The sequence below is a fragment of the Cyanistes caeruleus genome, chromosome 3, assembly GCF_971803275.1.
Source record: "Cyanistes caeruleus chromosome 3, bCyaCae1.hap1.1, whole genome shotgun sequence".
Taxonomy (NCBI): Eukaryota; Metazoa; Chordata; class Aves; order Passeriformes; family Paridae; genus Cyanistes; species Cyanistes caeruleus.
The window spans coordinates 27203857-27348035 of NC_141703.1; the positions used below are offsets into that span (position 1 = coordinate 27203857).

The window sequence follows — 144179 nt, forward strand, 5'->3', positions numbered from 1 at the left end:
ATATATATACCTATATATACATATACATACGCACGTGTGTGTATATGTATGCATACATATTTAGATAAAAAAATTTTATCTAAATCTAAGTAACAGTTCTGGCGCCCTCACCATAAGAAGGAGAGGCACAAAGTTGATAGGAGGACTGGAGCATCTCCCCTAGGAAGATAGGGTGAGGAAGCCGAGGCTGTGCAGCTTGGAGAAGGTTCCATGGAGACCTTATAGCAACCTGCCAATATCTGAGGAGCCTACAGGGTAGCAGGACTCTGTCTGGAACTGTAGTGATAGGACAAGGAGTAATGGGTACAGTGTAAGAGGGGAAATTTATGTTAGATACAAGGAAAATATTCTTCACTGTGATGGTAGTGAACCACTGGCACAGGTTGCCCAGAGATGTTGTGGGTGCTCCATCCCAGCAAGTTTTCAAGGCTGGCTTGGATAGATCTCTGAGCAATCTTGCCTAGTGGGAAGTGTCCCCCATGGCAGAGGCTTGGGACTAGACCTTTAAGGTCCTTTCCAACCTGTAATATTCTATGATTCTGTACTTTGTGGTTCAGAGCCACTATAAATTTAATCTGTAAGCATAAGGGCCTTCTTACTGAGATCCAATGCTCTAGAAAATGAGTCTTCAAATATTGTAGCAGCTGTGGTGAGAAACCTTTCTGTCCAGACACTGTGGACAGTATAACTGAACAATTAAGTTCTAAAACACAGCTAGGAACATGGAGTTAAAGATGGACCAGCAACCCTCAAGGCAGGACAGATTTGCAAATTGTAGTTTTACAGGTTTGGTGGCTCGAGGATGAGCCCTGTGGTGAAATTCCTAGCAGGAAGCCTCAGATTCTACTCACCAGAATTAGCCATCTTTCCTGCCAGTTCAGATGCTTTGGTCAAAATGAGGTCACTGGGCCAACTCTCTGAAGAAGTGTAATTAAAAATTTCTCCACTTCTCCATCTCAAACAACCCATTGACAGTCACTGGATTCCTGCTACACCTAAAATATACTGACAGCCCCACAGCTCTTACCCTCTTTGCAGGAAAAATAAGGAAACATAGCCAACTTTTTTTCTTTAAGACTAGCAACATCCAGGTAAGACCCTGACTAAAAGAATTAATCCTCTCTTTTATTCTTTTTTCTATTAATGGTGATTTATTTAGACATTGGATGTAATTCCACACACACACAAAAAAATCCTCTGTACTTTTTTATGGTGTGGCTGCAGCTGTGATTATCAATTATTGTTAGCTGGGATTATCTGCACCTGCCAGGCTAAGTAACAGAGGTGTTGGTGCTGGTGCAGAGAACATCATTGGAGTTTACTTGACTCACTGGAGAAGATTACCGCACTTCAGCTGAGGGGGAGGCATGAGAAATTGCCTTCATATAAAGCAGGTACTTTGGCACTGGTCACTGTCTCACCCATTGCTGTGGAAGTGGCATCCCCTATGTTGTCACTGGTGGTCTCAGTGGCAGGCAGGACAGCACTGACTTGAGAGCTGTCCCTGCAACCTGAGTGTGCTCAGCACAACTTGCTGCCTGTGCACTGGAACTGAGCACAGGACATGCCACTGCCAGCAGCAGAAAAGCTTTAGGCTCAGCTCTTCCCGCTACAGCAATATCCACTGGGCTTTCTGGAGTGCTCCCTACTGTTACCCTAACCAGGCTTTCTAAAGGAACCTCTCTTGCCTATGCATAATTGATCTATGTAGCAGAAAGGGACAAAGCTTCTGAGGTATCCATTCCCAAATGCTAGGCTCAGATTCTTTGATGGACCTTATAGAGGTCATAGGTAGAAAAACAGTACTGGGCTCTGCCTCTTTATGGAAAGCATGTGCAGCTACATGAAATATTTATAATACTTTGGGCCAGGAAGTGAGCTTCAACACCAGACGTGTAATTGTCCAGGCTGCCAAATTGCTAACTTGCTCCCCAGCTCTGCCTTGCAACTGCTTTTAACTAATCCTCCTCATGACAATGTCCAGGGGTATTATACCAATGACAGTTCATGTTGAAGACAGCTCCCAAGAGAGCAGTATGGATTTGGGAAATTCTCCACTTGAGATAGGGCTCCAGTAATAATATTTTCACCACAAGGGTGATGAAGCACTGGAGCACACTTACCCCAAAGGCCTGTGAAATTTCCTTGCATGGTGATGTTCACAGTTTGGCCAAGAAAAACCTTCTGCACTGATGCAACTCTGAAGTTAGACCCACTCTGAGCAGATGGCTGGGCTAGCTAGTGGTCCCTCCCAACCAACATTTTTCCATGCTTCATCAGGCTTTGAACCCCCAAGTACTCACAGATGCTTTAAGTGCTACATTGTGGGGTCTGACACGGACTACAGTTCATGAAACAGAAGATGCTGCCTTGGTGAACTGTAGCACAGTGATCACCATCAGGAACCTGGAAATGGAAAAATCCAGCCTGTGTCAGGCCCCAAGGGCCACCAGAGTGGAGAGGAAATCTGAGGCCACTGTGCTGCAGATGGATGTAACCCTGAGCAATGTGGATATGAGCCAGGTCTTGCCATTTAGCTTTGGGGCTAGTGACCCTTCCATCTCTGAGCAGTAAGGCTGGGCACATAGAGGCTGAAGGAAAAGATATAGTCAGTGTAACATGAAAACCTAGAAGTCAGTTATAACTTCAGAAGGAAGCAAGAGTGTGGTCTACTGAATCCATGGCACAGTCTAGGATTCCAACAGAGCTGCTGTGCTAGTTAAATAAACAATTTGTGAGGAATTCTAAGCTTTCATCAGGGTCAGGGACTACATTTATGAATGTTAACAGCATTCAATAATTATGTAGGCTAAAACAGTCAAAGAACTTAGCAATAAACTGGAAGTTTGGCATGACAGTTTCGTTACAATGAAAACAGGAGAGAAAAATTTAACAGGAGGATGTATGCTTTACACTCAGACAAGATACTTACTTTAGGAAAACCCAGTTACTGTGCTGATAATTCTGATAATTCAGAAAATATCCAGAAAAACCAGGCTATTCTTTATGAAACAAACTGTGGTTTCTTTTATGAAGTTTAGAACTACAGACATGCCTTTAGGAAAGGCATCTGTCTTCTTTAAATCAGGATAATGAGGAAGTTCTTACATAGTCACAGGTAAAAGCTCAGGGATCCAAGTGAGCCTTAGTGTTTTCCCACCCATCTTAAGCATTTATTTCAGAGAGGCAAGGTTTAATAACATGGCCTTTATTGATGACACAGGAAAGCAGATGTTTTAAAGTAATACACTTTATCTGTTTAAGTCACTAATGTACAAAATTTAAAAAACCCAAAAAACAACAAAAACTTCGTACCATCAAGAAGACCTAAGTAGCTGCATTTTCTATAAGAAAGGGAAAAATAAAACAAATTTGCATGGACAGAACTCAATAGTATAAAACAATTAAATGTATGCTATAAAGAATTTTGATTATTTGTAAGCTCAGTCCTTGAGGATGGCTAAAGAAGTAGATCCTAGCAGGATCAAACCTTGCATATTTACACTCAGAGGTGTAAAAGTAATATTGCCAGTTAATTGAAATACGCGTTTTCAGTATTGTTCTGAAAATCTATGAAGTCTAGAAGCTAAATTTTAAATGCAGATGTTCACATTTCAAATAAAATACTTCTTGCATCCTGTATAATTAAGGCAAAGTATGTTATCTTTTGAAAATACCTTCTATATAGTTTTTGCATAAAAATATGAAATAAAATATAAAACTATATATATTTAATGGTATACTGTTATGTATGGTCCAGCAGAATAAGGCACAAAAAGTAAATAGAATGCAAAAGCATATATAGAAGATAATGTGTTATTTTAAGTGGAATATAGCAAAATTCAAGTAGTTCTGAGTATGCTCATTTCTTGCAATAGGAATACATTTTTTTATATAAGTATCTCATGCTAAGCCTGATGTAGAAACATTCATCATGTAACCATAATCTATATTTTTTATAATTTTATGTATGTAATTTGTACAGTGGCTGTATTTAGAAATCTGATTGTTTTTAAACCATCTGAGACAAGGCTCCTTAATGCGACGACTTGGCCTGAAATCCAAGTGTGAATTTTTCCATGAGGCAAAGTATACTGGTTTCCTGCCCAAATCACTTGAACTGGACAAGTTTTGTCTTGCATGCTTAATAAGAAGGTAAATATTTTCACTAACATAAATGACAACACACGTCCCTAAAGTTGGGCACATTTATGAAGCTTGTTTTCACAGGTGGTGTTCACAAGCAAATTTTCTCTCTCTCAAAAGTTCCACAGAGAATTAGTGTACAGAATGAACCACCTGCATCAGTACAATGGCATTATCGGTCAGAAACCTTTCAGGTGAGCTGGTATTTATTTTGAAAGTATGGTCTGTTTGTCAACAACTAAGCATACACATATAGAGAACAGAGAATCTTAATATATTTTGTGTTGACAGAAGGCACACATCAGCATTTGTTGTCTGACTGCAGCCTCCAAGCAGCAACTCCCCCTTCCCCTCCCAAGTAGTATTCCCCTTCCCAATAAAGGAAGAGGAGAGCAGATGAAGTCTTTACTTCCTTCCCAAAGTTTCAGCTAATTTCTTCAGTCTTTTCTTCAGCTCTAGAGGAAACTTCTCATAACACTTTTTGCAGACAGGCTTCATATCAAACTCAACAAATTTATTCCTAAAACAACAAAGCAAAAGGAACAGACAAAGTTTTAGCAAATGATACAGTGAAAAAAAAAGAATTTAAAAAAAATCTCCTATTAAATGTGCACAAGCAAAAAATAAACCCCCCAATTTATACAAACACATTAAGCTACTTTTACAAGTTATATACACTGTAGGCAGTGATTACAATACCCTGTTGAGTAAGTTATGCAGATTTTACCCAAAAGCCCATATTTATTAAGTGTAATTTAGAAAGCCTTTCAAACCTGATTGTAGACTAAACATAAGATAATGGAATAACAAGTTAGTATTTCGAGTTGCAGTTGCGTGAAAGACGTTTTGGTTTTGACAGCCATAAGTTCATGCAAAAGTGCAAAAAAAACAAACACCCTTAGGACTAACCAAAGAAGAAAGGAGCCGAGATGGCGGTGAGAAGGAAAAGAAGATTACAAACAGATTGGCTTTTTCTTTTTCTGCTTGTCTTTATCCTTTGCTTCACGTTCCCGTTTGGCAAGTCGTCGCTTAAATTCATCTGGCATTTTCTCATAACAGTGTTTGCAGACAGGTTTTAGATCAATTTCGACAAACTTATCCCTTCAGAGTTAAACAAGAAAAAATAAAGGATGGAAAAGGAGAAGAGTTAGGAAGACTAACTGAAGGGAGACCTGAAGAGACAGCTGAAAGAGATGGAAAGTACTAAGTGGAGAAAGCGGAAGAAAGAGGGACCTATTTCCTTGATGCTGCTTACATGTTTTTCATGTGGTAACAGCTACACTGTAGCAACATCTACACTTTGAAGAGAACCACTGATATGTGTCAAAGACATCACACTTACTTGAGGGTTAGCTTAGTGTTGCAAGTTGAACAAGCGAAACAGTTCACACACCATGCTTTATTCAGAGCAGACACAACTAGGGAGATGGGAAAAAAGAAATCATTAGTTTTACCAATAAAAAAAAAAAAGATTACGAAGATTTAAAGCTCACATATTCATGAGGTGTGAAAAACGGTCATTGATTATTGTATCAAGCATTAAAGACTGTAACAATAACACGGCCTTGTAATGTTATGTTATGGCCATGACTGGTGAAGCACATTTTAGAGTGTAATGAAGCAGGACTGTGAAGCATTGATACAGTTGTCTCTGAGGCAAGACCAGCTTAACCTATTTCTGCCTCCTATTTTTTGCTTCCACTTCATCTCATATCCAGCTGATCTCAGGAAATGCTTCTGGGAGGCCAAGTTCCAACTTAATCAAAAATGCTTCCAGCTGAAGTGCAATCCAGCAAAATTGTGTTTATATTTTCATTCAGTTTTATTTCTCAGATTCAGTTCAGACTGCACTGCAATCAGCAGTTGCACTTGCCCAGCAGAAGAAAATAATGTGAAGCCAGCAGCCAGACTGCTGGTAAATCAGCCGTACCAAGGTGAAAAAAACCAGACTCTTATTCATTGCTTTGAAGAGAAAGTAACTATTTTCTAGTTGTTCTGTAGGTAAATCCATTTCCTGCTCTTTCTCTTTCAGTACAGCTTTCCAGTTTCCCTGTCAAAATTTTCTTAAGTTAGAAAATGCCAGACAATATTTTTCTTATAATGTTTTTCTCACTCAATCTCTCCATGTTTTTCTCACAGTATTTTGTCAACAACAAGGAGAACCAAAGCATTGTCATGCAGAGGGTTTTTTTCTGCACTATGGGGCAAGCATGTCCACAGATACACAGTTATTCCACTGCTTTCCAGAGTAATACTGGACAGGTGAAAGTCTTTCCCCCAAGTACTGCTCCCTCAGTAATGCAGTCATAGACAACCTTCTGAAAAACTGCTGCTGCTATTTGTTTCACCTGACAAAGAACAATACTGGATACCAAATTTGTGACATCTGATTCAAAATTTGTGTGCAGAAATGAAAGAAGAAATGTAATTGAAGACATACACTGAAAATAATGAAATTAGTGTGTATTATTTTCAGTTCAGAGACCAAAACTTGAAATATCGGTGTCGGACTATATGGTGAAAAGTTAGAATCATACAGAGATGTAGTTATCAGAAAAGTTCCATTCCTGCTCATTCCAGTAGAATTTTCCTGAAAATGAGGACTCCTTCCTCTAAGGCATTTTGGATTGTCATTCTGTAGGCATAGTGTAGTCCAGAAAATGTAGGGAAAGCACATATACAGAATGTATGTTCTACATACTATGCCTATGAGTATGTTCTACTATGTCTATAGTTACCTGACTATAAACTAACTTATGTCTCTTTTTGAATGTTAGAAGCTTTCTCCTACTATTTGCTAATACCTTTGGCTTAGATGAGGCTAACATAGTATTTACTTCGGACAGGGTAAACAGGCACATAATGTCACATTACTTCAGGTAGAATAATTTGCTTTTGGCATTTTATTAGAGCTAATTATCAAAAACCCCCCCTCAAAGTCACCCCCTTCTCCCAAAAAACCCAATCAAACAATAACAAAACAAACAAATTACTTGTAGTTCTGCCTTTACAGGACATATATTTCCAAGTATGATCATTTCTGGTTTTGTGACATTATCATAAGCCTAGATTTTCAAAAGATGGGTGCTAGTGATAGGTAAATATGTCCAGGATTCAAACTGACATAAATGGGAATGAGGCATTTTAGAAAATTCCTAACTTTGCCCACCTATGCCTTTCAGGATCGAAATATTTTTTTCAAATTTGGCTCATGATCCACAAACTCATTTGTGGAGATGTCTGTATGCTCCTTCTCACCCTTGCATATGTTCTTTTTTGAAGGTGGTGTGTCAGGAAGCCATTTCTGAGCATCTTCCAGCATCCCTGGCCTCTTCATGTCACTAAGGGGTGACATGGCCATGGGGTGATCTTCTATCATCATGAAATGATGTTAGGTTTTCCTACTATTCGGTCTCTGACTAATTTGCTCTAATTTAATTTCTGGTCAAGAGTACATCTGGTTTTGTGTTAATGAAAACTGGGCTGCTTCCCCCTTACTTTCAATTTTAAAGAGAACTTCCATCAAAAAGGAACATTAAGAAAACAGAAAAGTGCTTACCATCTCCTTCAATTACACGGTTGCAATGGAAACAAACATCACCAAATAGCTGAAGAGGAAAGAGAAGTAATATTTTTTTAATATAATGATTTTATTGAGGGTAACGTATCAAACTAGCGAAATGACTATGTTTCAGCTGATGGGTACAATCACTTTCCTGTTTGTTCTAGTGAAATAAAGAGAATGCTGGCAAGCCTGGTTTGGTTTTCCAAGTACATTTTGCATCATCTCATCACAAAAAGCCTTGATAATATTAAAGATGAAAACATTTATCTGTCTTTGATTCTCTTTAAGTATGATTTTGTTTTGTTTCAAGATTTCTCTAATCCTGAAGATTTGAAATATAGCCGTTGGTGTCATATACATATTGTTACTAACCAGAAATGTAACATTTGGACTTATGTACATGACTGAAACAATGTATTACTGTAACTGTAAGAAAATTTTATCTTTATGAAAAAAAAAAAAAGGAAAATTTCAGACAAAAACTATTCATTCTTTTTCCAAGCTTAACATTTGTCCACAATAGAACAAGAGGTGCCATGTATTTTTTCTAACTGTGGGAAAAGACATCCACTCTCCGTACAGCTCTTGTCTGGTGTATGGACTTAGCCCATCCCAGCTGCAACACGATTACTATGAATGTCACAGCATTTACAGTCTGCAAGTGTGCCAGCACCAATCATCTGCCCTTCATCACTAATGACCAATTAAGAATCCATCTGTAATTAGCAGATGCCATACAACTCCCAAGTGTAACCCCTTCTCGTGTATTTATGTAAGCAAGGGAGGTGAATGTGACAGGACACAGATGGCTTCCAAGGAACAATATGTCCGTGCATCATGGGGCTGGACTCCCCATCCAAGGGCGTCTGGAGAGGGGTGGTACTGCCAAATGCAACTTCTACATAGATGCAAGTGGTCACTAGAGGGTGTCTTCTGACAAATTTAGTCTTGGAAGTCTTTATCAACCTAATTACTGAGCAAGAGCACGTATCAACACACAGTGTCTTAAGAGCAGCAGCTGCAGGGAAACCCACGCCACTCACTGGGGCTTCCAAATGCAGTGAGTGAGTGGCAAATCTTCTTTAACTTCTTAGGAGAGATTAGGTGTCATTAGCTGCTCTGATCTACAGACATGTCAAAACCCCAAACAGCCCTACTTAAGTACCACTAAGCTTGAAGAACAACTTGATATTTATTGTCCTGACCAGCCTTTGTGAAATACCTGCAGTTTTCTTTTTTAATTCCACACAGATTAATGGGGAAACCTGTATAAATTAAACACAACAGAACATGCTAGCTGCCATTACACCCAGAGGTCCCTTTAAGTATATCCATGGTTTTCCATCTCTATCTACTAAAACCAATTTTTGAGTTTACCAATTAATGCCATTTTTAAAAATATGCAACCTTACCTGATTGTAGTGGGTTTCACAATATGCCAAGCCTTTTCTCTCATAGTGACGATGACCCAGGAATGGCTTTTCACATTTTGCACAAACAAAATGCTACAAAGAAAATGACAGTACTTTTTTTTTATCTTTTGGAAGTAATGTTATTTTTTCTGTAAAGCAAACTAACCATGTCTACTACTTGAATGTGGCTGAAGTCTACTGAGCCATCAGAGTTAAAGATGAAAAGCAGAGTTAAAAATTTTGTTTCTACATTTAGACCATTGAAATATTTCTTTTAATGTCTTCAACGTTTCAATCCAAAAGTTACAAAACAAAATCAAGCAATGAAATCTCATTTTTCATCAATGAACAGAATTAAAAGTTATTAAAATAACTTGTAGCATCATTATACCCTTGTGAAGAAAGCATTTCCTAGATGAGAATTTCAAAACAACAGAAGGAATAAACAATTTATCTAATTGAAATAGATGTGGAACTAAATCTTGTATGTGGCCATGAAATATGAACTCTTACATGAACTATTAAAGAATTATGTACATGGCAGGTGACTGTGGAAAACCAAAGGGTATTGTCATGCTTATTGACATGGTTGCCACAGATTTGACTGCTTTTCCACATGTACTGCTTTGAGCTCTGAAATTTTCATTTCTAAGGACCTTGCTGTGCTTCCTTTGGTTACTGATTTCAGTCAAAGCTCTCTGTAAGGTGGCAAATAACTCCTGTTTCACAGTGGAAGACCAGCTACAATAAGGTTGAAGAGGGATTTGGAGAAGGCATTTATAATCATTGCTGCAAACTTTTAGAATAGTTTCACTGAAATTGATCAGCAAAATCACAGATAAATATGCTAAGGTTTACATTTGTAAGAGAGATTGTATAGCATCTGATGTTTACCTCCACATGCCATTGTTTGCCCATAGCATTCACCACACGGCCTTCAATTGGTCTCCTACATGCCCCACAGATGGGGACACCCATTTTGTCATGGCAGGGTAAGCAGTAGAGTTCTCCCTTCAGCTCACGAGCATCAGCAGTAAGTTCCTTCCTGTTCAGAAGTTAATGGATTGAGAGCATGAATAAAGGCACTCAAAAAGTCAACTCTTGAGAGTTTCTTCTCTCAAGTGAAAAATGAAGTGAAAAAAAAAAAATTAGCATTTGCTTTAGAATTATATTTATACTACAGTATGCAGCAGCATCAAATTTAACACAGCTCAACACAGTTCAAGCCTGACCACAGTAAACTGAGAACAGGCTGCAAAGCGATGTGCACTGAGTCTCTCTGGAAACAGCTACCGAGCCATTGTCATTCTGCTTAAGCAGCACAAATGTGTGTGTGAAAGCTGCATATGTTTGGTTTATATTCTGGTACTTACCACCAGTTTATTTTAGATTTGCATAACTGCAACTGAAAATAAAATGTAGTCCTCTACACCTAGTTTATTTTCTTTATATTAAACTTCAGAGAAAGAGAACTACAGACCCACATGAACTAGACTTATTCATTTCCCACTGCAGAATCTTACAAACTCTACCTTTTAGTAATTTGCATGATTCGATACTGGGAACAGCTAAACCATAAAAGTGACCATAATCACAAATACTCTCAACTGGTTGCCACTGATATAACACAACATACTGTTATTCAAATCAGCCTTTGCTATGGCACTGAAATAGTAACTTCCTTTGCAGTAGAAATAAAGTAAGAATCCATGCTATGTCCTACAATGCTCCATGCTCATCCTACATCTCTGCATCAGTGCAGGATGTAGAAATGTGCAATTTCATGTGCTGCAGTTGCAGAACATGATAAAATGAGATGGAAGAAGGCTTCTAAAAAAGGCAGGCTTTAAAAAGAGAGAACAATGTTTGGATGCTGTTGAACTTAAAAAAACAAAACCACAGGCAAGATAGTAATTCAAGCAACAAAAGAGAACCACTTCTCTTCCCCTCCTAGCAGAACAGTGAGCTATCATTTCACTACTAGAGAAATGGTATCTGTGTCAATACTTTGTATTTGTAAGGTACCACCTTGTCCTGCAGAGTCCAATCTTTCTTTAGACCCCAGCAGGTCAGCTGTTGCTTGAACCCCACCATGCCGAAAGCAGCAAGTAACACGCATCTGGCCACAAGATATCCAAACCCCACCCCCTCTTATTAGTTGTTGGACAAGTTGTCACTTTAAATTGATGAAGCAAATAAGCCCAGCATTTTCCTGTTTCCCTTTGCAGCACTCAGGTTACCCGCAGTTTGCACAGTTGAAATGATCAGGGTGATAAGGATCATTTTTGAATATGAGAGGCTGTTCATCAATAATGGCATGACACTTCTGGCAGATGTACTTTCCCAGGCCTCTGGCTTTTTCCCTGTTATGGCAAGGACGGCAGAGGTGTCTGAAATAGCACAAAAAAAGAGAGGTAAATATTGCTACCAGGTACTACAGTGCAAAATATAAACCAAAAATCTTTCAGAAACTCATTTCAATCAGCTCTTTTTCAAGTCTTGTTAAAACAACTTCATTGCTAAGGCAAACAAAGTTCAAAGCACCAAAATGATTGCCCAAGTTCAGGGTGATCATTTAATTTTCTGTCACCACAGGAATACCATTTCTTCAGCTCAGCTGAGTTAAAGCTGTGTTGAAATACAGAAAACGAAGTTTCTTATAGGTTCTCATTGATGAATGTTTTACTTCCAAAATCTTAAACATTTAGATTTGAAGCTGTATGAACACTTCTGTAGATAATTCTGTATATAGCATTATACTTAAAAAGACAGTGGCCATATAACCCACTTGTAAAATAGTCTTTTGATCATAGCTGGCAAAAATAGCCTACTCTGTGAAGGGTCCTACTGAACATTAAGCAATTATTAATAAATATGGTGCCAAACTGGACCAAAATTGGAAAACCAAGTTGGAAAAAGAAACTAAACATTTTTATTAAAAAAAGGACAATGCTTCTGTATCTGAATGTTTTCTCTCTTATTCCATATAACAACGAACCCAAAAGGTCACTGGGTAAAGAAAATGTTTGCCATAAACTTGGTGTTGAAGAAGGCAAAATGTTACTATTTTAAAATACCCATTCTTCATTTTGTGATGCACGATTAGATTTCTTATCACAGCAAATACTTCAAGTTGCTCCATCCGAGCTGGAAAGCTTCAGGAACAAAAACCTCTCAGTCCCACTATTAGGTCATTTAATTTATGATCAGTAAGCAAAAGGAAGGGTGGAGATTTACCTGCCAGCATTCTTGACAAATCCAATATCAGCCAATACTATTTGGCAGATATCACAGCAGAAGCACTCTGGATGCCAGCTATTGTTCATGGCTTTAATAACACGACCAATAATGAACTCACCTGTAAGAAACACAACATCAGGATGTAAAATACCATACTAAACAAACTTAAAAGTTTGTCAAATGAGTCACTACAATGACTACAATCACCATTCCTTTCCTTACCCCAAAATCTTGTAGGACACATTGCTTTCAGTATCGCAATTCTGATTCCAAACCCTGGAATTTGGGTTTGTTTGTTTGTTATTTTTTGTTATTGGTCAGAAGAAAACATCTTTGCTAGTGGAGGACCTTCTGCTCTTTATATACAGGTCCTTCTACATGCACACTCCACCTTCTCTCTGCAGTAATCCCTTTTTGGTCCCTTCACTGGTTTTACTTATTTGTTCTCAAGCTGTTAAGAAATTTATGGAGTACTTCATATAATACAGGCTTTCTTATGTCCAAATCATCTTTCTCCTTCATTTCTTTAAGAGTATGACAATTTTAACTTGTCATGTACATAGCAGGGGGTTTCTACTCCACTAGGACCAAGCCTTGAAGGTACTCTATACTCAAGGCACAACAGAACTAAGCCTGGGTAGCTGTGGACCTCCTGCAAAAACACTCGTATGGAGTCCAAATGCAAAGGTGCAGTGAAGCTGCAGAACAGTCCAAAACACACAAATTCTGACCTACCACAAGGAGTCCTGTCTCATATGGCATTAAAAGAATAGTGTGACAACTAGTGTTTTGCATGCACAGTGTGACTGAACTGCACAGACAGTGGAGTGATGTCCATCACAGGTGAATTAGCTAAGCTAAGCTGATGGACAGTGTAGCCAGGGGCTCTGAGCAGTGCAAAATGTGCTGGGGGCTCAGCTTCACAGTGCTGTCAGAGGCTGAGTGCTGGCTTTGGAGATCAACTCCAAGAGCTGCCAAAGGGGAGTGATCAAGCAGTGTGGATGATAACATCCAGCATGCGACTCTGTAGCATTCCCATGAAGTCATGGCTTTTCAAAAACAAAATCTGATGGACTCCAGACGTGTCAAGAATGCTCAAGGCCTCATAGCTGACAACAGCCCCATTGACTTTGTGTTTATTAAGTACAAGCAGTGGAAAAGACCAGCTCTGGGCAGGACCTTGATGAGGTTTTAAGGGAGCTGGCAATACCCAGGAGAGAGGATAGAAGGTGGAGCTGTGCCAACTGGACAAGAGAAATCCTGGAGATAGGCATTATAACTCCTCACAAATTGCCACCAACTCATTTTTTCCTCTTCCCCTGCTTGTTCACATCTGCAGCCTTAAATTCATAGTTCCATAACATCTGCTTCCTTCTCCCTTGGTGCTCAATGCATCCCTCCACAAGAGGAAAGGCCTCACTGAGATAAATTAAAGCTTTAACACCTTGCCAAAGGTGCCAAAGAAACACAAGGGTTTCCTTCCAGAGCAGTGTAGGAAATTGTCAAATAATGACTTCCCAGCTCTGGCCCAAAAAAATGTGTCACACACAGGGGAAAAAGAAAACATGCAAGTGATTACAGCACAGCAGATGCACAAACATTTACATCAACAGTGGCAAATAAAGAGCAGCCCTCAGTATCACGTAGGATGGATTTAGACACTTTAGACACTGAAGCCTGAAAGGTATTTGGTTCAAAAAAATCAGTGGGGGCCCAGCTGACCATCACTTGATTATAACACTAGATGATAAATATTGTCTCAGCTTCTGTGAAGGAGAAGGACAGCACGGGTGGGTTACAAGAGTCAAAGCAGATGACAGAGTCTTGTTGCAGGGTTTCAGCTACATGAGAAGGGACAAATGTCAGCACATGGAGACTTACAGATATAAATAATCAGGAGTCATGAATGGTGTATACTATCAGGAGTTTATGAATGGTCTGTTCATTGGATCATTTAGCTCACCAGCTAAATTACTTATTAAAAGAATGCAAATTTTATTTTTAAATCCTACTGGTTTAAGCTGAACATGAGCACTTCCCAGAGAAAATATACAAGGGCAGCACATTTTTCCTCAGTGACATTCCAATGTGTGATCAGTGTGAAGTATTTGCCCTTAAGTTGAAACTTACCACATTGATGGCAGCAAGGGGCAAAAAGCATTTGAAAATCATGTTCACAGTATTTCCTCCCTTCAAACTGCAAATAGAAAAAGATCTGAGCGTTAGAGGGATGAGGAACTTAACATAAATGCCGTAACAGCCTGTGTTTCCAGATGCAATTAGGTAGTAAAACATGAGGGACTGAGCAAAAAAACCCAGACCATAAGCTACATGTGCTAGGCATTATATCCACCCAACTTAATTCAACTACTAGTTAGCATTTAGTGTTAACAGCACACCATTTCTCCAGTACTGCTGAGAGTGTAAGGCATTTTCTGTCATCCATTTACATCACAAGAGGTGTCTAAATTTTGACACACTACTGAAACGGAAGCAACCAAGCACATTCTGAGCAGGAAATTAACTAACAAACAGCCTTGGCCAGCAGGAGGGGAGAAGCATTTTTCCCAAACCTATTTGATGTCTTCCTTGCTCTACATTTCCTGCCAGAATGACCCAGCGTACTAGCGGAAGTACATCTGGTGGAGGTTGGGGTAAGAATATCCAGGGGCAGAAATCTTTGCAATTTATAGAGCAGTTCAGCCAAAACATGAAGGGAAATAAGCCTTTTCCTTCATGATGCTTATTTCATAGAATTATAAAATCATTTAGGTTGGGAAAGACCCTTAAGATAATCAAGTCCAAATATTAAGGAGTAAAGTTCACTACATCGATCAAATTAAATTGATTTTAAGGGATTTGAATCTTATCACAGTTTAGGTAAGTTCACCTAGAATTCAAGCTCTCACTGAAAAAAAAACCCCATATGGAATAAAACGATCCAACAGAACTACATTAGTAGCTTAGCCAAAGAATATGTAAAAACATGTAGGCAAATATGTGCAGAAATGAAAGGAAATGTTTAGATACCTTCAGGCACCATTATTATTAGACACAAATACCAATGAGCATGTCAAAACCAGGTAGACAATACTAGGTATGCTATAAAAGGTTTGGATTTGAATGTCTCAGTTTAAACAGTGGAAAAAGGAGGACAGCAGGAAATCTCGCTCCTTTCTTTTTACTGGGCCCAAGACAAAACCAAGTGAATAGCATAAAATACTACCCATAAGGTAAGGTTTTGTGCATGGACAGAAAATACAGAAATGTGTTTCAAGATTACCTGTTGTATAATGTGAAATGACAAGGATCCAATATGATATAAGTACAATAAATATTCTTGCAACTGGCTGAATGGGGATCTAATAAACATTTCACTAGATATTTATGGTTAGAAAATTCCTGTGCCCACCTGAATTGCACCTATTAGGAAGAGAAAGACATTAACTCAGTACAGACCTTTTTAGAAATCTCTGACAGAAATTTATCAAGTTCTGTTCCAGTATAATACTCCAAAACAGTTTTTTTAAATTTTGGCTTTTAAAAAAATAATAATTGAGAGGTACAGGGCTATTACTTTCTCAAGGAGTAATGGAAATTACTGGTTCATTGTGAATTGTGCTTGCTTCCTGAAGGATAAAATCCTTTTCAAACTGAAAAAAAATTGAAAGCTTCCTGTTCTGTGTAAACAAGTGGTCCAATGGGGTATGCTTAGGTTTGCTCCGATTTCAAAGCCACCATATGTTGATCTGAACAGACCAAACAGGTTTTCTTCCCCTCTTGTTTGCGTCAGGCAGATTGGTTTCCACTCAGTCTTGTTTATATTTTCATCCTCTCTGTTCCTTTGTGCTGCCCTTTGTGGATGACCCAGCAGTTATTATCAGAGAAAGCCTTGAGCTTCTGTATCAGATCTTACAGAACATAGTTTAAAAGCAAGGTCATTTCACTGTTGTATGCTGAAGGTCCATGAGGTAAATGGCTCTGCATAAAACATCTCACTGTGAAATAACCTCCAAATTACCTGCAGGTTTTTAGCTAACTTAAGTGGAAAGTCATGCACAAAAACTGAGACTTATAGATTGTTTCTCTAAGGCGTTTTAAGAAAACACTCAAGGTACAACTGGAATAGAAACAAACATGACCATCTGTTCTGCCATTAGTATAGGACTCTGCACTGTTACCTGTGGAGAAACTCTACAATAGCAGCTCTAGGAAATACACACCTTCCAGGTGGTGGAGTAGAAGCAGGCCAGAATTGGTACCGCTTCACACCTAACAGCAAAGAATGGAGTTTGGCAACTCTACTGGAATGTGCTTGCACTAATTTTTGTTTGGATTGAGTGCATAAAAAAACTTGCTAAAATGATGTCACTGAGCAAACTGGAATACAAATCAAATATATCATACTCACAGTTTCTGTGCAACATTAGGCACACAGCTCTCGGAAATCCAAACTATCATTTCCAATACAGGCTCAAGAGGACATCCACAGAAGTCCTGCTGTGCTGTGCAGACTCTAAGCAGTGGATGGGCACCACTTGCGCCTGCAAGAAACCTGGCTCCAGTGCCGGACCACAGAGAGCTGTGCTGATTGGGGTGCTTGCAAGGCAGCCCAGAGGTAAGTCTGCAGCACAGGAGACCTGACCAGTTCCACCCCCACCCGTGGAACACAGTGTGAAGGCTTATCATGGCAGTATTTGACGGCAAGTGTGATAAGCAGCTTAATGACTAACTGGGGGAACCCTGCAAGGCTTGCAATAGGCAGGGGAACAATGTTTGCCTTTCTAATTGCTAAGAGCTGGAAATAATTTCCAAGAAATACTAGCTTAGCTAAACCAGGCACAGAATAAACACAAGCTCATGCTGGGCAACCAACAAGACCTGCGTTTATGCACGGGAACCTGCTCAGAAAAACACATTACCAGGCCACACCTCCAAACACATCCATCTTCTCAAAGATTGTATTAAACCAGTCTGAGGAAGATGTCCTTTCTGCCATCTTCTCCAGTCAGTGTTTTTCCTGACAGTGATACAGATTATCTCTAGTCCTCTGAGCACTGTCAGCCACTCTTGAGCACTCACAAATCTAAGCCCATCTTTTACCTGCTCAGGGCTTTCCTTCCTCTCACAGAATCACATAATGAGTCAGGTTGGAAGTATGGTCATCTGGTCCAACTTTCCTGCTCAAGCAAGGTCATCCTAGAACACACTGCACAGAACTGCATCCAGATGATTCTTGAGCATCGCCAGTGAGGGAGACTTCACAACCTCTCTGGACAACCTGTACCAGTGCACAGTAAAGAAGTTCCTCCCCATGATCAGGTGGAACTTCCTGTGCATCAGTTTCTGCCCATTGCCTCTTGTCCTATTGCTTGGCACCACTGAGCAGAGCCTGGCTCCCTCTTCTAACACTCTCCCTTCAGATAATTATATACATTGATGAGGTCACCTCTCAGTCATCTCTTCTTGAGTCTGAACAGGCCCAGCTCCCTCAGTGTATCCAATGTCATTTCACCTCAATAATAATTGTGGCAAGAAGTGTCTATCCTAACTGAAACTTTCTACTCTCTATGTAACATTTCTCAGGCTACCCAGCCTGAAAAAAAATCCTAGAAACATTCGCCAAAACACGTTTAGCACACAGTGTTGTTTTCATTCCTGTGACAATCTATGGGCTTCTCACTTCTGACTTCCTGTCTTTCGAGAGCAGCCTGTTTCAGTAAGAGAGTGCTCAAAGACCAATCATCATGAATATGAATTTAACAAGGTAGCAGTAGGAAGCAAAATGCCTCCATCCGGTATGTCTAAGCACCACTAGGATGCTTGCCTCTGCCATTGAGATTCAGGTATGATCACCCATATGCAACAGAGAGACTGTAACATTCCTGAGCTAGGTCCTAAAACAGGACTTTCTTTCTGCTGTAGTCTCCCCTAGAAGATACAGGCTGCCTAGAGCATGATTTCCCAATCTTTTATCTTTAAGGACCATTCAACTTTCTGAAAGGGGTCCCTGGAATGTCTCATTGCTTTTTAAGTCAGAAAAAGAATGAATAAAGTATTCATCATTTAGAGAAAATACATTTTATTGGTTAAAAACAATTTTATTAACGTAATTACAAATATTTTCATTTTGAAATGTTTGTATCACTTTACATGGATGGCCTCTTTACCAAGTCAGCTCAGTATACATTGACAATTGTAAGGTAACTTGTTAAGTATCTAGTGAGGGTGTTCTTTTCTTTCTATTTAATTAATGCTGCCCTGCAGCTCACCCTTTGATGTCTTATGAAACACTAGAGGCTGGTTTACTACAATTTGTGTAACACTATCCCTAGAGTCTTTTGATCCTCAAACAAGGTGAGAAAAAGCAAATCCCCAGGAATCCTTTTAGGCAGTCTCTTTTGCAATCCACACTTCTTCCTCAACCTCTCCTCATCACCACATAACATGCCTCTGTAAAATTAGAAATGCTTCTATGGAAGATAAAACTACTGTGCTCTTGCCAAAGGATGACGCCTGTATGTGAGAGCACAGAATTGTTCCTTTTACACTCTGCTCATTTTCTGATTCATTTTGATTCATTATGACACAAATCCTGTAACTGCTACCCTAAGCAGCCATGGACTGTAAGCCACTTGAGCAGGGCCTTATCTCTCTGACAGTAATTCCTTGTCTCATACCATCTATTGTTCCCTATGCCAATCACTTTGTATTTTATGAACCAGTCTAGAGCTTTCACTAAAGACACTTTGTGCTGAGCCACATCCTGGATTCTCATGATAGGGGAATGTAAAAGAAAATGAAACCTATACAAAAATACCCTCCTAAGCTGAAGCAAATCAACCTGGAGCTGAGAAATATGAATGGGATCAGGTTTTAACCCCTCAAAGTATGTTAAGATCAGAAAATTTCAAATGCTCTGGATTGTTAAACTTAAGAGGTTATCTTACACTGGCCTTGTCTGGTTTGGATCACAGCATGCTCACATACAGATCATCTCTTTTCCAATGCCAAGGCAGACTCACTCAACTCAGCAATAAACCTCCTATGGACCACAGGATGCTGGGATTTCCCTCTATATGACTTTCTCCTAAGAAGTATGTTTTCTCTGTATTTCTGGTATGATACATCAGACTCACAAAATTCAGGGAAAAAATTTGCACTGAGAAAAAAAATCTCCATGAGTTTTTCTCTCAGTGCTGATAACATTAAGGTCCACATTTAAAGAACATTATATACATTAATACCCTCCAAATTGGCACAGAAATGCTTCTGTTTTTTTTTTTTTCTCCCTTTACTGAGCATACTCTTTCAGAGCCCAGATCTTCCCATGGGACTTTCTAAGCCATTCAACTGCCTGTAGCTACTTCTGCTATGGGAATGAGGGCTCAAGAAGGGGTATGGGGACAGGAGGGCTCCTCTGCCCCACTTACCTCATAGAAGAGCCCTTCGGGGAACTGCTGAAAGCACTGGGCGCAGACGAAGCACTGCTCATGGTACAGCTCACCATTGCTGTTGACAATTTTCTCGGCAGGGGCGAAGCCCCCCCTGCAGCGCTCGCAGATGGCGTTTGCAAGCGCGTTCGCCATGTTGCTGTCATTAAAAAAAAAAAAAGAATAAAAAAATAGAAAATTAACCAAAATAGACAACAGCACTGGTTGTGGGTCTTCCCTCCTCCCCACCCCCACCAGGTGAAACGGAATCAACCTAATGCTAAGCTGCTCAAGTTTTTCAATGAATTTCATGGCTTGTGCCATCTCCTCAGAAATGAAGTTACTTCTCCCTGCTCCTAACTCTTTAGAAACAAAATCCCTGAGGTCCACTCTAACTAATTAAAAACCCCAAATGGAAACATTGTCACTACAGCTTTTTATGATGAGAAAAGACAGGCAATTCAAAGTACTATAAAAATTATGAAATACATTAAGATTATTGAAAAAAGGGAAAATATTAATGATTGAGGACTGGTGTTGCACAGTTAAATATAAACAATTTATTGTAAACCAATTCTTAATTCTAAAGTGTGTGCATATATATAACGGCATTAGTTCAGAGCTCTAAATAAACAATGTAGAAGACTGTGCAGGATTTAGTCTGGCAGACATTAATGAAAAACAGAGTAGTTAAATAATTATCCTTGATTCGAGCTCTGCATAGCTTGAAGTCATTTTACAAATTTAGTTCAAAATCATGGGATTCTTCATTGGCCTGTTAGGGTTTATGTCAGAGAGCTCAGCTCATCATGTGCCAGCTCATTGCCCACTCCAGAGCCAAGGGAGAGGGTGGGAATGCTCTGACTGCCCCACTGCGACCCACACACAGGCCAACACAAGCTGGCAAACCATGTCAGGGATGCAAAGAAATATTGAAACAGCAACCTGGGTTGCTTCTCAAAGGTACAGGACCAAAGAAAATGGCAGTGAGGTAGCTGTCCACATCTGTGGAAGACAGTACAGCTGTGTTTCAGTTAATTAACGCCTGAAAAAGGCTCTTTTGATTTTCCCTTTGCAAAAGTTTTGTCACTCATATCTAGACCCTCAAAGCTCCGCCTTTCATGATCACCCCTCTGCGCTAATACCACGTGGTAGCAGAGCGCAAATATAGGGCAACGGTCTAGTTTGATTACAATCTGATGTCAGCTGACAAAACCACCTACTCAGAATGTATCTGGAAGGTTGTTACACAAGTGATATTATTTGAAACATACCTGTATGTATGCACACATTTTGATACAGCTATCATGCTGTGACTGAAAGTGCAGAGTCCACAATCCTCTGCAAGATGCCAAGCCTTCCTTCTTACCCTTTCAAGGGGTAAGACCTCTGGGCTCCCACCATGTTCAGAAGGAATTGAATTAATTCCTTGCACACCATCCATGGGAGCAAGCAAACACCTAGCATGTGGTTCAAAATGGAATGTGTTTTATCTATTTCTTACACTGTCTCACAGAAGAGCCCTACACAAGGTCACATCTGACATGTTATTATTAGCTGGCACTTTTTTCTCTCCCTCTTGATCTTTGCAGATGAGGGAAACAGTAAGTGCCGTCCAAATATCCACTGCCCTCACAGTGAAATGTGTGGGCAAATTTCACATGCAGATCAGATGCAGGATGGTCTAACCCATACATAACAGACAGACCTATGGACAAACTGCAGTGACTATACACATAAACTGTGATCAGCTATAAAGCTGATGGTCTTCATGGACCATGTATGCTTTCTGTGGGGCAAAACACCAGTCAATTTCTCCATTCTCCTTATCAATCTAAATGAAGAATAATCACAAGAGAAACTGGCATCTTTCATCTTCACTTCAACTTAATGCTCGAGCATTAAGGATGTTAAGCACTACTATATTTAAAGTATAATCCAGGCAAAAACATAAAACAAAGTTCAAGAACACATAAAAACAAAGTTTCCCTCTTCAGGAAGAAGTGCTTCACTTCTAAACACATAATATATATAAAACTAGTGAAGTATGTAATACTTCTGCATTAATGAAGCAGTTTATCCATTTGCCCAGAATAACTAGCAAACAACCTGAAGGCAGAGAGACTACTTTACAAATTCCAACACAAATTTTACTGCAGATAAAAATTTCTGACGCAATTCATGATGAAATTTAAAGTAACAATTCAAATTTTAGTTGACAGTTACAACTGGCAATGTTTCAAGCAGAACAGTGGCAAAGGTTGGATGAGAAAACAGCTTGCACAGCCTGAACCTCAGATCTCAGATAATAAAATACATTGTGTACAATACACTAGTAATGCCACTACAGTTAGACCCCGAAGCTGAACAGAATGAACTTACAATCTTGCATAAAAGTCACAAAACTCTTTGTAGAGTTTTATTTCACTGTGCCTACGTTGCAATTTTGACACTGGTTTCTCGCCTTCATTTCCTGCAGAGTTGTGAGCATCAGGAGCGACCTTGTATGCAATCTCTTCATCCTCTGGGATGGGGTACGGCTGAGTTCTGCGCTGGAAGTCCATCTTGCTCTGATTGCTTTCCCAGGTGTATATATTCTATGCTTATACTGCAAAGAAGCTGTAGCCAAAGTCTGCAAAACAATGTGCTGGACTTCCCCTTGTTCCCAGCAAAGTGATTTACTTTCACAGCCCCGTGTCATGTAGCTGGAGCTACTCAGCACCCTGCAAGAGCTTCAAGTTAAAAGTTCAGTGGCAGGGCTGTGTGCCTGTCACACTGAGATTCACTGAGGCTGGCTGTGCACAGAGAACACTCCCCTGTGTAAACTCGAATGCTGGAAAGGGTCTTCACTGTCACTTCACTGACAGAAGCTGCCCAGGAGAGCTGTGGTGTGAGTAACCTATGTGAGTAGATAACTTCACCACCGAATTTGTCTGCAGCTTCTTTCTGCTGAGAGGGTGTGGAGGCAATGTCCAATAATATTTCATCATGGGCAAACCAGCAGTGAAAAGCAGAAAGAGAATACTGCTGTCTCCAGGTAAATATTGCTTTAATGCTATAGTGTATTAATTACATTGTAAAAATGGCCTTTATAATGCTCCACTTGTGTTTTCTAAGCCATATATGTTGAATTTATCTATAAGTGTCTTTTCTTGTCAGTACTTCAGCCAAGGGGTAGGTACAGGCAGTTTGATTTCTGTTGCGTTTCTCAGGCCATTAATGAAATTGACAGACACCATAATGGACAATATATGAAGGACGAAAACCAAAGTTTTATTTCCAGTGACCTGCTGCATTTAGAACAACTATCCAATGTAAGAACAGTAACTGAACTAAGATTTGTCGCTAATAATTACACTCCTATTTGAAGCACAGTGCTTGTGGCAGATGTGGGACACTCGGCTTCTTGCACTTTCTAGCTGCAGAAAAGGAAGGCTTTTGGGAAGCCCTCCTGAGTAACTAACTTTTGTGTTGAACTGTCTCAGCCTTGTTAGCAATAAGCTGAACTGCAGAACTGCATGCACTTTGTGCTCATGACACCTAGCACACTGGCAGTTGAAGAATCTACTAGTCTGTGAGAGGGCATGAGGAAGCAGAGGATGACAAGAAGGAGATGAGTAAACAGGAACAAATATAGAAACTAGAAGATCAGAGAATCATAGAATCATTTAGGTTGGAAAAGACCTCAAGTCCACTGAGTCCAACCATTAAACTGATAATGCCATATTCACCACTAAACCAAGTCCCCAAGTGTCACACATACAAATCTTCTAAATACCTCCAGTGATGGTGACTCCAGTGTTTGACAACATTTCCATGACAAAATTTTTCCTGATCTCAAATCTAAACCTCCCCTGGCACAACTTGAGACCATTTCTTCTTGTCCTGTCACAGAATATGACAGAAGGTCCAGTCAAGGCTACAATTTCTTAATATACCTGCACCCTCCTGCTGAGGATCTGGTTGATGATGGTTTTTGGCCATATACCTCACCAGCAGCTGGGACAGCTTGCTCAGCAAGTGTACAGCAGCCCACACACCACTCTCCATGCAGGCCTGAGCTTGAACACAGCCACCTTCCCACAGCTCAGCCAACACAGTCCTACGCTGCTGCTTCTGCTGACACATCTGTGGAATGGGTTTGGTCAGTCTCTTTCCTCCACTTCCCCTCAACAAGGAGCAACCCCTTAGGCAAGATATTTCCCTGTGTAGGTGGGACCCAGGCAGCATGACCCTGTTTATCTGCCTGTCCGTAGGTGTGATTATTCACCCTATGCCACAGCTACCAGGAGTCACAAGCTCTAACAGGCAAAGGAGGCTGCACCCTCACCACTGACACAGCCTGGCTGCAGCTCAAGCCCTATTTTAACCTGTCATGGGGCAAGCTCCAGATGAAGTAATGCTCAGACTGTAGCCCTAGGCCACAAAGATCTTGTCAGAGCACCATTGCAGTCCTGGAACAAAAGGTTTCTGCATTCTCTGGAGCATGAATGATGAAAATGAGCAGTGTCTGCCAAAAGACTTGGAGGTATAGTGATGCCAGTTCTTCGTCTTGCTTCCTAACATTTTCTGCACAGGCTAATGTTGAGCTTCTGTGGGTATAAAGAACTTCAGTGAGACTGACTGCAGCGGACTAAAAATGCTGATTCATCCGGTATTAGTGCAGGTGCACGAAGCCACTAAGATAAGAAACAGCAAGTCACCCTATCTCTTCCTCTTATCACAATTTTCTCAACAATTTCCCAACTCTTTTCCTGCATTTTGTTGCAGATCACAGACAATTCTCCTGGGAAGATGCTGCTGCAAATCAAAAGTGCCCTGTAGAGTCTTTCTCCTGGTGGACTACTACAATTCTTGGAGTAACTGAAGTCCACAGGTGACCAATGTGGCTGGAAGCCACTTCTGCTACCTCATGTCCTCTTTGGTCAACAAGAAAACATTTGCTTGCTTCTTCAGCTTGCTACTGTGCAATCTTCTGCATGACTGTAGCAAAACAAGTAGTACAGCACGTTAGTGCAGTACGATGTCCATCCAAAAAGCCTGATTTTATCTTCCTAGGTTTTTTCAAGAAGTCCTTCAAAATAATAGGACTTACATGCAATAAGTAAAAGCTGTCAGGTTCTCCAGTCATATTACCATTGTTGCTGGTGGAATGACTCCCAATTTCTTCCATTAAGCAAGAAAGGAGCCTGACAGGAGTTTAGAAAGGGCCTTTATGCTACTGAAATAAAACACAGCTTCTACTGTGAAGGTCTGATAATCCACAAACCCAGAGCAGCTGGCCATCTTTCTCTTTTCTGACATTTTGCAGGAGGCATGCTGCCAAGATCTGAAATACATTGTTAAAAATACAGTGCATTTTCATTAGGGAATTCTAGGTTTCTCTGAGGTGAAGCTGTCTCCACGGGGAGTGAGAAGCATGTAAGGGGTTGTTTTGCAGCAGCAACAGCTTCCCAAGGGCATTCCCTGGGATATGGGACAAAACACACCAGCCTGTTGTTAAAGATGCAGTGTTAGGGAGAAAAGGGACTTGAGCGTTTAACTAGAAAAGGTAGGTATGAAACGAAAAGACAATCTCCTCTTGGCATACTGAGGATCTTATCAGAAAGCAAAACTGGTGGTTTTGGAAGGTGCTGAAGGAAATGGTAGAAGAGGGAGGGAGTAGCGTTCCACTACAGTTACCAAAAGGGCTTTGGTAAACAATAGCAAAAATAGGCGCACTGCCTAATCCGTGCTGACGGATGACTGCCGCCTCACTCCACGCTGCTTTCTCTGGACAGCTTTCCAATCTGGCTGCCCATGCCGGTGGCAGAGCTGCTGGGGACTCTTACAGAGACGGCTCGGTGGCCAGCCAAGCCCGCTGAGCATTTCACTCCGTGCCACAAATAGCTGTGTGCGGAGCAGTCACGGCTCCAAACAAGGTGCTTGGCAAAGGCAGCTGCTGCTTGGCAACCTATTTGTGCCACCGTGACATATCAGTGCACCGTCGGGACAGGCGGGGGGGATGAGTAAGCAGTGCGTCCCACCACTTCCCTCACAGGTACGTGTGGTTTCATTTTAATGATGTATTAACAGATGATATGCAGGGACTCTCACACGCAAAATACAGAACAACCTAGAACAGAAGTTTGACTGCAAAAGATGCGTGGGCTTGCAGTGCCCTGCTCTGATTTCTGCATCGACATTTTAAAGCACTAGTTGACCTTTTGTGGGGGTTCTTTATTGAAATTAAAAACATTCTTGGGTTCTGGTTGCTGCAATTGTTTATCTCTTAAGCAATAAAATACTTTCCGTGTTAAGCTAGTCTCCTAAGGCAGTTTGAAAGAAGATATGAATCCTTCATATAATTCAAATGCACATTACAGGTAGGATTTTCACATGTGCTCAGTGCAGCTCTAACTACTTTTTCTATTAAAAATGATGAAAAACCATCTTGAAACCACTGCAGTAAAAATCAGGTGAATTCTGAGTGCTCCTGGAAGTTTCATTCTTTAGTCTTCACCTCAAAATGCATAATTAAGCTTATGTGGTGGAAGTTTAAACAGGGCAAACAAAAAAAGCAATTCTAGTTGCTTCATATCCTTCAGTATAAATTTATTCTAGTATAAACATGTCCAAAAAATGCTTTGGTCTCTGCAAACAGAGAAGGTTCACATTCCATCTCTCCATAAGGAAGTAAATATAACTGGAATAGACAGGTAAGCAGCAGCTTCCCACGCAATGTTTATCAGTCATTCAGGCACAGTGAAGTATCAGCCTCTGACAGAATTTGCAGAAAGGGAGAGCAATATCCAACTACAGCATTTTCCTGTTCTAAGTAATATTTCAGCAAAGTATTGTGTTTTCTTCCTGCTGGTTATAAGTATTACCAAATGAAGCCATGCTCTGTATAAATCAAGTAATGACTTCTGTGTACAGATATTTGATGCTCTTTAAAACATTCATCTCTTCTTCACCCACTACTGTTTTTCTTAATCCTGTGCAGACAGGAAAAACAAAACAAACGCAGTATCATATATGAGAAGCTCAGGAACTCCAATAATTTTGTGTTCCATGACACACAGCATATTATGGGTTACTCTTGAAATTTACACCTTGTGTAATCGACTGTATGCCTACTTCATTATGATATCCAAGTTCTGTATCCAAATTCTTCCAACTCTATAAATTTTAAGGATGCATTTGCACTGATGCATTTTATATAATATTTACAGCCTTATTTCCAATTTAAGAATAATATAAAAGGTCACCCACTCAGTACTAGGGGCTGCACATCAAATGTCCCTGAGACACTCTGTGAAAAGAACCATCTTTTCAAGGTCAAAGAGAGAAGATCGGGTCCACACCAAGCTCCAAAAAAGTGACAGGACAAGAAGAAACAACCTCAAGTTGTATCAAGGGAGGTTTTGATTTGACATTAAATTTTGTTCTTCATGCAAAGGGGTGTCAAGCATTGGAACAGGCTGCCCAGAGAAGTGGTGGAGGCAGCATCCCTGAAACTGTTTAAAAGATATGTAGATGTGGCACTTGGGGACACAGTTTAAAGGTGGACTTGGCAGTGCTGGGTTACTGGTTGGACTTGATAACCTTAGTAGGTTGTAACAACCTAAATGATTCTGTGATTCTAAAATGATGCAGTAACATATTTCTCTTTAGGGTAATGGTTTCCTAGCACCAATATTCAGTTCATGTCACTGATATCCACCAAAAATCCTCCACTGAATCCTAAGCGTAATGGCAAATGCCAGCCTTTGATCGTGCCTGAGTCATCTGCCTGCACTGTGTGGAACCAATGTTTTGACAAGCTGAACACCATGACCCGAGCAGTTCATCTAGGAGCTATAATTAATACTATGACTCAACATAACACCCCAGCAATCAGGAGAGACTTCCAGTACATCCACGCAGCTCCTTGTAGGGCAGAGAGAACTGCAACACCAGGATTTCCAGCTCACAGCAACATCCTTATTATAGTCACATTTCCACTGGAGACACCATGCTGAGGACTGACCTTCAGCTTCAGTAACCTGCACGTCACAGACATCTTTTATTACTTATTACCTATTACTATTAATCTACACTTTAAGCAACATGATGTCTTCTCACTTTCATTAGTTTGAGCTTCTATATGATGAAGCACAAAGTTTTTCATTGCCTAAATTAATTTTGAGCAGAAGTACAATGTGCTACAGAAAACATCTCAGCTGTTCCTCTTCTCTCACACATATACCAACTTGTAACTATTAGTCACTCCAGGTTTTGGTTTCACATTTTTCTCTTCCTACATTCACTACAGCATCACCAGGCTTTAAAACCTAGAGAGGATAGCAGACAGCTAAGCCAATACTGCAGCATGAAATAATAGCCTTCATGTTCAACTGCCAAGAGAACAACCAGACGCAGTTTATGTTCGTGAGACTCAAGAATGAGTAATGTATCAACAAGTAAAGCTAAAATAGCATTTTGACTTCATTACGACATTCTTAAAATTTAGGGTAATGCAAACTAAAGGTCTTCATCTTATTTATTAGCTATTCAATGCTAGTAGCATTTTTGTCAAGCAAACGTGAATGAATTTCAGTAGCAGTTTGTACAAAGCAAGACTTCCATGCATTTTTCTAGCAGAAAGTTTGGCAAGGTTTTTTAAACTTTTTTGCCAGGTTTTTTTTAAGCAATGGTTTCTGTCCCAACACCTGACTAATCCTCAATGAGTAAAGCAGCAGTGGACAGTTACAGTAGCTATTGTATGATGGAAGAGGATATAGAAGTTACCCCTTAAAAGAATATACTGCTGGGATCATTCAAAAGAACAGTGGGTTTTTTTGCTTGACAGAATGGAAGCAAAGGAAAGAGAGAAGATGACAGGGCTTTGTGCTTTCAATCAGAGGGATTCGAGCCCTGCCATGCCTCCTTCTGCTTTGCTACATACCCTGTTATAATCTGAGGAGTAGCTTTAGAAAGCATTTTAGAAAGCATTTGAGTTTTAAAACTATGCAAACACTTGTACATTTCAGGCAAAATTCATAATCCACAACTTGGTAGCTCATGGAGTTATCCTATTCTGAAGCTGCACTGCTACAAAGTCCTCTAAAAAAGTATATGTATTAGGACCAGTTTTACAATGTATCAGAAATATAGGGTATGCTTCACTTCAGTTTCTGAAATCCGGGAGAAGAAACAAAAAATTTTTGTTTCAACAAAAACTTTGTTCAAACAAAAACTGAAAAGCCAAATATTGTGCAGGACAAACAGCTTTCAACACAAACTTCCTGTACTGGAACAGCCAGAGCAGTTTTGAGGCATGACTCTGAGTGGGAATCCAATAGTTGCATAGAAACAGAGTTCAAAAGGTAGACTCACCTTGGGATCAAGAACTTTATGATCTATGAAGAGTGTGGCATGCATGGATTTCACATGCTAGAAAAGACAAACATAATTTAACATTTGCTCTACCTTTGTCCACTCATTCCTTGCTGGAGCAGTTTAAATGTTTTGAATCTTTCATTTAAAAAAGCACAAGCCGAGAAATGCTGCCAGGTATTGCTATCTGTGTCTGCCAGTATGTTACTTCCTTTGAGGTTAATAATAAAAAGTTGTTAATTCATTTTTTTTCCTAGCTCTATTATGACCATTAGGACAGCCAGAAACAGAAGAAGGAAATATGTCACAAAAGTCAGAAACCAAATTTCTCTTGCTGGACAAAAGGCTCCAAAAGATCAGAAAGGTTCATCTATAAAGACACATCACAGGATGACTTTGAATCTGCTGGCAAAATTGAGCAGTATCATCAAAAAGCCCCGCTCATAGAGCATTATATTTAAAGCCATCATGTCAGAATTCAACCAGCAACTACCTAAAATAAGAATTTCTACAAAACTCTCAGATAAAATAATGAAAACTGAACAACGGCAGCCTAAAGCTGCTATGACGAATCAAGCAAGGAAAAAAACCCCATGTACTACACCATCAGATAATACACATGAAAAGTCAAAGCACTGAGTGACTTAAATAAATGCCCTGAGACTGCTGGGTGCAAGGCAAGACCAGAGGAGTTAATTGAAGGAAAAAACACTGAATGCCACAAACTCCATAGGAAGTGTCTGAGCCACAGCTGGTAGCAAGCTGGGGTTACTACCAAGGGCAATCCCATAAAAGGCTCACTCTTCTTCTACCTCCCTTCACAAGAATCAACCTTTGGCCATCCTCAGAAGCAGCATACTTGGCAAGCTGTTCCAATGCCTGGAAAGCATCATGTAAAAGGCTCACGGTCCTCTTGAGGACACTGTGTCAGTTAGCTTCAGGTTTCCTAGAACAGCTCAGAGACCTCAAGAAAACAAAATAAAAAATATACAGAAAGGGAATCCAAACTTACAACCTTTAAACTTTTCTCCCAGATACCTGCAAGTCAGTAATTTTTAATAAGTGGTAACACTGACATAATTCAGTTTTTCTCTTCTGTGTGTAAATTCACTTCAGTGTGACAGGCTGTATTCAAAGGACAGCTTAATTATAATGAAGAATAATAAGCAATCACAGTACCTTTTCTTTAGAGGACACCTCTGATTAGGTATCATCGGGACACACGATGATAACAACAGTGAAAGAAATGCACAATTTACCTTTAGTTAGCTAAACCTGTAAATAAGAGCAGTGAAAATCTTAATTGCTATAATTTAAATCCTAATCGAAGCTTATATGTCAACTAAAATGATAGATTTAAGAAGAAAAGCAGTTACTGCTTTGGTTGATGTTACACAAGCAGCTACCTCCAGATATTTGGAGTCATGAGAGGTGATAGTTCAGGCTAGCAAGTCAAGCAAAATCACTTAGTTGTTATGCAAGGTAGGAGACAAGGGGTGAGAAAGAAGGCAGGCAAAAAAGGGTGTGTTCCTTAGGAGTTATTTTAACCCCTAGAGCAATGAAAAGTACAGAACAAATGAACAGTAAAGCCTCAAGTCATGTTCATAATTATAACTAAGGTGCAAAGCAAATTCTAGGTATCCCAATATTTAAATCCAACCATGAAACATATTTTTGCTGGCTGTAAGTTACTCTAATTAATGGTACCAATTCAGTGTTACATTTACATGGAGAAATCCCTTCTTCAATTAGAGCAGCTAGCAGACAAGCTCAAGTGTTTCTTAGTTCAGAACGCCCAAGCACCTGATTCAAATGAATATTCATAGCACTCAGTTCTCCACTATTCTAGCAGAGTTATTAGGGAGAAGCACAATTTTTTTTTCTTAGCACTTATTTTAAAGATGTTCCTGCTTTAATAAATTATTCACTTTTTTAACCAAGGTATGGAATAATTATTGCTTCACCTGATGACACTGGCAGGGTGAGCAAGTTAAACAACTCTCACAGAAAGCAGACATATAAATGTTAACACTGGTGATGCTACAAAGAAACATTACCTGGAAAAATCAAATTTAAGTAAGCTTCCAGGTGCATACAGATCACTTATTTTCTCCTTAACCTGCTCTCGGTACCCCAAAGCATCTGAAGGTTCAACAGGTCTCTGGTTTCCAGACAGTCCCTGACCATCATTTTCACTCCTTCTTCCTAGGAAGAGCAGGTCTTCAGAGCTGGATGGCTGGAGACAGCTGTACACCTTGTCTGGCTGCTACATGTGACTTTTGATGGCAGGTTACAGAGATTTGTGACCTTGCACAACTCCTGAATGCTGTATCTCATAAAGAAAGGGAGACAGCCCTACTGTACTGCCATTGGGGGGAATTTTATTCATTTGTTTCTTTTTACACACATCTACAAGGCTTGCTGTGCAGAGCCTATCCCCCAAAGGCTCACTGGGACGTAACAATGTGCTTATGCCTCCTGTTTCGCCTGCAAGGAAGTCTTTGTGCTTGAAATTTTCGGGCACATCCACATGCCTTCCAGCCGGGAGTCAATGTGTAGAGGCAGGCAGGAGCCTGAACAGATCCAGCAGAAGATTGCCTGCACCTACTCACACACATGTACCCATGAGCTTCACCAGCAGAAAGCAAAGGGAATGCAGATACTTTAAAACTATTAATATAGAAAACATCTACAATGCTTTCTGCACAGAACAGAGCAGTGAGCTATGAGGACCTGACAGCTACTGATGGAAGCTCATCAATGACTACTTATTGTAAATGCTGAAATTTGGTAAAAACTTGAGACTAACCTCTTCAAAATGGCATTTGAATGCATATGAACTTAGGAAAGAGAACTACAGATAGTAGCTAACTGATAAAATTAATTTTTAAGTGTAATTGCAAAAAAAACTCCTAAGATATTTGCCTCTGCTTTTGTTAGTACCTTGTACTGAGCCTTGAGAATTAATAGTATCAATTCTTTTAGAGGAATCATTCTATTTGCACAAAAACCCATGGGATGAGAAAGGGAAAGAGCAAAAATAGCAAGCATACTGCTATTGCTAAGTGACTCCTAATGATTAATCATAAATATATGTGTACAATTTCCTTTGCATCCTGTTTGCTGAGAAAAGCAAGAAAGAATAGCTCAGCATACAGTCAGAATTTTTTACATGCTGTTTCAAAAAACAAAGCAAGACAAGACCTACAGGAGATGCCATCTTTTTCCCATTAAACCAATATAGTTGGAAAAGAACAAGTCTTCAGAACAGTCTCTTCTGAAAAGCAGATTTTTCAGGTTGCATTTAGTTCAAGGACGGCTTGACAAGTTGCACACAGGAGAGACATGAAGGTGCCTGGCATCCTCCTGCATTTTGAACTCTGCACCCGGGGAGCATCCTGTATAATTGAGGTTTATGAGATGGTGAGTCTATTCAAGCAGGTGAAGAGAGGTCTGCATTCAGCATCCCAACCTCATTGGAGTTCTAAACCAAGCACTTTTTTGTACTTTGCAAGTTCAAGAAAAGGATGGGCTATCCAGACCACCTTTTACATGGCACAAACAGGCTGCAGCTCCCTAAAAATCAGCAAAGTACCAGTTGCATCTCTAGCAGCAGATTAAAAGGCTGCCAGAGAGATTATGGGGTTTGTGAAGAGATGCAGGGAGTGACACAGAAAGAGAAGCCGTATTTCCCATCCCCACCAATATGCTGTGCTGTCAGGACAAATTAAATGTATGTGATACATTATATGACAAACATATGTTCTGGTGCACATTTAGGAGTTTCAGTACATTGTTTCATAGTTCCCTAATTATTATATAATTATATAGTAATCTCACACAAATTAAAAACAAATGACACTGACATTCCCAGGAAAGAAAAAAGGCAGAATTTTGGCACCAAGTCCTGCTGAGCTGCTTTGAAATGCCAACACTTGGCTATGTCTCAGCTGAAGTTTGCAGGTACACAGATCCCTGTCCTACCAAGCACATTTGGCTCCTGCTGTGATGGCTGGACCCAGCAGCTGAAATTAAAGGTTTTAAGTACAGAAGTTCTCAAAGGGTGACCTGGGGACACTGGCATCTTGAGTATATTTTGGCCCAGGATTAGAAGAACACTACTTGAACTGAGAAAGCATGTTTCAGTGAACTGTTGCTGGAGGGCTGATATTATTTAACACATCTGGATTAATATGTATGTAAAACAGAATACAAAGGCATTAGAACAAAGAACTGGAGAGAGATACTATGAGAGCCCATTAAAAAGCCATGGATGGCAAGATATATTTAGCAGACATAAAAGAAACCTCTTGTCTTTCTTGTGGACTCTAGATACTCTGAAAGTATTTGCTAAGGACAGGCATCTAAGTGGCACTGGGAGAATATAAGAAAAAACTAGAGGTTTCCATTTTTAGAAAACTAATGAGCTTCTTGTCTTTGTTCCCAATTGCTCTTTGCCCTGTTGATATGTCATAATTCTGTATGTATAATGCCACAGGCTTTTGTCATGGAGAATGCAGTAAAAATTACAAACAAGCCTGCCTTGCAACACGCTGAACTATCACAACAGGGGTTAGGAATATGGTTAGGAAGGAGCAAGGTTTAGTTTGAATAAGAACCAGCTTAAGCTATTAGCAAACATAAGATAAGCTCTGTTTTCAGGTATGGGTTGTCCCCCTATGCTTTAAAAGCATCATCTGACCATGTTCTAGTCACCTTCTTGTACCTCCAACACTCTGCACTCCACTGATCCACAAGCCCCTGATTCACTATTTCCTCCAATTTGGATTTTATTTCTCAAGACCAATCCCTATTTCATGTATTTCTCATCTTTAAATGGAAGAGGCTCAGGAGATTAAAATACACAGATTTCTACTGGTGCAGTAAATATATCCCTTCCCCCTGTCCAGCCCAAAATGGTCTAATTCCTATCTTGGATATGCATTGTAATAACAGCAACACAACCATACAGAGCTAATACACATTTTTATGTATATGTTTTAGAAAGAGGCTTTCTCTTCTCCAAATAGATCTATTTTTCTTCATTTCTAGTTTTTACAAAAGAAACTAAATGTCAAAATGTCAAGAATCTCTGCACATCTCTTACTCTGCTAAGTCTGGTTATTCTTCCAACTGCAGTCATATGAATATGACATATATACTACTAATGCTATTAGAAATTCATCTCAGAAATCAATTCAGAATTAATACTACAAAGAGATACCAAACACACATACCAGACCTGCAAGTTAACACACTCCTAGAAGTGATATATTTCTGACATCTCATGGCAAATAATCTCTCTAAGTTACAATCATGCATTTTGCCATGATTAAGGTGCTTAGTTGTAATAAAAGAGTAAATCCCCTAGATCTAAGTAACCATTCTTCTGAAATCACTAATGCAGTTCACAAAAGCACAGTAACAACTATTCAAATTATACAGCACTCCAACCTGATGCACAACCACTACCTAGGAAAAATAATCTAAAAATACAATGAGACAGGCATTAGGAGATAGGAAGTACTTCCTTTCCACTGAGGCTTTTGTTAGCAGATACACAAGGTTCCTTTGCTGAGAAGCTTGAAGTGGGAATAGATTGCTTTCATGCTGAGCACACTTAGGAAAACATCTTAGCATTTTTACTCTTTTTGTGGGGGCGTCTGCACTTAACTCAAGTTGCAAACAGATCTTTAATTTTAATGCTGCAAACAGAGGCTATTTGCAAATTCATTGTTAATTTTTTTCAAAAGGTTCACCGCATCAGGAAGACAACCCCAGACATTAAATGGCTTTCTGATTTTTGGTCACCCTTGCTCAGCAAAGGTAGGCTAAGTGGCCCTGCAGCATTCTTTTGTCTAAAGCTCTTTCCACAGCAAAGAGCCCCCCATGAAGAGATGCAGAGCCCAGCAGCCACCCCAGCTCCAGCCTGGTGCAGGGACTGTACCAAGACCCTAGAGGCAGCACAACCCACAGAACCTGGGTGACCCAGAACTAACTTCAAAGCAGACGGAGCAAAGTTGTCAGGCTCCAAAACGTTTATTTACTTCCGAGTGCTGGCCGTCAGAAGGGATCCCGAAGTAAACAGCGGCTAACATTTGCCCTTCCCAGAGTCAGGGAAGGCTGGCACACCATCGCCAGAATGCGCAAGGTCACCCCATGGCTCCTGCTATCCCACTTTCAGGGTTTTTCTGTCGTGCCTCGGGGCTGCTTCTCAATCCATGTGTTTTGCAGTGACTTTCCAGAGCTGTGGGTGCATTTTGTTTGTAAAAACCACCGAAGCAAGCGGGCAGCAGAGAAAGGCTCGGTGCCCTGTCAGTACCGTCCATTCACACTCACCTCAGGTTCTCTTCCTGTGACCCGGGCAGGACACTGTCAGGACGATCCCGTCTCCTCCTGTACAGACCCGAATGTGACAACTCTTTCAGCTGCAAGGCCGTCATATTCCCCTACCTGGAGGAGGGTTGGTTGTTTTTTTTTAAAGGTGAGGGGGGTGTTTTGGCTTTGGGCTGGGTTTCTTTCCCCCGCCTCTCCCAGCTGTGGGAGCCGAGGAGCGCGCCTGCCAAGATGCCTGGAGAGCAGCGGCTGGGCGGTGTGTCGGCACACCTGCGCCCGCCGGAGCCACCAACCTCTGCAGGCAGGCAGGGCAGGCAGAGCTGCTTCCTGTTTCCCATAGGTACACACCCTCCCAAAGGGCACCACATTTCCTTTATCACTTGATCACACCTAAGGGATGTGTGCGACAAGCTCACCCCCTTCCCTCCAGCTTTCCTCAAACTCTCACGGCTCCGACAGGCACGACCCTGCCCCGTGCTGGGCAAAGCAGGCGGCTCTTCCGCAAGAAGCTACACATCTCCAGGACTGCGATGAGCTGTTTACTCTTTCCTGCTCTAATTTATGACAAAAGGTAAGTCATTAGAGCTATGAAAATTCAGAGTTACTCAAGCACGTTGGCAAGCTCTGACAGGGAGGTTAATGCAGCGAAGTGCGCCGCAAAGGAACTTCAGTAACTAGGATTAAAATGCTCTTTTGGAAATGCAACAGCAATATGCGTTTTCTTTTTCTACCTTGAAAATCAGAAGAAAACCACAATGTAATTTTCTTCCTACTCTCAGCTGTCAAAATACAACCACTACACCATTTTGTCACATTTTGTAGTGATGGAGTGTCCTGTGTAATTGTAAAACAGGAATGGAAGCGCTAGAAGTTTCCTGCGAGGCAGGAAAGCAGGGAATTTTGCAAGCTCTGTATCTCATTTCACTTAGTAAATTTTTAGTAGTAAATAAAACACTTAATTTCAGGAGGCTTCAAAAAAGCTTATGGCTTCTTGAAAAATGTTTACAATTTCTTTGACTTTATTCTTGACACATATAAACAAAAATTTAATTCAGAGATTTTATGTCTATATGGTGAGGAAGGTGTGTTTCCTAAATAAACTTGCATTTTGTAAAAGCCAAGAAACAACAATTTGCAAGGACTGTTAATATTGGGTATTGATATAGTATGATATATATATATATATAAAATATATACTATATATACATATACATATGATATACTATATATACATATATATGATATACTATGATACTATGATATATCAATGATATATCAATTTTGTTGAGATTACCAGACTGAACACAAACACAGTAATTTTATATAATACTATCAGTGTACTTCAGTCTGAAATGTCATCAGCACATAATTTTAAACATCACACAATGGAAAAATAACAAGAGTTTTTGGAAAAGGAATCATGGAATATGACAAATAGATAATGGCTGCAAAAATTTGAAGTGATTTATATGATGTTAGAAGGTTGTGCATACTGAGCTGTCAATGAGCTACACACATCTGAGCGTCTATCCTCAGAAAATAAAAGCAAGAACAATCACAGTATTTGCCTAAACACGCTGCATTCCAGTTTCAAATGAAGTATTTAAAATTGTTTCTCATTACACAGTAGGATAAACTTAAACATAATTAAATGCCAATTGCCTGCAGTCAGTCAATCAGTGATCCAATGAAAAGTTAATGCTGTTATGAGTGGAGGTTCAGGATGGCAGATTGCAGATGTTCATGGCACAGCAGCATTGATTCCTAACAGTTTGTACTCTGCTTTAAATATCTGTGTACAAATGACTTATTTTTGTCCAAATTATCAGTTTTAGACAATAATCTAGAAGGTGATGAGTACATTTTTTTCTGTGAAAAAGCTCTTTGTAAACTATTGAAATTAAACTATTACTTATAAATTTGTTCATAGATTCTTATTCACTACAGTAGCCATCTGTTCAGCATATACTGAATACTTTTGTATTAAACATGACACAAAACAATAAAAACTAAAAACACAATTCTTCACCCATTTTGCTGCACATTGCATTAGAGTGAAAAACATCACTTCATTAAACTTTTATTTGCATGAGCAGTTGCTGTGCTTTGGCAACAACTTTTACTCAAATATCCTTGGAAACCAGAGCTGCACCAAGACAGAGCACGCAAATTAAAGGAATACATCATGTCCAGACACAAAAATGAGTTGTTATACAGATCAAATCCACCTAAATATAAAGGAGAGAAATATGGTTTTCCAAGGAAGCCTGGTGTCTCAGCTCCATAGCTCCATTTCACAGGCCTCTTCAGCAAACTCCAATAGGGATCTGTGCTGATACAGAAAACACTTTCTTGGACGGCTTCAGAACAACATAAAAGCTTTCTACAAGAAGAAATGCAAACTGGTCTCGTTTTCTGCCCTGTGGGATTGCCCACGAATCCTCACAAGAGACAAGGTTTCAAATCTGAATTTACCCAAACAGTCAAGCTTTTGCGTTTGAGTATCAAATACAAGTTATAAGGGTGTTTTTTGCAGAGATGTTGCAGAATGCAAATGTTATTTCTTGACTAACTCATTTAAATGCTCCCACAAAGCAACTTGGGTAGACCTGGCTCTCCAACAAGAGCTTCCCCAGTGAGTGCCTCCTGCTCCCCACACCCCTTTTTACTTTTGAGCCCCTATCTGCTGTTTATAATTCTTTTTCTGAGAGATTACATTCTTCTCATGTGGGATGGGGCCACTTGGACCTTCCACATTCCATCAGAATTTTTGAGGACCAGCCAAGTTACCATAGCTTTTCTCATTACTAGTAATGCACAACCTTCGTATATCCTGTACTTTGAAGGTTTACTCTTCATTTTCCAGTGCGTGACTCTTCCCTCATGCAACTGACCATCCTCCTACCCTCAGAGAAAGCCAACATTGCTACTGTGATGTGATGGATAACCACAGTGGAACTTGTCTTTCGGTAGTGGAAAATATTTCCCCATGTCTAACCAGCACAAGGTGGAACTGAGACAGAAAGTATGCAGGCCTTCACTGATCACAAGCAGTAAATAACTTATTATGTGGGACAAGGCTCACAGTCAAGTTTTCACTGCAGTCCTACAGAGCATTAATCTTAATATTCCAGGTCTTTAGTGTTCTTCCTGAAATTTCTGTGAAAGTACTGCTGTTCTGGTGATGCTAGGTATTCAGCAGAATTTTCCAGTTTAAAAACCTTTGAGGATAGGTTATGGCTGGCTACTTTACACTACATTCAAAAGGATGTGAACAGCAATTCGGGATGCTGGAAAAAAACATGCAATTAACTTTAGGAATGACAATAAATGTCACGTGCTTTAAATTCAGGACATTTCCTCCTGAACCTGTATTTACAGAGAATATACACTAACTATAGAAACCAGAAAGGATGAAGTTTTAGGTCTCTTATTTCACACACAAAAGTCGATGTGTGTCATCTTTTATTCCCTCTAGGGGCATGTTCTTGTTTTTTGGATTTTTTTTCAAACTTTGAAAAAAATACTAAATTTCAATTAAATTTTCAAATCAATAGAAAAAAATGTTTTCATGGCAGCACAGTCAGTCAAAACAATAATCAGAAGAGTGTTCCAAGAACACTATAGGAATGCCTGTAGTGTACTCACAGTTACACGGTGGCTGCATGTTCAAATGGAAGCACATTCCTCCATCCCCTCATCGCTCACATTCCAGCTTATCACTGGAATCAGTTTCCAGAGGAATGTGTACAAGAGTGACTGTTTTCTACTACTCTTCAAAAGATTTGGAAGAAAGCACTCTTTAAAGTGAAGGAAAAGACTTAAACATAAATGAAGGGCTCACTGCAGAAAATGAAGGAAGGTGGCAATAACCCTTCTGGCAGTTTTGTAAGAATACCTGAAGCACCCAAGTGATGTGCTGACAGCAAAGCTTCACACCTCTCTGGAGCTGCAGAATTAGTCCCCACAGATGGGTTTGGGTGTCAGGGAATAGTGTAGCACACTGTGGGTCCCTGCTGGGACAGCTAGTGATAAAATGAAATGCAGAGGGTGAATACCAAGCACAAATGCTAAGGACACACACCTTGAAACTAAAATTTCAAAGCTTCATGGGAGCCTAAACTGTTGATTCAAGGAGTTAAATAATTAACGGCATGTTTCCTTCCTTGTTTAATGTCACTCCAACATCCGTTTTGATGTTTCTTCCCGTGTTCCACTCAGCAATAAATCAATCCTGAAGCATGAAAATTTAATCTTCAGATTAGGCTAAGTACTGAGGCACTTGATCTATCTATGTCCACACTACAAAGCAGAGTTATGGATTTATGTCCATGCTCCAGCTAACTAAGTGGGATTGCTGAAATTTAACAGTAGTTTAACTACTCAGTTTTTGTTAAACCTCATCTACTAATGCCTGTCCCTGCCATACAATGTAAAGTAAAAACCTTTTTTTTACCGGTTGACGGTTGCAGCCTGGTCTAGTGCAAGGTGTACTGGCCCATTGCAGGGGAGGGGAGGTTCAAACTAGATGATCTTTAAGGTCCCTTACAACCCAAACCATTCTATGATTCTATGGTGTGCTCAGCACTCTTCAGAGCAGTGATGCACTCAACCCACTGAAGTCTTTTGGGATTTAATGGGGCAAAGGGAAGGCAGGGTTATTGCGGTGAGAACAGCGGTCCTTTCTCATCCTGGCAGTACCAAAGGCATCTCCAACTCCATGGTTGATGGCCCACAAGGTTTTGGTGAAGCATGGCAGAGATCCCTGCTCTCATTCCACATACTCTATTCCAATAATAATAATAAAAAAAATTATAAAAGCGAATATGGGAAAATCTGTTTGCCTGAACGTGGAGCAAGGTATTTTGCTTTTCTTCTCCAAGTTCTCTCCACATGCTACTCCATGGATTGTTATATTCAGCAGGGGGAAAAAGCCCTGCAAAAAGCACACTTTCTCCAACAAGCAGAAACCTACTTTGGCTGAGCTTTACTATACCTCCCTCTACTGGGAAAATGCTGCCTTGTTTCTCGTGCCGTTATTTCTTCCTACAGCCAGAGGATTAACCCACACATACTTCAGTAAATTAGATTGGGGCCAAGCTGAGAGCAGAGATGAATGAGAGACCAGCGGGTGAAGATGCAAGTTGGCATTATAGACAGAAATTTATGCTGTTAATCAGCAGATGATCCATGCATGAGTAGGTGTGCAAAGAAGAAAGTGTGACACAGCATGAGTCAGTTTTGTCCTGCAATTTGAACGTAAGCCTCTTAAAAAAAAGAGTGACAAGCTGGTAAACAGTTGATGCCTTAAAATGGGTAAAATTACTCATATATCATACTGTATATCATGGGGTAACATCTTAAAAAAGAAAGTGAAAAAAAAACCACACCAAAATGATGAGGAGACGGAAAGTTTAAAGCCAATAAAACCACAGTTTAGATTAATTTTCACAGCCTAGAGCACATGGAAAAAACCCACAAGCAATTCCCAACTGGCATTTCTAGATCCAGGACCCACCCTTCAGAGTAATTTTTACTGTCTTGGAATTGAAAGCCTCTTCCCAACAGAGATTTTCAAAGCCAGTCAGAAATCCACCTTTTGCATTTAAGAACCTTGGCTATGATGCATGAAGATCCTAAGCTGAAAAGTCTTATCTTTAAAGAAGTTTACTTCTACTTGCACTCTAATTGCACTTATTCTATTATGATGTATGAAGGGATAAATTACCTCTGCAAATGAGGGAAAAAGTCCCCATGGCTTATTGGGTGGTTAGAAATTCCCCAGTAGATGCTACAAAAGACTGAAGAAAACTCCAAGTTAAAAAAAAAAAATTTAATTCAAATATTTTATTTTATTTTTTTTAAAATTAAAAATTAAAAAATTTAAAAAATATTAAAAAAAGAAAGAAAGAAGAAGCCGACCTAGAAAACAGGCAGCAAATGAAGGAAACAGGAAACTGCCCAGAGCTGCTGCCCCAGATACCTGCTCTGGCAGTCAGGTTTGTGTCCCGAAAGCCAGCAAGCTCTTCCAGGAGTGCAGAAAAGCTGACTGAGACATATCAGATAATTGCTGAGCCCTAGTTTAGGTGGAGAGCTAGTGGGACATCTTAAAACAGGTGCCAAACTGACTTTGGCCTTTCATCAAAGGAATGGGACTATTAGGAAATTTTAATTTTTCTCCAAACATCACAGTTAAAAAAATGCAAACAAGACTACAGCAGCCTGTAAACTGCTTTCTCTATTGACTACCAGCAATTGCTCTCCTGGACCCTTTGCCTTCTGTCTTACAAATACTTTTCAAATGACTAACGCTCCATTACAAGCAGAGAAAGAAAAGCTTCTCATCAAGGTTTTTTGTCCTTATACTGAAATGAAATGCCAAGGAGAGAAGACAGTATGCTCCCCTTGAGAGGGCTGGAACAGGTGCTGGTAACCCTGACAACATGCACGTGGCTTGAAGGCACCACCACCTCCTGGCACACAAACAAATACAACCATGAAAGCAGTAGGTGACATTACTCCACAGATCCAAGGGCTGGTGTTTTAGAAGGACAATCCAACCCTGAGCTCCCAAGAGGGCAGGCACCAGAGCCTTTGAATGCTGCTGGTTGTATGCTGAGGGACGGTCAATTTAGCAGCCCAGAAGAAGCAATGATCCTGACTCCATGCCTGTAAACACACCACTCAGCCACCTCACACAGTCCCTACTGCCCAAAAAACCAAGGCAGGGAAAACACATTAAGAGGAAAGGGGAGGAGGTAGTAAGGGCACAGAGAAAACACTTGAGACAGCACGGGTCAGACATACTGAAAAGTGGTTCTATACTCTGACCAGCATTTCCAAGAAAGGTAGAAAATGTTGCTTCCCTAGAGATTATCACCTTTAAATGCTCAGAAATCTGTAGTATGATGGTTTATTGTATACAAGAACTAATATATTCTCTAAAGCAAAATACAGAAAGTAGGTGTCTACAGGTGTCTACAAAGAATGAAGCTGAATACATGTAAAAACACTTGAAAATCACAGGCAAGGTGCAATTTTTAACAACTTTAAAAAAATCTTAATTTTTAAGTACTTACATTTTGGTTTTGAAATTATTAAAACTTGTAATTCACATCCAAGCAGAAAAATCTGTACTGGGGAAGAAAACCCCAGTGCAAAAGATATGAAAGTAATTCAAACTGTACATTCAGGATGATGTAAAATGGAAAAGACATCCCCCCCTTCCCTTAATGCTGTAGAAATTACTTTGGAATTCAGCATAAAACATAAAAATATGATCTTATATGGATTTTTCATAATATTTTAAAGCGCATTAAGATTCTTAAATCAGAGCAAAAGCCTTAAACCAAAAATGCACAGCTGCACTACAGTAAAAGTTTTGCTTCTCTGGCAAAGTTACTGACTTCTGAACACAACCACACCAGAAACAACACAATTTCTGGAACAGGTGAAACAAATCTTTTCCTTACACTGGAATTACAGTTTTGGGTTCAATTACTCCTTTGCAGTGTTGTCATCCTCAGCTAGCAGAAAACCCACCAGCAATGGTGTATCTTCAAACTGACCGTGATTCCTCTGTTCTGGGTGTGGACAAAATAGTGTCTCTGAAACCACTCCCAGTGAGAAAAGGATAAAAAACTACTGGAAATATCAAAACACCTCTGTGCATTCCAAAAACAACAAAGAACTTTGCTAAAAGATCTGTTACCATGCTGCTTGATGTTAGTAGTAATAAAACCCAGCAAGTAAAAGTCCTCCTGCTCCCAAGAATTTCCCTGTGAATGACTAAATGTCCATACAATTCCTAGCCAGGCTGTTGGCCCAGAAGGCAGCACAATGTGCACTCCCAGCAGATGCCTCAGCCAGACCCTCAGCCCCAGTGACCAGGTGGACACTTACTGTCAGCCTGTAGCCTCGCTGGCAGCACGTTCACAATGAGAAGCCTTTCCCATATAAAGCTTCATATCAAATGCCCACTGTCTGTATGTTTTCCCTGTGGTTATTACTGGTAGTTGTGATAAATTCTAAAAAAAAATAATAATTTAAGTGACTCAGTAAACCACTTCCTTTTTTGACCCTGTAAAAACTTGATGCTGTAAAGAAAAGGATAAATCTACCAAAATTCACAGTTCAGCTCCACAAATTGTGTCATGCCAATTCTCCATCTCAAAAGATGGAGAAAGACAGAGAAGGAAGCAAACCTTCCATGTCATAGGAAAGGCTATAACTTTCATTATACCATCAGCGCATGGTACAGAAGTACAAAACTGTAAGAACAGCAGAACAGCATTCCAGGTCCTTTTATGGGAAGAGCAACTCCTGGAATCACTGATGAGCAGCAAAGAGTCAAGCAGGGCCACTTGAACCTATCGCAAGCATCTCTGTCAGTGCCATGTGGAGTGGGAAGACTGCATCTCCCCACCTTCTCACCTGCTGAGAAAGAGGAATACCCTCTGATTTTCTTCTTTTCTGAGATGAAGGCAGTGTCACACACTGCAAGACTACTGCCGTCTCTAACAACCTCAGCACAGGACAAGGACTAACTGGGGACAAAAAACAACCACCACCTCACAGAGGAGGTTAGGGTAGTTAACCTGCCCAGACAAACAAGTGTTGAGATGTCTCTCTTGTATGGACAGAGACTTAAACTCAGTTTTGCTAAAGCAATCTGAATCCCTGGCACACCTCAAAGGCCTCAGGCAATCCTTTGCAGGTTAAAGCAGGAATACCCTTAAAATCAACCTTTCCTCACCAGTTGCTACATAGATCTGTAACAAGCGGAGCCTGAAACCTTGCTCACCATAAGTGACAAAGAAATGAGGCCACAACCTGATCTCTGCAGGGGACATGCAGGACATGCTGCAGGCAGAGCTTGTCCCCATCTCTGTTCGTACAGCAGTACGGCTTCAGGCTTCGGTCCCCTGACTGCCAGTGTGCCCTCCCAAATGGTCAGACAGGAAAGTTTCCTTACCACCTGCTTTCACCATATACACAAAATAATGCTATGCCATACCAACAGAACTGCATTTTTCTTCTCCTTCATCATGTCTCTACATCCTGTTTCTTGCTCCTATTTCTGTCTTCAGGCCACTTAACATTATCGCTAACCCTTTTCTGTGGTCAAATTAACAATGTAAATTATCTTTCCAAGCTGCTGTTTCCCGTACTGTCACATAGTACTTCCCCATATGAACTTCTTATCTCTTCCTGCAAACACCCTTCAAGTACAAAAGCTGCAGTAAAGTTTCATTAAACTTATCACTGGATGGTTACCCTCCTAGGCAAAATGCACTACAGCTTTGTCTCTTAAAATAATGTGGCTCTTAAAATAATGTGGCACCTGTCAATACAAAAACAGTATTTTGTTCTTGAGGATGAAGAAAATCACAACAAACCAGTTATGCAGAATGAGAGGCCTTGGTTGCTACTGCAATTCATGTTATTTAATATATTGCTCATATGCCAGCAGTTCTGCTTTTATAAAAGGGCAAGGACAGTTTGTTGATTCATGATAACTGTAAAAGCTGCAACACTTCATGGTTAATGTGAATAAGCATCCGTTAAAAGGGAACTAGGAAAACAAGCATTAACTCTTCAAATAACGTTTTAAAGCATGTTTGAGCAATTCATTAACCAGTTGGCCTGGCTAAACCATGTTTTTCAGTTTTGTTCACATCACAATAGTTGGCTTTCTTTTTTCACCGACTTTTTTTCCAAAAGGGCAGCGCTAAAAGAAAACTTATGAACAAAATTATGGCCACTGAGTGCAGAACAAGACCAGCCCCAGAGAGAGACCCTGCTCATAGGCAGTGACAGATCGTTGCAGTCTGTGGTTGCCCAGATGGGAAGTGCAGGGCAGAGTCACACAAACAGCTCCAGACAAAGTCACACAGTTCAGCCAAGCCCATCAGCTGCTCCTGGCACCAGGGCTTGCTGCAAAAGGAGTCAGCAGATGTGGCTCTGAAGTGATCATGAAGCTCCTGAGGTAACAGAGAGGGGGCTGGACCTGCACTATGCATAGAATTAGACCAAGAAGTTAGTCTACAAGCAAAAGATAACTAGAGAAGGGAACCACTGGTTCATATCCACATTTCCACAGATGCAAAGTATTTTTCTTTGCTCCTCTAGCAAGCCAACATGAACTGGAATTACAGAACAGAGGTAGAGCCAAATCCCCAGTACTGCTCCAGGATGTTCAATTCTGCAGCTTCTGGACAAGTCACTGTCCTCTTCTTCAGGCAACAAGAGCCACCCTCTGCAAGGAGACCTTTGAGGTGCCTGCCAGGAGCTGGTGGAGAAGCCAGACAGTCACACCCTGCAGCTGTCTGCCTCATCACCCCCTGAAATCACCATCTCCGGGGCAAAACAAGCAGAAGGAAGTATGTGCTCATGCCTCAGCTGTTCCAGTTTGCCGAGGGTGTATACAAGAGATGGCTGACCTGACCTAGGAGCTCACTGCCAAGTTCCTTTTTTCTCCTTCAGACGCTCTTCCTTCCCCCTCCCCATACACTCCTTCCTCCTTCACCTTCCCCCCAGCTGCAATGAGCTTTAGCTCATGTCTTCCTCTCTCAAGAGCTCTCTCCCAGCCACCAAAATGGGAGAAGACTGGGTTTGGGGTGCTGCTTAGTGAATGTAGCTGCTGTACGGCAAAGGACCACTGGGTGCCATACGCAGCACAAGGGAGGAAGAAGCAGCAAGTATCCCTCCAGCCCAGCAGAAGTGAGATGTTCCCTCATGATGTTCCCGGAGGCCCCGGCTGCAGCCGTCCCGCCCGCGGGCCGTGCCCGGGACCCGCGGGCCGTGCCCGGGACCCGCGGGCCGTGCCCGGGACCCGCGGGCCGTGCCCGGGACCCGCGGGCCGTGCCCGGGACCCGCGGGCCGTGCCCGGGACCCGCGGGCCGTGCCCGGGACCCGCGGGCCGTGCCCGGGACCCGCGGGCCGTGCCCGGGACCCGCGGGCCGTGGGGAGGCCCAGCGCGGCCCGGCCCGGCTCGTACCGGCAGGCGGAGCCCGAGAGCCGCCTCTCCGCGCGTCCCCGTCCCGCCGAGGGCTCCCCTGCCCGCAGCGCCCAGCCGCCCCACACCGCCTGGCTGGAAGGGCGAAGCCTGCTCAAAAAACAGGGGGAAAAAAGCCCCGAACGCCCCCGGGGTTCCCCTTGCAGTCCTTCTTGTCAGTGTCATCACAGCCGCCGTTCAAAGCAGAGCCCAGGCCACCAAATGCTAACAGCAAATCTACGTAAATCAGAGCTGGACTTCCAAATCAGACTGACTCAGTTCAGGTAAAAAGTCACAATCACAGCAGTTCAAATAAGAAATTTTTCACTACGATGGTGGTGAAATACTGGAACAGGTTTCCCATAGAGCTGGGAGCTGTCCTGACCCTGGAAAGATTCGAGGTCAGACTGGTTGGGGCTCTAAGCAACCTGATGGAGTTGAAGATGTCCCTGCTCACTGAAGGGAGGTTGGACTAGATGGCCTCCAAATGTCCCTTCCATCCCAAATTCTATGATTCTATGAAATGGAACCAAGTAAAATAGTCTGCTCTCCTAACGAGAGGACAAGCAGCCATTTGTCTTCCCTTGAACCCACTGCAGTATTTAAACAACTTTTTCAGAAGGGTTACTGCTGCACCTGAGCCAGGTCTGGAGCAATGCCCTAGGATGACCCACACTGCTCAGTTGAGAGCCCCTTGCTAGGAAGTGATGGGAAACACCAGCTTCACTGCTAGGCCCGCTCTCCTCGCCATGTGTCCTCTCCTGAGCGCAGTGGCAGTGGTAGAGCTGACTGGAGCAGGAGCAGACTGCAGGGACCCGTGTGCTGGCCACGAGCAGTGCTGCAAGACTGGAGTTGCAGCAGCTGATCAGAGGAAGTATTTGATGTTGGGAGCTGTCAAAAGCTTCCCCGCCTCTAAAATGCTTATGAGTAACAGGAGAAAGGCTTGACTTTTCCATAAGAATGTTGAGAAGGTGTTGAGAAGTAAGACAACATCTGTGCCATTCTGCCCAGCCTCCTCCTATGCAGCGCCCACCACAGCGGAAGACAAACAGAATGGCTACATAATGCACAGCACAACTGGGTGGTTCCTTGCAGCTGCATCCTGATGTGCAGGGAGACTCACACAGATGCACACAGCCTGTTGAATGGACAGCACAGCCATGAGCCAAACTGACAGTCATCAAAGGTATGAGTCCCATTTCAGGATCCCTGACTTCAACTACCTACTTCACTGTACATGTCTCCTTTCTGACACAACAGCACACTGGAGGAGAAAAAAAGTGTCTTTAATTCCCGGGTAGGGCTATCACATCCCTTCTATTTCACTTACAGGGACTACAGATGCACTAAAATACCATCAAAATATATTTTCCATCCATGGATACAGCCCTGTTCCTAGGTTTCAGTAAAGAAGCATGCACAAGCCAGTACATTTCCAATCTTTTTCAAGTGCTTTGTTGCTTCAACAAGGCCTCTCTGTTATCCTCCTCTGGCAGGACAATGACTCTCAGGCTTTTTCAGTAACAAACACAGAGCCTCTTCAAAACAATCTAGGTCGACCTTTTTGTATATTAAATGCAGTGTTTCCAAAATAAGATCTGTTATTCTCTGCAGGCACATCAGAAAACATGATAAGGCATTTTAATAATCCTCCAAATGGCCCAGCCCATGGTCATCTGAATTCTCTTTCGTGAGTACAACTCTTTTAATTTCTCCCCATGAAATTTCAACTTCTTGATTGTGGAGCCTCTTTTCAGACTGCCAAGATCATTTTTAATTCATCTCCTGTATCCCTAAAGGCTTCTCCAAGCCAAGGACGTCCACAAACTTCATAAGCCAACTTTCAGCTGCAGCATCCAAGTCACTGATCAAGTTGTTAAATGCAAGTGGTAAAGGAGAGAATTCCTACAAGGTGTGTGTGATCAGGCAGGTTCTGTTTAGGGGGGTCCTGTTGGTGGCTCTGTGTTAAAACATCAATTCCTATCCACATGCTTCTTTTCACACAGCTGCATACCTCCCTTCCAGCAATTTCACCTAGACTGTTATTTCCAAACTGCAACGTTCTCTTGAAACCAAGCACTGAGTCCAAACTAATATGCCTTGCAAGGAGATGATGAAGGAACAGGAGGAGGTATCAGCAGCACTTACAAGAATGGTCCACAACAACAAGAGCAGACAAGTAGATACACAGAAGAGAATTTGCAAGTGCAAAAAAACAGGAATTTGTTGTGCTCCAACAAAGTCAATCAATGTTACTTGAATTCTAAAGCCTCTTTCTCTTGTTTGATTATGAAAGTTTGTGTGAGACAGCATCAGCAGATACATCTCATTTATTTCCTCCTTTCTGTTTATAAGGCACGCTCATCTGCCAGACCTGGAAAATTGGCTGCTTTGAAATGATCTGTTCTTAGAAATCCATGTGGCTCTTTTCATGCTGTATTATTCAGTAAATGCTTATATACTGACTGTTAGTTGCACTCATGGCTTGCTAGGGTTCAAAGTTAGGCTGACTAAGCTTTCATTCTCCAGCTGCCTGGTTTTGCCACCATCTTCAAATATAAATACCGTGGCTAATCTTCTGGATGTCTTCTGGGGCCTCTTACACGAGTTCTGAAAAAGCATCACTAATTGGCCAAACAGCAGTCTCTGAATCATCAAGTACTACTGCTGCAATATGTGCATAGTATTAAGCCAAAATATTAGAGAAATTGTATCACACTGGTTGACATTAATGTTATGAAAAGCATTCTTCCTCACTAATGGATATTATTATCTTTAAGGATTAAACAGGAACAGTGGCAGCCAAGGGAAAATAAACAACATGCAACCAGGAAGGTTATGCCTCTGGAATAGTACCAAAAAGACCAAAACGACCAAAAAACAAATCTCTTGTGAGAAATTTTTTACACATTTCAGCCTGGATCTTGCTCCATTCAGCTCCAGGGTTTCATTAATGTTCTGCATTTTCCCTGGGGTTTTGTGAAAGAGGAAATGAGATAACGCCCAATCCGTCCCTGCTACAGTGCTCCAGCCCTTTGAACAGCACTCAGCATTCACACTGACTAACACCATCAGTAGCTGCTTTCCTCCCAAACTCACTGGCAGGGGCCCAGGGATCTCGCCTCCCAGGCGTGCTGCCACCAAGCTGAGGCCAGCTGGCTGAAGACGGCCACTCTGCTTCCCTTCTGCCACACCTCCCTTCTGCTAGTCACTGTTCCACCCATCAGGAGTCTGGAATATAAACGACTCCTTTCCCCCTCCCAATGGTACCAAGTAATTTGTGCTTGGCATTGTCTCACCTTGCAAGGGCTTGCCCCACTCCTGAGCCTTCATAAAATGCAGGCAGTGGCTTGGCTTGTGAAAAAATCCCTGCATCCACAGCACCAGCAGACATTAATTTTGTCCTTGAATCTCAGAGCCAACTCAGAATTCTCTGGATGAAGGATCAGCCAAGGTAATGTCTGTCTGGACTTGCCCACCTGGCCAGGGCTGGACCACAGGGCAGAAGAGAGAGTTGGGGCATAAATGCCTGCCCCAACCCAAGAGAAATGCACTGCAAAGACTGGATTTCATTCAAGCGTAGTTTGTTCATTGCCCAGACTAAGAAGTTTCATAGAATTATTTGTCTGTGGCAATCCTCCATTCAGCTATGAACTTCTGGATTGCTGGTCAATTGAAGCACAAAAAAGTTCACAAAGAAGTATTACATTTAAGAATACTATTAGAGGAATAAATGTAGACATCAGCAGAGGGAAAAACAAGTTATTACATTCCAGACCAGTGAAGATGAGCTCAGTGAAACAACTTAATTGTTTGGAGGGGAAAAATACAGTGAGTCACCTTTTAAAATTTCAAGTGTTCTCAGTACACTCTCTCACAAGACTCCAAAGTACTTTATAGACTCAGAAAGAGCCTATGGGCTCTCTAATTCAAAAACCCCACCTATGAATAAGTGTTTTGATTATTGGACTTAATTCACATTATTAGCTGGGTCCCAAGTTTGAAGAAATGTGTGTTCCAAAATGAAACTGCCTTCAAGTTTTTTATTACACACTGATTGGCCTATTTGAATATTTCTCAAGAAACAGATATTATTACCACATATGTGTGGCATTGACAACTTCTGTGCCACCATGCTGCTCTCCTCTCCCATCCTCCCACCCTATTTTTGGGGACAGAGAAAATGACCAATGTAAAGACTTGTATAAGAATTCATCTACTCCAAGTAGAAGGATTTTATAAGCAACTGGAAACACATGCAACATTTCTTTCTGAAGGTCATAACAGCCTTAAGTACTTTTATTCAGACAGCCCTTCCTAGTCCACATGTCTGTCTTGTGTATCACTGCAGTAAACCTCAAGAACTACACCCACTCAGGTCAAGAGCAGTGAGGTCATGGATCTGCAGAAATTACCCTTGTATATAATTGAGTTCCCCTTCTGTTACCCACAGGGATTGCCAGTCCCTGCACACCCTCCCCTCCTTCTTCAACACTCTCCTCTTCCCTCACAAGTGGCTTATCCAGGGACTTTCCGTATGGGTGCTTTTCCAGCAGCACAGCAGGAAGGTGCAGCATTGTGTGCAGCAACGCAGGCACCACTGCATGCTCCCTGTTGTAAGGAGCAAAAAGACACCACCAGAAGATAAAACCAAAAGAACTTATTTGTAATTACTCACCATAAAAATCTTGTCTTTGACCTTATAAACATAAACTTTAGTGTAACTACTACCAGGAACTGTGAAGAATGCCGGTTTGTAGGAAGTCAATGCACATATTTTAAAGTTCTTGCTATCAATTCTGCTTATGTGACAGTAGATATGCAATAACCTTCCAAGCTGACATCAGCATCTTATTCTTTTTTTTTTTCCCCCTGAAAAATAGGGATACTTTAGAGCAAAGCAGGAAAGTCTTGTCTGCAAGATAAACTAAGGTACCACTCCATTCTGCTCGCTGTAACAAAACCAATCATAAAGGGGAAACAAGAGTAGTTATCTTATAAATCACATTTGATCACCTTACTGCTTATTATGGAATAATAAATTATAACTAATTAATTTAACATCAAAACTTTTTTGCTTGAAATTCTACCTGTGGAATATTAAACATGCTGTGATTTCAGAACTGTATCCCTCTTGCAGCTTTACCTGATTTTGCTTATTTTAGGTAGGAAGAAAGGGATGTCAAGGCAGTCTGTCATTCCCCAGATGACTGCTTTACCTATCAGTCCTTCACTGGCTACTTCCCTCTGCTACGTACAGATCTGACTCTTTAGTGTTTAAACATCTCATGGTCCTTAACACTATTTGTCCTCAAGCACTCCTGTAAGACAAGGTGGTGTGGAACTCAGGTGGCAGCTCTGGAGCTGGGACAGAGGCAACACCACTTATCAAAGACTCGGGAGCAGAGGACAGTGCAGCACAGGGGACCAAATCCTGCTCTGGATTCGCACCCTTGCCTCATACCACATGAAGTCTGGAGATACACTCTAGCAGAAAGGTTGCTTAGTTAAAAATGAAGAGATAAGAAATGGAGCAATTTAACTTGAGCAAAAGGGAAGGATTTCGGAGGTCTCAAGCAAAGCCCTCGTTAGCAGCACAGTACCGCCCCAGGTTTGGATTTGCAGCCTATTTGCTGGCTGGGCTGAGGGTCTCTGGCATTTAAGAGCCCGATCTGAAAGTGCTGGCTGGGGACATAGCTAGACAGGGGATGTCCATGTGTCTGTCTGTCCCACTCCTTTTCCTACTTCTTTTTCTGAGTTTTTCAGAAGAGTGGGAAGTGCTTTCCTTGCAGCAGGGGCCTGTTTGGGTGCTCTTGTGATGGCCATTAGGACAAATTCATGTTCATAACTCCATGCGGGGTGACGCCTCAGAGGCACCTGAAAATTGTTCAGCTGTCATGGGGAGCAAGATCATGCTCCTGCAGCCCACCAGAGGCCATCCTCAAAAGCACCTTGGCAGGCTCCTGCATTTTCATTTTTGAAGAGGGCAGGGAAGCATTTCTCCAAGAAAAAAAGGAGTGGCAGGACAGAAGGAATCCAGGCCTGGAGGCACAGTGGGGTGGATCAGTGGGAACACCGCACAAAACACCTCATCTCCACATTTGCTGCACCCTGCCAGCCCTAACAATTACAGCACCACATCTGCCACCCCTTGGCCTCAGTCACCCTTGCCTAGTCCTTCCCTTAACCGTCATCAGTAAATGGAGCACCAGAAACAGGCATTTCATTTTAGGAGAAGAGAACAGCTCTTTTGCCTGCACTGGGAAACCAGCCAGCTCCCATTCAAATCAAAGGCAAGGGATCACGTGAATGCATTTCAATTCATTGCACTGGTGAGGCAGGCTGCAAACAAGCTTCCCTTTCAGCCAGACCCCTTCATTTATGTCTTCTGCTGGGGAAGTGGTGGTACATTCAGCCAAATTACCTGGGGGATGCATCTCGTAACACAGTGTCTGAAAGCTGGGAGGAGGTCATATTTGCAGAAGGCTGAATTTAGCAGGGCCATAATCTGGTGGCAAATAAGGGGAAAAAAAGAAAACCGATTTTCCATCTACTAGAGATGCGGTCTCCAAATTATTTTTATTGCGTACTTTTATCACTAAAAAAAATTTAAGCTCATATCCCCAGTATGTTTACATTTATTTATTTATTTATAAATTGTGTGCATGCAGTTCCAACATCACACAAGGAGACTGTAGGGGTTGAAGTGCTGGTTACAGCAACTGTCATCTGCTCACCGGTATTGGCCCAGCACACAGGCCCTTATGCCAGTACCACCATCAAATACTCCAGGGCAACTTTCTGGTAGCATCAGTCTCAGGAAGGAAAAAGAAAACAAAAGGAAACATAAACAAAAGAAAAACAGCACAAAGCTTCTTGAGAGCAAGAGTGTATGGTATTTCTCAAGAATTTTTTTTCCCCTTAAAAGTAATTTTTAAAGCCTCTCTGGATACACACCCTTAATGAAAGAATGCGAGGAAGGAGCATTCACAGAGATTCTAAAGGCAACCTAAATATGGGTCACATGTCTTATGAATATAAACAAACATGTTCAGATAAATAATTACTGTCACGGTTTATCTTTAACAACCAGATGAAAACAGAGGTCTGAGGTCAGTACTAACCTGCAGTGGGTTTTTGGCATATCATTCATGCTTCCTCTGAAAACAGGCATTCCCATTTCAATTTCTCTTCAAACTGCTATAAAAATAGCAACTTATCAAGTAATGAAGCACATCAAATATTCAGCATATAAATAAGTAAAAAGATCAACATCAGGTGTGAGGTAAGGTACAGGTCATTTTTATTTGTATGGAAAAATAGGGCAAACTTAGAAGAACAAGAGCAGTAATAGAACTAGTATGACAATTATATGCTTATTTTTTGCCTTAATTAATTTCCTTATGGCAAGTTACATGCTTATATCAATGATAGCAATAGATAAGGATAATATAAGTCCTAGACAGACGTGCTTTAACCTGGAACTTCCACAGGCACTCAAAACTTATGAACTGATTTGAAAATAGTGCTGTCATACAGCTCAAAAAAGCCTGATGCACATCTTTCAGAATTACCCTCACCACCCTAATTGGAGCATAAGACTTAGCAGAAGAAATGGAAATCCTCAGATGTTTTGCTTGACAAAAAGTAAAAGTGAGTTCTGTGTACTAGATATTCCAAAAACAAGAAGTTATTTGCAAAATTGACTTTCCTGCTTTCTAAGTAATACAGATCTGCAAGGGTATCAAGCCAATTTGAACACAGCCCATAACTGAATTCATTCAGGACAGCAAAAAAGTTCCAGCCTAAACCATCTTTATTTTACTACCATTTTTAGATCATGGTAATGTCAGTAACATACAATTACTAATCTTGATGCATTAAGAGGGTACAAAACTAAATTTTAAGAAGTTTGCTTGTCTCTCAGACTCCTTTTTTGGTAGCTCTGATCTGCTACTGAAAAATGAGGCATCAGTCCAACATAAAGAACAAGCCTGAGGGGGGAAAGAAAAAAAAAAGTCTTTGAATATTACTCCAAAAAAAAATCCAGTAGTTCTTTTGACAGAAAGAAAAAAGAAGAAAAGCATTTTCATCTGAATGGACATATGGAAAAACAATTTGGGGTCCTTCAGATTCAGAGGGGAGAAAATGCAGAGAAAGTTTTAATTTAAAAAAAACCCAAACCAGCCCAAGACAGCCCCCTTCAGCAGCCAGGAGCTCAGGTATAGGAGTCAGCTCCTCACATCCCCACAGCATCTCCTGTGTGCCCTGCTTTCTGCCTCACCCCAGAGACCACCCCATCACTGCCATGCTGTGAAATGTGAGCAGGGACAATTGGGAGCAAAGCAGAGGTTTTTTGTCATTTTTAGTTCCCCCATGACTGTAAACATGCAACCCAGGAAGAGACAGCTGGTCAGACCAAGGCCAAAGAAACCCACTAATTAATGCTGGTGTCTGTGACAACTAGAGATTTAAAACACAAGAATTTCCACCTCAGCATGAAGAAGAACCTCTTTACATTGAGGGTGGCAGAGCACTGGAACAGGCTGCCCAAGGAGCTTGTGGAGTCTCCCTCCAGGAGACATTCAAAACCTACCTGGATTCATTCCTGTGTCACCTGCTCTTGTTGACCCTGCCTTGGTAAGGGGGTTGGACAACATGATCTCCAGAGGTCCCTTCCAACCTTAAGAATTCCACAATTCTGTGATTTATGGGACACATTTATTACCAAATTTTGAGCTTCAAAATGGGGTGGGGGGGGGGCATTTACAGAAATGTGAAAAGAAACTACTTATGCTAACTACTTAAAATGAAACAAATAGAGAAAAACAACAACAAAAAAAGAGTGAAAACAAGAATTCAGTAAAAAATGTCAGACATGTACTCTAATTTCAAATCTTATCTTTCAGGCTGGGCCTCTGGCTGTTCTTCTGTGCCATTTCAAGTTACTTAAAACTTCTTGCAGTCATTGCAGATGAAGCAGTTCAGTGCAGATGGGATTTGCAGGGAATCTTTTTCCCACAGCAGGATGTGGAGACAAAGGCAGCAATAGCAGAGACAGTTTGGTTAGAAAAAGCTGATGCAGTAAGAGAGGAGTTCAGATGATGGATGGTGGGAAGGAGGAGAAGGCAATTACCATAATTGGTATTTTGGAAGCCACAGCCCATAACGGGAAACAATGAAGTTTCATCCTGTAAAGTCCAACATCCCACCAAGTCCCAGTACGTTCCAGATTTATTAGTGGTTAAGAGTAGATACTTAAAAGAAAGCACAGGAATTCCAGTAAATGAATTCAAGACAGTAATAAAGCCAGAGAAGATGACATACACCAGTATTATATGAAATACAATATGTGAAATGAAAGTGAGACTCGGGAGCACGTTCAAAAAAATGGTTGGGAAAATGTTTCTGAACTTCTGCTGACATGAATGAGAACAGCTTCAGATACTCATTGGTTCCCAAAACAGTACTCATAACCCAATGCCTTCTCTTCCTGGGTTCATTACAGAAAACCAGCTTTTTAATTATCCATATTTAAATAATCCTGAACTATTCTGTATCTAAAACTTGAAATTAAAACATTTTCTCAAAAAAATTCTCAAAGTGGCCCAAAATTCCTTTAAATTCTGCTTTTTCCATGTGCACATCTTTCAGCCTATAAATGTCAAAAGACATTAAAAATAAAATTAACTCAGCCCTCAGATTTAATCACCTGGGCAATGAACCATGGAACAGCAACTATATACTGGAAGAAGCAAAAGGGAAGAAAGAGAAATGAAGATAAAATTTCCTTGTTCTTGTCAGAACAGCCACAGGATTTCCCACTGAATTCTTTTCTGCTAGAGTGATCTTAATAAATACGTTTTTTGTATGTGGATAAAGTGCAATTGAAATGCATGGTTTTATTAGAGTTTAGGGAGTTAAGATAGGCCAACCATGCCAAATGGCACATACCTACCTAAAGGGAGGGATGAAAATTACTGGGGGGGACTGTGCTATGCTGCTGTCACCTTCAGGACAGGAGGAGAACACCTTGCTTTTGGGCTCAGAGCAACAGCCTCCTCAGGGAGGAGGATGCTTCAACTTCAAGCAAATCATTAATGTATGCTTCCACTGCTCAAAGGAACCTTCCCAAACACAGAATAATAAGTCCAATCAACCTGGAAGTGAGAGCATAAAAACAAAGGATTCATAAGCCAGTTACCACTAAGGAGCAACAGGGACTGTTTTTCCCTCATAAGGTAGGAGATGAAATCCCAGTTCAAGAGTACCTCATTGCTGATGTTCTTAAGAGCAACACGTTTGGGAAAGCAAAGACTTCCTTCGTTTCATTTGCTGGTCATGTGTGTTTGTTTTTAAGCTTTCTTTTTTCCAAACAAACAACAACAAAGTCTGTATACCATTCCTGGCTTGCTCTCTGACCTTCAGCAAGTTGCCATCTCCTTGAAATCACAATTCAGAGACACAGCTTATGCATAGCCTGTTTCACAGCTTCTCAGGTGGAATAAAACATGCTGCAGCAGGATGATGCTGAGTACCAGTCCACTAGAAGCTTTCCTATCATGCCAGATTTTTTTTTTTTTAATTATGGCAGGTAACCTGTCCTGCTATGACACCTGAAGTTACCTTTAGTCTTCCAACATGTTCCACCAAGTGGCATCATACATAAGTGTAAACCCAGCCTTAAGCTGCGCTTAAACTTACCAGTGTGCCCCTGAAAACTACCAACATTTTTATCTTTCAGAAAGTGGGATAGGAATCAGAGGTCTTTATAGCCTAAACAAAATCTGCCAGTACTGTTCACTGGAAGAAAACATATCTAAAAATGTCAGCCCCTTCTAAAAATCCCATTGCAGCAGTTATCCCTCTCATTTTACTGGCTTCTAGCAACCACTAATTAAAGCACTCCCTCTCCCACCCGCTCAACTTTTGGGATGCTACAATAGGAATGCTGCAGTGTGAAACCAAAAGTAGTCCAATCATCTGTTTATTGTCACATTGACTTGATACTGCAAGGGCAGTAAATCTGTTCTAACTAACATTGCCTTGCAACTATCCTCTTCAGAAATTGGCTTTTCCAAAAGTGTTTATAAAGGAGATAATAACAGGTAGCTCAGAGCAGCCCAATCAACTGCTCAGCATTCAGCAGAAATCACCAGCATAAATTACCTAGAAATGAAAAAAAAAAAAAAAAATACAAGACTCACACAGACTTTGATTTCAGCAACTTAATGGATAAATCATTACAGTCATACAAAATCAAATCTAGTTCATAGAGAAAAGGGGGATGACACCAAATTAAGAGAAATATTGTTTTTATCATTAAACCCCAATGTGCTGTTCTTAATATCACTGAAAAATACTTGTATAATACTGACTAAGGCAAGAAACACTGAGCATGTGGTATAAATTCTTAGAAACCACATTAGAAACCGCAGTGATTTCAATACTGTTATCTTCATCTTCTTTCTTTAACCTCTTCAGTACTGAACTGCCTGGTCACAGGTAATTCAGAGCCCCACAGCTTGTGGGATGCATCATACGTCATTAAAATCCTCTTGACCAAGCTGATGTATAAATGTCAACTTTCCTGAAGGTCTTTTATCCATGTGGATCACTCACTAACACTGCTACAAGGCACTTCTCCCCTGCTCTCTTTCTTGAATGGGTATTCTCACTTTGTCAAAATTTAATTAGTACAGAACACCACCAGCCTCAGAGGGGATCCGTGCATCCTCAAGAGATCCCCTGACCTCACCTCTGCCAGAGGCAGAGCCTGGCTCTCAGGCAGGTCACCAGGAGCCCCACAATCCACAGTTCCATGGATACCAACTCCACTCCAACCCCCACCCATTTGCAGCAGTAACTCCACTGCCCAACTCAGAGCTCAGCTCCCTTACACAACTCACTTGCTGTAAAATTCACACCTCAGAGAGATGTGACAGGACTCACAAAAGCCCCCGTGAACATGAACCTCCTCCCTGCTTACCCATCCATAACCACTTTGTTTGCACCAAAGAACAACATGCAGGCCAGCACCAAGTGGCTACTGGGCTAAAAATGTAAATTAAATTATACCAGTTAGCAGTACACTGGGTTAATACACAACTTCTTAACACTCCGCTGCATAAGACTGAAACCAAACTGTCATTTGGGCTCTGACCCTATGAGCAAGCAGACCTGTGACAGTGACTCGCTCTGCTTTCTCATTTTTGTTTTCTTCCACACATTTTCATTTGCATGGCCATTTGCCAAACTAAGCGAGCCCAGCTGCTGCAAAAAAAATGGCATCAAAGGCATCACAGAGATCTGTTGAAAAATACTGTAAGTAAATTCAGTGTATTAAAAAAAAGCTGGAACAGCCTTAGTAGTATTTATAAAAACAAGATATAAAGTACACAAAATATACTTTGCTATTTATCAAATCCAGTGTATGACAACTTCAGCTGAAGGCATTTATCTGTAGGCACAGGGGTGTGACATTGGCCAGGCATGCTAGATCCATCTGTCTAATAACCAGCTGCTCTTCTTTAAATATGAGAAGTAAGAGATTAGGAAAATATCCTCCTCTTACAAGGCTGACCTTACTGCACCATCCATACAGAACTAATTCAGAACAGTGAATGTTTAGAACAGTTTTGTCCCTATACCTCAGACAAAGCAGCAAGGTTTCAAAGCTGACAGAACTAGTTTCCAAGTATTAGCAGGTATTTTGTCTTATTTGGATATTGATATTCCATTTATGGACCCTTAAGACTAAACCAAACTCCATTAAAGAGGGCAAACATCATAGAGTTTGATAATTCCTATCCTGCATGTGACAATAAGGAAAGAAGAATTTCACCTGGCTTTGAGGAAAATTGTTTAGGACTTGCTGTCTTAACTGTATTCATTTAACACACGAACCTCTAGGATTTGCACGTTATCAAAAACATTAAACAGTGAGAGGTCAAACATAAGGTCATTTCTTAGTCCCTAACAACATGCTGAAGATAATCAAAGCAGTGAAGAATTCTCCATTTATATTCATCCAGTCTTGAGGAATTGTCACAAAGCTTCATTAATCTATTTCTATTGAAGTTAATAACAGACCCCTGCAGATTTGAAAGGAACTTGATTGTAAGGGGTCATGCAGGCAGTAACTATGCAGAGAGCATTAGTGAAGCAAGCAGTAGCACCCTGGCCAGCTAGCCAGAACTGAGCTCAGTTTGGCTCTTCCTGACTACTAAATAAGCCAACAATCCCTGACTTCAGCAGTTTCTTCTCCCTCGTACATGAGTGCAATTGGTTCACAGCACAGCATCATGCCTCTGTGATGAGGAGAAAGCCACTGCTGCAGCATGGGTTGATGAAGCACTGAAGATGTGTGTCCTCTGTAAACGTGCACATTTTTTAGCACAGAAAATGCATTATTTACAGAAGTAAAGAAACAGGATACACCCGAGCTATTAGGAAGTCAAACACTGTAGTATGCCACGATAAGGTAATAAAAAAATGATAAGGTACCTAAGAAAAAAACTCTTCTGGTTCTGAGAAAGGACAGGAGAGGCAGAATTTCTGGGTGAGGTGGCCAGGAAGGCTCCAACATGCATATTACTATGTAGGCTGCCAACTACTGCCTTGTGTTTGGATGCTCCCAAATGCTCCTACTTGTTTCCCTCAACTCCTTTGTTACTTACATGGGGCAAGCTTTGCATGTTTGCAGGAAGCCCATGAGGATAGACGAGGCAGGAAGGTCTGTAATCTTTACCACTCATGAAGCAGCTATCTGGATGTGCCATACCACACCATCAGCTTCTGCTCAGGTATGCAGCACTCTAACTAAAAGGGGCAGGTGCAACTTCCCAGCATCCAGGACATCTGTGGAGGTGACAGGCAGAACCCCCCTTGCCACAGTGCTTTTGGTGCCACATCATCATCTGCTGAGGCTTTAAAATCTTAGTTGCCAATGATGCATTTCTTGCTTTGGAAGAAAGACTTCAGAAGAGGCACCCTGAGCTTGTTTATATGCCTGACCAGGCAATTGCTAATAATAATTTGGAGACAACACCCTATTGCAACACCTGCCTGTACACAATGAACAGAGTTAAGGAAAAAAATATGACAGAATCACTTAAAAAAAAAAATTTAAAAAAAATCATATTTTCTCCTGCCACTTCTCTTACCTGTGTAGCTGGTTTAAGTATTTTATGTGCCAGATAGATATATGTTACAAAAAAAGCATATGAAGAGAATTCAGAACACAGGTTCACTCAACCCTCCCATACACCATGAACTGTGGGGGTAAACTCAGGTCCTGCTAATTAAGGACATGTGTTTTGCACTTGAGTTCTTGGCTTCAGGAAATTAAAATTTAAACTCATACCTTGACCAGAGTGAACTCAGGAATTTATCTTAAGGGCTCTGCATAAGCGGGACTGTATTGTCTTCAGACTAAATAAAATAATTAGACTGGTTTTACTTAGATACATTTCACTGTCTATCAATTGCTGAAAAGTAAGTATGTCCTTTTTAAACATTTTTAATGTTCACTTTAAGATAACAATACTTGAAACAAATATGATTTCCATGTCCTCCTGGACTTTTCTTAATATCATAAGGAAGAAAGCACAGGAAAAAGTTCTCAGTAAATGCAATTCCATTCATGCCCTTGCAATACTTCCACTCGACCAACAATTCACCACCAAAACATGAAATATTAGATAGTGACAGCACCAATGCTTTTACCTTATTAAACTTTAAATCAACATGAACTTTATAGCACATGATCTCTGTAGTATAAAGAAAGCATTTTTTTTAACTATGGATTTCCTTAATTCATGTAGACCCAGCCTTCCTTGCATCTCCAAGAGCAGCTCCAAGAACATTACTATTTAAATCATGAACACAGAGCTGATATATTATTCTTTCCAAGTTTGAAAAACCTCTTGACTTGGAACTAAAGTTCTGCTCATTTTGCATTTGCTTTCATGACAAAGGATTAATGGCAAGTAAAAAAATCAGGACTCAGCAACTTTTCACTATATTCCCCTCCCACTGCATCAGGGACAACCAGTAAATACCAGTGCAAACCAATGAAGGAACATTACTCAACATGTAAGAGAAAAATCCTCTGCTTGACATTTGTACCAACACCCTTCATGCCTACACATGCTGGACACTAGAAGACAGCTTTCAGTGGTGCAGTTTCTTCTGTGGGAGAACAGAGCCCTTCTTCCCACACCACACTACCACCACCTAGCCATAACCAGGGTTAGTAATGGCTGTGGTGGCTACAGTGGCTCTGCTGGGCACACAGGGACTGAAATCCCAGCATCTGCCCCATCCCCTCCCTTCTGTGAACTCTGGTGCTTGTTTTCGTACTTGCATGGAAGTTAACACTGCTGCACTTTTTAACTGTGTGCTATTTGACTAAACAGAAAATCCATTATTGAAATCAAGCCACTACACAGCTAAACATTACCAAAATCCACCAGGTAAAAATTATTAGACCTCTTTTACCTCAGATGACACAAAATACTCATTATGTAATTCTGCCTTCATTGGAAATCTGTCCTGCCTGAAACTGCCCTGAAAAGTATCACCAGTATCACAGAATGACGTTGAACTTCTTGAAAGTCTCTTTCAAGTACAAGTTGACAAAGCTATTCATAAATTAATAAACAACCCAAGGTGAGCAGAAAGATTTCTCATGAAACCTGAGCAGAAATGCAATATTACTGTTCCTGGATCCTTTGCCATTTTATCAGGTGCTAGTAATTCTCCCAAGGGCAATGTCAAGGATCCTCTTAACTGTACTGTTTGCCCATCTCTGCATGGTAATGATAAAAATATTGATTTTCACATTTTTGACTGGGATGCAATTTGACACAAGAAGTCCAAATTATTTCCCCTTGCAGGACATCAGCAATCACAAGCACAGAGAACTTTACTCTGATCAAAATGAAGCAGCCTTTTTAATACATGACACTGAAAAGAGTGCTTCATTTGCTCTGTACTTTTCAAAATGAAGACCTGGTCCAGCAGTAGATTTTAATGCAGGCTGTGGAGGGGATAATAGAATGGTTTGGGTTGGAAGAGAGGTCTGCCTTGGGCAGGGACATCTTCACCTTGATTGGATGGGTCTGAAGAGCAGCAGCTGCAGGGTGAGATTTGCCTCGGGTATGAGCTGACACCCAGGGGCATCCCACCTTTCCTTGGGAACCCTGACACATTGAACACCCCACTACCCCTGAAAACCCTCAGATCCTCTCCAGGTCCTGCTGGAGCCAAGTTTGATAATTCCTATCCTGCATGTGACAATAAGGAAAACGAGGCTTTCTTAGACAAAGTTTGGAAATTCTGACCTTTAGGCTTACACCATGTATAGCCACCAGCAGTATTCCAGCCCTCCTGACTGCAAAGCTCTGGCACAACTCACCTCTCCTCCACCCAAAGCCAAACCCCACATGGTGACCAGACAGCCCTGTACCACTGTCTGAAGAAATCCAGCTTCCAGCATGGCACTAAGTGAGGCTGTATGAAGCCATTTCAGAGGGACATCACACGAGCTGGATGCCCATGGAGAAAGGGAGCCTTTTCACTTTGAAAAGATAGAAATTGTAACTGTGGGAGAATTCAACAGAGAGGGATTTATCCCAGGGCTGAGAGCCCTTCAGTCCCCCCTCCTTGCCCCTAGACTGTCCAGGCACTGTGAGTTTCTTTTAATGAGAACCTGAAACAGTTCTTCAGTGTTTGAATGAGCGGGAAATCAGCCAAAAGAATAAGACCTACTGGCCTTTATATTATTTAAAACAATTAACAATAAACTGCTATTCTCTGATATAATTACAGAAATCATACTTCTTTGATGCACAATAGCAAATGAGGCCACTAAATGGGCAAAAGGAGGTAGATTTTTTTCTGGGAGATAAGTACTTTTCTAAGTAACACCTACCCTGAGGATCATATTTACACAACTATTTCAACAAACAAGACTTTTGAAAGTTTGCTATAATCCACTAATGAGAAAAGATCAAAGAAACTAACAGGAAGGCCAGGATGCAATCAAAATATTTGATCAGTGAGTGGTTTTGTATCCAAGCCATAAACTCAAGGGCATTTCATTGGAAGCTGTGGGAGGAGAAGCTGCTGTGAACACCTGGAGATTATGTGGTCATGGCAGATGGAGCCCCTTAGGGGAATCCTCACACTCCACTGCCATCCCTGCATCCCTCCCTGCACAGGACACCACCTCTGGCTAACCATCATTGTCAGCGCAGCTATGTTAAACAACCAAGGGTGGAAATTTTACTTGTTCTCCTAAATCCCACCACCTCCCCCACTGAAGTTAAATATTTGGCCTTTGGTTAAACTAAATGGATTTTTGTTTTTCCTTTCAGAGCAGTCTCACGATCTCCGTGTGACCCTGGTGGGAGGACAGAGAGAGGCTGGGAGACCCCACCATGCACTCAGAGCACTGCCAGAGCCCAGTGAGTGTCAGCCCACTCAGTAGCAGAGATGGGTGTAATAAGCTTTCAAATACTTCCTTTCTCCTTTTTTTTTTTAATGAAAATAAAACAAGGGAAAAGCTACTGATATTTTCTGATTTTCCTCCTCACACTTTTTTTTTTAAATACATACTTAACAAACATTAAACAACTACATGTTTGGATGCAACTCAAGGTAAACAACAGCTTTGATAGTTTAATTTTTGAAAAAAATAGCAAATTCTCACTTTCTTGAAAGGCTTTACTTTTACTTATTTGTATATTCCCTAGGTTATCAGCACATTTCCTTTTGCTTTTCTGAGAGCAATATACATGTCCTTGTAACCAGAGAAGTATGGGAAATTCTGGAAACATCCAACTGTGTATAAATACTTAAAGCTCAGACACTCTAATAAAAAACAAGTACCTCTCTGAAACAAACATCTCCAGATGTTTTAACATATTTTTATATATAGATAGATATATATATAAGATGTGACTCAGGCACGGAAAGCCAAAAGAATGTTCTCATTTCCTGCAACTGGCTAACAAAAAGGAAAAAAATGTGAATGAAGGAACAAAGATTCAAAAGTAAGCTTTTTCTTAGGAGCAGCAGCTTTAAAATGCTTTACTTCAAATCCTTTTTCATATAATCAGAATATTGCCTCTCTCTTGCAACTGCATAGACTCACAAAAGAAAACACAGAAGGGAGATAAAATGTTTTCTGGGCTGTTTAAAGTGCTACCGAAATGTCTCATTAGAGAAGCGCCTGTCCTTGTTTCAGTTGCAGTGAAGCTCATCAACACCTCCCAACAAGCCCCTCTCCCACAGCCTGCCTTATCTCCAGGGCACAGTGGTTGAGAAAAAGCCAGCAGCCACGTGTGCTGTGGCTGCCCCACAGCTCTGTCTCTGCATGGCAGGTCTCAGCCTGCAGGAGCTCACAGCAGATCTTGCTCCATTTTTTTCTTTTTCCTGACAGTACAAGTGGGTACAAACAGCATACAGTTCCTCTGGGACCTGAAAGCAATGGGTGAAGAAAGCCCATGGGCATCTCCAGATCATGAAGTCTTGTCATACCAACAAATGTCAGGTAGATTTAAACAGGCATCAAGATGTGCCACTTTCTAACCATAAATTACGTGTCAGGGGGCAGGACATGGGATTTCCTTCCTCTGAATCCTTTGAAGGTGAATTTCTGTAAACCAGTTCTGTGAGAACTATGACAAAACCGCAGCTGGGGTGGTTTCCCTTTAGGTAGGAGGGGACAGCAAGCTGCAGAAAGAACACACTCAAGTGCACTTTCCACAACAGAAAGCAAAATTGCCCAGACAATCCTTCTGCAAGAACCTGAGGCAGGTAGGTGATCCCTCTTCCAGTGCAACAGCGCACGGACTCCCAATCCTGACACCACACCCAGGGCAGTCACAAGCAGTCCCCAGACCCAACCCAGACCACCACCAAACCCTGCTCCCTCCTTTAAATCCCCAACATCTTGTCACAGAACTCTACTTTTCACACTGTTCTCTGCACAAATCCACGCTTCTCTGAAATGGGTATTGCCACCTTCCCCAAGTTCTTTCCCATAGACACCCCTGCCATCCTCAGGATTCAAGGAGTCGATCCAGATTGAGACAAACTTCATTTCAAATCTACATATCTAGCAATCTCCCTCAACATAGGTTGCTCAGGTCCCTGGTGCTGGCACAAGAAATGCTGGGGGACGGGAATGTGTGGGCCACTCCAGGTGGCTGTAGCACAACCACACACTTAATTAAAACATCTCTCTAATCATCACTGCCTGTGGGAAGAGCAGCTGCCCTGGTATGGCCCACAGATGGTCTCTGGTGAATCACAACACTGGCCAGAGCTGGCCACTGCCAAGTGAATCTCAGCCCACCTACAGCAGACCTTAGCAAAATGAAGTTAATTTATACAGCACAAATGTCACTCTCTCTGCCGTGAAACACAAGTCCATCCTGCTACCAACACAGCTCAGAAGAGCATGGTGGTCATATGCAAAGCTCAGCAATACGTGCCTATCTGCAAGCATTTCCTTATGAAAACCAGAGGGTTTTACAAGCAGAGGCTGCTGTGCCAATTCAGCCCGGAATCCGCAGGGGCCGCCTTCCCCTGGCGGTGCTGGGGTCACCCCCTGCTTGCCAAGGGTACTTTTCATTCCCAAATCAGAGGTGGAGTGTGCCAGGAGATACCAAAGGAGGACTTGGAGATGCTGTGGTTCTGCAAGGTGGGAGGCTGACAGCCAGTTCCTTGTCCCTGCCAGGCAGCTCCCAGCCCCGGTGGGGATGGCCAGGCCCCCACAAAAGAGTCCTTGCAAAGTATCGAGGTCCCTTTTTTCCCTCCCAGGGTGGATTTGAAACTAATTCTCTGCGCGGTTCTCTCTCCCCACATCAATCCCACAGCTGCTGCACGTCAGTGTGGGGTCTGGACTGAAGCCACTTTGCCATGTTGTTGCCTCCCAAATATTTGCTGGCGTTACAACATTGCTTTGCTGTGGTCTTTCCCAGTGCCTCCAATTACAATAAACAATATATTAATACAGAAAATCCTTTTAATTTTCAGTACAGCAGCTACCCCATGCTGGTCTGGCCACCCAGGAAATGTTCGTAAAGTCATTACAATGCCTTAGCTTCCCAGATGACCCACATCAATTCCCCACCCATGATGCAAGCAATAAACCCCTCCTGGTTTTAACTCTACTGTTCACACGAGTCTAGGTTTTACTCAGACAACAGCCCATCCACCAGTGTGTTCTCAGTTCTTCAAACTATTTAATGCAAGTAGTGCTTGAAACAACCCAAAATCCGTGTGACTAAGGACCCACCTCCTTACCAAATTCTACAGAAGTGGCTGGTGAGGTTTTTAAATAAATCAAAAAGTGATGAAAAGAAGGATCATCTGAGCTGGAATTCAAGACCTTCTTATTTAACATATAAATGAAAGCAATCAATATGAAAAATACAGGGCATAAAACCTCCTCCTGGGTGCCAACCATGTTGTAATGCTATTTTTCATGCACTCTAGGGTGCTCTAGACTATGCCATTTTGGCACAGGAACGTTGTTTCAGTCTGTAGAGGAAGTCCATTTTGTCCATACTTTGTCATTAGCCCCACCATCAGCTTCTGGCTTCCTGGATATTGCTGACAGTCTCCAAATGCTGAGACAAATTCAGCAAACTCTTTGACATAAAGAGTTACTATAGCACACAAAATCAGCCAAGGAAATTACAGTATCCTGACTTTTTTCTCCCCTGCTTCTATCTGCTTAAAAAACAGAAGTCAGCATTTTCATAAAGACTTACAAACAACAGGAAGGGAAGTAATTGCTGAAAATGCTGAAATAATTGCAAAGGAGCATCCTAATTTGAAGAAAAATATTAACCCCAGGGCACAGTCCCCCGCTACATTTTCCCTAATTGTCAGAATGAATTAGAACCTTCCACCCTGTCTGCCCCAACACCAGCACTTCTGCACAGGCTGTTAAGGGTGACGTGCTCTGTATCACATCCTAGCACAACAAGAACAGCAGACCACGTACACAGCTCTTGGTTCACACTGTGCATATAGGGAAGGGAAGGCTTTAGCTATGAAAACGTGACTGTCAGTTTCATTTTCCTTGTCATCAGCACCTGCCATCATGGAAAGACCTGTCATGAGTAATCTCCCCACTAACTATCAAGCTGCTTTTAGCACAGCTAATAATTAAAACCTCCCTAAATTGAAAAGTAATAAGAGAGTGCATTATGCTGTGGAGTGAAAAACTTTTGAACTGGGCTTTGGAGGAGAAAAAAGCACAGATAAATCAGGATGTGTAACCTAACACACAGCATGAAGCCACAATTGCAGGAGCTGGAAAGCTTGCCTTAAGTGCTCCAATAATAAATATTTCACTGCAACTCAAAAAAGAATTTGTTAACTGTGCAAACCACCCTCTGTATACTGCAGACCATTAATGGTTCCCCTGCAGTAAGTGTATGGAGTCAGTTCTAAGAAAAAGGACTGTGCACTACAACTGAGAGCAAATTGTAGCACCACATTTAGCTTTATTCAGAATCCCTTATCAAAGCCAGTAACACCATGAAGTGCCCCCATTTTTCAGCTTCACAGTTTACAATGGAATAAGAACTATAAATCCAGTGAGTCTGTGCTAGTTTTTCAAGTGTAGTTACACTTGGAATAAAGAGGACCTGGCTTTTTCCAATATTTTGCTGCATGTTGGCCTGTAATTCTTGCGACAAAGAAAAATCTCAGTTTGTTCTAGGAAGCTACAAAAGCTTAAGATAATAATGGTTTGGAATGGAGAAGCTAATGTTTTTCTCTAAACCGCATATGAAACTTACTCCAATGATAACACATCAAGATGAGTTCAGCAGAACCAGCTGAAAAAGCTGCCCACAAAACTCAGAGGACATTTATAAAGCAAGCAGAATTGCCACAAGGAACTATCAGCCCCAGGCAGCACACCAAGCAATCCTGAAGGACCCACCACTACCCAGCATCGATCCACTGAACATCCCTCCTTACCCTAAACAAAAGCCACAGGGGCAACTCAAGTTCAAAAAGCCTCCATGAAACAAAGTGGGGGGGGGAGGGAGAAGATTAAAGAGAAGAGCATCTCTTTATGCATACCTGCTGACCAGATGTCTGCTGCTTCTCCGTGAACCAAATCTGGAGAGAAACCTCAACTTATTCTTTCTTTTTTGTCTTTTTCACCAAGACTCAGATTACTTAAACTCTCTAAATCAGACCAAAAAGTCAAGATACAAAAACCTCTTAGGAATTTCAGCTTGTGGAGGCCTTTGAGATCACTTTACATTTTGTTAAAAAGTAGGTTTGAATGAAATAGTCACATTTTTAGTGTGTTTTTTAAACCCAAAGAATAAAAACAAGAAAACACACCAATTTTAAATTTTCCCTCCTTGTATTTTACAAAATGAAAATGCATCTTCCAAGAGCCCTACCCCTTCATTTTTACTTCAGGGGACTGGAATCATCTACAGAAACCCCACCTCAGCCAGGCGACTTGGAAACAGCTCTTCCAAAGGAGCTGACTCCAGAGGCTCTGGCCAGAGATCTGTGCCACCCTGCCAGATGAGCAGCCCTGCCAGTCCTGGCTGGCACCTCCCTCTGCTCCCTCGAGCCAGGCTTCTGTGACAGTGAACTGCAAAGCACCTTCACCTCCCTGACCACAGCACAGCCCCTTGTCCTCCATACAATGATTCACCCCAAGAGAATGGTGAGAGGAACAGAGGAAGCCAGCCAGTTTAGGCACGGGGCCCCATGTCTTTACTGGGCAAACAGCTCTTATTAAGGGCACACCAGCAGCAGCAGGACTCCAGGCTGACTCAGCTACAGGAGGATTTCCTTGGCCAGGAGGCAGCATGATTGTTCCTGCTGCTGTGAAGGGATGCTTGAGCCCCCAGCTGTATCCTGGATGGCTCTGCTGCCACCAGTGTTTCCCTGGATGTGCTGGCCAGCTGCATGCTGCTGCAGGTAAGCTCTCTGCTACTTCATCTCTGCAAGTTTCTGCAAGCGGGGGCTCTAGTCTGACTTTGTCCCAGAATTTCTCACTGTTCCAGGGGTGTAGTTTAGTTCATATCCTTGGAAGCGTGTACCAGCAGGGCAGCTGGCCCGCTCCCTGACAACTTCAGCAGAACACATGCCAAATATGTAATTGCTCTGTTTACCTGGCCAAAGAGGCGGCTCAGCTGAAGCACCTGTGTGGGGCTGAAAGACCCAGAGCTACACAGTCACAACCAACTGATGGTGGTGGCACAAATAATGACACTTTCAGGAATGCAGAAGGAATCCTGAACTGGAAGCATCTACCACCCACTGCAAAAGCAAGTGGCTTTTGGAACATCTGAAGAAAAAACAGCTACCTCAATAGATACGGACACCTGAATCACCATTAGCATGTTTTTCTAAGCATGTGGCTGCACTGCAGCTGGAGCGAAAGCTGGTCAAGGCTGGTGAGATCCTGGCCAGGACATCAGGGTATGACCCTGGGAGCAGAGCTGGCTCACCTCACTCAGGATGGCACTGCTGTAGCCCAAACGCAGCCTGACTTAGCTTTTCTGGCACAGCTTTTCTCCAAAGCTATGGCGGAGAGCTGGAGGAGCCTGCAGGAGAAGTCGGGCGCGGGAAAGACAAGGCAGTCTTTAGACAGGATAAAGTTTGTGTGCCAGCAGCCGTCCTGTACCTGCAGCTCTAGGCAGCTACAATCTCACTCTTTTCCCTTCCCTCAGCTCCGGGTTTTGACATATCAGCGCAACACTTTGCCAAGTGCTTTAATTAGGGCCATTTCTTCCCAAGAAACAACTGCACGGGCGAGGCTTTGAAACGCTGAGCAATGATCAGAGCAGCCTTTCCTTTCACGAGTCCACCCCATCAACCCGTTCCCAAGACAGGACTGCTCGGTAATTGTGGGATATTCATAAAACATCACGAATCTCACCACATCCACACCCGAGGTTACTTAGTATGATGCTTTTAAAACAACCACCACCCGCCCAGGATAGGGCTCTTTTTACTGCACCGGGCATCGGACCGCGCTCCCGCCGCACCCGGGACGTGCGAGCCCCAGCTCCGGGAGCTTTTCCGATCTTTTCTGAGGGCACAGAGCCCGGCCCAGCGCTCCGAGCGAGCGCCCAGCGCCGAGGAGGGGATTGCGGAGGGAAGGGATTCCTGCAGTGCCCCTCGCTACGGCTCCCGGGGCTGCCGGCCACGGGGAAAAGTTTCCCCGTGGAACGGGCACTTCACAGGGGGAGCAGCAGGGACACCCTGCACGGCTGCGGGCCCCCCGTCCCCTCGGCGGGACCCCAGCCCGACCCCGCCGGCGCCCGTGGGAGCAGCGGGAAATCGCTTTTCCCGGGCAGCAGCCGCTGACAGCGGCCCGGCAGAGACAAAGCGCCGCCTTCGGCAGCCGTCCGCCGCGGGAGGCGGGACGGGACGGCACGGGCGCCTCTCCTACCTGTTGCAGTTGATCCCCGCCGCCGCCACCCCCAGCATCCCGGCGGCTCCCGCCACTCCCGCCAGGCGCTCCCCACCGGGGCGGGAGGGGCCTCGCCGGGCCGCCGTAATGGCGCTGAGGGCCCCGCCCGCCGCCGGGGGGCGCGCTCCGCCCGCGCCGCGCCCCGCCCCGGCCCCGCAGCGCCCCCGCGCGGGGAAACAGCGCGGAGATGGGATCCCAGAGCCGGGAGACGGGATCCCAGAGCCGGGAGACGGGATCCCAGAGCCGGGAGACGGGATCCCAGTGCCGGGAGACGGGATCCCAGAGCCGGGAGATGGGATCCCAGAGCCGGGAGACGGGATCCCAGAGCCGGGAGACGGGATCCCAGAGCCGGGAGACGGGATCCCAGAGCCGGGAGATGGGATCCCAGAGCCGGGAGCCGGGATCCCAGAGCCGGGAGATGGGATCCCAGAGCCGGGAGCCGGGATCCCAGAGCCGGGAGATGGGATCCCAGAGCCGGGAGCCGGGATCCCAGAGCCGGGAGATGGGATCCCAGAGCCGGGAGACGGGATCCCAGAGCCGGGATCCCAGAGCCGGGAGATGGGATCCCAGAGCCGGGAGACGGGATCCCAGAGCCGGGAGACGGGATCCCAGAGCCGGGAGACGGGATCCCAGAGCCGGGAGACGGGATCCCAGGGCCGGGAGACGGGATCCCACCGAACCGCCGGGAGATGGGATCCCAGAGCCGGGAGATGGGATCCCAGAGCCGGGAGATGGGATCCCAGAGCCGGGAGCCGGGATCCCAGAGCCGGGAGATGGGATCCCAGAGCCGGGAGACGGGATCCCAGAGCCGGGAGATGGGATCCCACCGCCCCGCCGGGAAATAGACGGAAGTCATTGCCAAGCGCTGCGATCGCCCCGTGCCATGTGCTTCCCTGCGGGCCCTGCGGGAGATGCGGCGGCCGGAGGGGCGGCGGCCGAAACGCCCCGCAGAGTTAGGTGAGATAGGTGCCTGGGAGCGGCTCTTGCTGGCTTTGTGCTTCTCGGCTTTTTTTTTATTTTTTTTTTTTTCCCCTGAACAGAAAATTGCTGTCAAAACAATTTCAAGTATTTTCACTGTTTCCTACAAGTGGTTGGGTAGAGCAGGATGATTTGTAGCAAGAAAGCTGTCGCCTTAATTTGGGGCGCCAAATATGCCTGGGTGAATTTTGCTGGAGCCAGAGTTTAAATTTGCTGGAGCTGGTTAAAATCAACATTGTTTAAACGTGTAAAAGCATTAATAAGCACTTGCGTGGGGAAAGGCTAGCACCTCTCTTAGGCTCAGCGGAGAAAGTTTCAATTTAGAAAGTAAATGTAAGAAAGTTGCCTCCAAACACTGCCAAACCTGGGGCCAATCCTCCTGCATCGCTTGGAGAGAAGCAACGTCATTCCAAACCATGGGAGTTTCAAAGGCAGAGCTACGGACAAATGAAAGGAGCATAATAGAAAAGGTGGGATTATTGAACTGTCTGTATTGTCACCCATTGCTGTCCTTAATATCAGAACAAGGAAGTGGTGTGTTGGAATGAAAAATGCAAATATTTGCCTGCCAGGATTAAGGAAATATTTATATGGCTCCAAGAAGACAGCTCAAAGGGCTATGTTAAGCCAGTGGAAATCAGCATAGATGGGGATGAGTGAGCACAGATCAGAAAGAATAATTCAAACATGGTATACAACTACTTTGGTATCCATCAGAACCAGGAAAAGATTGTAAATTTTTGGGACTATGATGCACAAAAAGTATTTGATGGCTATGCCAGAAACATGATTCTAGAGAGGAATACAGCTGTAGAAACACAGACTGTCTGTAGTACTTTTGTTTGTTTATTTGTTATTTTGCTCCTTGGCAGGGCTCAGTTTTGCTTGCCAAGATGAGGAATAAAACACAGCAAGACTTTAGCATCATAGGGAATACATTTCTGCATAAAGAGGAAAATAAAGTATATGTCTGAAAAGGGAAGGGATGATATGCCAGAAGAGGGACATGTGATCCTTCCCCTTTACTCAGCACTGGTCAAGACACACCTGGAGGGCTGAGTCCAGTTCTGGGCTTCCAAGTACAAGACACGCATGGACATACTGGAAAGAGCCCATCAAATGACCAGTAAGACATTAGTTAGATACTAGAGCACTCTTCTTAAGAGGAGAGACAGAAAGCTGGGTCTGCTCAGCCTGGAGGAGAGAAGGCTCAGAGACATCTTGCCTATTAAAAATATCTGAAAACAGAGGGTGCAAGAAGGACAGAGCCAGTCTTTTTTCAGTGGAGTCCAGTGACAGGAATAGAAGTAGGGGAAACAAACTGAAATACAGGAGGTTCCCACTGAATATCAGGGAAATTTTCACTCTGAGAGTGGCTGAACATTGGCAGAGGTTGTCTGTGGAGTCTCCACCCTTGAAGGTACTCCATAGCTGTCTGGACGTGGTCCTAGGAATCTGGCAGTAGGTAGCCATGCTTGAAAAGAGAGGTTGGACAAGTGACCTCCAGAGATGCCTGCCAGCCTCAACAATGGTGTGATTATGCTGAAAACCCAATCACAACCCCCCTCAATTAAAAAAAACCAAAACAACACATAACAACCAAACCCAACCCCAAAACAGCCACCCATTTTAATGAGTCTGTCAGCAAAGCTTCCTTATATCATCTAAATAAGAAAGTACACATTCTGTGCCAGCTGAAGAGGTAATACAACCCTTTTGGTTTCTTTCTAATCTGCTTTGGGCAGTCTGCCATTATTTGTAGGCAGCTTCATGAATGCCTTTAATTAACTTCAGCTTGTCTTCAAGGATTTCAGGGTCTCTCTCACTACTGATCCTCCTGGGGGGCTGTACGAGGCAGTTGTCCCTGGCTGCTAAAGAGCAGCACCTCTGACCAGCACAGCCTGAAATGGCAGGGAGGTGGCTGGGCAGGCGTGCAACTACCAGGGCTGCAAAGTTCAAAACAGTAGATTCTGGAAATAATTAACAGGCACTGCCAGCCAACACGCACAGCCGTTGTGGTGCTTCCTTTGGAGAGCACATTAATAGATTTAACAGCAAGTGAATTGCACCATGTACAGTTTTCCAGGGCTTTTACAGATGAAATCCCTGAAGTCTAGTCTGCTAGCAGTAGAATCTCAAAGTAGCAAAGGCATTCTCATAGAGAGTGAAAGAGCCTTCCCCAAACATGTACAAAGGCCAAACACTAAGTACTAGCAGCTTTTGAAAACGCTGCTAGTACCAAGAAAAGCCAGGAATTCAGTTTCCCAGTTTGCCTCCCCAGGCTTTGTGCACTATGCAGCAAGTTTGTGCTTTGGGGTCTGATTTCAATTTTTGTTTTGTCTTGCTTTACAACAGAAATAACAATTCTTAATGGATATTAATTGTCCATTACATAGTATTACAGCATGCTGGCATTCTAATTAACTTGTAAAATTCAGTCCAGAATACTTAGGCAAGTAATTTAATAGGATTCACAAAACACACACCACAGACTCAAAAGGAGCTAATTCCTTCCATTCCAGTATAATGCAGGCCATGACAATTTTCTTCCTATGCAGTTTAAAGAAAATATGGTAATCTGCCTACTTATTTCTGCTTACAAACCCATCAAAAAGTTTAACATTCTGCTGCTAATGTACTTGGCATCAGGTAGAGAAGTGCCATTATCCCCAGCAGGCAAGCCAGGAAATAGAGACAGAGACGCTGAAATTAAATTTACAAAGGAAGCATGTGGCAAAGCAGGGAATTTGGACTCCATTTCTCCAGACCAGCATATTCATCACAAAATTAATGCAGACTTCTTTTGTTGGTTGTTTTTCACTCTCATCTCTCCCTTTCAGACCAGAGTACAATGCAGTTTTAAGTAGGCATATTCTTTTGGTGCTCTGTTTCCAGACCACTTTACATTTTCCATCACTGTTGAAATACCAAACTTCTTGTACTGCAGCTGGCACTGGCACCTCAGCCATGCCAAGTTAATAGTTGGACTCTTTTATCTTCAAGGTCTTCTCCAAACTAAATGTTTCTGTCACTCTTAAGAGACAGCACAGAGCCTTTACCTATTCAGAGCTAAATGCATGATCGGTTTTGCTGATATTGAACAAGGCCCTTATTGTAGGCCTGGGGAAGAAGTGAGAAAGGAAGGGTTATTGGGGACAGATGAGAAGGCAGCTGCTTGGTCAAAGAATTTGACTTCCTGTCTCTAATCACAAATATCAGCATCTTTACAACAAGTTCTTTTTCTGGAAATGGGAAAGTATTTTATGGTTTTGCCTGAGTGGTATGAAGAGACATGAGTAAGTAGCTTCTAACTGTGGTACTTGCTCTAGCTTTTGTTTTCTTCCAGAACTTCATGCAGCTGCAGATGGTAGATTCATAGAATGTTTTGGGTCGTAAGGAACCTTAAAGAACACATAGTTCCAACCCCCCCACCATGGGCAGGGATGTTTTGCACTAGACCAAGTTGCTCAGAGCCCCATCCAACCTGGCTTTGAATACTTCAAGGGATGGGGCATCCACAGCTCCTCTGAGCAACAGTTCCAGGGCCTCACCACCCTCACAGTAAAAAATTTACTTCTAATATACAATCTAAGCCTACTCTGACTCTGAGAGCCTGTTAGCAGAGTAGTTCCATGCTTGTTTACCTTAATAGAATCAATGGATTGAAATTAACTGCCAGTGTTCATGTCACACCTGCAAAGCTATGAAGTTAAAGCAACAGTGAAGGAAACTTAGACCGCATAAGTAGGAATAACTTTCAAACACAAGGTGTCCAGCTAAACATTCTTAGCAAAGCTGTTAATGAATTAACAGGTGAAAAACTATTTAGGCTTCATATTTTTGCTCAACATTATTAAGTTCACTATCAATTGAGTAAATAAGTTTTGACCACTATTTGATATCTCTAAAAAACATTGCTGTTATTAAAAACAATACTTAGTTTGCTCAGAGTACTAGAAGACTTATTTTAGTGATCATTCTGACATCCATATAAAAAGAGTCAGATTTCTGCTTCATGCATTTTAGACACACTTAGTATATTCAGCATCATTTTTTCTTGGAAGAGGGAAGGAGACTGTGCAAAACCAAGGATTGAACAATGAAAGTTATATCTCAAACCTCTGAAAAATTGATCAATAAAATTCCATATTTAGCAGTATAAATTTCTGCTCATGACAAGATCAATATTTGTACAGACACAGTAAAGGCTAAAGAAAAAACTTACAGCAGCACCACAGAACAGGTACTTTAAGAAATAATTACTCCTGGAGATCATGGTATTACTCTAAAATTTTTAGTAAAATCTTTTTATTTCAAGCTTTTTGTCATTTCCCATCTTTTCCAGAATGTTACAAAACCTGAGCTTAGCTTTTCTGAGTTTCCTGAAAATCCTCTTCCTGCAACACATCCACTATCCCCCACCACTGCAAACAACTGGTTTAACCAGTTTTGAATAGAAAGGAGTCAGGGCAGGGACACAGAGCTGCCACATCAACAACAGGAGATGTTTCAGGTTTTTATCATCATCTGCTTTTCTCCCCCCTGTTCCAGAGGCTGTAGCCCTCTGCCTCTGGAGCAGAGGGACCCCAAACCTGTCCCCTTGCAAAGGTGGGCAGCTTCACCTGGACTGCTACAGCTGCAGGTTTAAGTCAATGTTGTGACTAGACGTGAGAGGAACATTAACTACTCTGTATAAATATATGGATGCTAAAGCCAAAATGAGACAACTGGCCTTCTCCCCTGGCAAGAGTAATGCTGAGCGTCAGCAACTTAACTCCACAAAGGGGAGTAATAACAGTAAAACTGTATTTGGGTAAAAGCCTTTTTCTGGAGCTCTGTAATGGTTTCTATGCTTTTTAATTTTGAGATGCTCTGCATGCTGCAAAAGGAAAGAGAGCCAAGAGCTAATACATACCTCCCCTCCGGAAACAGCCTGAGTGTTCTCAGAACAAGCTTCGATTTTCAGGCAATGAAACAATAAACCCCACTTAAATCCTATGCTCGTACACAGCTGCTATCCAATGTCTATCAATTTAAAACACTTTCATAGCCTGCTGTGGGAGGACAGGGACTGCACCCATACCCAAAAGAGCACACTGTTTTTGACACTGATTACATCTACCTTGGATTCTTTAAGCATTTAACTGACAGCAAAGAATAAAAAAAAAATATTTGCCAATGCCAAGGCATGCTGATTTGTTGGAGCAGTAACTGATATTAATTTCCATACTCATTTACTATTCTCAGTCTTCACTATTCAATCCAGTCTGAATCCTTAGAATGAGCCTGAGAAACACAGGACAGGAAGGAAAGATGGGAAGCTCTTGGATCTAACATGCATCTTCTCAGCCTTTCACAACCATATGATAAATTTTAATCAAATACATTTAAAAAGTAGTCAGATTATTATTTCCCTTCCCCATAGCATATATACATGAAAGCTGTTGGAAGTTGACTGGAAGTGTCTCTTTTTTGACCCTTATATCCATTTATTATGTCTTCTTTTCACGGCTTATGACCCCCTCTCTGACCATGTATTTGTGTAATAAGAATGGTCTAAGAAAAATAGTTGGCAAGATAATAAACATACCAAACTCCTGCTTAAATCAAATCAATCTCCTCTTCATCCACTGAGCATGTAATCTTTGCACTAGGACAATCATGTAGATAAAGAAAAATTATCACAGCTTATTAGGGAAGGGATAATTATGTCAATTTTAAAGTTGAGTGCAATTAGAAACGCATGCTGATGTATAAGGTAGTTAGTACTCAAACACACACTAAGTGCAATCCTACTATAAGGCCATTAACAGCTTCTGCATCCCTCCTCTCCTTCATGTCTAATATTGTCAGATTGCTGGTGACAATCTAGTAACACAATTGAAGTAACTTAAATTTTTAAAAATTTTTTTAAAAAATAAAACCCTATAAAAAACCGATTTATCTTCTGTTCACCCAGAGTAATCCGTTGCTGCAGTTGCCTTCCAAAGTAGAGGCTGTGGATATTATACCAGATCCATAAAATCTCTTCAATACAATGCTAGACAGTCCTTGTTTTTTACCTTGCATCTGAGTAGCATTTTCTCAGAACACTTTTTCAGAACAGGCATTGAGGGAAAACAAAAGGCACTCTGTTGAGTAAAGGTGACTTTTATTGAAGTGATGGCCACAAGAAAAGGCCATCAAAGACATTATTTCCAAACAAAATACTTATCTATGCAGACTAGCAATTCTGAAATTACTACAACAAATATATTTTTTATTTCTTCATACATTTGGTTTCGCAGCTTGTGAGTGGTGACTGCTATTTGCAAGGCTTGAAAGAGACATATTTTCACAGTACCAACAATAGTAGAACTAGCAGGTAGTTTAGGAAGTATTGGTGCACTGGGAGAAGCAAAGGCAAAGCCAAATGAAGCATGTATGTTTAAGACGCCTTCAAAGTCGCTTAGTACAAACTAAGGAACATTTTTTAGGCATTCCTCCACAATTTCATGATATATCATCTCTTATCACAGCAAAAGGATGAAGGAGGATTTAAATTTAGAAAATAATCTAACCCTGTATTCTCACAATTATACTTTGGACAAGGAGGGTCATGGAAGAAAAAAAGCAACTTTTACTCTCTTGTGTATAATTTCTAACTAACATGGTACCCTTTGGCCATCCTGAACCCCAGATTTAACTGGCCACATCTATACAACAGTCTGACAAGCTCTGATCTCCTTGTCTTTCAGCTGGAGCACTATTTGCTTGCACAGATGAATCTCCCTTCTGGGTAAAGGGAAAATGAAAGACATATAACCTGTTTCTAAGTCAGCATTAGATAACTAAAAATTCAACCACAGCGCACATGCAGGTTCAGGAACGTTGAATCACTCCCATTTCTGGTTTTTAATTAATATACAGTCTGCATAGTGACAGCAGAATCATTATTATTACTATTATTATTATTATGTTCTCCTTATGCTTGGGCCAAAGGCAGACTGTTAAAAGATAAAGACTGGTCCTAAGCTTATAAACATTTTGGGCAAGGGTGACATTTTCTGTGAAACATTCTAATAAATGTGGCACTGTAAAGAAAACAAAATGAACCAGAAACCAAAGTCAGCACAATGCTCTTCCAAAAAAGAGCACCACAGTATATCAAGCAGCAGCAGTACTAGTTAAAACTTTAAATTGCTTTTTGAAAGCAAATCACAGCTCCAATGCTGCACATTACAAATGCAAATATATGTCATATAAAAAGTTCTCTATGCAAAATAATCTTGTTTCCAGTTCACATTCTTCTATGCCATGTACTCAACTGTCTGTTAAACTTTGATATATTTGCTTACAGTCAGTTTATTGCCACATAGGTAAGTTCTGGCAACCTTAGCAACAGAAAACAGTTTAGTAACAGTTATTAAAATATTTTTACATTAATTAAGATCTCACCATTTCATTGTAAAAAAAATATATATTAATGCAAGTTGTTCACTACATTCATAAGTACGGTACTCAAGTTTTACTAAAAACAGTGAGCATGCAACTCAGACTTGAAAGAAGTCAATAAGCAATTGGTATTTCATACAGCCGGTGATATGTTACTTGCATACCTTTATTCACAGCTTACAATGTTAAATAATTTACATTTCTGAAATATGTGCATTTTAAGAGGAACTCATCACACCTCTTTAGCAATAACAAAGACTAAATCAAGTCAGTTGCAATGGAGTGTGAACTGAGTGAGACAAAGCCATACCCTTCTACTCATGTGCTTCCATTGTTAAAAATCACAGCAGGAGGACGACTAGCACTTATTTTTTATACATATTTCAAATCTCTCCTGTTGCTGTGCTTTGGCATTCTTTTGAGTGACATTAACCAAATCCAGCTGAATAAAGAGTTTGAATCCAACATTTGAGGTCTGGTCTAAATCACAAATGCTGAAGATAAGGTGTATCATTCCAAAGGCAAATGCAAGAAAGCCTAAACACAGCCTCCTGTCTGCTACCTACAGACACCCAGAAGACTCGTCCCTCACACTGCTGTTCATCTGTTCTATGTTCTTGTCTCTGCAAGTCCACAGAGAATGTTTTCCCCAGTAGCACAAACCAAAAAAGTTCCAGTTAAAATACATATTGGAGGGGAAGAAAATAGAAAGAAGTGCCTAAGACAGTGGAAAGGAATTAAAATACCTAAATAAAGCCTGGTTGCTTTGTTGATTGTGTACCGAAACATATACAACAAGCAAGAAATTAAACCAAAAGCAAACTTACTGAACAGTTTATTCTCAAAATGTTGCCATTCTGTTCATATGTTCAGATTAATCTCAGCCTGAAATAAGGCAATATTAAAGGAACAAGTGTCATTTCCTCAGAGCCTGAGCTCAGGCAGATAGGAAAGGAAGAAACCTATTTAGTATTTCTATGTGTACTAGGGAAAGACTCTCTGTAAAACAACACAGAGAACATAAAAATATGGGTGAAAAAGACAAAAATACTCTGGTTTAAACATAAGCAGGATCCAAACACATATGCATGTTTTTTAAAACCTTACAAATAAATTAAGATGGTGAAAAGCATTATGGACTGTAAAGGGGAGAAGACAACTGAAGGTAAAAAAAAGGTGCTGTGCTGCTAACAGAAGCAGAGATGGTGGAAATTCATTTTTCTTGGAAAAAACAACTTCTGTTGAGTAACCTGGAACAGAGATCATCTCATCTGTGCAAAAGATCTGTGCAAACAATGTGCACACATACAGGTAAGTGAGAGAATAAGATTTTCAATCATTAGAACATTTAAAAGATGCATCTATTGACAAAAGTTTCATTATTTTCTCTCAGAAGTTAATGTTAGGAGTCTGACCTGTGGGCTCAAATTCTTTCTTTAGTGTCTTCACTATGACTAAGTCAGTATGAGTAGTCTTGTAATCCAATTACAGACATCGTTACAGTAATGGAACGTTTCTTCCTGGTCTTTTCCACGAACTTCCAACCTCAGATTAAAAAGCCCTAGCTTCAGTCCTTTTTCACAAAGCTTTAGCTCATTTAGGACCTCAGAGTATTGCAGTACTATCCTATGGCTTCCATAGATGCCATTAATCTCAACTACAGTACCAGCTGTGACAAGCACTGTATTTCATACAGATTTTTGCACCCTCTACATTTTGTGAACTGTTGCCTTCATGTTCTGCAAAAGCAAAATAATTTAGGAAAGACTACAACTTTAAAGCAGAAAATGCCCTTTCTGTTTCTTAATTGTCTCATATTTTGTAGCCATCACAAGAGAGGAAATAATTTTAGATTTCTTAAATGTGTAGAGAATAACATTAACCATATAGATTAGCTAGCTGACAGTGATATGTGAAAGCAACTGTAAACACTTTTAAATGCTTTAAATCTAAACTCTAGTTATTCCAGTTAATATATCAGGTCAAACTTTTAAACTGATATCAAAAAAGCTATCACAGGGTGACATATTCTGTTTCCAAGCTATTTGCAATTAATTTGTCACTTCTCATAGTTCTTACTATCAGCTTTAACATTTACAAGAAAAATAATTCACTGCTGCCAGAGCATAACATAGGACCATGTTTCAGAGCTACTGCAGGCTGCTTTCTTAGTAGAGCCTAAAAAGCTGAAAATAACACACAGAAATAAAACCCTGTAGTTCAACGCTACAACACCAACAGATCTACAGTAAGATTTCTCTGGTTTGCAGTTGTTTTTGGAATGTTTTTAAAGATTCAGTGTTTCCACTGTTTTATCGAAGTCCTGACCAGCTGTGGAGGTATGAAGCCCACCCAGAAGGCCGTGAGGTACTCTCTTCTTCACCTGAAGGAGGAAGAGAACATACTTTTTATTATGTTAGACACTTAGTGTGTTAGACATTGCACCATTTGGTTACATGACCTTGCCCTCACTCTTTGCCTTTATCCTTTTTTAAATGCTGTCCTCAAGCTTGCTGAGAAAGGAACTCACTCTTGGGTTGACATAGATATGGACTGAACCACCAAGTCCACTTTACTTTGGGTACTTAAGAATGTCTGAAAAAGGTAATTTATCACCATTCTCCACAAAAATCCAATCAGTCTTCATTAGAGGGCCAGAACAACATCAACATGCTATCAACTTGACTTTATCTTATTTTTCCAAATGCACAGCCTATCAAGGAATGCAGTACTTGAACCCTTCCCTTTCTAATGTGATTTTGTTCACAAGTTTTAAGTTCTTACATGTACATGTGTTGCTTACTGTTTATATTAATTCTAAGATAAAGTATAGGTAAGTTGCTAATGAAGTACAAGCTACAGTTACTGTCACTGAGAAATGACAAACAATACCTTAAAAAGCATTTTAAGGGAACGAATGCTCAGAGTATTTGAAGCAGAAACAGAACATTATTGCACACAGAAATCCTGTGTTAATTTCTTGCAAATACCTAACTCTTTTTACATCCTTCCCTAGTTCCTTTATTTCTTCAACAAAGAGCATATCTTTAAATGTTTTATATTGAAACTAATATTAGATTTGTAGTACTGCCTTGAGAAGACCACTTTAGTTATCTGTTTAGAACACCTGCAAAGAAAATAATTAAATTATATAAACCTCAATTTTGACAAAAAAAAATAAAGTAACTCTATTCAAAACCTGAACGCATTACATTTTTCAACTTACCATTATCTTCCTAAAATGTGAATGTTTTAGAAAAAATTATATTTTATAACAATTTAATGGTATTTGTTCTGTTTACTGAAAACTGAATAGTAACTTCCCAACAGAGAAAATGGTTTTATGACTAGTTCACTGACATTATGATACTAAGTTTTGTTTATTCTCAAAGGTCTAGGCAACAGACAGCACAGAACTATCCCTTTTCCAATTTTCCTCTTTGTGACAATATTTTGAACACCATGTACCTTGGGCAATTGCAACCAACTTCCCTTTCTCTTCAGGGCTGAGCTGCAACATGGTGTCTATCACTGGGAGCAGCCGTTCCTTCTCGCTTCCTGATTTCAGAAATATGAACTGCAATAGAACATTCTTCAAGTATTCTAGGTTAGCCACAGACTTTTCTCTCTCTTGATTTCTTTCCAGTCTTCTTATTTCATTCTTAAGAAGCTGCAGATGAGAAGAAAAAAAAAAATAAAATACTGCTTGCTTCATTTAATGAGTAATTGAACAAAGGTCTTTTGAAGAGCTAAAAAATTAATTGCACAGCTTGCTTCAAAAAGAAAAATGGGTGTTTAGCAACATATACAAGATGAAAATCCAGTGAAAATAAAATATGTAATAATGTTGTAAGAATTTATTATTGACTAAAAATAACCTTTTTTGATAAAATTTGTGCAGTACAGAGATACAGTATCAGTGATAAAAGAGTAGTAACAGTTGAACAGTTAAATAATTCGGAAATCTGATTACATTAATTTAAAAGCATTTTTGAAGAGAAAGCTTAGTACATTTAGAAATGTCTTCAGAAAACTCACTCATACATGAGTTCATGTGTCTTCTTTCAGCTTAAGAGAGCTAAAATGGGTTACAGAAAGAGAAACCCAACACTGCTTCCCTTGGTACTTACTGCTTTTATCTAAGTGAAAATAGTATGGACCCTTTACTAAACGTTAAACTTCCAAACTCTTGAGGGTTTTTTTTTGTAGAAGCTTTTACTCCACACTCCTGTCCCCTCTCCCCACCATGCCTACCCAACTAGAAACTGTAGTGAAAAAAACCCCAAAAACTGAAGTAGACCCTGGAAGCACTAGTTAGACCTGTGGAATAAAATCCCCTCCCAAACTAAGTAATACATCACCAAAATTTTATAGACAGGGATTTTTGGAAAAACATTTGGTCTAAGAAACAGACCACGGAAATTAGAGCTGTCTTCACATCTCTTGTGTGTCTGCTAACCTTTATTTGTTCCATTAGGATTGCATTGGTTGCTTCTGATTCACGAAGTAATTCATTCAAGTGATCAGCACTCTTAGTTGTTGTGTTTAGTTTCTGAATCAGTTCATCCTTGGTGAGATCTGCTTGCCACTGAGATGGTTCTGCAATTAATTGGAAAAGAAAACTAAATAAAGGAAGAAGCACTTGCACCTACTTCATACTAACTTAGCATCAGGACTTGGTCAATGTCTTAATCATTCATTAGTTTCTTATGAACAGAATTAATGCAAAGTCAGAGTGTGGACTTAACAGGCATCAATGCTGCTGCATGCTTATTTTCTGATCTATTTTTGTTTATGGATTAGAAGGGGGCTGGCAGCTCTAGAGTACCTCAAGATACTTGGTTTTAACTTACTCCTTGTTTCCTACCCATAAATTGAGATTTTCAATAGCTATCCATGTAGTGTTCAATAGACTTCTAAAACTGGATTATATGCTAACATGTATTTTTCTGGTTTTTGGGGACTCCCAAAACATTCTTTCATGCTGTGCTTTACTTTCCTAGAAAAACCCTATGAATCAAGTACTGTTCTAATAAGCCTCATTATGATGAACAGAAATTTTATCCTTTCAGGGTTAAATCAGCACTTAATTATCCCTATTAGAGACTCATCCAGAATACAAAAATTTCTCTAACTATTCACTGACTTGTTCACCCAGTCTTTCCCTTTAAAAGCTCAGAAATATGACACCTTTAAATCACTAAAACTTGTAGGAATGTCCTACTGTTAGTTCTTACTCAATGACAAAACTCCTACAAAAGTTCAGGACAGTATAAACTCAGTGGCACTTGACTAAGCTTGTGTCTTACACCTAAAAGCATGAAAACACAATGCTCTAAAATATTTTGAGGGCATGAACTTCTGCAACCTATGTAGGCAAGCACTTCTGAAAGCCACATTCTACCTACCAGGCTTTGCTTCTGATGAGTTCAGAAGTTGCTCCAAGGATTGAACATAGGTGCTGGCTGAGGACACAGACTCCGTGTCTGTTGTTTCCATACCTTCTCCCTCTTCCCTAGCGACAGTGTGCACATCGAGGACAGGAAGGTCAGTGTTCCGCCGTTCTCTCAAGCTCTTCATTGCTGGATTTGAAACAGCTGGACCTGAAAGATACTTACTGATGTTCGTATCAGAATGAAATTGGGAGGGCTATTTCCTACGTGTGACTGTCTTGGATTGAGAGTGGTACATAAAATAGTCCTCAAAATGCAGGGGCTGGTGAAGCAAAAGAAAAAGCCAGATATGCACGTAACATTTATAATAGTAAAATAAATACAGCCTTTCACCTCCAAGTGGCCATTCCAATCAAAGTCTGGTTCTAAACCCAAACTTGACTGGAAATTTTTATTTCAGTGACTATGAAACCTTCATGCACATCTCCCTGAAGATGTTTTAGCTATGGTAAGAGTAACAAACTTCTTTAATGCAAAACTGACTTCACTTTTGCTTCAACCAGTCCTGTGGGAGGCGTAAATTCTTCCGTTTTACTGCTGTGTGCATGACCCTTCTACTTCAGTAATAACAGAGCAACTTCTTAAACTGTTATTGTTGCTTGGCAAATGTCCAACTTCATCCTGATTAGTAACTTTACAGATACGAAAATAACATTTGAGATTGAAGACAGTAAAGTCTTAAATTGAAAGAAGGATTGAATAGCAAGTATGATAAATTGCATGTATACAAATAACAAGCATTCTTAAAACAGCTTCCAATACACTTTTCTCTAGCTTTACACTTTATACTTGAGGCAGATGTCCAGCATGCTCCAAAACCTGAGACAACCTGGTAAGAACACCAAATATTTACAAAGTAATTTCCCTCCATCTGTCTGACAATGCAAATACTGCAGAATAGGTATCAGTGATGCAGATTCTAGAACAGAACAGATCCAGCTGGAAGTGACCTACAAGTATCTAGTCCAACTGCCTGACCACTTCAAGGCTGATCATAAGTTAAAACATTATCAAAGGCATTGTTAAAATGCTTCTTAAAACACTGACAGGTTTGGGGCATCAATCACTTCAATGGGAAGCCTGTTCCAGAGTATGACCACCCTCTTAGAAAGAAAATGCATCCTAGTGTCCAGTCTGAACCTCCCCATGGCAGCTCTGAACCAATCCCGTATGTCCTGTCCTTGAAGAGAGGAAGAGCTCGGCACCTCCCTCCTCACTTGCCCCACTCAGCAATCTGTAAGACAGCAATGAGGTTGCCCTCGGCCTGCTTTTCTCCAAACTAGACCAACTCAGAGTCCTCAGTGGTTCCTCACAGGACAGTCCTTCCAACCCTTCCACCACCTTTGTTGTCCTCCTCAGGATGTATTCAAGAACCTTAGTATTCTGAAGTGACAGTAAATAGTAACAAAGAAGCATTCCTGACTTGGTATCTGTGGGCTGATACAGCATGCTGTAGATTTTTGAGAAACAGTTGCTGGTGATTTTACAGAATCAAACACTATAAGCATGGTTTACCTTCACACTGAGGTACATGAATCTGTAACCAGCCCATGAAAACTTGGTACTCAAGCCTGGAAGTTACCTCTAGTGCTTGGTTCACTCTTGAGCTGGAAGAGCTGAGTTTCTACTCTGGAGAGTTGCTGCTGAAGTGTTTCTACTGTCTTTCTGTGCTCTTCTTGCAGATTCCTGACCTGATCTCTGAAATTGTTCCGGAGAGCTTCATTCTGGGCTGTCAGCTGACTCAACGCCTGGGCGTGCTCTGTTTTGATGACCATGTTCTCAGACTGTATTGTGCAGAGCCTGAAAACAGTAAGACACAAACAGAAAAATACTGTAAGTTTACTATTTACTATTTACTGTAAGTTTCATATTTCAAAATTTTTACAGTTTGAGGCTGTCTTCAATTTTCATGTGTATGATTATCTTAGAATGACTACATGTCCAACTTATTTTCATTTAAAGTCTTCTTTTTACAGGGAAAATCTGAGACTGAAAAAGTTACACATTACTTATTATATGAATGCACTGTGCTATAGTGCTACTCTCAACTTTTATTTCAGAACAAAAAATTCAGACATCTTTGGACAAATAAATAAAGTCACAAGCAATTAAACAAATGCGTTTATGGAAAAACTAAGCCCAGGACTTACCTTTATAAGCATACAGACTTAAACAGAGCCAGTGTAGAAAAGACCAGTGTTTAGGTGTAAATGGAACCTACTGTGAAATGGATTGTTTCCAGAAAAATGCAGAACATAATTTGATAGACTACACTGATTCATTATGTAGCTATGAGAAACAGATAAAACTGTACAAAGTCAATGACAAGAAGTCAATAGTTCCTAATATCAATCTGTAATTTCTAATTAATACTTCATGTGAACTTCTTTGTACCCAAAATGGAGAAGAAAAAACAATGATAGACTCTTTTTGAGGAGCTTAAGTATTAGGTATTCATGTGATTTTACAAGAAGTGATACAGATTAAACAGATTCCTTTCATTTTGAATGAAACAGCAAATTAAGCCTGCTGCAAGCACAAACTTAAAATATAGTACTTTCTGCAAGAAAGGCATTTGGTGGACAAGAACTGCATATTTTGTCAGTAAACTCGTTTGCTTTGCATAAAACTTAGTTTTTTTAATAGGAAACATCCATAAAATTTAGTAGAGCAGCACAACACAAATGTGGTGCTGGGCATTAAACTCAGAAAGAGTCAATGTGATTAAAAAATGTTAAGTTTTAGATTTGATAGTTAAGAGATAGTAAGCTTGCAGAAATCTCAAATTCCTTGATCAGCTACTATTTCATAGTCATTGTAGAGACTTCTGATGGCTTGTGAAAAATAGCAAACAATCCTTTTGAAAATTCCTTTAACTTTCTCAACATGCTCTTTCTTTGTGAAGTATTATTATAGGCTTATACATGCTAAGATCTTAAAATTCAAACAAAAAGAATATTCCTATCTATTCACCAGGAGACCATACTTTTCACGGAGTTCTGCTTCTTTTGCAACAGTCTCTTGCAGCATCTTATTGTGTCTTTCCAGCAGGGTGTCATGTTCCGACTGCAATGTCTGGAGTTCAGAGGCATTCATCTGTGAATTATGCTGAGCATCTTGCAACTTAACTTTAAGTTGATCTATCACCATTTCCAACTGTTCCCTGTACATGGAAGAAAAAGGAATACACAACATTATTATTTAAAATAATTACATTATTTCAGAACCTATACAATATCCACAATATTTTGGATAGCTGATCCAATTTGCATATTTATTAATAAATCAACACAGCACTAAGACCAAAATAATCTTAGAATGTGGCTACAGCAGAAACAATCAGATCCTCTTTCAACATAGATACAAATAGGTTTGCCACATCCCAATGTGAACTACTGGGAATGAAACTATTGGGGTAGGAAGCATGACTGACAGCACTTTGTACTTCAAGGAGAGACCAGACAGAAGAAAAATAATATATGGGATTTGGATGGGAGAAAGAAATTCTTCTTAAAAGTGGTGAGGCTTTTTTTTTGTTTGTTTGTTTAGTAAATGCATATCAGTTCAGTAAGACCAAATGCAGGGGCCAAATGACTGGAGTAGATTTTGAGCAAATTACTAGAAGGCAGCATCAAGTCCATAACAGATAAACTCTGTTGGCCAGCAATAATTCAAAATCAGAAAAAGCAGGAAGAAAAAAAATCTTAAATCACACACATTATTTTTTTACTGATTTCTCTGTTTATATACACAGACACCTCCATTATTTCATGAACTGTGTATCTCACTATTCCTTAGAGCTGAGACTTGTAAAGAATTTCTTTGGAACCATTTGTCATCTGTTTATTACTTATCCAATTTATTTCCAAGATGGCTCTCTCTCACAAAAAACTAACAATACCAGAACTTCTTCAAATTCTGCAAAAAGGAGAGACAAAGAAATGCAATTCTTATGGTTTGGTTGCTTCAAAAGCAAGAATGTTTCAAAAACGCCAAACCAGACCTAAACCCAAATCCTCTAAGAAGGCATAAGTCGCCCTCTGGTGGATTTTTGTCTGCAATTGCCGGTACTGACTGAAGGTCTGGGTCAGAAACGAATCCTGACGTTTCACACAGAAACGCCCAGTCCATCACCAAGGGCAGCCACCAATGACTTATAAAAATAACTTACAGAAACTAATTTACTTTTGCAGTGAGTTGAGACATTTTCTGAAGCGAATCTAAACTCACCTGGCTTATGACTGTACTTAAAAGATTTTCAGGGAACTTTTGGCAGTGTAACTGTTTTCTTCCAAGTCTTTCCTCCCATGATACAACATACAGGATTTTATAAATCTACTGGAAATGATGACTGAATTTGCATCCAGAGCTTTACCTACACTAAACCACTCACTCCTGAAAAAGTTCTAAGTGAGCTCAGCTAAAGTGAACCAATCTGCTCTTTTCCCCTTAGTTGCAAATGGCACTTGGCTACTTCACATCAGAGAAAACGCCATGTCAAGTCTATAATGAATGTGCTGGCTAATTTCTGCTCATGAGAGTCATAAAAAACTTTCCAAGATCTTACTTCTCCTTCTGACTGTAACAATAGGTAATCTACATAAAAATAATGGTTTAAAAGACAAACCCAGCTACTAGAAATGAATACAGCAATATGACAGTAGAAGCTAATATTTCTTCTGTTCAGCTAGGCAGTGCCACAGTCAGATTACAGATCAAGTAAAAATGTTAGTTTTACCTTTCTTGTTTGGCTCCTTCAGATTCTGTCCGAGCAGCAGATTTATTCTTTTGCTGTTTTAGAACATTATGAACACGGACTTTGTAGCTCTCAAATTCAGATGTAATAGATGCTTGTTCAGCCTATCACACAGAAAACAAATCTGTAAATTATACTACTGACTATTGCTCCTTTATTTCTCTATAACAAAATGCATCTTACACCAAAAAAAATTAAAACCACCTGCTGCACTTCCTTCTTTAAAACAGATAATTAAAACAGTGACCACTGTAACAGATAATGTTTCTTTAGATTTTAACTGAGTATCATATAATGTGGAACATGAGACACTGATTTTCGACATACTGGTGTTAAAGAAAAGAAAGAATACTTGAAAATTCAAAAACCACATTCAGCTGAGAGATTCACAAGCCAGGGGTTCTATGAACAGCTTTAAATGAAGGCAAACATGACAGAAAATACAAAAAGAGGTAAAATTCTGTTTCTCTCCAATACTGCTATAATTCTGTTTCTCTCCAGCACTCGAATGTGCCATAAAGTTATGCATAATTCTGGGGAGTTAAGTTAGTCTCGCAATGGTATTACACAGCACAAGATAAAATATTCTAGTTGACTAAAGATGCTTGGTCTGTCTTTTCTTCTAAATTCAGCTGTTGCTTGAGTTTCTGTGGACATATAGAAAATTGCCTCACATCATAGTAACTACATCCTTGACTCTACACTATATGGCAAAGATGATTGCCATCCTTCCAGTACTCATGTTACAGATTCCTCTACAAAAAAAACAGTGACACAGGTTTTCTTTCTTGGATCTTGGGACAAGCTCATGGATTCATTGCTCAATCCCATTTACAGGTAACTAAAATGCTCTCATCTCCAAGAGGAGGATTTCAGAAACTTTCCCTTCAGCTGAACTGCTGACTGAAATTCTACAGAACTGACTCTGATTCACCACTGGTCCAGATTTTCTATGTCTGTACATTTACAGCCATTTTCTTTAAATTAATCCTTTGCTTTTCTTCCAGTCAAACTGTGTGAATATTTGTAACTCCTCAGGTACACAGCCTTAAATGTCAGCATGACTTCTGTTTTCTGCTATCTGCTTTGGTGTCCACATTTCCTTTAGAGGAAATTTTCCTTTGCTAATAACTTTGTAATAATATCTATTTTCCATATGTAGGGCATCTAAATAGGAAAGCTAATATTCCACAAGTTCAAGTCATGCCATATGAAAGATCTACAACCTTGCTGATTTCACAACATCACAAAACAAGCCACCACAGACAGGTACTGTAAGCACCAGGTATGATGAATACATTTCTAAAACCACAACCCATGTGTACCAGCACAACTAAGGCAAACCTCCTGCAGCAGCAATCACAAAGTTTGTCCATTTCACTTCAGCTTTTTAAAATGTAGAAGTCTTTTTGAGAGGTTGCATTCAGCTGCTGCTTACTTGTAGGATGCACACCTACCATACAACAGTGGAGTGTAGTGAAGTAATCTCCATAAAGGTGGTTTGAACATAACAGTCCTACTATACTTTGAATCTGTTTGTCTTCAATGTAAACACTGAATTCCAGGACCACCAAACAGTTATATGAGCAAAAAAATCCCAGAAATAATAATAAAGTTCAGCAACAGTGTCAGTTTTCCATGTAATTCAGCTGCCAATTAAGATGCTCATATTGTAGCATATTAAAAGGTGCTTGCAAATATATTTTTCACAGCTTTTTTCCTTTAAAGTGGTATCTGTGTTAATTTGTCTTATATGAAGGAAGTTATATTCCTTTTTTTCATTTGTGCCCTTTCCTTTAAAGACTTTTCTTTTCCCTGACTGTATACTTACTGATCATCTTAAATAAAAACTGGCTCCCCATTACAAGTTTTTCCCTAATGAAAACAGAAGTATGCAACTCCAGATGTATCACTCCAAGTGACACACAACAACCAGGACAGGCTTGTCCTTTATACCACCACTCAATTACTGGGGTAGCTTGTTACTCCTGACATACAAAAAGAGAAGAGTGAAAAATCTGCAAAATATTTTTGAAGAAGCAGAGAGTGCAAGTAATCTCCCTTCTTAAACTTTTAAGATTACTTCTTCCACTGGAATACCTGGGCTGTTTTGCACTCTTCTTGCAGGGCTGCAATTTTTTGCTGGCAAGCACTCATCGTACGCTGGTGCTGCTCTGAAGATGTTCGCAGTTGTTCCTGAACTTTATGCTTTTCTGATGTCAGTACAGCCACTTGAATCTGAAAAAGTCAGTTGAAAACTTCACTATCACAAAAAATTTTCTTACTTCTCTAAGGGAACATGCCAATGAGAACCTAGGACTCTTATTACAATAATTCCTGCACAGAACAGGTGAATACAAAATTAAAATCCAATAGAAGTAGAAGAATAAAATAGACATGGAATACCATGAATTAATTTTTAAAAAGTGATGTTGTTTTAAAAGAGAATTGAAGATAAAATTACAATGCTGGGGTGGCAGCATTTAAGAAAGCCAACCCCTCTCCCTTCCCTGCTTCTTTCATAACATTCCAATCTATTTCCATTCTGTATACACATGGACAACATTTAAGATTTTTGCTGACAATGTTGTGCTCTTCTGTTTTTAAGCTGAGCAACTTCCATTTTTAAAGAATCTTTAAAAAATACATTCCATTTGCAAGTTTCAAACTCCATAGTCCTGTCCTTTGGTGGAAAGGGAAAGAGGAAAAAGACAGGGTAAAACTGCTTACAGAAAATCACAGAAAAAAATATTTGGTAAAAGCAGCAAAGAGACAAAACTCATTTAAGAAAAAGAACCAGTAAACTAGAGGTAAAAATAGCACCTCTTTATTCTTCAGCCTATATTCCATGTGCCCAGTAAAAATCACACCCTTACTACTTAAATAAGAAGACTTGTACTAATAAAAAAGTGAAGTTTCTTGCCTTATAGGCTTCCACTTGCTGTTGACTGGCTTCCAGTTCCCCTTTCAATGATTCCTGCAACATTAGATGGTCACTTTCCTGCAAGACAAAATTACCTGGATATTAAAAAAAACCTCCAAGCCTCAGTAACTTAAACATTTAACTACCAGCTGTTTTTTTAAAATCTAGTTTAAAAAGAGAATACACAGTCATTAGCATATGGACTTACTGCTTGTTTTGAATCAGCTAGTTCTTTTTTGGTTTTCACCAGGAGTTGTTTTATCTTGGCATTTCTTTCCTCATCCTGTTGCATAGTTGACTGAAGTGACTCTAATGCAGAAAGTAACAATTATATGCAAAGGAAACTTCCCCTCTTATTTCCTTAAAAATGCTGGAAAATATTTAAACAAATTCTAACAGATTCCTTAAGAACTGCAAATAAGTGGCTTACAGTAACTTTAGTATTCTTTTCCTAAATTATCACAAAGATCTTATAAGTGAAGTATTTTTAAGATTTACAGTTGAGCACAGGAAGAAATTGAATTTTTAGTCACATGGTAATCAGTAAAGTTTTATGAGTGTACATCAGAATGAAGCCCTTGTCAGTCACCAATATTTAGGACTTATGAATAACTTAATCAGGTAAGAAACACAGTATGTCAGGCAGGCAAACTGGCTTTTAAGTGATGAATACTGGATTAAGTGATTGAGAATCTAGTAAAGGTTCCTCTAAGACAAAATTGCTTTTCTAATGCAACTGTTTAGTACTCCCTGCAAAGCATACCCTCCTTTGCTAACTTAAGAAGTTGTTTCTGAATTTTATTTTTTATTACTGCTCACTATACCATTACAACTTTTGCTGCTTATAGTTTACTCACTTATTTCTTCCTGTAGGGTTTCCTGTTTCTGTTTCTGAATCCCTGTTTCTTGCTCAAGATCTTCTATTCTGCTGTCTTTATCAGTAATCTTCTGATTAAGTTCTTTTACTAGCTTTTCATAATCAGCTATTTCCATATCCATCAGTGTACTCTTCTGAGCATCCTGCAAGGTACACAAAACGAAGTTACAGCTTTGTTAAGGTTGCTAAGATTTTTGTAATTCTGTACAAAACTATATTGCCCATCAGACAAAGATTTTGTCTCTGTCCATATCCACAAAGGCCAACCATCCATTGGGTTTACATAGCCTCAGAAAAATAATCTGTTTTCAAATGAGAGCCAAATGGTTTGAAAAACCCATTGCTAGTTTTATCAGTAGGTATTTTGTATGTATTAATTTCTGTCATCTTCAGTCCTTACAACCAAGGCAATTTTGTAACAGTGCACTATAAATGTACTCCAGACATCTGGATTCTATTCCTATTTCTACTCATGAAGAGCTACATAACCATCACACCCAAGCTAAACAAACAAACAAAAAGTAGAAGCAAAACAAATCCCAAAAGTACACTTCAGCTCTCCAAGCACACAGCCAGGGGCAAAAGCCCTCACATTCTCCCTTTTGCAAACCTCTGGCTTTAAAATCCTCACAACAGAAAGGGAAACAAAAATTCAACACAGCCAGATGGGCCAAAATTTTGGGTAGTCCATTGAGCACTAACATGGACAGCAACTCTACCTTTCTGGCCAGCTCTAGTTCTTGCATAGTTTTCTGCAGATGTTTCTTTTCCTTCTGAAGTTGCATCTGAAGCTCCTCCATTTCTCGGAGAGCACCACTATGCTCCTGAAATTTAAGTAGTTATCAATTATGCAGTGCAATTTCAAAACAGATGTCAGCATCTTTCTATACTTCACACACATACACACACACTTGTGTTGTACAAAGATAGTTGATTCCTTTTTTAGGAAAACACAGTGAACCAGAGAAAAATAACAGTAATATGAAGTGGTTTTCACATTCTGTATAACTACCCCCAACCTGAACTGACAGCCTTGCAAAGTTCTTTCAATTAACAGACCAAGTCTTAAAAAAAGTCAAGTAACATGGAGGTAAAGTGTTGAACCTGATCTATAAAAACACAGTTTACAAAGGTCCAACAGAAACCACAACCAGTGAAAGTAATGCTTCAGCCCATTTGCTGTCTCTGTGAAGTACTACCTTTGTTTTCTGTTCTCTCAGAAGCTTTTCAGCTTCTAGTTCTTTGTCAGCCTTTGCTTTGGCTCTTTGTATCTCCAGTATCTGAGTTTCCAGCAGCTTGGCATTATTTTGCAGCGTTTCAACACGAGCCAGGAGATCTTCATTAGCAGAGCGTAACTGATCATGCTGAAATTAGCACAGTGGAATGATAAAAACAAAAGCTGAACTTATATGCAATGTTATCAGGGAAAATATTTTCTGTATTTAAAAAAAAATACCCAACACTGATTTTTATTCAAATCCCTTACAAACAACACTCTTACAGATAAGTATTGTCCAGCTTAATTCTTTTAAACCAGATTAATAAACAGGTGAAATTAAAGCCATTAGCACATTTTGGTTATTTTGTTAAGTTAATTTTCCCAGCTTTCTGTAAAATGGCAAGAATCAAAAGAAATGTGAAAAAATACCCCAAAATTTATGCTCTCTGCATTATTACCTTCTCCTTGCAACAGTACAGTATTTCAATACTTATTGCCACACTTCAAATACACCTCCTGTATTTATAAACAAATGATCATACTATTAACTCCTAAAAAACACTGAACTGCAAGTTTTGACTGAACAACCAAGTTTTCCAGCAGTACATGGTAAGAACTGTACTGCAACAGGCATACTTTTGCAATGACTTCAACAGATTAAATTTTGACACCTTTAATGATGTATACTATTCTTTATTTTGCCTATTAAGAATGAAGTATAAGTGAAAGATGTCAACTACTTAAATGGTGTTTTATTTACAAATTCTTTATAACAAACTTGAAAAATGCAATGCCTGCACAATCAGCAGAATATATACTATTATTTCTTATCTCTTCCTATGCCCTTGACTACTGGCTTGTGTTTCTAAGGAAACAGTGACCTAGGTGGATCCGGTATATGGGGCCTGGGAGTTTAAATCCAAAATACCAAACCTATTGTAGCTAGCTTTGCAAAAATATGTCTCACTGCCCCTTAATTACCATCTCAGACTCCTCTGAATGCCACTGTAGTACTCTACAATGCATCTTAAAGTCTCATTCTTGTGAAAAATGAAAAATCCATAATTCATTTAGTATATTCAAACACTCTGTTGATTAAATAAAAAATTTTAAAAAACCCCAAAGCCACATTTTGTTGAAAAAATAGAAGAAAAAATGTCTCAGTTAAAAGTTACTGCACTGAAAAGTGTAAGTGTGCAGTCAGAGAAACAGTACGACTGTAGCAGAGCTGTAGGTCCAAAATCAAGCCAGAGATAATCTGCTCTTTTCTCTGAGTTGACCCAGGATAAATTAAACACTTTGTATTGACAAAGCCAGACATTCTAGATATATTTATCTTTTTCACTGCCCAGGTAAGATATCAGATGTTGAAAAAGAACAAACAAACCACTCTGAATTTCAAGTCATTATTCAAAACACACTTAGGTTATGAAACTATAGTAACAATCACATGATTAAAACTTGCACCCAATAGGCAGAATTAATTTTTATGGCAATTATCAATAGATCAGACCCACATCCAGAACTGACCTGCTCGGATGACACCTGTAGCTGTCTTGTGAGGTCATCTATCTGACGTTCAAGATTATTTGCTCTGCCTTTTTCAGAATCCAGCTCTTCTCCTTGCTTGTCATATTCGATCAAAAGATTCTTAACACATACAAACACAAAGCTATAGTTTTTTTATAATATGTATTGCATAAGCACATTCTCTGCCTCTGAGAATTTCATTATATAAGTTGTCTTACTGCAACATCAGAAATATCAGAATGAAATTAAAGTTATCATTCCATTACAGGCTCTAGGAGAAAGCCCTTTCAGTTCATGACATTCTAGAATAATACAGAATGAAAGACAGCTCAGCAGGTATCACATGAAGCTCCTGCTTAAAGTAGGGTCAGCAGTGAGATGAGACCAGGTTGCTTGCTCAGAGCTTTGTCCAATCTCGTCTTTCCAGGGACCTGCCTCCAAAAATGGAGATAGCTACTCCACTGGGCAACCTATTCCAAAGCTTGACCATTCTCATAGCATACAAATGTTTACCCATGTATCCAGCTGAAATCTCTCCTTTCAATTGAGGACTCTTATCTTGCACCACCATTAATAACCTGACTCTCCTGCCTTCATAATGCCTTTGTAGGTATTGGAAGACTCCTATTAGGTTCCTTTGAAATTTTGTCTAGGCTGAGCAACTTCTCATCACTTATTCCAGACCCTTGACCAACCTGCTCATTCCTCCACTGAAGTCACTTCAAGTTATCAATGTCTTTCTTGCATTTGGGGGGAGAAGGAGGGACAAGACTGGACACAATACCTTCAATGATGTCACAGAATCATTTAGATGAGAAATGACCTTTAAGATCATTGAATCCAACTGTAAACCCAGCACTGCCAAATCCACCACTAAAACAAGTCCTTAAGTGCCATGTTTACTTTATATACTTGTATATGAAGCGCTTGCTGTGTTTACTTATTATACTTTAAATACCACCAGGGATGGTGATTCCATTGCTTCCCTGTTCTAATGCTTGAGCACCCTTCTCATAAAGGAATTGTTTCTAATATCCAATCAAAACCTCCCCTGGTGGAACTTAAGGCCATTTCCCTCTGTCCTATCTTGTTCCTTGAGAGAAAAGACTGATCCTCACCTGACTATACCCTTCTTTCAGGTGGTTGTAGAGAGCAATAAAACCTCCCCTGAGCCTGCTTTTCTCCAGACTACACCACCTCAGCTTCCTCAGCTTCTCCTCCTAAGACTTACAGGGAACAGCTTTCTCTTGGGGAAGTGATGCTGACTCGTCACCTGCTTCTGCCTCATGTGCCCAGATATGTATTCCAATAAGACTTTCTCCCAGGAAATTACAAGTTTGTCTTCACCATTTAAGGATTTTCAAACTGATCTTCAATTTTATGTACTTTGCAGAATTCATGGGGATTGGTTTTGCCTCGTAACACATTGCTTGGTACATATGGTGCTAGATTCAAAAGTAGATTAATTCCAGTAGAAAGGAAGTGTCTCATTCTCTTCTGACAGCAGCTGCACAGTTCCCTTTAAGAGAACCTTGCATTTCTTGATTCTGGTATTCAAGTGCACTGACACAATTTCTTTCACCAAACATAGTGCGCAAGTAAAAACAATGTATCTCCAGGCTAGGCTTCAAACTCAAAGTACTTTCCGGTAGTTTACTGTCTTTTGTGAATGCAGCATTATTCTTACCTTATAGCTTTCAGCTCCTTGGATTACATCTTTCATTGAAGCAGACAATTGATCTTTTTCTGATTGAACCAACTCCAACTGTTCCTTCAGAGTCTGCGTCTTATTAAAAAGAAGAGTGTGTCATTATAACAAAGCCCTCCATGCAGAATCTTCCTCTTATCAGGAAAAAGTCAGAGTACCTCTTTTCGGCTGGCATCTAATTCTTTCTTTGCTTTCACAGCAACCACTTTAATTTTGTTTAGCTTCTCTCCTTTTTCAGCAGATTCTTTTTCAAGCATCCCTAAGATAAATAAATACATAAGAAAATTAAAAATTACACCTTTCCATTTCTTCCTAAGAAGTGAAATTAAACTAAATTCAATTAGAACACAAACATCAGCATGACTGTAAAACCAAACAAAATATAATCCAGGGGGAGATGTTCAAGTGTTTCACTCAAACATTTAATTTGAAGCTAAAACATCCAGACACACAGAAAGCTTAGGGACAATCTTTCACTGGACAATCTTTCCCTGCTTCAGAAGCTCCCATCACAATTAAGAGTTATATTGCTGTCTACTTCTACATGAATTTAACAACGCAGAAGCATTTTCCTGTTAATGTGTTGGGATAACTCCAATAAAGCAACAGTAGTTTTGGCAGTGTTGCTTCTCTTTCCTTCTCATAGCCTCAGGGATTCTTACTGATAACCTTCTCATATTTAAAAAATAAAGATTAAATCCACTACACTGTTTATAGACAGATGTACAGAGGAAGAAAAAGCCTTAAAAAGTATCAAATCATAACCAACTTAAAACTGCTAATATTTTAAATCCTTAATGGAAGGAATACTGTAGGAAGATGCATTAATATCTACTTCTCCATCTTCCTCAACTTGCAAAAATACAGGACAATTATGCAAAGAAAGAAAAGGTAACAATCCAAAGAAGCCAAACCATTTATATATATGAAAAAAGGGAGAAAGATACCAATTTTTTCTTGAAGCTCTGCTACTGAAGACTGTTGATCAGTTTTCTCAGTCATTGTCTCCATTAAATTCTGTATTATAAACAAAGATACAAGAAGTATTACAAAAATTTCTTTGTGGTACCTATTTTGTCCCTAACAAGCCTCCAGAAGTTTCAGCTACAGCTAAAACTGTCTATGTTCCTACTACCAGGAAAGCCTTTATGAGCAACTTCATATCAGCTTGGTGAAAGTTATGTTGAAAGCAGAACATTGCAATCTTTTAAGAGCTGCTTTCCATCCTGTCCAAGGACAAAAAAGGGGAGACACTCTCATTCTATAGCTGTCAGCTTTATAGCTGTCAGCTTTACAACTGTCAGCAATTCCCAAGACCTGAAGCTAATGCAGATCAATCAGCTTTGAGATGGAACCACAGAAAGTTAGAGGTGAAAGATTATCAGGTCAGTCCATCTAGTCAATTGATTGCTTCAAGGGATATTGATAAGAAGAAAGATTCAAGTACAAGCAACTTTTGTCAAAAAACATTATGATTGGTTTTGTTTCATTTTTTTTTTTTCCTGGGGGAAAGAAGGGATTTCTGAGGTGCTAGAAAACCCAGAAATATGTGCATTCTAGAAGGGAGACTCACTTTTAGGCCAAGGGAAAAAAAAAAGAAAAAAAAAGAAAAGAGAGAATTGAAAGTATTTTTTGAACCTTAATTCTGAAGACTTTAGAGGTTTAGTCTTTATACTTCAATAACAAAATATAACCTTTAGAGAACTCAGTTCGTCTTTCACATTTCTAAGCTCAGTTTCCTTTTGTTCCAGAATGAAATTTAGGTCGTCTTGTTTTTCAGATTCTTTTTGCTGTTCTTGTATTTGACTTTCATAAAAAGCAAGTTTTTGATTGATCTCTTCAGCATTAGCTAAAAGATCTTGATTTTCAATCCTTGCTTTTTCACTGGCATTCCTCAGCTCCTGGATGTCACGTTGAAGCGCTTCTTTTTCAGACAACACTCCTTCCAGTTCTTCTCTCAAGAGATTTTTTTCTTTTTCAAAATCATGAATAAGGGATCTATGTTCTCTATGTTGAGCTGCATTTTCTTCCTCTAATCTCTCAACTTCTCGCTGCAAACTAATTACTTCCTCCTCCTTTTGTAGAGCAAGGCACTGCTCTTCTTTCATTTTTGATAAGCATTCATTTGCAATTTTTAACAAGTTAAGAGAATCATATTCTTCATTAGAATCTGAAACGCTGAACCCCACCTGCTCAAGTAGGTGGTACAGCTGAGTTCTTACAAGGGATGTGTGCATTTGCTCATTTTCAAGTAGTGTTGATATATGATCTTTTTCTGCAGTCATCATTTGTAGTTTGTTTTGTAAGTTTTCAGACTGCTCTTTCAATACTAAACAACCATCTTTTTCAGATGTAGCCTTTCCCAGCTCTTCACTTAATTCACCTTTTTCTTGAATGAGTTTCTTATTTTCCTCATGAAGAGTGTACACTTCAGATGAAAGCTGCTCTTTATCACGCACCAGAGATTCAATCTGTTTTTCTAGTTGCTCTAGCATTTGAGCATTTTCACCCTTTAAAGTTAAAGCTTCATTCAGTCTCTCTATTAATACCTCTTGCTTTTGCTTCAGGTCATTAACGTACTGTTTAGCAACATCCACTTCTTGCTGAAGTTCCTGAATTTTAACTTGGTCTTGCTTGGACGTTTCCTGAAGGATTTCTCTCTCTTCACCCAAGCATTTTACATCATTTAAAATATCCCTGTTTTGATCAGTTAGTACAACTATCTTTTCTTCCAGTTCTCTTATAGTAATCTCTTTTTGGTCAATAGAGCTTATCATTGTGTTATTGTCCTCCTGAAGACTAGCAATTTTACATTTAAGCTCTTCTATCTCTAACTGACTGGATGACAATTTTTCTACTTCTTCCTGGAGGCGATTTACAGTTTCAAGAAGAACATCCTTTTCATTGAAAGCAGCCCGGAGTTTCTGTTGCAGTTGACTGACATCAGAAGCTTGCTGTTGTTTCATTGATTCAAACTCCTGGCTGATCTTTCCAGCAGATTCACCTAGCTCAGCCTGTAGAGTTTCCATTGTTTCTCTCAGGCTGTTGTAATTGGACACTGCTTCTTCTTTCTCCTGAGTTAGCTTTTCAAGTTGTTCTCTAAGTTCCTGCATTTCAAAAACGAATGCCATCTGTTCTTTTTCAGAACCAGATAATAAAGTTTCATTTAGTTCAGAAATTTCTCTCTTGTGTTCATCTTTCAGAGTTTGAATCTCCAATTTGTGCTCTTTCGCAGCAGTTTCATAGTGCTGTCCCGCTGCTTGAAGCTCCAATTTTAGTTTTTCAATTACACAGCAGTAATCTTCTTTAGTAAGCTGCAATTCATTTATCTTAAAGTCCAAATCTTCCCTCTCGTGAAAGTACTCATCCTTCATACGATGGATTTCCTCTTCAAGTTTTATCTTGACATTGGTCATATAAGTTAACTCATCTTTTAATATACTATGTTGGGACTGGAGTTCTTCTAAACTATGCTCTAGGTATCTAACTTTTTCTTCCATTTTTGCTTCTACACAAGGTTCTTCCTGTGTATCTGCAACATCTATCTTGTTTTCTAAATTTTTATTTAAGACTTCTCTCAGTTGATCCAAGTTATATTCATGCTGGTCAGTTTGAGCATGCATTTCATCCTTGGCATTTTTCTCTGCCAAATTGTGCTGTAACTGATTTATTTGATTTTGCTTTTCTTCATTCTCTTTAGATGATACTTCAATTTGATGCATTAGTTCTGACACCTCTTCCTGATGGGCAATTTTTAATTTTTTAAGCTCTTCATTCAGATTTTTTATTTCATTATGGTAACACTGAGAGTTGCTTTTAATAGTTTCTTGCAGATTTGTCACTTCTTTGTTTTTGTCTTCATTCAAATCTTCCAACTGTTTGTTCAGACACAAAATTTGCTCCTCATAAGTAGATTTAATTCTTTGGACATCATCTTGTAATCTTTTAACTTCTTTTTGACTGCCATTGTAACATTCAGCCTGTTCCACCAGCTCCATTTGTTTTTTTACTTGTTCTTCTAATTCCATCTTCAGCTTTTTTAAATCCTCATCGTGCTTGCATTGTGCATTTGCTAATTCACTCTTCAGAGCCTTTATTTCTTCCAGAGAGTCAATTCTTGATTGTTCCAGTTCCTTCTGCAATTCTTCAGTTTTTGCCACTGCAGCCTAAGCATACAAGCAAATTATTAAATACTGGTTAATTTAGCACACCAAATTTCCAAGAGAACCGTTTACAACAATGAATTAGAAAATGTAGCAGTCTAGTTTTAAAGACTGATATAGCTTTTAAATATCTAACTGCATTAGAATAACTCAATTCAGAAGACACTGCACAGAATACAAGAACATTTGCAAAATATGAAAGGAAAACTAAGTCCTAAATCATGTTTACCAGCATAATTTCACAAAATAGTCATGACAGAGTTCAGCTTTAGCAACTATTCTGATAATATAGTAAAGATCAGATTACTTTTAGTGCATCAAATTCAGGTATCTGGAATATAACAATGTCCATCAATTGCAAGCAATTTAGTCTTCACTTTACTATTAATTGAGATTATTGATATAATATAGATGCCTTGACTGACATGCTCCTTCTTATGAATATCTAAAGGTTTACCTCATAAAGGTAAACCTGTGCTCCCATGGAAAACCAGAGCTGATTGATTGAAGTCTGTGTAGCCTGTTAATGCACAGACTGAATTCATCTTGCAGCTGTGGAACTAGACAGTGTATATAATAATTTTTTATTTATTACTATGAACTACGTGGTACAGAGAAAATATGCTTTAATATATAAAGCCTTTATATTTAGATTTTTTTAACAGACAGAACACAGGTAAGTGAAGAAAAATATTAAAATTAAATACACAACAAGGAAACCTAGAAAATAAAAATAATTCTGAAACATTTCAGAAACGTTCTGTGGTCCGTTTCAGTACCTCTGCTTCTTGCTTTACTTGAATATTTTCTTTTTTCAGAGCTATGCACTGCTGGTTACTTTCAGCTTTTTCCAGAAGCACAGCATCCAGCCTTTCTGTGAGAGCCTAATATTAAATGAGAAAGATTATTGAAAGAACAGTTTCTTAATAATGGAAACAGTGATTTCTGAAAAATGTAGGAACTCACATATTGATTACAACCCTTTTTGTCAAATAAGAGCATCAGTCTGGTTTTAAAAATTGCTTTCAGCCCAAATGCAAATGATATTAAATAGGTAGACAAAAGCAATGATGTTGGGTTCTTTTAAAAGTTGTACTTGGGATCAGCTAATTCTTATTACAAAGTGGTGGTGGTGAAATTCCCATTCTGTATAAAAGAAATCTCCATCCAAATTATTCTCTAATAAAAACAATTCTCTAATTGAGAAATTCCCCCTCACTACCAATTTTCACTTTTGTATACTATGATCTTCATCCTGAGAAAGACAGATCCTAAAAGTATTTTCTGTGACATGCAATTTGAATTATGTTCTTCTAATCTTATCAAATGACTGTCTCAGAACTTCTCTAAGCGGCTGAAGTCTTTCTACAATGGTCACTCCAAAACAAACAAAAGCTGGTCTAACCAGCCACACAAGGAAAAGTCTTGCTAGGGACATTTGTACTCATAGAATAGTTTGGGTGGGCGGGGACCTTTAAAGGCCTTTGAGTCCAAAGCCCCTGCAGTGATCAGGTTGCCCAGAGCCCCATTCAACATGATCTTGATTATTTCCAGGGGTGGGGAATCTACCACCTCTCTGAGCAACCTTTTCCAATGTTTCATCATCCTCTGTGTAAAACATCGTCTTCCTTATATCTAATCTAAATCAACCCACTTTTAGTTTAAAACCATTACTCCCTGATCTATTGAAACAGGCCCTGCTGAAATGTTTGTCCACATCTTATAAGCCCACTTTAAGCACTGAAGTGCTGTGGTAAGTTCTGCTTGGAAAGTGTACTACTCTGTACTATTCCTCACAGAACCAAGAATGTTTGCTGGCAAGTGGAGTAAGGACATGAGGGGAGAAGGAAAAAAACCACTTTAGGAAGTGTCTTGGATTCCTGCAGATTGGTTTCATTCTATTTGAATAATGGTTTTCAAGCTCTTTACTATTTACCAAATTACTTCTGTGGATTTATTTCAGCTAACTTTACATAATACAATAGATATCCATTACACATTCCTACCTGAATAATATCATCAGCTCCTGCAGTAGCTGCTTTAGATCTGAGTTCATCAATTTCTTTCTCCAGCTCTTAAAATGTAAAGAAATTTCACAGTATGAAGTGATGCTGCATCATAGTAGCAAATTTCCAGTAAATCCTGTGCCTGACAACACTTCTATTCCAATCATCTTTTACTTCATCAGGTTTTTTTTGTTACTAAGTGATAGAGAGGACTAATGGAAAGAGAACAAATATTCAGCAATACTTCTCCAGTCCTGACACCAAGCATGGTTTCCTGAGGAATCAAAACTTCCTTGCTTGGATAGAGGGGCAACAGATAGAAATTCTTCTGATGATGATCTTACCTTCTTTTCAATGGTCAATTTAAATCAGAGGAAAGATAGTCAGTTTCTACTATTTCTCTAAAAATAGGCAGCAATCATAAGAACACAATCTTATGAATAAACACACTGAGGAAAAGGCTGGTATAGCTCATCTCTGTATCCTTATTGCTTCAAACAAGGGGAAGTGACACCAGTCCAAGTAGTGGGCCACTGGAGGAAAAAGGACAGCAGAGTGGAGAAGGACAGCACATGAGAGCACAAATTTACACATACTTTTAGGTGTTAAGCGTAAAATTTTGTTTGCTGTATTTTACAACTTCTTGCTAAAGCAACAAATGATTAAACATAAAGTAGCAAACTATCTTAAAGAAGCCATTGTACTCTACAACAAATTATACTACTTATGCATTCTTCCTCCTGTTTGCTTCCTGAAAAACAACCTGCACCAGTATGGGGAATAGACAACGACAAATCTCTCTTCAACTTTTACACAAGCTACACTGTTCCATCATGCCATACTGTCAGACCAAAATTAATTTAATACCAGACAAAAGCAATGCTTCTTTTCTTGTCTTTCTTAATCAAGTTACTTCAGTCCTTATCCTCTCACCATAAATAGCAAAATTGAAGAAAAATAAAATCTAGTATTTTTGCCCAGAGTCTAAACCTACCTATCAAAAACACACAGTGATATTTGAAAAGGTCAGGTAGTGCCAAGCATTAAGGCAGAAATTGCACTTTCCAGTCAGATACCTGCACATCTTGACTTCACTTTCTGTATAAGCATCATTTGCTTTTTTGCAAACTTGATGAGGTCCTCTTTGGGCAATGTGTCCAGCTGTAAAGAAAGTATGTATCAGAGAAACCAGCTTTCTCTAACCCAGAGGGAAATAGAAACAAGACATTTTAGCATCTGACTTCCAAGAAGCTGAATTTTAGGACAAGAAACTCTTACATTCATTTTCAACAAGAATAACATTTCAAAGAAGAATAATGTCCAAGTTACTGATGTTCTGTTATCCAATTCTGTTATTTCAATTACAGTAAGATAAACTACTCCTCATTCTGTACTTTTCTGAAACAATTCTGGAGCACACAATTGGGCAGCATCAGTTAGGAAAACTCAGTTAGGAAGGATTACAATTCAGTACTACAATTTGAACAATATTTTGAAAACAGCATGCTGCCCTAACATTGTCAGTGTTTAAATTTACTTCCAATGTATGCAAAGATGTCTGTGTCCATTATGAAACAGACTGCTGCCAAAACTGCATGCTATTAATGATTTATAAAATATAACAGGAAGCAAACATACCAAAAAGAGCTATCTTTTTCCTCATGGTTTCCAAAACACTTCATCTTAATGTTTACAAAATAATTTTTCCTGTCTAGAAGAAATGTTAAAAATATCTTTGTCTTCCTATTAGTCACAGCTTGCATGCTAAGCTGTAACCCTTGCAACTACTGATATCCAAATGAATTAGGTTTGTGGGGACTGATTACCTTTGATTTCCCTGATCCTGGTGTGCCAGAAGATGCCACCATCTCCTGCCCAGCATCTTGAACCTACAGCAAAATGAAGTACAATCTGGAGTAAGAAACTTTTCAGTGTAAGACTACCAAAAGAATTAATTGAAAGCCTTTGAATAGAGACTAACTGAATATAGCAAAAGCACAATAAAAAAATTAAAATAAAATAATAAAACAACATGTATTTATAGGATTAATCAGAAAACATAATGGAAAAAGATACACTGTGATTATTAGAACAGCAGAATGGAAATCTCCCAGTGTCCAAACCAGTATGATCTTATGTTTCCATTATTGAATGGACATATAGAACTGATACAATATTGCAAATTGATTTTATTTACAAGCAGTTTCAAAAGCATGACTCACTATCTTGTTCTTAAAAGAGCCATTTAAAAAGAACAAAAAAAACCCAAAACAAAACCAACAAATCCCAAAAATCAACAACAAAAAACCAAAACAACAACAACACAAACAAACAAAAAACAAAAAAAAAACCACCCCAAAAACTTGTAGAGGAGTTGCAGTTAAATCAAACCTTGGGAACTTCTGAACCACAAACTCCTAATCTTGTTTTGTTTCCTTCTTCAACACACTGGTTTATCATTACAATTGTTAGCCTATCAAATATATTCCAAAAGATTTGGCAAAGTCATGCCTCATTTGGACAAATTGTAACCCCTCTCTTCTTTTTTTTTAAAAAAAACATACTAATTCCCACTAGATTTGGTGGCCTGACAAATACATCTGAAAAGGTTCTTCAAATTCTAGCCTACCTATCCCTAAAATACATGAAAAATGCCTTCTACTGTAAACTTCCACAGATCTAATCTAGGAGACTGTTACTTTACAGTGGTTTATATGAGATATGCTTACATACAATCAGGAACACAAAGAAACATATACAGCCATGATGTGAAGGAAAAGGGAACATACACTTCCAATATACAAGGAATAGAATTTCCAAGCCGTGACCTTTACCCTGCTTTTTTCTTCATACTATCGTATGTGCATGGGTATAAAAGTGAAGAGCTATATATACTAATATTTTTATTTTTATACATGTAGATGTTTTTGTTTGTATACACACATACCTTCACTTTTATTTTGCTATTCTTCTCATTCTGCCCAAAAAAATCAAAACCCTTGCAGTAGAAACTAAAGAAGAATCAAACTGGATCTGAACACTTTAAGAATGGACAATCACTAATAATTTAGACAGAGCAGGTGATACAGATAATAAAAAGCATCACCTTTAGAAATATGAGTTCAAGTACAAATCAAGGACAAAGGCAGTTATAGTCATTTATGCAGCACATATGCTAACTGTTTGTTTTTTGGTTTTTTTTTAAGATGGCAAAAGCAAACTTTTTAGGAAAAAATGTGCTGTACAGAATCAGGGGAAAAAAACCCAAACAACTATAAAGTTAGTTTTAGATCTTCTTAGCAGGTAAACTTTGTCAACATTTACACTCCTAATATTTTAGTCCCTGGACAGCATAATTAATTATGACAAACTGCATGTACTGTTCAGAAAATGAAAGTTCACCACTCTCCATACTACAGCAAAGTCAGATTAATTTTCTTCTCACAATACTTTTACTCCTCTAATCTAATACAGAGGCAGACATACTGTGTAAAACAATGCATCCAGTTTTGCTGTTCTGGTAGCAGAAACCAGCTCATGTAGAGGGCTTCATCCACTTGCGTTAAGAGAAAAAGAAGAAAGATGAGCTACCAAAAAAACCTGAACTTTTCATTGATTAGTCACATTCAAGCTGTGAGCCAGCAGCTACTAAGCGTGCTTTTAAGCCCAACACAATCCTGCATGTGTCCTTTCTAGTCCACCATTCTGCCACCATTCTGAAATCCAGATGCTTCCATAGTTTGATATATAGATATATACATTAATTTTTTAGATTTTTTTCAAGCCTACTTTACCCTCTACACTAAGGGGGTTCCATGCCCCACACTTCAAGGTGTTCCATGTATTTTAACTGCTATCTATCCCTTACTTTTGCAATAGCTTAACATACTCTTAGCCTAACCAATGCACTATATTAGCCTTTGCTGTAAGTTCTGGCAGTAACAATGGCCATCATGAACAGCAATTTTCTGCAACTATTAGACATCACCAACTCCGAGTGTACCAAGTCACATCAAAATGCATTTTGAATTGTGATTGCTTCAACCAGCAGTGGCATCGAACCTCTATTGGAATGTGGCATGCAAGCAGCACAGACACAGCAGGAGCGTTAATTTAATGCGTGAACTTAAAAGTCTTCGGTGTTGCCTTTGGATTTGCCTTGGTGTTTACGAAAGCTACACCAGATACAGACACTTCAGCCGTTTTATTTGCTTATGTTGGTAGGTGTTCCATAGTTGACGTACTATTAACACATCGGGTCACCTCAGTGGAAAAGGAACCCTTGTTCACCCGTGGGTGCTTTCGCAGAGTAAGCACCCGACGCCCTGGCCGTGTGTGACCCTGGTGTCGCTCCCCTCGAGTCAGCACCACCCGCTCTCTCCAGACGGTGCCAACAGGGCGACGTCCCCACCTCTAAGCAGGAGGGGCACTAAACAAGCCCCGTGTAGCCCGCACCGGCGCTCGCATTTCCGCAGGGCACAGGCAGCGGCAGTGCCCCCCTTCCCACCCCCGGCCTCCCTCACAGCTGCCGCCCGCCGGGCCCGCGCCACTCGCGGGGGCTGCGAGGCAGCGGCGGCGAAGGGCGCACTGTGGCCCGCGGGTTCCTCCGTCCGTCACTGCGGGAAGGGAAAGGAACCCGAGGGGCGGGAGGGGCCGGTCCGCACCTTCCCGGTGCCCCGTGCTGCATGCCAAGGTCACGCACCGCCCCCTCCACACCCGCCTCAGCTGCGGTGCCCCCGAGGGCTCCGCGGCCCCTCTCCCCCCGCCGCGCCGCCTTACCTCCATGGCGGGGCCGGCCGGCTGCAGGGGCGGGGAGATCGCGGCGCCACAGCCGCCGCCAGCGCCGCTACATCCTCCCCGAGCCGCTTCCGCCTCCGTCATCCCTGCACGCCGGGCTCGGCCCGTCCGTCACCGAGCGCCGCCCCGGGGGACGGGCGGGGCTGAGCCCAGGGCCCGCTGCCTCCGCCGCTGAGCCTGTCTGGAGCGGGCCGTGAGACGGGCGGTAAATATCGCTACCGGCCTTCTGTTCTCCGTCTATAAAAAGGGGAGAGGAGAAGGGGTACGGCTACAACACGATTGCACCCCGCTATTCCCTGTTCCTGAAGGGTTCCTAAAGGCAACGCGGTCCTGCAGGCCCGTGTCTCTCACTGCCACGTAAAGAGAGCATGAGGTGAAGGGTGACGTGCTCGGGGAGAAGCGATTTAAGACCCTTTTTTTAATACCTTGATGTAAACACAAAGTGGTTTAAATTATGTATCAAATAAGTGCGGCGGGTGCCAATAGGATGTTGCCAGACATTTCATCAGTGCCCAGCGACAGGACAAGGAGCAATGGCCTTAAAACCGCAAGAGGTTTCGCCCCAACATGAGGAAGAACTTCGTTACACTGAGGGTGGCAGAGCACCGGCACAGCTGCCCAGGGGTCTTGTGGAGTCCCCCTCTGGTGACATTCAAGCCCCACCTGGATGCTTTCCTTTGTCACCTGCTCTAGGTGACACTGCCGTGGCAGGGGGGCTGGATGAGATGGATCACCGGAGGTCCCTTACAGTCTTAACGATTCCATGATTCTGTAAATTCAAAAATGGATGTGAAGGACTACCAGAGCAAATAGCTAAACCCAGGTGTTACGGCTTTTAATTACCTGTTTTTAAAGAGAATTTCTGTGCCCGTTTGAGTAAGTGTTTGAGGGGAGCAATGCTTACTTTAAAGGGCACACATTTTTCATTGTAATCATGCATGCACTTTGGTAGTGCCTGAACAATTTTTCACATTTCATGGTAAGTAATTCCTTTTTAATGAAAAGCTGCCTGGGAAAAACAATTTAGGCATATTATTCTGTTTATGGTTCACTGGGTGAATGCTGAATATCACCAAATTAATTATAATGTCATGAGAGATTTTGTATTTTAATAAAAAAAGAGAGTCATTTTTTGAAATGCTTGTCTCAGAAGAATAATTGCATTTTTCCAAGTTTGCTTACTGTCATTCTTCTTGTAAAATTCAAATGGCAAATAGTGACAAAACGCAGAAAGATTCTTCACATATACCCAAGAAAGTGTTTATTTTTTTTCCCCCTCCAATGCGTTCACTGTCCATTATATATATTCATATGTATTTATTTATGCAGCTACACAACTGTAGCAGGAGCATATGGTTCCATGCTCACAGAGGCTGCTGGCAAGGAACAGATGTCCCTAACCAAACAGCATGATGGTTATTTATATAATTCTTCATTATGATACATTTTATTATTCTATTATTATTCTTTTATTATACATTTATTATACATTTTAGAATCTATATTATTATACATTTAGAATTCTATTATTACACATTTTAGAAGCCTCAGAAGGCATTAAACAGTTTAATTCTTTCTTTCCCTTTTCACATCGGGGTACTCTGAACTGGTTACTTATGCTTGTGCTGCTTTGATCTAACATGAGGATTTCACACAATTTCAAGAGCCTTTTGAGATAGAGTCCTTCCAAAACTATTCCACAGCAGAAGCTTTTCACCCCAAACTGTGCCATACTGCACATCTCTGTGCTTTGAGGTCAGCCTCCAATATATCCAAGTGAATTTGGATATTTGGGAAGAACACTGTAGGAAGCTAACCTTCTCTTTTGGGGAAACCACAGAGAAAATAATGTTTTGTGCAAATTTGTTCCTTCTGCCTATCTTCAGATAACATGTGTTATGTTCCAACTCTTGGGTCATCTCATGATTTAGCCTACGAGGCAATTGATTCTGGAGCTCATCCAAGGCAGACACAAAAGAGTTTTCAGAGGTCTTAGTACTGACAACTACCAGCTCACTCATTGCAGGCTTTCTGAAGCTGATTCTGACTAGGGACCACTCAGCACACCCCTCCCTGAGCTCCATGTTTTTGTGAGACACATATTTGACAGAGACAGGCCAAATCTCCCCTCTCAGCCTCCTCCATTTTATGCAAGAGAGTTTAGGTATATTGTACATTTGAGATTGTCTTAACAGTCTTTCATTCTCATACTGAATTGCAACAGCAATTGCAAAGAATCTTGGTTAGGGAATGGTAGAAGAATTCTAAAGGTTTCTAGAATAACTAAAACAAAAAGATTGAGGATTTTGACTGTTGGTTGTTTTAGTTTATTACAATAAAGTGCAAGTTGCTCTGAATTTTGTGGGGAAAGGTGCTGATTTGTACCAGCAATAGTCAGATAAAGTTTTCTTAAGCAATTTATGAATTGTGTCTTACTTCTCTGGAAGGAGACAGTGAGCTGATACATAATAATAAGTGCAGCTAATTTGAGACAAGATAAATGAGAAAAACGGGAATAATTTACATAGTCCATATATCCCATGATTTCATTATCTTTGTAAAAGATAATTAATACATCTTTTTAAATTGCATTGTCTATGTAAAACAAGATTGTCAAGAGATTTATGAGATGTGTTGGGGCAGAGCATAACAAATTTTCAGTCCTGCTTTCATTGAGAAGCCAAGTCCTACAGGGCTATAATTAGCCCTTACATCAAGGCAGGGTACAAATGCTTGTTCACTATCATTGGAATTATTAGACCTACAAGAATTTTCTGAAGAGCACAGAATGAGAAAATGCCTATAATTTTGCTACTGGGGAATGCATTTCCTGCATAAAGGAGTGGATGCTTTAAATACTTGCCACTATAGAATCTGTCTTTGCAACAAGTTCTGAGGATTGCAAACTCTTAGTTGTGACCCATGCCGAGCCAGTCAGAGTTCTTGCTTTGAGCTCCTTCTGTGCCTTTTTTACATGACAGGTTAATATAAAGAAAAACAGCATATTAATTATGTTTAAGCATGTTAACTGTTTTCCTCTGTTTGTAAACTTAAAGCACACCTCCCTGTGCAGATGAACTGCAAATTATTTGGCTGACTTTTTTGACCCATTTTTGTTGGGTTGGATGGAGGTTCAGTTAGTTCCCATGGGAGTGGAATGGAACAGTGAAAGAAGAATTATCTCAGTACCATTTTGTATGTGAAGGATTTGGTTTGGTCTTACAATAATAGACTATATATATAGGCCTTAATTCTGGTTTTAAACTGCAATAGGAAATAGAGTTGAGTAGTTTGGTGTTTTCACCAGCAAAGACCAACAAGCCTTTTGACAGATTAGTGTAAAACTCACTCAAGGAGCTGTTTTGTTTTCACATCTGGGGTGGGGTTTGGCTACAAAAGACTGTTCCATTGTTAACAGAAAGTGAAGAACATGTTTAATTGTACACAGAGATAGTAGCAAATGTAGCTTAGTGCTATTGATACAATACCAAATTACTGGGAATCAAAAGGCCCAATTAAAAAAAAAAAAATAATAAAAATTAGTTACCTTAATTTTTAGGAGCCTGACTGAAGATTCTACCTGTACTTAGATTGCCTGTACCAGAGCAGGACCCAGTGTAGCTTGCTTTTGACATGATACTTCTGTCTCCACAGTCATGGTAGATGGATACAATTCGACTGTGAGCCTTCAGTTCAGAAGGCAGTCAGAGCTCCCACAGCTGACAGATACCAACTACCCTTGCCGCAGCCTATACCCTTCTGCAAAACAATTCACGGGTAATTTGCCTTTTTGACATTAGCCATAGGGTGCTGCTGAATGATGACTTTCCTGATCTACCTACACAGTGCTTGGTCTGGAGGGCAGGCAGAGCCTTGTTTGTTATCCAGCCTAAGCCCTTTACTTTCAGTCCGGCAGCACAGTTTGGTTGCATCTTAGAAGTATGAAGGGCTTGACTCTCACTCTCAGTGTGCCTCTAGGCTCACCTAGGGCCTCCACTGAAACAGACCTAGCAGCATTCATTCAGGATGTGAGAGAAATGAAAGCTTCAGTCTAGGCTTGAAACGCGTTAATGCACTTCTGAAAAATGCCAGAATTAATAATTAACCTTGTTGTAAAGATAAGACACTTTGTGAACATGTTGATGTAAACCATTAATATAGAGTACGATATCCATATCCTATAAGGGTAGGACAAATTACATAAAATCTTCTTCCTCTGCATGAGGTTTTCCTAACTGGAGAAACAGAGACTTTCAGTTCAAGTATGAAGCAGATCATCTACAGTTAGATTGTTGGAAAGCAGTGTCCCTTCGCCTTTGAATGCTAGCTAGAAAGATAGAACAGCTCCCTTCTCCGTTTCCTTCTTTAATTTTTTTTAAGCTCTGTGCTCCTTTCATTCTCTTTCACAAAGGGTTGCATTCCATGGGAAAGTAAAACTAGCTGATATAGGCAGCCAAAATCAAGGGGGATTATGACTATTCTAGGATTAATCCAGCAGTGTCTTTTAAAGAATCTGTATTGAAGCAGGAATCTTTAGTCAGTCCCATGGGAGGATTTGTTTTGGTAATTTTTAATGCAGAGCTACAAAACAGTACCACATGAACAATTAACATGTATTAATCAACACTGACCCTGAAACATTTTTTTAGAGATGAATAGCAAAGTTTCTGCAGTATCAAAACCCAGCAAGTGCACTGTCTTCTAAAAGAAGAAACAAGCAGCATCAAAGAAGTTGCTGTGGGTTGCATTAGACAATCTGACACAAGTCTTGCTTGACACAAGCTGACATTGAAGATGTTGCACCTGAGAAGGATAGTAAAACTGTGCATCTAGATAACTGGATGAAAATAAAGCATGGATGTATATTTTGGGCTTATGTCTAATATAGTTCTGTACAGTTTTATCTCCACAGTAAACAGAGTCATGTGTTTGCTGCTGAAGTGTAACAATAGTTTAAATTATTTGAAATAATTTGGCTGAAGACATATAATCTCCTTCTGCAGGTGCTCAATGATTCACAGTAAAAATATGTTAAATATCATACCAAATTTTGTTGGTATTAGTAAAAAATCTCCATATACAAACACATTTAAAGCTTTTCTGTATGTAACAGTTGACAGACCTAAAGATATGGAAGTTAAAGGCACTCTAGATGAGGGCACCCTCCAGTCATCCACCCAGATGCACATCTCTATTGACATACAGTCAAAATAAACACCAAACCATGGTAGAATCTATGTCTTTAGAGGGATGCATGCAACCCATTAACCTTTTTCCCAAATTTTCTTCATAAATAGAGGTCAAATAATTTTCACTGATAACAATAACTACTCCCTGTACTTTTACACAAGTACAGTTATGAACATTTTGCAAATCATGATTGAATCCAAAAGTTGATCTCTCAGCTATGGTGGCTTCAGAAGGCATAAAAAACAGAAACTCCCCACTTTTCTATTCTCCTGCCAGCTATATTTTGTCAAAATAGTAAAGATTTCTGCCTTTGAATATATGGAAGGATAGTACCAATAACATAAGAAAAGCCATTTTTTATGTAGCCACACATCAAGTGTTTATTTCTCTCCTTTTTTTGTTCTAGGACTGCAGTCTGACCTGTGGTACTGTTTATCTGTTCTTCATAGCAGCTGAATTGCAGCTGGATGAAAAGTTACCTAAGGAAGTGAGAGCGAAGGTGACTTTCCCAATGTGATATGAGTCCCTTATTTTACAGTGCCTCTATCCTTGCAGTTGCTATGCAACTCCCTTTTCAAATCAGGCTTCAGCCACTGTCAGCATTTTGCTTTTCCAATAGTTTTGAGATTTCAAGGGGGAAGCAAACAGGTCATCTGTGCGACCTTTTGTACAGCACTGCTCATAAAATGTCACCAAGCTACTGAGTTAAGCATGTTTTCCATTTACTGATACCTCTTGTGGCACTGAATGAGGATTAGATTGACAAACTTTGCTGACTTGTGTGGTTTCACAGAGCAACCCAAGAGACTGGAAATATCTGAGAGAGCAGGCAACACCTTTTCCTCATACTAGTGAGACAATAAATCAAGTTAATCATAAACAAAACCCAAACAAGTAGCAGAAGGCTCCTCAAGCTCGTATTTAGCCTTGCTGTGATGAAAAGCAATGCCTCTGGAAGATCATTTTTCGTCAGGCAGTCATTTTACTGAGACTTCCTTTGTTTGTGGGCAGGAATCTATCTACCTGAAGCCTTTAAAAAGAAAAAAATTATTATTATTATTATTATTATTATTATTATTATTATTATTATTATTATTGCCTTTAAAAACAAAAAATTACACTAATGTAGTAAATACATGCTTCCAGTTTCAGTGATTCCTGCATTTTTGGGGAAAACTGTGTGGGCCAGGACAACGTAACTCCTGCATTTAACAGGAAACTTTTTGTTTGTTTTCAAATTGATGCAAGATATTGCTGCACTTTATGACTGCATTCACTTTAGATATGTGAATTAAATAGGTAGCCTGAAATGAGCTTTGCATTTGATAGCTGCTCATATTGCTACAGCTTTTAAACTTACTTTTAACTCTCCACAAACCAAAGAGAAAATACCCCCAGCAAACATTTTTTTGTATTAAACTACATGCAACTAGACTAAATGAGACTAAGACAGTATTTTTCTTTAGCTGCTTTAATCTACATGCTGTTCCCTCTAATATTTGGAGTGCAAACTGAGTTAAACAGAAAGTTTTTGTGACCTTCTTTGCATGCCAAGCTCAATGATGGCACTTTAAATCCAACAGTGGATTTGAAACAATTGCCTGTAATTAAATTGGTTATGAATTGCTTTAGTTAATTTTGCACAAGCTCAAAGCATAGCTGTAGTTATGGCACTAATGCTAAGGCAGAGCTGCTTTTCGTTTCCAGTATCTACCAGGCTCTATTGCAACTAAGAGCCCTCAACGAGATGTTTATCTATTTGATTTAAGTAAGGCAAAGGAGAAGGCAATGACATGAGGCATCTGATGAACACTTTTACAACAGTGAAGAGGGGAGATGGCATTTGCAGCTATGAATCCACCTAGTTCATACCAACTTTCAGAATTTTCCAAATGTTAAGAGAATACTATGATGTCCAGTTCAGAAGGCAAATGTGAGATGCCATAAGGACTACTGTGCCCACAGCTAGAGTGTAGATGAATGCCTCTATGTAGCCCTTCAGCAAGTTTTATCCAAGGAAGTAATGGGTGTTTGGTGTTTTTGGAAATGTTGCTTTCAGCATTTCTTATGTCCAATTTAAAATTAGAGAAAATTAAATTTATTCTATTTTGTGCACTTTTGTTCCTCTCATTGTACTTGGCCACCTTTAAATTTGTATATTGTTATTTATTGATTAGTGTTCATACAACCTGTTGCATTCTTTTAACACCTTTTTTCCTTTTGGCTCCTAGTTTCTGTTAGAGTTTGATTTGGAAATGCCAGCAATATCAACTGCAGTTTTACAAAGATCAAAACCCACAGTGTGTCTTAAATATTTTTATTAATGCTGAAAGTTAGTGTGGTAGTGGTGACAGAAGTGTCCAGTGGAATTATTTTCTTCAGGGAGACTTAAACTTTGGCATAATTTGGGCACTCTCCCAGTAATGAAAAATCAGTGCTGTGTGAAAGAGAGATCATGGAATCTTAGGAACAGTGGCATTTTGTGAAGGAAAGGAAAATATATAACATGGATGAGGCTGAAGATCATTAATTTCAGTTGCAAGTAATTACAATTCCATGCGAAAAACAAGAGAGGTATCAGACATTTTCTTCTTATAATCTTCATCAAATTTCTCATTCTGTGCCACAGTGAAATGATTCTTCCAGTCTGCAACAGTCCCTAAGAAATGGCAAAATGGCAAAAAAAATAAAAATCATTTACTAGTATTTCTTGAAGCTCATTATCCACAACTTATCAGATACTTGTACTTCAATGCTTATTTCAAAACAGAATGACAACCAGAGTTGATATCAATAAGAAACCTCAGTACCTTTTCTCATGAATGGGGAAATGGAGTGATCCATTATTCCTTCAAAGTCTTTAGTGTAGTTTGCCATGGGGTTTTCCTTCATTACCTCAAATGAGGTATTATGGACTATTTTGTTTAGAACTTCCTGACTCAGATCCTTCTCTAGAAACTTGGCAATCTTCTGAATTTCTTGCTTAGGATTCTGCAGAGACAATTACATGGGATAAGATACAGAGCTGGGAAAAGCAAAGAAATCAAACATTGTGTGAGAGCTGCAATTCTCAGAGGAGATCAGGTTATTGTATGGTTTACTGATACTGGCATTACAATATAAAACTGTTGCTTGTAGTTAGTATTTACTAGGCTTACAGATTTCAGAGCTCTATAAACATATGTTCAGCCTTTTACCTCCTTCATATCTTCATAGAAGAGATAGAGAATACGGTGCTTGTCTTTTGCCTTCCACCATCCTTTTACATGGTCATACCAGGAGCCCCAGAGGACTGAAAAAGAAGTAATATCAACAGCATCTATAAATGTCCCAACTGTCTTTTAACACGTGGCACTCACGTTTCCCTCTTAACCAGTACCTGTGAATTTCCAGGCTGGTTTTGAATCAATATGACTGTGATAATAAGCACTGCTGTGCTCTGTGCTTATTACAGCATTTTTGCTATTAATCCCTCAGTTTTATGGATGCTCAGAACAGGATTCATGTGTAACTTTAGAGGGCAACAAATGCAGATACATTATAATCAATGGAAAGATACATTTCCAGTATTCATTTGATCAGCTGAACCAGGCTTCTCTTAATTGGCCCTGTTTTGAGCAGGGCAAGGGTTGGGACTGTATGGACAATAAAAATCCATTCCAGCTTGCATTATTCTATGATTCTACCTGGTTTTAATATTTGCCATGCTATCAGAAGTGCCTGCTTCTCTCAAGCAAGTGTCAAAATGGTTAGCTAAGACAAAAGTAGATATGTTCTTTGTCTGCACTGGGACAGATGGCTCCCAAGCTGAGCTGGTCAAACACAAGACATAAGGTCTCCTTTGGACATGTGACTCTTGTGCTGGTACAGACAGTGGTATTTCTAGGACTATAAGGTGGCAAAAATATTAATCACTTAAGGAAGCTTTAATGACCCAATCTGTAAAATGCCACCCACTTGACCAGGTTTTGTTTCATGGATATCCTGTGATATCAGCACCTCTTTTAGAAAGAGAGGAGTCAGCTTCTGGGGTTGCCTGCCCTTAGATACCTGTTTTTGTTCAGATGCATGATTTTTAGATACATTAATTTAGGTACAAATCTCCCTTATCTCAAATTCACACTGCACATTTCTAGCAAAATTAACTCTCCACTTATTTTTTAAATTTCAAGTTTTATCGGGTTAGAGTAAAACCAATTAAACCATTGTTCCTTTTCAAATGTCTTCCTTTTAATCTCAAAGAGAAGAGATGAAGCCTGAAATTTGTTATATATGTTTCTGAATTATAACAGAATAAAGAATAGTGTTTTGATTTTTTCTCAAAATGGGAGCTTAAAGAAAGATTTATTCCTTTAGGTAATAATAAAAACCTATGAATGAAGAAAAATTATGATTTAAACACCTCACAAATATCCTTCCACAGCGTCTGCACTGGATTTTGAACCATAACTGAAATTAATAAATCTATGCCATGCATTCTTAAAATCATCAAAATCTCCTATACAACTGATTGCAGTTAACCACCTTGTCCAGTCACAAATTTCTCCACAAACTCCTCCCAGGTTCCTGGATCAGGCAATTCTTTATTCATTCTGTGGAAATGGTAGTATGACACGAGGTTGTCTTTTGCATTTCTTGCCACGTAGATTATCTTTATCGATATGAAAAGAAGGAGAAATAAATTAACTTGCACATACAAATAGAGATATTGAAGGATCTCCTGGAGTTTTCTCTTGGAGCCTGCTGGAGCTGTTTAAGAGGTTTTTCTTTGAAGCTACCATTTTCTAAAATCCAGGTCAGGTAACTTAGTCGTGACTTTCGATTCCCACAGACTTTGCACATTAAAGAGAAAATATTTTTAGAGACCTTTTGATTTCTCAGAGATTCTGGAAAACATATTCTGCCCTGGTTTATGTCACTTTCTTTGTGAAGTACAGTAGGCCTCTTCAGCCTTACCTTACAGTTTTGTTCCCAGAAGGATGGAGGCAACAGCTGCACAGGCAGATGCGTTTTGATTGTTCGTGGTGATGGCATGGCTTCAGCTAACTCCACACCTATGGGATGTTTAATTAGATGTGAGTTGTTCTCTAAATTGCACTAGCACTTCTTTTCTATACTCACACATGTGGGTGTGACTGTGACTTTTTAGCAGTTCACCTTGCATTGATCATTCATCTCTAAAGCACTTACTCAGCAGGGTAACATATACAACATTACATAAGCATCTTCAATGTGTCTAGAGAAAATTTTACCTGTGTATTTGAGTAGAAAAGGGGAAACACCGATTTATATCTTTTCGCTTTTTTGGGCCCATATCTAACTCCTCCCCAAGGGATGATGATGAGTACTGATTTCTATTTATCCAACCAAAGTTTTTCCTTTGCAATATTTAGTGGTGTTCTTCCACCTTACAGGTAAGAAATTTTAGTTTCTTTCTAGGATACAAGAATATGATGGCTGACTACACTTTGTGGATAAGATGTAAATACAAACTAGGAGTGGATTTTCAGTAGCTATGGATATATGGGACAACTTGGGGAGATCTGGTGATATTTGGAAATGGGTTATCTCCTTCCCTCTGCCTATTAAACATCTATCATGACTTCCCTAATTTTTTCCCTGTCATCATAGATCATCCTCTGTCATCTATAATTTTTTTTCTCTCTGTATCAACACAGTCTAGGTTAGAAAAGAAAAAGTAGCTTCTGCAGAGCTAGTCAAATTTTTTAGCTTCAAATATGAGAGTCTGACTTAATGATTTTTTGTGGAAATAGAGCCCTTGCTGGAGGAGACTTTTGTAAGAAACTGCAAGCCAGTGAATCCTGCTGGTTGCCTGAATGTTCCATAACTTGTTTAGATGACTGGACCCTAGAACAGCAGCAGTAACTTGAAACTGTAGCAAAACCACTGAAAACATTATGTACCTTTTGTAATACCTCTATGACACAGGTTTCTCTTCCATACAGCATGTGATCACAGAATGACATTCAACTGCCCCCATGTTGCCATTTTATACATATCTGCTGCAGGTTTAGATACTGTGGAGTATCAAACACAGCTTCAGATACCACTCCAAAACATGGTCTTCAGTAGCACCTGAAGCGATCACATCTGCCAGCCTTGCAGTGCCTTGAGTACCACTAGATGTTTATGTTAAAGCACCTGAACTGATCCCTAATAGCCGAAATGGTGCTTAATTCAGGAACAAAGCAAGTGGGACCCTTTCCAGGAAACTTGTGGCATCAGCACTATTGTGGGAACCAAATTAGCTGGGATGGATAAAACCTTGGACTGGACTCCTGACATAGAGGGAACAAACCTGAGGCCTTGGGAGGTGGGGTGCAGGGGGGATGCTAATGAGATCATTCTATAATAGGTCATGTCCCTGGTCTGTGTTCTCGACTGGACCCCTCCCTCAGATACCCCTATACATTGTAAGTTCACCACGCCCCTTGGTGTTTGGAAGCAGCCCCTCGGACCATGCTGTCCCTATGAACATTAAAATCTAACTTTGGGCACTCCATCGTACCTGTCCTGATTTGTTCTGCCGTGCTTGATCCAGCCGAACCGGGAGAGAAGTCTCAGAACCCCACTGCAAAACACTATGTGCTTGTTTTGTTTCATTTTGTCTAAAATACAAATAATATTCACCTGAGTAACGTGCAGACGGAGGCTCTGGCGTAAACCATTCAAGGAAAGGGTGGCGTTTGTAAGTAGTGTCACGTTTACACTTCTCAGTATCTCCGTTTTGTTGAATCATGTCCACTATCTCCTGTGTCCAGGTGGTACCTGAAAATGACAAGTGTTTAGATGTTTCCCTCCAGGATAGTCAAGAGTTTCTTCTACCAGGGAACTGAAAGCCGGAAGGATGGACTCTGTGCTAATGGGGGAAAGAATAGCGTAGAAAATAATAGACAAAATGGAAAGAGAGTATAATACAGACAAAAGGCCTAACTAAGCAACAAAGGTAATTCCTAAAGCTCAGTTCAGGAATTCCATTTTAGACAGACTTCCTCTTGCTTAAAGAAATAGCCCCCCGCACCAGTACTGAAAAAAAAACACTGGGATAAACTCACTATTGTTTAGAGATTATATTATTTGCAGAGGAATGAAACTCCTTCCTTTCATCCCTCACAAACATTCAGGTATTTCAATTTTATTTTTATACTGAATTTGAGTAAGAAAATGCAATACCTGAACTTCAAGTGAGTTAAAATTTCATACAGTTTGAAAATATAAAAAACTGTCAATGCTTGCAAAGTTTCCATTTGAAACACGTTAATGAAGGTATGTACAACATTTCATCTGCCTGAGTGACTGCAACATTTTGTGAGAGTTACAGTATAGTGTATCTCATGTGTCTCTTTTATAGCTGTCATCGCTGTGTCAAGCACATCTCCTCTGAGGTACTGTGGCGGGTCAGCTAGAGAACAGGATAAGGGATAAATTGGAAAGCAATTTGGGCAGGAGATTCAGCTCTTCTTAAGACACTTGTGTTGTGCATCTCACACAGATATGACATAATGTCAGTTGGAATCCTAACTTTATTTATTTTCAGTTCAGTGTCTGGAAGGTTTTAATCCCAGCTGGATAAAATAATGTGGCTTTGCCTTCAGTGTACAGGTATTAAATCAAAAGCTTTCAGGTTTTACAAAACTGATGGCGGTTTTTTGTTAAAAACATTAAAAAAAAAAAACCCTAAAAATTGTTGCTAATTCAAATAATAATTTTTTATGATGATCAAATTCTCCCATATCTCTTCATGAATCTCCAAAACTGCATGTTTTTCTTCATACAGAATTAATATTGATGCTCGTTATTCATTGTTTTCTTGTGTAGTAATTATAAAGTGTTTGATGAAGAGGAGAAATCTTGTCCAGTCACTGAGTAAAATGCTAGATAGCTAATATTAATGGTGGTGTTTTATTTTATTTTATTGGCCAAAATTATTAAATTAATTTGCTTATTTTAAAGAATTAATCAACTTTCAGAAATCACTACTGTTTACACAAAAAAAATCATTCCCCAAATACCCAATATGTTCCATAGTCACAGAGTCAGTTTCTGTAATTTCTTAGTAATTATCACTTCTTTCTAGGCATTGTTAAATCACTGCATATTGGTGGAAAACTTCTATTGCCACCATTAATATAAATGTACATAATCTCAGTTAAAGGTAACAATTATAAGTCATTAGATTTTGGCCATTTGCACTTCAGTAGTAACAGATGGTTGTTGCATCTGCCAAAGAAGTCAGGAGTTACTTGTCACAGCTGACACAGCTTCATGTCGTTAAAATATGTCTAGTTTGGAGTTAAGAAATTATCAGTCACTATAGAAAAACCATAGATCTCAACCCCAACAATAAGAACTATGCCAAACTTTTCTATTCTGTTTCCTATCCACACCTACCTGCTTTTGCATAGGTTGCGATGAGCACATCATCAGGCCTGGCTTTGAACTTCCACACTTGGTCCCAAACGCTGGCAATTGGTTGTGTGAGGGGAATTCCTTTCAGGTCAAATAACTTTGATCGAGTCATTGTCTCTTCCAGACTCAAATCTTTCATTTTATCCATGGCCAGTGAGACCTGCATGAAGAAAGGCTTAGAATTAACATGGTTGCTCAGAAAATAATCTGAATTTACTCATCTTGAGGTCTGCCTTATTGATCAAATTCCATGTCCTTTGATTTCTTTGGCCATGATTTGGCCTATATGGATCCATATATAGACTCCTTAAAGCTGGATCTCATTTTCAGATATGCATGATGTATAGCTAGAGGTAGTTTTCTGTGTCTCTAAAAATCATTCTGTTTACTCAGATACAAAAATAGAAAAAAGTCATTATTCTCATATCAAATACATTCATGTAAAATTCTGATGGTCAGTATGAGGGCTTCTAAAGGCAAAAAAATGTAATCAGAGGTGTGAGTCAAAAGAAGGAAGAGAATAACATGCAATGAAATCAGCATACAGGACCCAACCCTTCCTCCATGAAGAAAATAAACAGAAACTAACTGCTAATACCCTTTGTGCCTTATACTCACAAAAAATATTTGCAGACCTTTCCTGTGTTTTGTTCCTGGATCTTTTCACTCTTGGAATTCTTTACTGTATCTTGAAATATATTGCACAAAAATAACCTGAACTAGGTTGATCATTAACTAAAGGTTGTTAGACTTTAATTATGTAAATAAATCTGTTTTACAAAAACTAGTTATTGATTTCGGGATTTCTCCCAGGGAGACCTCTTAGGCATAACTTTCAGAGCTCCAGAGTCTGGGCAGAGGAAAGCTGTGCTTAAGGAGAGAGTATAGAAATAATCTCAATAAAAAATATAATCTAGATAAAAAGACATTTCAATCCCAACAACAAACATTGCTAGAATATTTTCTTTCATTTTCTTGTTTACTCACAGCAATTTCATACAGATTCAGCTGAGCGGAGTGAGATGGTAGATTGGTGATTGGACAGTGACTCAAGAAATTTAAAAAAATGAAGGAAAAAGAAACTTGCCTGAGAATTTTTCCTGCTCAAATGTCTTCAGTCCCTGGCTATATTGACAACTATGCAGGAATTTAAATCTTCAGGCACAAGCAGATTGAAAACTTGTGTGGGTGGAGATTTCATTCTTCCTATCAGGGTGAGGAGAGTAAAGGAGGAAGTGCAGCAGCAGCCAACAGCCAGAGCAGTTTTTCTGGCATGGTTTATGAAATCCTTTCTAATCCTGTGAAAGAAAACCACTTGGAGTTCTCATCTAAAGTGTGATTCTTTACTGGCAACAACATAAAATGTCAATAGCTCCAGCAAGATTATTTTGATTTGTCTCTCTCATTGTCAGCAGTCTTGGAATAATTAATTTTCTTCCTAATATCTAATCTAAATTGGAAGGGTCCCGTGTGTGCAGGTAAAGGAAAAAACATCCCCAAAATTTTATTCTCTACTTCCCATCAGCAGGTGATCCAGCCACCTCCCAGGAAGCAGGGCTTCAGCCCTCAGGTGCTTGCTGTGTGTAAGCCTACTGCACTTATACTTACTAGCACTGTAAGGTGGCTATGGGGAAAATTAGCTCCATCCTATGGATGGGGCATCCCCAATTTCTCTGGGCAGCCTGTTCTACTCTCTCACTACCCTCACAGTAAAGAATTTCTTCCTTACAGCTAATCTAAACCAACTCTCTTTCTGTTTGAAGCCCCCTTGCCCTGTCACTACATGCCCTTGTCAAAAGTCTTTCTCCATCTTTCTTGCAGGTTCCCTTCAGGTACTGCACGGCCTCAATTGGGTCACCCTGAAGCCTTCTCCAGGCAGAGCAATTCCAATACCCTCAGCCTTTCCTTATAGGAGAGGTGCTCCCACCCTCTGATTGTCTTGGTGGCCTCCTCTGGACTCACTCCATCAGGCTGATGTCCTTTCTGTGCTGGGGGCCTCAGAACTGGATGCAGCACTCCTGGTGGGGTCTCACCAGAGCAGAATAGAGGGGCAGAATCACCTCCATGAATATACTTCCCAGTCCCCTCTGGATGCAGCCCAGGACACATTTGGCTTTCTGGGTCTGCAAGTGCACATTGCTGGCTTGTGTCCAGACTCTCATCCATCAAGTACCCCCAAGTCCTTCCCCCCAGGGCTACTCTCCTTTTGTTCATCCCTACCCAGCCTGTGTTGATACTGGGGGATGCCCTGACCCAAGTGTGGCGTCTTGTGCTTGGTGTTGTTAAATCTCATGAGACTCCCACGGGCCCACTTCTCAAGCCTGTCCAGATCCCACTGGATGGCATCCTGTCCTTCAGTTATGTCAACAGCACCACTCAGCCTTGTGTCACCTACAAAGTTGCTGATGGTACACTCAATCCTTTGTCATTAATGAAGATATTAAATAATGCTGGTCCCAGTTATGAGGGACTTTACTTGTCACTGATGTCCATCAGGACTCTGAGACATTGACCAGTACCCTCTGCATGCTACTGTCCAAACACTTTCTTATCCAACAGTTCACCCATCTTATCCAACTCTCTCCAATTTAGAGAGAAGGATTTTGAAGGGAATCATGTTAACAGCTTTATATAAGTCCAGATAAATGACATCTGTAACCTTTCCCTTTTCCACTGATATGGTCACTCTGTCATAGAAGGCCACCATGTTGGTCAGGCAGGGCTTTCCCTTGGTGAAGCCATACTGGCTGTCCCTAATCACCTCCCTGTCCTTCATTTGCCTGAGCACAGCTTCAAGGGGGAAGCTTCACAGAGGTGAGGCTGACAGGCTGGTGGTTCCCAGGGTCCTCCTTGCTACACTTTTTAAAGACAGGTACAATTTTGTCCTTTTCCCAGTCACCTGGGACTTCACTTGACTGCCGTGGAGAGTGGCTGGGCAACTGCATCAGCCAATTCTGTCAGGATTCTGGGATTTATCTCTTTGGGTCCCATGACTTTAGTATGTTCAGGTTCCTAAGATAGTCATGAGCCTGATTTTTCCTTACAGTGGGAGGGGCTTTGTTCCCTCAGTTTCCATCCTGCTGTCCATCAACTCAAGAGATGTGGGAAGAGAGATTGCCACTAGAGGCTGAGGCAAAAACGTCTTTGAGCACCTCAGCCTTCTCCTCCTCCATTGTTACCAGTTTTCCATCATTGTTTATTGTTGGGAGCTTGCCTTCTTTAACCTTTTTTTCTCTGGTTAACATACCTATAGAAGCCCTTCTTGTTACTCTTTGTGTTGCTTGTCATGTTCAGTTCCAGCTTTACCTTTGCTTTCCTCACCCCATCCCTGTGCAACCTGACTACCTCAATAATCTTCCCAGGTTATCTGTTTTTTTTCTCCACTATCTGTGCACTTGCTTCTTTCCCTTTAGTCTGATCAGCAGTTTTCTACTCAGTCTTGCTGATCTCTTGCCTTCTCTGATTTCTTGCTCCTGAGGACTGATACCTCTTGCTTCTCTATGGAAGCCTTTCTTAAGGCTCTGCTAGCTCTGTTCTGCTCCCTTGTCCCTGAAAGCAGTCTTCCCAAGAGATCTTATTGACTATTTCCTTGAAGAGCTGGAATTTTGCTTTCCTAGAGTTCAAGGCCTAACTTTACTCCTCACCTGATTCATATCCCTCAGGATATGCAAATTCCTCAGCAAATTCCACTAATGCATGATGAGCTCAGCCCAGGCTGTCTTGATCCTGATGTCCCTGATTAGCTCACATATGTTGGTGACCATCAGATGCAGTGTCACATCCCCTCTGGTAGGGTTGTCTATTCCCCAGCTTGAAGCACTCGAGTGTTGAAGCAGCGAGACAGAAATCCACTCACCTTGTGGCTATAATCTTTTAGCATGTTTCAGAGTTCTAATGGGACTGTATTGTTTCCTCTTTCTTTTTGAATTTTCTCACTCCTTCTTCCAATTTCTTTGTTGAAAATCCAACTTCTTCTTAAAACCCTTTGTCTTTTTCCTACCCCCTTTCTAATTGATGATATGGATCCATTATTTTCCTTGTCAACTTTTTCACAATTACTGTCATTGCTTGGATCCCTATCTCAACCATGGTGCCCTCCAACATATTTTGTGTCCCTGCCTCAACTACAGTCCTCTGACAGTACTGAACTGTGGCTCAATGTGCACAGTCCAGGCTCCAGTACAGTGCTAGAGGCTGCAGATTTTCAGTCTGCTAGAGCTATTTGTCTGCTCAGCTGTAAAGTCCCAGGTTATGGGAGGAGATAAGTATCCTGGGAATCTGCCCAAAGCCTTCCACAGACCCTGGCATCCTGTCTTCTCTGGCATCCTTGTCTTCTCTTGATACCAGGACGACACCAGATTCCACAAGCTCAATAATATGCTAACCATGTTAATTATTAGCATGAAAGTCCATGTAAGAGTGAACAAAGACCTTGTGTGCCTGACTTATGAACCATCCATATCAGTCCCAGGTAGGAGAGATGTATTCCCTCATTGTCTCCACAAGGCAGATATAGCACAGCAAGGCCAGAAGTTCCAGGGCAAAACACAGAGACATTTTTTGTATCAACACGTGAGAGAAGCAGTGCATCAAGCTGTGACCTGCACTGGAGTTTGCCACTTAATACTTGCCATAGCTACTGCACACTTGAGACAAAGCTGCTGTTATCTTGAGCCCCATGTTGGGTGCCAAAAATGACTGTGGTGAGTTGACATAGGATACCAGCTGCCCACTAAGTTGCTCTATCACTTCCCTTCTCAGCAGGACAGTGGGGAAGAAAATTAGAGGGAAAAATACCTTCTGTGTTGAGATAATGCAGTTTGCTAGAGCAAAAGCAAGGGTCATGTAAGTGAAAATCAAAATATTTTATTCTTTACTTCCACTAGCAGGTCTTGTATGGCACTTCCCAGGAATGTTCCCTGAATTCCCTGACTTCAGGGCACATAATGGTTGCTCTGAAAGACAAGTACAGTAAATTAGGAATGCCCGCTCTTCCTTCTCCTTTCTCTTTGCTTTTATTGCTGAACAGACATCATATGTTATGGAGTATCCCTTTAGTCTTTGGTAAAACACTTGATCTTTTTCTGGCTCTTATATCAGGTCTTTCTTCTGGAGGCTGACAACACCAGAACAGATAATTAAAACACAACAAGCAGAGAATATATGGATAAGGTACGATATTTTTATTTTCAAGTTCTCTCTTGGGAAGATTTTCCTCTCTGTGTTAAGCCTGTGCTGGTTCTGCTTGTTCTTCTCTTACCTGACAGTTCAGTTACTGGTTTGTAATGTTGCTCACACTCTCAGTTATGCAACCATCCTGATACTGCAGTAATCCCCAAAGCATATCACTTGTGTGTATGACAAAGAAAACCCAAGAGTGCTTATTGAGTGTCTCTTTTTTATTGCAGCTGTGAATCTGAGTAGCCTTCGGACAATGCCCTGTGCCAGATAAGCTGCAGTGAGGTCAAAAATCACTGCCTGTAGTTTTTAAACTTTGGAAGTAGGCAATGAGTGATGAATTTCTCCAGTTCTGAAACAGGGAGATGAGGGTAGAACTGGCTGGTCCAGGGACTGGGTTTCTTGTTTGGAGTCACGATTTACAGGGCCACTCTGAAAAAAGACCAGACAGTCTCTACAGATAGCTTCCTCCAGGTTTCCACTGACCTTTTCCTGAGTGCAAATGTGGCAGGTATTTCCTCATGCAAAATACACTGTGCTTATTTTATTTTATTATTGAATTGGATTTAATTTTTGCTTGGTTGTGTTTTCTTTTATTATTTCCATAGTATCAGACTTCAAGTGGGATGAAGACTATAAATCTTACATCGGTATCAAGCACTATGATATGGTTTTAAGTCTGATTAACTTCGTATTTTGCCTACACTTAATGGTCTATATAATATAGGGTACTATTTCTTATAAATTAAAATCTTTATCTGATATATTTGAATGAAAGAATGTGTTCCTGTGTTATGCTTAATGTTTGTATTACATTTCTCTAAAACTCAGGTCTCCCTCTGCTGGACAAAACACAATCTCTTTATTCTAAAAGATGTTTAAATATTTTGAACTTAAAACTATGTTTGATAGCTATTGGGAATTAGAATTAGATACCAACCTGTATTCCTCATTCAGAAAAACACATACTCTGGAGAAATGAAAGAACACTCTGGACAAACCAAGGTGTCACTTTGAGGCTTCTTGAATTTTAAAACTTTTTTAAAAAAATCATCTCTTGGTGACTGAATTAAGCTTGATCTGACTGTAAGTCAGTGAGCAACCTTAGGCAACAAAATCTTTTGGTACTGTGGGGTACATTTAGACTCAATCAGAAATATATCCTGTCATAGGCTCCTGGCTTCCTCCATATGCTGTGGAGAGCAATCCTGCAGGTGTCTGTGAAACGGGAACACTACTACCGATATTGTGATGGGTATTTAATTACTGTCAGGGTTGCAGCCAGATACACGTGAAATAATCATCAGGTTATATATTATATATAACATATAATTTGATATATTTATGCAGTAGCAAAGCAAGTACTAAAGCACATTTTAAGTGTAAACATGGAATGAAAAGTCCTAAGATTTTAATTAAGCAACACATTTAGGCACAATACCTAAGTGTAATCCCTATCAGTTAAGCATTTACGTTGCACTACCATCACACTCCAGATATTTCTTTAAGTATCCTCCCTCCAGTAGAGTTTCCTTTTAGGGGAAGTATTGGAGCTTACAATGTGTATAACTCTGACCAGCTCCACATGTGTTGGGGTCACAGTCATATTATTATGAAATCTTGTTATTGTGGGCATTCATAGTCAAGTGATAAAGTATAATTGGAATCATGCAGCTTTATAAAGTACTTTTTAAAAAAAATATGCATATAAAGTACTGCAGTGTCACACTGTCAGTGGCACTACATGCTTTGGCATGGGTTAGGGTTGAGAAATCCTCAAAGCCCAGAGCTCCAGGCACACTGCAACTGCAAAAGGCATGCCAAGGAGAGTAGGGCACTGCTCCAACATTCCTCCCTTCACACATTCCTTTTGCAGTTGAAGTGTCCCTGGAGTTCTGGACTTTGTGGGTTTTTTCAACCTTAACCCTAAGCATAACCTGAACCCTGAGCAGAGCAGTAAAGTCCATGTTCTTGTGAAGCTGGTACCATGGAGAAAAATGTGGAGGAAGTAATGGTGGGGCAGTGCAGTCCTCCACTTGGCATGCCTTTTGCAGTTGCAGTGTCCCTGGAACTCTGGGCTTCATGGTTTTCTCAACTCTAACCCTAATCATAACGCAAGCCCTGTGCATAAAAGTTAAAGCTGCATTTTTCTGAGGTGCCAAGCACATGAGTGTAGCCAATAAGAAAGCAATTTTGTGGCAACACCGTGCTCCCCTTGGCAGTCATTCTGCAGTAACAGTGTCCCTGGAATTCTGGGCTTTGTGGTTTTCTCAAACTTAACCCTGAGTGTAACCCCAACCCCAAAAGGAGTAGTAAACAATGCATATTTATGAGGCTGATGCCAAGAAGAAAAATATTGTGAGAGCAATGTTGGGGCAGTTCCATGCTCCCCTTGCCATGCCTTTTGTAACTGAAGTGTCCAGGGAGCTCTGGGCTATGTGGTTTTCTCAACCCTAACCCTATATGTAACCCTAGCCCCGAGTGGAGCAGTAAAAGCAGCCTTTTGCTAAAGCTGAGGTGACCAGCATATGGGTGGTTCCAAGGAGAAAAGTGTTACTGGAGCAATTTGGGCAGTGTCACTAATGTTTCTTGGTTCTGGTAAATCCTTAAATGAGTACTTCCTAACTTAAAGAACAGAATACAGATGCTACAAAGAAGAAAAATTAAAACATACATTCTTTTCTTTTTTTTTTTTTTTTTTTTCCTCAGTACGATATTCTGTGTCACAATTTTTATTAGTTAGCAGAAGGAACATTGCATACTAAATACTTAAGGTATAAGAAACTCCTGTTAATCAGATTTATAAAAAATTATTCTTGGCAGTGTCTGCCATTATGCATGATTCTAAAAAGATCTCAGTTAAATACAGTGCAGTGAGGAAAAGCAAAGTTGTAAAAATTTTTAGTAGGTTTATTTGTGAATATAAACATTAAATTGTTGATACCAACATTTTATCAGAAATATTAATTACTGACATAAAATCTTATACTCTTCTAAAGTAAGGAAGTCTATGTGTGTCACTTGACTCTGTGTTCTGATACAGGAAGCCAACTTTAATTTACAATGGTGCATCCTTAATGGTTGACATTGTAAAGATATTTTATATCTTTGTTTTGAAAAGTCTGATCACATTTTCCATCACAAAGACATTTGTGTGGTTGAAGATTCTTGGGGCTTGGGTTGAAACAGGTTGAAATCTGCATTTCTTCCCAGTTCATTACCAAAAGAGCAATTCAACAGCTGGGGATGAGTACCAGGATGAGGTTTCCTGGTATTAGCAACAGCTGGAACCCAGATTCCTTACTGTCCTACTGAGCTTGATTGTTGTGATGGAGTAGAACTGATTCAGGTGGAAATATTTAAGAGGAAAATTTGTTCTCTCTATTTTTAAAGATTCCTCTAGATTTTTTTCTTCTTATAGATAATCTGCTCACATCTGTGAGTGTGTTTCACTTCTCATTTGAGCATTCCTTTGGAGACTATGCCATTCATACCAACATAATTGCTCCATTATATAGCTTGGTGGAGATGAGTAGATCTAGGATTCATAAAGTCTGTTGAGGTTGCCATGTATTTTTATTCCCAAAGGTCAAAAAACCAGTTAACCTGTTTCCTTCAGGCCACTGGCATAGAAACAAATAGCAGTGTTGACATTTTCTGAAGAATTAAGACTGTTCTGAAACAAATGACCCGTGTTTCAGTGTTACATTGTAGGCTAAGGACTATGCTATTCCTTGTGGCAGCTTTAAGGGGAAAGAAACTCTCTAGCTTTTAAGATGTGTCTTTTAGACTTAAAATGCCTGTTACCTTTCCCTGAAGATACAATGGCAACAAAAACAAATACTGAAGTGTTTCATGCTGTATTTACACAGCCTGTGGGCGCATTTCTTCTGTTCTAGTGTAACTCTTGTATAGTAGAAAGATGATTAGAAAAACCTTTTCTAAAAAGTCAGTTTGTCTTGGTAGTCTGACAAGCTGTCTTTTACATCAGGGTCTCACAGATGTGAGACACCAATCATGAACTGTCAGGATGGAGTACTACACAGGTAAAGTTTGCTAACTTTAAAGTTAACTGATTGAGATATGCTGGACAGGACTTCCTCCCTATATTAGTAGCAACTGGTTGTTTTGTCAGGTGTAAGGTTTCACTCTGCATGTAAAACTCCACGTGCAGTGTATCATCACTCAGATGCAGCTGAGTTGCCTAATACCTCTCTTTATTGACAAGTGAGCCAGCTAAAGCAACTAGAATTTTAATGTAGGCACCACTTTGAGTTCCTGAATTTAGGCAAGCTAGATACAGACTCACCTATGGCTATCAATAAAATGGATTTGGAACTGCACATACTAAGTAACCACACCTACAAGTCGATATATGAGGAATTGTAATCAATATAAAAGAAAATGTGTATCTAGAAATAACCAAAATTCTTTAGTTTAAACCTTTGTTGTCCAACCAAATGCTGAACAGAAGGTCTGAAAAAATATTCTGTACAAATAGTATAATTTCTGAAGTGTGTGCCAGAGTTCTGCTTCTATAAAAATGCAGAGTAATATATCTATGAATTTAATGAAAGAGCTAATTTGGAATACTAGCTTTGTGGGGAATTAAAAACTAGAGTGTAAGGCTTTAAGAAATCTTACAGACATCTGAAAATTCTGCAATATGATATAGACAAGATACTTTTTCAACTCTGCTTAATGCCATTTCTCATAAAGAACAATCTTCTTGTCCAGAGATTGTAAAGGAGGTACATTAAGTTCTGGCTCTCTGTGTACTTTGTGTCATACTTTCTGTTCCTGTAGGTCCAGCCTTGTTCCTTGGGATGCTGAGGTACATGGTTGCACATGTCATCTTCAAGACAGAAAGACAAGATCCAGCTGTCAGTTTTTCCCAACAAGAAGAGAAGAGTTTAAAGTAAAAACAGTTATGAAGCAAGAATGCTATAGGAATAATAATAAAAAAAGACCAGTCAGGTATTTGTGCTTTGATCTAAAGTGTATGAATGGCAAAAGTGTGACAGGATGATTTCTGAGATATTAAAAAGTTCTTACCTTGTAACAATGTTCATTCTTCATTCTTCTAGTTGTCTTGAAAAATATCTCCTAGAAAGTCACCACTGATGATTAAATCTCAGTTCAAATATTTTAAGTGTACCTTCAGTATAAAATCAACAAAATATGCCCACTTATTTTTTAATAAATTTTGATAGATGTCTTTCCTTATATTGCTTATGTCTGACCTAAAACTCTTCTGCTGAGTTTGGTAAGAGTTCATAAACCCTATGCTGTTTGCAGCTTTTCAAATGCTAAAAAAATTCAGCAACATATTAATAATCCAGTTTAATGTGATTTTTCTTTTTCAACTAGAATGATGTTCAGACATGGATTCCTAATGAAATTAAAGAACAGAAGATTACAAATTAACAGCAAATATCTTACAAAGCAATGTCCTTATAACAACTATGGCTGAATTTCAAAAATTGGGTAATTATGACCATTAATATACATTTCATTTTAGATGCTGAGAAAAATTCCTCCTGTCACAAGAAATGACAGTCCTAATACCAGATGAGCACACTTGATATTTGTGTGCTTAAAATATAGCTATTTTTCAGCATATTTTAAAATATGCTGTTCATCAGTGTCATTGAAGTACTATCATAGCTTTGTACTGTATGGAAGGACAGTTTCTAAGGCTATCCAGTATAAGAAGAGTTTATTTTTGTTTACTTCAATTAAGATGTTTCTTCTAAAGAACAACCAAGACAGGGAGACCTACATAAAAGAGATGTGTGAATTATTTAAGGCTATTATACCGAATTAGGGGTTTTTAATGTCAGAGAAATTTTTTGGATGCTTTGATTGCGTTCATCTTAGTCTCTTTTGTATGCATTGAGTATGGAAGCTGTCAAAAGTGTTGAAAATCTGACAGATTTTTTGAGCTACATATTTTCTTTTTTGACAGAACAGTTTAGTTTCTGAGTCCTGCATCCTTGCTTCACTGAGCAAGGATGCTGTAATGTTTGGCTTAGTTCATTTTGAAGTCTCCAATGGTCATAACCCATAAACCAGAGTGACACAGGGCCATCAATCAACATGCAAAGACTCTTGTCTAAGCTTTGAATTCTTGAGGCTATCTTTGCACATGATGTTCAGAGTTCAACTTGTGGAATATCAATCATTTTTATCATGTGATTGTGGAGCACTGAGATTGGAGTTCCTGCTCACTTCTCCATGTTCTGAACATTTAACTGCTCTGTGACTTACCTGACAGCTCTGATTCTTCAGATGTGGTGTTTTCACATGTAAGAGAGCCTCTAAATATTTTTGAGATATACCCTAATTAACATGGGTTAATTTAACCAATGAGCCATGATTGATTCTGAGTTTTGGTGGCTAAATGGCCACTCTATGAAGGTGATTTTCTTCAGGCTGATCATTTATTTTATTCTTTCTACTGTAACACTAGCTACTACAGGATAAATACTGACATATATGCCAAATTTAAAATTTGGCAAATTAAAATAATGAAATAATCTGCTCACTTTGTACATGTATCTCTGCTTATTTCCAGGTTTTGTGTAAGATTATATTTTTGCACCCTTTCCATACAGTCAGGCACACAGATTTTCAAAATTAATTGAGGCAAAACAGAATCTCTCTGCTCAAATAAACTATTAAAAAAACATAACCTGAATAATACTGATAATAATGTTCTCCATAAACTGGACCTGGACTTTGCTAATTTGCTAAATTGCGATTTTGTCATACCAGGAAGTTTGTGACTTTTAGTGACCACTCAGTTTAGGGAATTCTGAAGCCCAAATTTTACAGTTTGACTGATTCAATAAATTTATTTAGAAATACCAAAACCAGTTAAAAACTCTTTCCCCATGACCTTCTTATTTTTTGATGAAACATAACTGAAACAGAATTCAATGGGAAATTAGGTTTGTAGCTGATTCAAAACAGCCTGAAGTTCCATTATGTTTTATTTCACTGCTTATGGGAACTTCAGCATGTGATTGAAGCCAAGAATTTGTGTGTTTTGTTGTTTGGGGGATCAAAAGTTTGAGAAGAAAGCTCCCTATTTTTTTTTTCTCAAAGAATGTATAATTATTTTTTTTCTTGCATATCTGGTGAGTTTTATTGTAAATAGCCTGCCAAACATGACCCATAATCACACCTTTCTATTAAAAAGTACTCATTTTTGTAATCCACAAAGACATACTTCTAGATAACTGCAGCTATTTCTTTAGCTTGTTTGTCATCATTTGAATGACTTTTTTTTTTGCTCATTGTGCTCTTCTAGTTTGATCTCTGCTGTAAACCTTGTAACAAACTGGAAAATTCTGAGATTAATTTACAGGAATTTCTTGTGACTCAGTGAGGGTCACAAAGCTGAGTGAAGATGGCAGCTGCTGTTTGCTCCAGGGAGTTTTGTGGTTGATGATGAAGTTGTGAGGGGTTGTTTCTGGGGTGTTGGGGCTAATCTGGGGCCAAAATAGCCTAAGTGTTCTGTGAATTTAACTGCCTAAGCATTCGGGGTCTAATTTCCCTGGACACTCCAATCTGACTCCCAGTTGCTCCTCTACAGGAAGGGAAGTCTCCTGTGGGTCATGCCTGTCAGACATGGACAAACATCTTGGAAATACGCTAAATTAGCATCTGACTTTCTTGAAGGACTCTGTAACTCAGTGATCCCTTAGTGTGCAAAGACAGTGGATACATCCCAATGGATGTCGGAAATGCAGTTATGTGTGATAGTTACAGATAATGTAACAAACCTCTTCAATTATTGTCTAAAATTGCACAGAGACAATTTTGAGACTTAGCACCTGAAGCTGCTGTCCCAAAACAGCCAATGCAGGAACAGATGACTGGATTCACTTATCAGCTGGCAGCCAACATGCAGCAAATTTAATTCAGAAAGTAAGGTCAGGAAACACTCACACAAGAAGCCTTCTCACACTTGGCAGAAGTGTGAACATTTAATGATACAAATGCAGGTCATAAATTAACATTTATATTTAATGATCACTCAAAATTTGAAGCTTCTATTTAAGCAACTCATGTTGACAAGGCTCCCACCAGCATTTATCAGGGATAAATACTTGAACTTTGTTGTTATACATTAGGATTATATACTATTTGTTTCCTTTTCCAGCATGTAAAAGCCAACAGCACTACCTTATCAACATTCCCAGTGTGTCTCTGGATCTCCCACATGTCAGAAGTGGGTTGGAGCACTATCATGAGGACTGTTGTAGAAAGAAGCATTTTGTCTAAATTAAATCCAAGGTCTCCATCTCACCTAATGTCATCTACAGTGACCTGAGCACCCACCAGCTGCCTTGTCCTGTCCCTAGGCTTCTGCAAGAGGCTAACTCAGTTGTGGGCTGCTGAAAGGACTAGGATTCTTTAATATATCACAGCTGGATATGTGCTACTAAATCCATAAGCAGACTTTCTTGTTACGTTTATGTTGTATTTTGATTACAAGCTTATTTAAAATCCAGTGCTGAGGGAGTACAGAATTAAATAAAAGAGAATGAGAGATTCCTGGCCCAGCAAATACAAGCCTTCACTCAGAGACTGAATTGCACTCATGGGGGAAAGCAGGTCTACAGTCACCCAGAAGGCTCCATGTGCCCTGGATCATCCCCATGATCCATCCTGCCTCCACACCAGAGCTGGACCAGCAAGGCTGCACCAGTAAGTGCTTGTTCTTGGTCCTTGGCTGTGCTCCCTAAGATCCATTCAGACTGACTGACCCTCTGAATCTGAATGTCCATTGTTCAAGATTCTCTTGAACCCAGGGATCTAAAAATGATCCTTAGCATTACAGTCCTCTGCCTTGAGAGTGGAGCAATGGAGAGCTAGTCAGGAGCTAACCAGGCATTGTGCTCAGCACAAAACTTTTGGACATCTGTGACAGGATCACTTGTTTTAAAGACATAATAACACATTCAATTCCCACCTGTAGATGTCTCTCAGTAATAATCCTATCAATTTGTGGCAAGCATAAAAAATACATGTGATTAAATCCAGCATGGAGAGTGTAACTGTACAGTGGTGTGATTTTCCTTGTGATAAAAATTCAGTTGTAGACATATTGCACATTGCAAAAGCTAATCTTACAAATAAATTAAAATCTTGTCCTTTTTCTGCAGAAACAGTGCTTTAATGATAAGAGATACTGTCATATGTATTTATTAGTCTCAAAATATAGGTGTATTGTATGTGTATAGTAATTTATATGAATGTGTACATGTATATGTAATTTATATGACTGGGTATGACTGAGGGATGCCTCAAGACCCACACTGTGCTTGCATTCCAGACAAAGATATTCCTGCCAGTTCTGTGTTGTAGTTCAGAATGACATAAAGTACAATATCATGAAATTTACATGGAAAATACAAAATGAAAGGAAAGGAATGATAAGCACATTTTTCCCTCTAAATTCAGCTTATTTCTTGGTATCTTGTCAAATGGACTTGGTTTTTCCTTTCTTAATAAAAAGTCATTGTGCTTTAGCAACTAAATGATTCAAACCTGTGCTTGGGGAACAAGCAGTAAAAATGTCCCTTGGGCAGTGCTCTGTGAGTGCTCAGAAGTGTTCCAGTTAGTGGATGACTGTCCTTACTGCATGTTCACTTCTCTCACTGCAAAGCCTAATTTTGTATTACCTCCCATGTCAACTGGTCACTTATCCAGCTCTCTTATTGTCACTCAATAGTGATGGCAAGCCACAGGAGCAATCACATCCTCCAGGATTGAAACGAGATGTTTTTTGTTCCAAAAAGAAAGACTGGCTGATCTCCAGAGCTTGTCTGCCTCTATCTGCTTTTCTGCCAGTCTTCTCTTGCTTGCACTCTCCTCTGCTCTTAGTAAGTGCAGGTGCCTTCATAACCATGGAGCTGCTTTCAATGCCTGATTATTTAATCATGAAATTTAGTCTTTTTTAATTTACAACCCCTTGCTTTCATCTTTAAAAAGCTCTTGAATCCTGATATAGGATGCTGGGAGAATTGCTATGGGAGCTTGGTAATGACATGAAGACTTTCAATCCCAAAAACTGCAATGCTGCACCAGGCCCTGGTAGAGACAGCAAGCGCTGCTGGTTGACTCTGGCATGGCTTGGAATAGGTGTTTGTGTTTGTGTTTGTGGCCTTGCACGCAGCCAGGACAGATAGTAGATATTTCTTATTTCTTTCACTTTGTAGAGCTTCCTCCGCCAGCTGTAGCCACTCATCAGGTCCTAGACCAAACAACCTTCTTTCAGAGGTTTTCTTTCTTTCAGAGAAATGGTTCCCCTTTGAACCATGAAGCTTATCCTAGAAGAGTGCTCTGATGCTCTCTTTTGGATTAGATGTTGAAGGGATCACCAGCACCTGAGGAAATCCCATCCTAGTGGGGTTTAGGCAAATGTGCTGGCTAAAATTGCATACCAGGGATTTAAGCAACTTTCACCACTCTGAAGGAGCTGCCTGGCTCCTCAGAGATTCCCTGGCTGCCAACAGAGGCCATCACACTACATATGAATGCTCAAAACCTTTCTGTAGATGTGGCAGTAAGCTGCAGGGCAAAATGATCACAGCTGATGATGTGTGTCACATTGTCTGGAGAACAGTGGGAAAGATGGGGATAGATTTGTAGTGGTGCTGAGCACACTCACAGCTGATCAGGAGCTGATTGCAAATGTACTTTAAATACGCATAAAAGGCAGTTTTGAAAAAAAAAAAAAAGAATGTGACTCTGTAACTCTTTGGTGGAGCTATAATCTATAAATTAAGATAATACTTTTTGAGCATATTTCTGCACTTTTCATACCATTAACAAAATGTTGCACAGAAGTCCACAATTTAAGTACAAGTTGCTAGAAGAATTTATTTCTTTAAAAATATAAGCAGGAAACATTCACTAGTGGTCCTTTATTTTTCTTTTGAAAACTAGTTCCTTATCTACTTCTTTGTACAGTCCAAAAAGTGGTAAAGCCTTTTATGTTTGCTACAGGCTCCATTGATAACCCAGGTTGGTCACCCAAGACTGATTAGCACAGCTTAAATTCTAACTTTGGACATTCTCTGTGTCTGAGTTTCTCAAGTGTAAAAGCAGAGCTGGTAGACAAGTTGTAAAATTAACATTGTTACTATTCCTGATGCTCTTAAACACACAAGTAGAGAAAGATTTTTAGTGTATTAAAAAGTCCAGAAAGAATTTGAGGTTATCAGTTCTGCAAAGCCTATAAATAATTGTAAAACATAAGAAAATAGTTTTTGAATTTCTTAATACTAACTTGTAAATGACTTTAAATGCTCCATTGTAAATTTTTTTCTCATTCAAGCAGTGGAGTGATTTTGCAATATATATATATATTTTTCAGACACTAATTAAATTAATTTTTACTTCACATTTTCTTTCCCTAGCTTTTTTTCCCCCCATGCATGATTCTGAATTCAGAATATGTCTGGGTGATTCCTTGGTAAATAACAGACAGATGCTTTTTCTTTGGCAGATAAGGGGCAGGTACTTTTAGAAGTATGTATTTTTCTTTTTTGCCCTGATCTCACTCCTTGCTCTACAGGACTTTGAGGACCTGCAATTATTTCCACCACCATCTGAGAAATCACTTAAAGGTGAAGATTTGCTTAAGTGCTTTACTGATTGAGCTTTTATTGTGCTGGAGAGTATCAATTAAAAAAAAAAAAAGTCCTTTGTCTCCCTCATATTCAAAACATCTAAAGAAACTGAGCACCATACAGAGAAGTTTAACCTTTAGAAAACCTTTTTTGAGGCATTTTAATGAAATGAAAAGTGTACTTCTAAAATCCTTAGCATTTATCAGCCGTTGTCTCGTCTATCAGAAAACCCAAGTAAATTAAAAAAAACACCCAAGTAAATTAAAAACGGGGACAAAACCCAAGAAGAAGGATCCGGGTTTGGGCAGGGGGCTCCGGTAGATGGCACTGCTCTGAATCATTTGAGCAGAAGGCAGCGATTTCTGCAGGATGCTGCTGATGCGGCTCTGAACCGTCTCCAGCTGCTGGGAGACGGCGTTTGCGTTCTCCGGAGAGATTTTTGCTATATTTTGTTAAAGTAATCAACAGTTTGTTGCTAGCGAGAAAAAAAATAATTGTACCCACTGCTGTAATGGTGGTTTGCTGGCTGCTGCTTGTAGCTGTTGCTTCACTTCATGATAACTCTTCCCTTTGCCCCCCTCGTTTTGGTTTTCAGCAAATTCAGCCTTCATTCTGTCAAGTTGCTGGTGATGGTGTCACTGAGGGGAAATGTCCCTCCCTGATACCGCCTGAGTTGCTTTGAGACTTTGTGTCTCTGCTGAGTTTGCCCTCACATGTGCGTCTGCTGCTGATTTACTTCCACAAAGGGAAGCAGGGACCTAAATGCTCCCTCTACCAAGGCCCTCAGGGACTGGAAAAATTAAATTTCATATACGTTAGTGCCTAGAAAAATCCTTTGTCCTTAATTAGAAGCTCAGGCTTCCTTGACTGAGAGTACTTTCGGCATTAGACTGGACATGGTGTTCACAGAGTTCTTTTTTTAGTTTTGTTTCCTGTTTTTATTGGTGAATTCCCTTCTCAAGTTTGGTGCTTAAATCACACCACTCTTTTCAGGCTAATAAACAGGGAGATTTTTTGGATCACTTTTTAACTGCTGGCTTTGGCTATTACTCTGGTTTCTGGGAGGGGAAATGTGAGTGCCCTCAGTATCTCTGAGCTGTAGGGAAGGAGACATTAACATGAGCAACAGCTTTGATATGAACTGCTGAAGGGAGTACACAGCTTCCTTCCTAGGATTCTGTAATTTGAGGGACCTAACTTTTAGTTAATTGATATCAAGCAGATGAGAACTCTGAAAATAGGTCTCTTTCCTCTTGTTCCCCTGATTATAGCATACCACAGACTTTCTGGACCCTTGTGCTGGAAGGACCTGAAATTCTTCTGCAGGTTGCCACAATGGTGTGGGATGAACTCTCTCTACAGGGTCGATCATTCTCTTCAGTCTGAGAACAGCATGAGGAATTCCTGTCTTTGTTCACTTCATTTGGAACCAGTCCTCCTCAGCTGGGAAACAAGTGCTGTTTTAAAGTGGTTTTTTTTCCTGAGGTAGTCATTGACCTGTTGACTAAAAACTGGTGCTGAGTGATGGGTGTAATCACCAGCCTATTGCACAGATTATTCTCTCCAGCACTTGGGTCAACATCTATTAAGACAAATTATATGAACTGGAATGAGTAGACAGGGAGGATCATAATCATACAACCTTGTTGAAATTTCCATTACATGGAAGGGCAGGAAGAAATCTTCCCAGGATTTGGTGCTCCAAGAAAGTGGAAGAATTTGTTTGGAGGTGAGGGTAGCCCCCTACCACTGTAGGTTGATAGGTGCTTTCAGGAGAGAAAGACTGCTGGTGGCAGACTAGAGGTGAGCCCCACCTTTCTCCATCAAGCCCCTGTTGTGCAGTTCAGGCAGCTCCCTGCTCAGCATGCAGGTTTTCATAGTTCCTACTTCTAGCCCTGTGTAAGATCCAGCTCTCTTTACTTCTGCAAGTGCCAGCATTCATTGTATCCATTGTAGTCTTTTTTTTCTTTTTCTTTTTCTTTTTCTTTTTCTTTTTCTTTTTCTTTTTCTTTTTCTTTTTCTTTTTCTTTTTCTTTTTCTTTTTCTTTTTCTTTTTCTTTTTCTTTTTCTTTTTCTTTTTCTTTTTCTTTTTCTTTTTCTTTTTCTTTTTCTTTTTCTTTCTCTTTCTCTTTCTCTTTCTCTTTCTCTTTCTCTTTCTCTTTCTCTTTCTCTTTCTCTTTCTCTTTCTCTTTCTCTTTCTCTTTCTCTTTCTCTTTCTCTTTCTCTTTCTCTTTCTCTTTCTCTTTCTTTCTCTTTCTCTTTCTCTTTCTCTTTCTCTTTCTCTTTCTCTTTCTCTTTCTCTTTCTCTCTTTTCTTTTTTCTTTGTTCTTGCCACTATCTGGTTTTGTTTCTGTTCTTGAATGGAAGACTTAGAAGTCCCAGTTTCCCAATTTCCCCTGCCCTTTTTGGTCATCTTCCATCAGCAAACCCCAGGGGCAACTTGCTGGCAATGTGCTCTGCAAGTCAGCAGGCTCTTGAAGGAAACAGCATTCTTTCTCTCTGGATCAGTTTGACTGCTAGGAAAAACAAAGTGGAGTGAAACATCTCTTTTATAGAAGCCCAAATGCAAGACACTCTTGGAAGGACTCATCCCCTGATTGTGAGGTTCTGGGGATTGCCAGGTTCAGGAGAAACCTGGCAATCATGTCCATTATTTCTTTGACACAACCCTACCTAGCCATTTGTGAATTGTGTTCCATCTTGATGGTGCTGGCCAGATGTGGAGGTGGGGGAGCGTTGCCTCCACCAACTCAGGTGACTGCATAACTGGAATTGGGTAAAGCACAGACTCTAGCAGGGAGGAATGAGAACTTATGCACTTTTTTCTCACTTTCTAAAGGCTCAAGAAAAATAGCCTTCATTAAGCAATCTTTGTTCCTGCAACATTTCTATTTTGAAAGTTTCAGCGGGAATTTGTGCTGGTGTTTTCCAAGTGCATACAACAGCTAGCTTACTGTGCTGTGTGTCACTCTTCAAAAAACCAAAATAAAACCAACCAGAGACCAGGAAACACTGAATTCTCCCCATCTATTACCCCAGGCAATTGATTCCCTAAAAACAAAATTTCAGACAAGTAAATATGAATATTGTCCATTGCCATTTCCTGCTGAGGTAAGTAGTTTGAGGTCATCTTTTCTGTACTTACAATGTATGGCTTAAAATACAAACACTCTTTGTGCTTTGTTATTGTTTACACAACTGAGTGCTTTCATAGAGATATGCTGCAATAAAGGATGGCTTAGAAATTAAATATAAAAAGGCAGCCATTGCCACTGGGGAATAGAGTACTCTGCCAATCAAGACACAGCCTCCACTGACCAGGCTCACAATGTAATGCTTTTTTAAAAATGTATTTAATGCAGGGCTGGAATTTATGCATCATAAAGGGATGAGGCAAAACCCACCATCCAGTCCTTTTCAGCCTTTGGTAGAAACTTTTATCATTAATATAATAATGTATTTAGTTGCCCAAATTTGTAAGGTTTGTTTCAACTTTGCCTGAACATGAAAACAGAGACCTTTCTGGGCACCCTGTTCTTACTTTTTTTTTCTGCATAAGAATGTCATGACATTTTAAAACCTATGGGCACTTCCTTTTTTTCTGCTCCTTAATTGAACAGCAGGATACATTTTTAACTGCTTCTTCATTGTGGTTCTGCAACATGCACAACACTGATGTCTTTCTTTTGCCATTTTTCTTCCTTCCTCTTTAGAAATTTTATCTCCCAGACAAACAGGTGAAGCTCAAAAGGGTTTTTCTTCAAAGATTTTAATTCTTGTGTCTATGTTTGCCAATTTCAAAATGTAATAAATGTGTTTGCCTTTGGGCTTGACAATATGCCTCAGATATTAATTCTGGAACAAGCACTTTCAGAGTGACTAGACTGCAATTATGTTAGCAGGTGTGAATTATTTAGTTGAAGTCAGAAACTGGTCTTCTTTAGAATAAGGAGGTTGCAGGTGCAGTTTGGCCATTCAAAATGTGGCAGTACAGGGTATGTGGATTAGAGAATAACACTACATGATAAAGGAAAAAATCACAGTGAATATTGTATAGCGTCTGTGTGTGGTCATGACAAGAGTGTACATTGTTCAGATATTGGATTGAAGGAGTGGGAAAAAACCTTCAGCATTCAGTCCACCTAACTTTTGTGAAAGTTTGATGTTGTACATTACTGTGAATGTACAAAATTAAAAAAAAAAAAAAAGACAAAATTACAAAATAACCCAGAGTTTCGTAATGCAATCACCAAGTTTTGCATTAAGTACAACATCACATCTGTTCAGCAGCATCCTGGTGACCTTGGCCCTTTTTGTTTGGGGCTCAAATGCCTTTTTATGACCTATATACTTTTTGTAGCTGTTTTTCATGCATGTAATGTCCATGTCTGTGTTAATATTCAGGGTGTATCCAAACTGCCCTGGTCCAAAAAAGCGGAAAATAACCCAGCATGATTAAGACCAGCTTTAAGGGCGGGAGTGATGGGGTTGAGAGTACAAAGCACCACACACCATGACATGAGCATGGAATTCGAACCTAAAACATCTTCAGAAGTTACCCTGGCAACAGCATCCTGAAGTTCAGGGGTGGAGAGATAGCGAGATGCTGTCCTGAGGCTGAATCAGTGAGTTGCCTAATCTGGGATAACCAGAATCAAGGAAGCTGTTTGAGGACGGATTGTCCTCTGAAGCTGCTTCTGTGCACCTTAACTGTTGCACATTATTCATTACTCAACTGTTTCACAAATAATTTTCAGCCATCTAAGAAGGGCTCTAATCAGGTTCAGTGGAAGTCTGTCCACTTTTGCCTCTCTGCAAGTATAAAGTATTTGAATCATGCACTGCTGGCTGGTAATTCTCAGAAGGAAGAAGTTGAATTAGTTTTTCTGATTCTTGCAGCCAGCAGAGTGGAAACATTTT

At 40.1% G+C, this 144179-nt stretch overlaps 3 protein-coding genes and 1 long non-coding RNA gene across 16 annotated transcripts; 1 reads left to right on the plus strand and 3 right to left on the minus strand.

Moving 5' to 3' along the window:
- Nucleotides 1-3192: 3192 nt before the first annotated feature.
- Nucleotides 3193-71077, minus strand: LIMS1 (LIM zinc finger domain containing 1). 10 transcript variants are annotated; one of them, XM_086880312.1, is made up of 12 exons: nt 70949-71030; nt 70002-70097; nt 19797-19956; nt 14494-14560; nt 12361-12481; nt 11364-11513; nt 10018-10168; nt 9124-9216; nt 7706-7754; nt 5489-5564; nt 5056-5247; nt 3193-4666 (listed from the first exon to the last, which is right to left on the minus strand). In XM_086880312.1, exons 3-11 carry the CDS (start codon nt 19950-19952, stop codon nt 5100-5102), a joined length of 1011 nt encoding a protein of 336 aa, XP_086736438.1. In that variant the 5' UTR covers nt 19953-19956; nt 70002-70097; nt 70949-71030; the 3' UTR covers nt 3193-4666; nt 5056-5099. The 10 variants fall into 10 exon arrangements, with proteins under 10 accessions (XP_086736438.1, XP_086736441.1, XP_086736436.1 ...); XM_086880315.1 differs by lacking the exon at nt 5056-5247 and having other exon boundaries at nt 70949-71077; XM_086880310.1 differs by lacking the exon at nt 70002-70097 and having other exon boundaries at nt 70949-71055.
- LOC111922693 (uncharacterized) lies at nt 25491-33462 on the plus strand. Its single transcript, XR_002860651.2, has 2 exons — nt 25491-25836; nt 29414-33462. It is a non-coding gene; the product is annotated as an uncharacterized LOC111922693 (long non-coding RNA).
- Nucleotides 71078-78081: 7004 nt separating the features above from the next.
- Nucleotides 78082-109412, minus strand: GCC2 (GRIP and coiled-coil domain containing 2). Of its 2 annotated transcripts, XM_086880317.1 has the most exons (24): nt 109239-109412; nt 108796-109050; nt 105843-105905; nt 105093-105177; nt 104017-104084; nt 102790-102894; nt 99542-102013; nt 98795-98864; nt 98006-98106; nt 97827-97925; nt 96140-96259; nt 94590-94754; nt 94110-94214; nt 93371-93533; nt 92722-92822; nt 92514-92591; nt 91691-91828; nt 89573-89694; nt 87821-87997; nt 86417-86634; nt 84790-84984; nt 83841-83980; nt 82850-83051; nt 78082-81764 (listed from the first exon to the last, which is right to left on the minus strand). In XM_086880317.1, the coding sequence occupies exons 2-24, from the start codon at nt 108895-108897 to the stop codon at nt 81694-81696; spliced, it is 5160 nt and encodes a 1719-aa protein (XP_086736443.1). In that variant the 5' UTR covers nt 108898-109050; nt 109239-109412; the 3' UTR covers nt 78082-81693. The 2 variants fall into 2 exon arrangements, with proteins under 2 accessions (XP_086736443.1, XP_086736444.1); XM_086880318.1 differs by lacking the exon at nt 109239-109412 and having other exon boundaries at nt 107503-108804.
- Nucleotides 109413-116304: 6892 nt separating this feature from the next.
- Nucleotides 116305-123598, minus strand: SULT1C4 (sulfotransferase family 1C member 4). Of its 3 annotated transcripts, none has more exons than XM_023918217.2 (8): nt 123521-123598; nt 122416-122593; nt 120655-120792; nt 118960-119057; nt 118528-118654; nt 117201-117295; nt 116814-116994; nt 116305-116662 (listed from the first exon to the last, which is right to left on the minus strand). In XM_023918217.2, the coding sequence occupies exons 2-8, from the start codon at nt 122579-122581 to the stop codon at nt 116550-116552; spliced, it is 918 nt and encodes a 305-aa protein (XP_023773985.1). In that variant the 5' UTR covers nt 122582-122593; nt 123521-123598; the 3' UTR covers nt 116305-116549. The 3 variants fall into 3 exon arrangements, with proteins under 3 accessions (XP_023773985.1, XP_023773986.1, XP_023773987.1); XM_023918218.2 differs by lacking the exon at nt 123521-123598 and adding an exon at nt 123052-123129; XM_023918219.2 differs by lacking the exon at nt 123521-123598 and adding an exon at nt 123069-123110.
- Nucleotides 123599-144179: the final 20581 nt, after the last annotated feature.

Excerpts from the sequence above, each read along its gene's own strand:
- LIMS1 (XM_086880306.1), bottom strand. The coding sequence starts at position 22,360 with ATGGACTTCCAGCGCAGAACTCAGCCGTACCCCATCCCAGAGGATGAA. Across the intron at positions 9,217-10,017 it reads GCAAACAATGGCATGTGGAG|CATTTTGTTTGTGCAAAATG; the intron begins GTAAACATCAGA and ends TTTTCTTTGTAG. Across the intron at positions 5,248-5,488 it reads AACACTAAGCTAACCCTCAA|GGATAAGTTTGTCGAAATTG; the intron begins GTAAGTGTGATG and ends TTAACTCTGAAG.
- GCC2 (XM_086880317.1), bottom strand. The coding sequence starts at position 108,897 with ATGACGGAGGCGGAAGCGGCTCGGGGAGGATGTAGCGGCGCTGGCGGC. Across the intron at positions 96,260-97,826 it reads AAGGAGCTGAAAGCTATAAG|AATCTTTTGATCGAATATGA; the intron begins GTAAGAATAATG and ends GTATGTGTTAAG. Across the intron at positions 87,998-89,572 it reads GAAGGAGCCAAACAAGAAAG|GGAACAGTTGGAAATGGTGA; the intron begins GTAAAACTAACA and ends TTCCATGTACAG.
- SULT1C4 (XM_023918217.2), bottom strand. The coding sequence starts at position 122,581 with ATGGATAAAATGAAAGATTTGAGTCTGGAAGAGACAATGACTCGATCA. Across the intron at positions 118,655-118,959 it reads TCTGGGAACAAAACTGTAAG|ATAATCTACGTGGCAAGAAA; the intron begins GTAAGGCTGAAG and ends ATATCGATAAAG. Across the intron at positions 117,296-118,527 it reads GAAATTTGTGACTGGACAAG|TCCTCTGGGGCTCCTGGTAT; the intron begins GTGGTTAACTGC and ends CTTCTTTTTCAG.